The sequence below is a fragment of the Chelonia mydas genome, chromosome 2 (genome assembly GCF_015237465.2).
Source record: "Chelonia mydas isolate rCheMyd1 chromosome 2, rCheMyd1.pri.v2, whole genome shotgun sequence".
Classification (NCBI taxonomy): Eukaryota; Metazoa; Chordata; order Testudines; family Cheloniidae; genus Chelonia; species Chelonia mydas.
The window spans coordinates 213,492,611-213,636,789 of NC_057850.1; the positions used below are offsets into that span (position 1 = coordinate 213,492,611).

General features: G+C 41.1%; 1 long non-coding RNA gene across 1 annotated transcript; it reads left to right on the forward strand.

Annotated features, from left to right (window-relative positions):
• The first annotated feature begins 66,607 nt into the window (after positions 1-66,607).
• LOC122464726 lies at positions 66,608-118,230 on the forward strand. Its single transcript, XR_006289037.1, has 5 exons — positions 66,608-67,080; positions 106,453-106,595; positions 111,221-111,264; positions 113,783-113,873; positions 114,598-118,230. It is a non-coding gene; the product is annotated as an uncharacterized LOC122464726 (long non-coding RNA).
• The last annotated feature ends 25,949 nt before the right edge of the window (positions 118,231-144,179 follow it).

Here is a 144,179-nt window from a genome sequence, read left to right on the forward strand (position 1 = left end):
AACAATTTCCATCCCACCATCAACCTCAGCCTGGTCCAGTCCACACAAGAGATCCACTTCCTGGACACTACAGTGCTAATAAACGATGGTCACATAAACACCACCCTATTCCGGAAACCTACTGACCGCTATTCCTACCTACATGCCTCCAGCTTTCACCCGGACCACACCACACGATCCATCGTCTACAGCCAAGCTCTGCGATACAACCGCATTTGCTCCAACCCCTCAGACAGAGACAAACACCTACAAGATCTCTATCAAGCATTCTTACAACTACAATACCCACCTGCGGAAGTGAAGAAATAGATTGATAGAGCCAGAAGAGTTCCCAGAAGTCACCTACTACAGGACAGGCCTAACAAAGAAAATAACAGAACGCCACTAGCCGTCACCTTCAGCCCCCAACTAAAACCCCTCCAACGCATTATTAAGGATCTACAACCTATCCTGAAGGATGACCCAACACTCTCACAAATCTTGGGAGACAGGCCAGTCCTTGCCTACAGACAGCCCCCCAACCTGAAGCAAATACTCACCAGCAACCACATACCACACAACAGAACCACTAACCCAGGAACCTATCCTTGCAACAAAGCTCATTGCCAACTGTGCCCACATATCTATTTAGGGGACACCATCACAGGGCCTAATAACATCAGCCACACTATCAGAGGCTCGTTCACCTGCACATCCACTAATGTGATATATGCCATCATGTGCCAGCAATGCCCCTCTGCCATGTACATTGGTCAAACTGGACAGTCTCTACGTAAAAGAATAAATGGACACAAATCAGATGTCAAGAATTATAACATTCATAAACCAGTCGGAGAACACTTCAATCTCTCTGGTCACGTGATTACAGACATGAAAGTTGCTATATTACAATAAAAAAACTTCAAATCCAGACTCCAGCGAGAAACTGTTGAATTGGAATTCATTTGCAAATTGGATACAATTAACTTAGGCTTGAATAGAGACTGGGAGTGGCTAAGTCATTATGCAAGGTAACCTATTTCCCCTTGTTTTTTCCTACCCCCCCCCCCCCCCAGACGTTCTTGTTAAACCCTGGATTTGTGCTGGAAATGGTCCACCTTGATTACCATACACATTGTAAGGAGAGTGGTCACTTTAGATAAGCTATTACCAGCAGGAGAGTGGGGTGGGAGGAGGTATTTTTTCATGCTTTGTGTGTATAAAAAGATCTTCTACACTTTCCACAGTATGCATCTGATGAAGTGAGCTGTAGCTCACGAAAGCTTATGCTCAAATAATTGGTTAGTCTCTAAGGTGCCACAAGGACTGAATAGAGACACTGCATTTATGGCTTATTACAACAATCTATAATCCACTAACAACCCCCCTCTGGTGCTTCTCCCCACCTCTTCCTTTCTTCTCTATGACTGGAGGGGTGTTAATGGGTCACTTCACCTTGGATGGTCCCTTGAAATAAGTGTTAACTGCTTATGCCAAACAATCAGTTCCACCTTGTATTTAGCTGACACTCTGTGTTTCCCAGACCTGAAGAAGAGCTCTGTGTAAAGCCGGAAAACTTGTCTCTCTCACCAATAGAAGTTGGTCCAATAAAAGATATAACTCACCCATCTTGTCTCTCTATCATTTGCAGTTGTAAGTCTAACGAATTATTAGGATTCTAGAGCTCTTTTATGGATATCTTATTGTTTTGCACACACACACACACACACCTTGTCCAGTAAGAATGTGTGTGGATCTTTTGAGTCTATTTTTTTTTAAAGTTTTGTCCTCAGAATTTTGTTGCTGTACACTGGGTTGTCTATGAATCATTGCCAATGTTTTTTCTTCAAAGCAGATGAACATCAGATACTCCAGACTTTTAAAAAGCTATTCCTGTTTGATCCCAGCTATTACAATAATTAACGTGACACAGTTGACTGATTTTATGTATGAAGATATATTCTGTGATCCTTTCTCCACAGTTTCCAGTCTCTCAAAACTTTCATGGCTTCTTCTGGAGTGAATTTTGCTAAACTTGTGAAACGTATACATTGAAAACCCATAGACAGACTTGCTCTAGGGTATATGTGTGAAGCAGGCATGTCACAGAAGCCTCTGCCCTGCCCACATCTCAGCTGTGTAGAGATGAGGCGTCAGGGACTTCACAGAAGCCTTGACTCTGCCACTAGCCCTGCAGCAAAGTAGAAGTTAATGCGGCAGGGACTTCACAGAAGTCTCTTCTGACACTGGCCATCAAGGGCATAGAATGGTTGCAGCAGGGACATCACAGAAACCTGTGCTTGACACCAGCCCTGCAGCAAAGACATAAGGGTGCAGAAGGGCACTCACAAAAGCCTATTTCCTGTTATTTTCCCAGAAGCAGGCCATGAGAAGCAGGGAACACACAGACGGCTGCACTCTGACATCAGATCTGCATCTTGATTTTGACTTTTTGCTCCAATTTGAGATGGGAAAAAATTTTAAACTCAAAAATATTTACAGGAGGGGAAAATCATTTCTTGTCCTACTGTAATTCAAAGCCATGCTATAGAATTCCATACGGTATTATTCTCTACTTTAGAATTCTAAAACACGCGAAAACAAGATAGTTCTCTATTAACTTCTGTATGTGAACTCCTGGCCCCATTGAAGTGAATTGCAAAACTCCTGTTGACTTCAGTGGGGCCAAGATTTCACCCTATGGGCTGCAGACTAATTTCTATTGAGTCCCATTAGGGTCTTGATCCCGCATATCGCTTAAGGGCTAGTCTACGCTGGCAACGTTAAAGTGCTGCCGTGGCAGCGCTTTAACGTGGCTTATGTAGTCGCAACAGAGCACTTGGAGAGAGCTCTCCCGGCACTCTGAAAAACCCACCTCCACGAGGGGCATAGCTACCAGTGCTGGGAGCGCGACTCCCAGCGCTGGTGTGCTGTTTACACTGGCGCTTTACAGCGCTGAAACTTGCTGCGCTCGGGGGGGGGGGGTGTTTTTTCACACCCCTGAATGAGAAGGTTGCAGCGCTGTAAAGTGCCAGCGTAGACAGTGAAGCATGTGAGTAACCCTATGAAGTCTATGGGATGACTGATGTACATCACTTGCTTAAGTGTTTTGCAGGATCAGGGTCTAAATCCCTTTAAAATCTAATTGGCTTCACCTCTATTAATTTCTATATGATTTTTCCGTAAAGGTGGAGGACCAATCATTACTAGACTAGTCTCTCTAGTCTATCACCATTATATGCAGAAGACTTTATACATGAATTAATTTGTTTTGCTTTAAGGATTATTTTAAACCTCTGAAATAGAGGGATTTCAAGCGTGTGATTTGTCGTTTCCCTAAGGCACACATAAAAAACTGATTAGATATTTCAGTCTAATTGTTCTGAGATTACAAATGTAAACAGCGTGAGCAACCCAGCCTATCAACTGGTGGATGTTTCTATTACTTTTAATGAAATCAAACATGAATTAAGCCTATTGGAAGACTACAGCCTAGCTTTTAACAAATGTATTACATTGTTCTGAGTGCTGTAATTAATTTGATAATATTGCTTAGTGGTGCTAGTAAACCAAATATATCTTTGACAAGGAAAATAGTCAATGACAGAGTGGTGTGTGCCTGAAGACGAAGCTTCTGTTCATGAAGGATGTGTCTACTGGATTTTGTATCAATAAATTAATTAGAATCCATGTCATGATTATGCCTCGAATGCTCTCATTTGTTTACTATGCTGTACAGTGTACTGAGTTTATTATAAATCTAATGTTTTTACTGTTTCTTGAATGACTACCAACTATCCCAACTTTATGACTATGCTATAATTATTATACTTTTCCGCATTCACTGGTGTTACGTGAAACCTACTCAAATGTCCACTTTACTGTTACACTATGGGCTTGTCCACACTGGCAATTAACAGCACTGCAACTTTCTCGCTCAGGGGGATGAAAAAACACCCCCCTGAGCGCAGCAAGTTGCAGCGCTGTAAAGCACCAGTGTAAAGAGTGCCCCAGCGCTGGGAGCTATGCCCCTCATTGAGGTGGTTTTTTTAGAGCGCTGGGAGAGCTCTCTCCCAGCGCTGCGCCGTGACCACACAAGGCACATTGAAGAGCTGCCATTGCCACGGCAGTGCTTTAGCATTGCCAGTGTGGACTAGCCCTTAGATTTCTTGACTTCCAAGTGCAACCGTCTGTATACTAACTGTATAAGTCTAAATCGTCCAAAGTAACTAGTGATTTTAGGTGCAGGATCATTGGCATTTCTTTGTGTTCTCAGTGGCTGCTGTTAAAAAGTCTGCACTTATTCACAGTTAAGATAACACAGTAATTTCCTACGCTAGGTATCAGAAAATATTGCATGATCTAGCTGTTCTATTTGATCAAAGGCACCTATCATTTGGTACCTTTTGGCAAATATTGAGTTTTTAATAATGGCTGCTGTGTACTTGGATGTTCATCATTGCTCAAAGTATGGGATTTACAGGGTGGCTACAATTTCCCTTTTCAATATTCTTTTATTGTTTCTTCCTGAATGTAGGCTACTGATATCTGGCCTCATGGGATTGAGAGAGAAAGGCAAAAAAAGTAATATAGTAATAATCAGAAAAATTCTTACTAATCATTTCTTCTTTCCAGCTGCCAGAATTCTTGATGTCTGGGCTGCTCTGCTCACTTTGCAGCTCACCGGGACCAGTGCTCTGGCCACACCCCCTCTGTTCCCACTCATGGCCAGATGATTATTCCTAAACTAAACATTTGTACAGCAATCTTAGTAACAAATACTTCAAAGGCAACTGACCAACTATGTACATTGGACAACAACAGGAAAAAAAACAGTTTTATGGTAAAGATCCTACTGACCCTCTGACCTTCTGGCTCTTCAGGGAGAGCAGAATTGTGGGAGACACTGCTGGCAGAAAGGAAATTATCGGTAGGAAATTTTCCATTCTGCAGCCCAGCATCTTCTACAATTCTTGACATCTAGGAAGTAGCAAGCAGTGAACAAGTGTCCTCTTAAGTCTACCTTCTCTGTTTTCAACAGGCCTCTTGGAAATTACCCCCTGAGTTGGCTGAGTTGGGTCCTCTTCTTACTTGGAGCCTCTCCCTGCTCTGCCCATAGACTCCTGGTCCATTTCCCTCATGTTGGAGTAGCAGCTGCTCTGGTGGGATCCCATTGGCCTGTCTGACTCATAGCCCTGGGGCCTAACAGAGTTAAGGACAAAGGGTTGGGTCCAGTCGGCCTGCAACTCACCATCTGCCAAGCTGGAAGGGCAGTCTCACAGAAGGAGCACCGTTTGACTGTTGTGCAGTGCATTTTAGGCTGCTCTGCCAGACCTGGAAGATGCAGAGGAGCCAGCAGAGAGGCCTGTCAGCACAGGTGCTGGGCAGGTCCCGACACCCAGCTTACAAAAAAAAAAAAAAAGACCCGTGGGGAGGACGTGCTGGGAAAAAGATCACTGCTTACTACTGCCCCGAATTGTAACAAAAAAGAGAAGACATTTAGGCAGATGAGAAGACGAGAGCACTAAAGCTGCTGCCCACATGCTGCCATGGAGGCAAAGAAAAGAGGCCGTAAGCAAGAGCAGAGGAGGCATGGCTAAAGCGGCAGCACTAAAAAGTTAATCCATCTCTGTGACCTTCAAAGTGACCACAGCATCCCAGACTTCAAGAAGTGTGGGAGATGCTGGGTTCCAGAAAAATGTATTTCTCATGTATATATTCTCAGTGGGCCCAGCTGGAGGACATTGCATTGTCAGATGGAGCACTGACAATGTCTTGTTTTCCTGGCACCATATAATCTTAATGCTTTAGGACACAGTCCTTTAAGGTACTGAGCACTCTAGCCTGTTAGTAGCACTCAGACACTATTGTTAGTCCTATTGAATCTTAGTTTGGAAACAATTTATTCTTTGCTAATTGATTATGTCTTATTCCCTTCCCACATCACAAAGAGACCTAAAGTAAGATTTTCAAAGTGCCTATGTGATTTAGGATCCTAAATCCCATGGTATTTAGGCATTTTTGAAAAAGTTACCTGTAGACACTAGGGATTACATCTCCCAATAATTACATTGAACTGGAAATAAAAGGACTGTAGCTGATTTTTTGCTTGGAAGTGGGCCAAGTGATTCAGAATATCAAAATGATGCTCTAACTCTAAAGGGTGGGAGAAAGTTAGTCCACCATGTCAATATTTCTTGTGCATTAGGTCACATACTATTTCATCTGGGAAATTGACTACAGACTCTGTCCGCTGAAAAAGATTCAGTGATAGAGAATATAGAAAGAAGGCGCTTGCACCAAGTGTGCTGAGACTGGAAGAAGAGACATAAACAAACCGCTTCTGGAAAGGGTGAAATTCACCCTTAGACAGAGGTCTAGCACAAGGGTTATGGCCCACTTGCTGTTTTGAGGGCTTAAATGGCTTTTAAGTGCTGCATAGGCCTTGTCATCCAAAGTAAAGATAGCATGGTAGGGAATAGGGAATGATATGGTCCATGGAGAAGACTTAGGCAGAAGCACAGAAAGTATGAAGAAAATGTGAGTTAAGCAACAATTATCTTCTCAGTTTCGTCTCAGATTGGGAAAAGCCCAAAGAAATAAAAAAAGACCCCTGCTGACTCCAGCAGTAGGGCATAAAACTCATTTATCTTTTCAATCCATTGATGTACGTTATTTAAGAGGGCATCCTCAAGTCTACTTATTTAATCTCATAAACCAGTTCATATATTTTGATATTAAACCTTCCATTTCAAGCCTGATTTAAAAAACTTCAAAGGTTTCCAGGCCTGTGGCTTCTCCTTCCCTGACTCCATTTTGGATATTAGAACATCCCTTAGAAAATGCATTTGCAGCACTCTGAATAACTTGTACTGTATTCTTAGTTCAGTAATTGTTGCCTTCACATAATCTTGAAGTCTGCTGCCCCTATATACTTTCGAACCTTGCATGGGTAAGAACTATTGTGTGTGTCCATTATATCCTGGTGTATCCATGATGCATAACATTTTTCATACAATCAAAAGTAAGCAGTGCCTCTTCAAAATATATGGAAACACTTCAGTACATAAAGTAGTCTTGCTAATGATTACGTTCAAATAAACAAACAATTAAATAACTAACTAACTAAATAAAATCTATTGGTCATTTTTGATGCTAGTAGATGTTATTTTCCCACTTGTGAATTAAGTCATTTTTAAAGGTAATCACTTACTCATTTTCCACACCCCTAACTCTAATGGTTCTAAAGCATTGTGAAATTGGGGTTATACCAAAGAAACCAAAGCTGATTTTAGGGTTGTAGGTGGAGAAAAGCTGAGAACCGCTGCTGTACAATTATTGATAAGCAAACGTATGGCATTAGTGAGACCATTACTAGAATACTATCTCAAGTTTTCTTGTCCATACTTTAAAAAAGAAGTTGAGAAATTGGTTAGGGTTCAGAAAAGATCTGCAAGAATTATCTGAGGTCCGGAAAACTTTTGCCATACAGTAAGAGACATAAGAAGTCAATCTTCTTTAGGTTGACAAAAAAAGAAAATATTTTTTTTAGGTAACTTGATCGTGGTCTATTGGTAACTATATTTTTCACTAGAAGGGTGGTAAAGCACTGGAATGGGTTACCTAGGGACGTGGTGGAATCTCTTTCCTTAGAAGTTTTTAAGGTCAGGCTTGACAAAGCCCTGGCTGGGATGATTTAGTTGGGGATTGGTCCTGCTTTGAGCAGGAGGTTGGACTAGATGACCTCCTGAGGTCCCTTTCAACCCTGATATTCTATGATTCTATGATAGAGGGAAAAGATCTTAGACAGTATAGGGTTATTTAATCTATCAAAGGCATAATACAATCCAATGACTGGAAACTGAAGCTAAACAAACTAGCAATAAGGCACACTTTTTTTAAATGAGTGTAATTAACCATTGAAACAATATATCTAGGAATGTGGTGGATTCACCGTCATCTGAACACTTTAAATCATGACTGGAAGTTATGAGTTTGATGCAGGAATTACTGATTGAAACTCTCTGGCCTGTGTTATTTAAATTGTAAGGCTAGAAGATCACAGTGGTTCTTTCTATCCTGAAAATCTCTGAATATGATATATTTAATTAAAAATCTTGCACTTAGAGTTTGTAAAAAATATTCTAAGCTTGCAGTTTTGATTATTCTTTTTCTTTGGTCAAAATTGCAAATTTTTGTGAAAATAACAGGATGAAATTATTGTGAAAATGTGAATGAAAATTTAACCCTATTTTTTCAATATTTGCAATCGAGCCTATTTGCCATAGAGCCCGGTCAGCACATTCTGATTGTTGCACTACTAGACAACAGAAGAATGAGTGGTCATCTAGAGCTAGTGTGGAGGCACAGGGAATCAGTACAGGTGGCGCTGCCCCTCCCTCTGATTCCCTGTGTTCTGGAGGGCATACGGGTCATATTGTTTTTTTCTTCTGCAAGCAGCGTGCGGGAGGCTCTCACATCACATCTGACATCCCCAATGGAGGAAGCAGAAGGCATTACCTGGCATTATCACAGAAGAGCACGATTGCAGTTAAAGAGGAGCTACATTTTTCTGCTGAGTTCAATAGTTTCTCATTTTCTAGGTTTAATTGGAAATTGTAACAATAACTCAGCTGAATTAACAGGGAGGATCAGGACTCCCCGAGGATTTGAAGTTATCCCAAAATAAATTGAACTACTAAAAACATAAGAATGGCCAGGGGTCAGACCAATAATTCATCTAGCCCAATATCCTGTTTTATGAATGTGGCTGGTGCCAGCTGCTTCAGAGGGAATGAACAGAACAGGGCAATTTCAGGTGATCCATCCCCTGTCATCCAGCCCCATCTTCCAACAGTTGGAGGTTTAGGGACACCCGGAGCATGGGGCTGCATCCCTGACCATCTTGGCTAACAGCCATTTATGGATCTATCCTCTGTGAAATTGTCTAATTCTTTTTTGAATCCCATTTTACTTTTGGTCTTCACTACTCCCATGACAATGAATTCCACAAGTGACTGTGTGTTGTGTGAAGAAGTCCTTTCTCATGTTTGAATCATAGAATCATAGAATATCAGGGTTGGAAGGGACCCCAGAAGGTCATCTAGTCCAACCCCCTGCTCGAAGCAGGACCAATTCCCAGTTAAATCATCCCAGCCAGGGCTTTGTCAAGCCTGACCTTAAAAACCTCTAAGGAAGGAGATTCTACCACCTCCCTAGGTAACGCATTCCAGTGTTTCACCACCCTCTTAGTGAAAAAGTTTTTCCTAATATCCAATCTAAACCTCCCCCATTGCAACTTGAGACCATTACTCCTCGTTCTGTCATCTTCTACCATTGAGAACAGTCTAGAGCCATCCTCTTTGGAACCCCCTTTCAGGTAGTTGAAAGCAGCTATCAAATCCCCCCTCATTCTTCTCTTCCGCAGACTAAACAATCCCAGCTCCCTCAGCCTCTCCTCATAAGTCATGTGCTCTAGACCCCTAATCATTTTTGTTGCCCTTCGCTGGACTCTCTCCAATTTCTCCACATCCTTCTTGTAGTGTGGGGCCCAAAACTGGACACAGTACTCCAGATGAGGCCTCACCAGTGTCGAATAGAGGGGAACGATCACGTCCCTCGATCTGCTCGCTATGCCCCTACTTATACATCCCAAAATGCCATTGGCCTTCTTGGCAACAAGGGCACACTGCTGACTCATATCCAGCTTCTCGTCCACTGTCACCCCTAGGTCCTTTTCCGCAGAACTGCTGCCTAGCCATTCGGTCCCTAGTCTGTAGCGGTGCATTGGATTCTTCCATCCTAAGTGCAGGACCCTGCACTTATCCTTATTGAACCTCATCAGATTTCTTTTGGCCCAATCCTCCAATTTGTCTAGGTCCTTCTGTATTCTATCCCTCCCCTCCAGCGTATCTACCACTCCTCCCAGTTTAGTATCATCCGCAAATTTGCTGAGAGTGCAATCCACACCATCCTCCAGATCATTTATGAAGATATTGAACAAAACCGGCCCCAGGACCGACCCCTGGGGCACTCCACTTGACACCGGCTGCCAACTAGACATGGAGCCATTGATCACTACCCGTTGAGCCCGACAATCTAGCCAGCTTTCTACCCACCTTATAGTGCATTCATCCAGCCCATACTTCCTTAACTTGCTGACAAGAATACTGTGTTAAAAATTTGTGTTAAATTTGCTGCCTATTAATTTCTTTGGGTGACTCCCTAATTCTTGTATTACACGAAGGGGTAAATAACTCTTCCCTATTCACTTTCTCCCCACCAGTCATGATTTGATAGACCTCTATCATATCCTCCCTGAATCATCTCTTTTCTAAGATGGAAAGTCCCAGTCTTTTTAATCTCTCCCCATATGGAAGCTGTTCCATACCCCTCATCATTTTTGTTGACCTCTAATATATCTCTTTTGAGATGGGGTGACCAGAACTGCACACAGTATTCAAGGTGTGGGTGTTCCATGGATTTATATAGTAGCGTTGTGATATTTTCTGTTTTATTATCTATTCCTTTCCTCATGGTTTCTGACATTGTTAGCTTTTCTGACTGCCGCCGCCTATTTGAGGGGATGTTTTCAGAGAACTATCCACAATGACTTCAAGATCTCTAATTAAGACCCCATCATTTTGTATGCATAGTTGGAATTGTGTTTTCCAATGTGAATTACTTTGCACTTCTCAACAGTGAATTTCAGCTTCCATTTTTTTGCCCAGTCACCCAGTTTATTTAGATCTTTTTGTAACTCCTCACAGTCAGCTTTGGACTTTACTATCTTGAGTAATTGTGTATTGTCTGCAAATTTTGACACTTTACTGTTCAACCCCTTTTCCAGATCATTTATGAATATGTTCAACAGCACTGGTTCCCGGACAGACCCCTCGGGGGACCCTGCTATTTATCTCTCTCTACTGTGAAAACTGACCATTCATTCCTATCCTTTGTTTCCTATCTTTTAACCAGGTTTCAGAGTAGCAGCCGTGTTAGTCTGTATTCGCAAAAAGAAAAGGAGTACTTGTGGTACCTTAGAGACTAACAAATTTATTTGAGCATAAGCTTTCGTGAGCTACAGCTCACTTCATCAGATGCACGAAAGCTTATGCTCAAATAAATTTGTTAGTCTCTAAGGTGCCACAAGTACTCCTTATCTTTTAACCAGTTACTGATCCATAAGAGAACCTTCCCTCTTACCCTGTGACTGCTTACTTTGCTTAAAAATCTTTGGTGTGGGACCTTGTTAACAGACTTTCAAAAATCAAAGTACATTATACCCACTGGCTCACCCTCGTCCACATGCTTGTCTGGTACCCTCAGATAATTCTAATAGATCAGTGAGGCCTGATTTTCCTTTACAAAAGCCCTGTTGACTCTTCGGAACATATTGTGTTAATCTATGTTTCTGATAATTCTGTTCTTTACTACAACTTCAACCAATTTGCCTTGAAATTGGGCTTATTGGCCTGCAATTGCCAGGATCACCTCTGGAGCCTTTTTAAAAAAATCAGTGTTATATTAACTATACACCATCCATCTGAAACACTGGCTAATTTAAGTGATATGTTACATACCTTAGTTAGTAGTCCTGCAATTTCATATTTGACTTCCTTCAGAACTCTTGGGCGATTACGATGTGGTCTTGATGACTTATTACTGTTTAATTTATCAATTTGTTCCAAAACCTCCTCTATTGACACCTCAGTCTGGGACAGTTCGTCAGATTTGTTACCTAAAAAGAATGGCTTAGGTGTGGAGATCTCTGGTGTGGGGATTTCCACCACCCCCTTCCCCGCCCCATCCTCTGCAGTGAAGACTGAAGCGAAAAAACCCTACTGATCATGTTGACCTTGACATTTCTTAGTAGCTCTTGCTTCAAGAAAGCATTTAAACACATGAGGAACTGACTCAGGAAGGATTAAAGATATATTACTTGACCAAACAATGACTATGGGAAATACGGTAACAGTCCACAAATACCTAAAGGTCATAATCACTAAGGAGGAAGACTGATTGATTGTCGTGGGTGGTCAAAGGGGGTATATCTAGGAGTAAAGGAATGAAATTAAGCAAGTAAAAATTTAAGGCTGAATGGAAAAAAGTATTTCCTACTGCTGAGGTCTTTTAGATTGTGGAATAGCCTTTTAGGTAAAGTAGTAGAAAACCCATAACTATGATCATTTTAAAAGGGATTGCACAAGCATACACAAAAAGACTGTAAGGAGCAATCTTACACCGGCAGGGAGGTAGGCCTAGCAGGTAGCCTGACTGAGAGGCCTTTTCCATGTGGCATTTATTTGACTGAGTGCTCTGTCTTCTGTGTTATAGCTGGTAACAATTACACAGTATCTCTGCTATTAGAAAAAACATATTATGGAGAGATTAAGAGCAATTACCATGTATTTTTTATCTAGAATATATAATGAGTTTCTTTTGTATCATAAATAAAGAGCTAACTGCAGGTTGAGACATTGAAAGACCTCTTTATAGTCTGTTTTTCAGAACCAGGCAGGAGACACAAGTTTAAGTCCTGAATTACAATTCCCTGTTATGAAATATTGATGATTATAACAATCATTTTAAGGTTTCAAGAAGGGCTGGATAAACCATTAAAATAACAATATGTTTTGTTTATTTAAAATGATTAATAGTAGGCAGCAATGCTGTATCGCTTACAACTGGATTAGGCTATTTTGAACACCTTAACTTTCCTAACTTTCTGTTCTGCACTCTTCTAACAAAGTTGGTGATAAGAACTGTCTGTGGATTTTGTGACAAAGTAAGTGGCAAAATAAGGGTGGCAAATTAGGACTTGATTCAGCGCAGCGAGTAAGCACATACTGAACTTTAAGCACATGACTTCATTGACTTCAATAGATCTAGTTACATGCTTAGCATTAAGTATGTCCTTAAATGTGTTGTTGGATTGGGTCTTAGTAACCATAATGGGACAGCCTGACCTTTAAGGGCTGGAGCCCTGGAGTGGGCCAGTGCCCTACAATTAGCACTGCCGGCCACACCTGGGTTGAGGCACAGGGGTTAATTTGTAGAACCAGCTGAGGGAGCAAGTGGTTATAGAGACTGCTGGAAGTGAGTAGGATCCAGCAGGGAACCCTCAGTCTTCAGGGACAACGGCTCCAGATAAAGAAGTCCTACGAGACCTTCAGCTGGAAGACTGGGAGCTGAGACTTTATGGGCTGAGAACTTTTATTTTGAATATTTTTCTATGTTTAATAAATCCAGTCCCAGGGAGGAGTACAGCTGAAATTAGAAGAGTTTGTGTGTGGACGGCTTAAGGGGCCCTGAGGAGGGGAACAGAGGCAGGTCACCTCCTGAACATTCCTTCATGGCCTGAGGTTTCTAACAGCCGGCCTACCTCCATTTTGTGGAAAAATTATGCTACTCTTCACTGAGGTCTAATAATGATGATACCTCATAATAAACTAACCCTTATACATGAATGAATAAATATTTTTGTGACTAAGGAGTCTAGAAAAAGAAAGAGCAAGAATAAAGAACGGGAAGAGAAAAGAAAAAACATTCAAAATGTTTCCCTAAATCCCAATGGAGTCTCTGTTTGTTTTTAAGATCAATGAGAGACGGATTATATTGGCACTTGTGATGGATGAGCAAAGAGAAGGCCACCTAAAATGCAAGCAACTCATTAAGGAACTCCAGACATAATTTCCATATAAGAACCTAGATGTCCAATTTAGTGGTAAGGATAAAGTGAGAGTTTTCACATTTGGACACATCAAGAGTAGCAATAGTTCTTAAACCAATGTACAGAATAGAGTTGTGTTTCTAGTTCATCTTGTAATTGCTTTTAAAACCAGTGTTGTTCTCTTAGCTACAACTGTCCCCATTTGTTTAAGTATGCACAGAGATGGTGTGTGTATATGTATATATAAAACACTAGAATTAGTGATGTTGAGAATTGGAGCCTAAATTCCATGGTGATATATACTTTAAAAGAGCTTTGGACAGACAGAATCTAGTTCCAAGACTGCTGTATCCTAAATGTTGTATTTTAATTAAAAATGTGGGGTTTTTTTCACCTTTGGGATATGACATTGTCTTAAGCAAACTTTTAGGTAGTTTGTGAACAGTAAAAGAGAGATGAAGTCTGTCTTACTGCTCACACACACATTCTATAAACACATATGGTAACAACTACAATTTCTGTGCTTCTTTTCATTTGTTTCCATGCATTGCTGTTCTTGGTATTAGTTCATGATATTAGCTGAAATAATAAAATGGGGTTTTGAAATAAGAATAGCCTTCTGTCCATTATGCATCCAACTGATCTGTTTAATCAATCTTTTCCGTAAATGTCTATTAAATTGTTTAGCAAAGAGGTTTTTTTTAGGCTAACGAAGCTTGGAGTATTATTTATTTATTTTCTTTGATTTCAAATTACAAACAATCCCATGTATAAAAGCTATAGGTGCCCTGACATTGATTAAAAGTAGATCAGAGCAGAAAATGGATTTCCCATCCTGTGAGAATTTTCAAGTTTCTGAAACACTTTTTCATCCCAAACTGATAAAATTCCTGAAAAGTTTAATGAACTATCAAACCATTTCCCCCCGCAATTTTGGTATATTAAAATGGTTTATTTTGATACTCTCAAAATGTTTCATTTCTATTTTTACCTTTTATTAGCTTTTTTTAAAGAAAACTGAAAATTAACTTAAATTTCTATACAAAAAAGTGATTTTGAACTGAAAAATGAAACTTTGTTTCCAAAATATCAAAATGGAACATTTCAACAATTTCAAAACTTTTTCTTTCTTTCTTTTTTAATTTGAAACAGGAAATTCATCCAAATTAACCATTTCCCACAAAAAGTTTTGATTTCAACGAATGACATTTTCTGATGAAAAAAACATTTTGTAAAAAGTTTTCCTGACCAGCTCTACTTAAAAGTTTACAATGACCCCATGGACCTGCTTAGTTGTAGTTCAAATGGAAATATTCTTTCTGTCTAATTTTTTGACCACCAAAGTGCCTGACAAATGAGTGTCCCTGTTACCTAATCTCACCTATGATAAGCACTGGAATATGTAAGGACAATATTTCTTTTCACGGGAAAGTCTATGAGAGAAGATAAGAACTTCAATCATCAAACAGCTTTCTAAATACTAATATACCTGGCATTTATAGAGTGCCTAGCATCCAAGGATCTCAAAGTGGTTTTAAAAGTGTTTCAGAACTTTTATCTCAAGTTTACTGATGGTGAAACTGAGGAATAGGCAGATTCAGCTTGAATTTTTGAGACTCTCTCTGAGGGAAGAAAAGCACTAAATAATCAAGCACTTTTGAGAATGACTTTGAAGTTAAAACAAAACCATGCTCGGCATGCAAATTACCTTCCATTTCTTTCTCATGTTTAGCATATGCTGTCATCTGAATGCATTAACTCAAACATGAACTTCAGTAGGGTATCTGCAAAAAGAAAAGGAGTACTTGTGGCACCTTAGAGACTAACAAATTTATCTGAGCATAAGCTTTCGTGAGCTACAGCTCACTTCATCAGATGCATTGGTATCTGTGAGAGATGAAGTCAGAGGCAAATATGTTGTCAGGGAAGCATGGTTGAAGTTTCAAGCTTTTTGAAAACAGCAGGAATTGTGACACAGTTTTGGACATTTCAGTAAAAACTTGAAGTTGTGCATGCTGGTTGATAGGCCCAAAAGGTAACCTGCCCTAGCAATGTGTCCTTTCAAGTTTGCCCCAAGCCTGAAAAATCTAGCAGTCTCAAATCAAAATTTGAAAAACTGTTAAAAAGTCCAGCTTTTTCTGCTGGGATATTTAGATTGCTATCATCAACTCCAGCATGCTTAGTTTGTGTGCAGTCATGGGCATGTGAAAACATAACATTATGCATATGTAATAAGAGTCCCTGGTGGACTAGGGGTTAGTGCACCTAGAGCCCCTTTCTGGTGGGTAGGGCTTCCAGTGCCAGTCCTCCTTTAAGCAGAGGTGTGGTGAGGTGGGCATGTGGCTTTGATCCCCTGGTTGCAGGGGAGCCTGATCCCACCCACTCCACTGGATTCTGACCCAGGGCCCTAGAAGAGTCAATAGTGTCTGGCCCCTGCAGGTGTCCTCTTAGTTACTCTCCTTGGGTCACTTGCTATTGCTGGTTTTTCCTTCCAGTTTCCAGTCCAAGATAAGGTGAAAAGAAAAAGAAAAGGCAACCAAATGGTCAGCCTGAACCTGGCTCAAAATATAATCTTATCCTCTCAGGGAGACTTCTTCAGCACCTTTGTCAGGAACCTTCAGGGTAGGTCTGTCCTCCTCCCCAGCCTTTCCTTCTGAGCTGGGTTGCTGCTTTTTCAACCCCTTCTCCATTTGGCGCATGCTCTGAAGGGCTGGCGGGGCAGGACTACCTGGGCTCTGTACTGCCCTTTAACCCCTTCCAGCCCAGTGTAGTGTGTGTGTGTACCCTATCACAGCATTCTTTGTTTCACTGCTTTGCCCATACCTGCTCAGTTCTTGTATTTCTGTGTTCGATAGTGTACAGTCACAGTGTATTATCTGTCCCATACAACAGAAACGCTCATAATCTTGCTGTTCTTTATGTCTGATGCTAGATATTAATGTATTCTTTTGGGTTCTGCTTGTTTCATCTATTAAAAAAAGTGTGTCGTGGTACAATAAAATACCCAACTTCCCTGTACACTAACAGATGTTTTGAATATGAGTGAGCTTATAACAATGAAGCAAAATCTAAAATATGCAATTTTGTATACTACATTCGACATATATACAAAAAATCATGGAATGATACAGTACTCTTAGGCCCCTGATTCATGCATGCACAGATTTCCCCACTTCCTTGTGGAAAGGAGGCTGTGATGTGGTGTCCACCCCACACAAGACTTGAAGGAGTTAAGGTGGCCAGGTGGGCCAATTAACTCCCCAGGCTGCAGATTGAGAGAGAGAGAGAGAGAGAGAGAGAGAGAGAGAGAGATGGAGTGCCACTAAAGGAAGGGGTGTCTGCTGTGTAGAGCTAATCCCTAGAGTGACCAGGAGGTGGTGCCATCCAGCAGTGAGCAGAGTGCCTCATTACAGAGGCTCAGAAACAAACACTCCAGCTTTCATGGATGTTTAGGTTGTGGAATTCTGGATCAGTGTATTATAAAAATGGGAGCCAAAATTTGGGTGTTTGAACACCTTCAGAGTTTGGGGGTTTGTTTACCCACATATGGTGGACTAGGGCTGGACCTTCAGTAAGACTGGTAGATATTTTCCCCAATTCCATGCACCGTCACTTATTAATTAATGTATTATGGAACTCCTAGGTGCCCCAGTCAAGTCAAGTCCAGTCAAGTATCAGGAGCTTATTGATCTAAGAATTATACAAATACAGCAAGGGATGGTCCCTGTTCAAAAGAGCAATCATATGGCATAGCATGCAGGTGACACCCACACTAAGCTCAGGGATAAGAAAGAACAATTTCCAAATTCTCTGACCTTAAGTATGAATTTGACTCTGTGTTTACTAGCTGCCCAGTCAGCAGCAGTTTGATATTTTTTGAGATTACCAAAGTGGGGGGAAGGAATGGGGAGAATGATCAAATTGGATGGAAAGAAAGGAAAAAAATATACCACTGTTTTACTAAATCATCTTCTTGATCTTCCTCCTCATTCCCTGAAATGTAAATGAAAAGGGCAGTGGTATAATCTGGTAAATCTTCCTATTTTTGTTTATTATTAAGAGAATTAATATAACCATCAAGAAGCATGAGTCTTTGGTTCAGCCACAGTTGACTTCACAGTTCCCCATACTTTAATGATCTTCCATGACCTCTATAAAACCATTCATTATTGAAATAATACAGGCACAAACTGAGCTTGCCTCGCCAGGATTGCTCTTCTTTGGACTGATGACAAAAAAGCCAGATGCTGAACTGCATAATTAAATGGAATGCCAATATGTTTTTGCTGCTAAAGCTGGTGTTGTGAATATTAGCAGCATCCCTTTCACCTCTTTGGCAATTTCAGACTTTTCTGAAATTCATTCCCTTTCATGTCATGTACTTGTATTGTATTTTAGCTGTGGAAAGAGGATGATGACATGGCCTGCAGCACTTTGCTAATGAAAATATCCTTCCACTGATCTATATGCAGATTGGGTAGAATAATGGTCTCGGTTCTGTCTCTTGAAACATGGACAGAGCAATGTTACTAACATGTAAATGACCTCCTCAGAGATTTCACTCATCAGGAATCATTATATTATGTTTAAAAAGATGCCTCCTTTACTTTCAAACTTGTTTTAGATCATTCATTCACTGACAAGTCCAGATACTTTATTAGCAGTTATACCTTAAACTTGACTCACCATGGCCAAATCCCTGCTATTCCACATTTCTGTGGGTATGAAATCCATCCCTTACTGCAGTGTTGTGCAAATGTTCATTTTTAACAGAATTTGTGTATCTAGCATTCATGGTTGTTCTGAATATAAATGGAGGCTGTGACATCTCCCTGAGTAAAAAGAACATGGAGTACTTGTGGCACCTTAGGGACTAACAAATTTATTTGGGCATAAGCTTTTGTGGGCTAAAACTCACTTCATCAGATGCATGAAGTGGAAAATACAGTAGGAAGATATATATATATATATATACAGAGAACACGAAAAGATGGGGGTTGCCTTACCAACTCTAACAAGACAAATTAAAGTGGGCTACTATCAGCAGGAGGAAAAATCACTTTTATAGTGGCAATCAGGATGGCCCATTTCAAACAGTTGACAAGAAGGTGTGAGTAACAGTAGGGGGAAAAATTAGCATGGGGAAATAGTTTTTAGTTTGTGTAATGACCCATCCACTCCCTGAGTGTACAGACAGCCTTAAAGAACAGCTCTGTTGTTCATCTTGTGGTGTACCAAATGATTGGAGGATAGCTAATGTGACGCCAATTTTTAGAAAGGGCTCCAGAGGTGATCCTGACAATTACAGGCCAGTAAACCTGACTTCAGTACCAGGCAAACTGGTTGAAACTATAGTAAAGAATAAAACTGTCAGACACAGAGATGAACATAATTTGTTGGGAAAGAGTCAACATGGTTTTTGTAAAGGGAAATCATGCAGCTACCATCTACTGGAATTCTTTGAGGGAGTCAACAAGCACGTTGACAAGGGGGATCCAGTGGATATAGTGTACTTAGATTTTCAGAAAGCCTTTGACAAGGTCCCTCACCAAAGGCTCTTAAGCAAAGTAAGCTGCTATGGGATAAGAGGGAAGGTCTTCTCATGGATTGACAACTGATTAAAAGATAGGAAAGAAAGGGTAGGAATAGATGGTCAGTTTTCAGAATGAACAGAGGTAAATAGAGGTGTCCCACAGAATTTCCAGTTTGCTGCACTGGACTGCTGCTGAAATCAGGGACCTATCTGCAGCATTTGCTTTCAGCTTGCCCAAGGGCGAATGTCTAAACTGCAGTTGAGAGCAAGTCTCCCAGTGTGGGTAGACAGACTAGTGCTAGCAGGACTTGAGCTAGCATGCTAAAAATAGCAATGTGGATGTTGGGGCTTTGGCAGAAGCTTGGGTTCTCAAGCCCACCCAACCCCCTAGGCTTCAGAGTCTGAGTTTCAGCCTGAGCAGGAACGTCAACATTGATATTTTTAGAGCAGTAACGTGAGCCCCGCAAGCACAAATCTGTCCATCCAGGCTGGGAGTCTCACTCCAGCTGCAGGGTAGACATAATCTTGGTTTACATTGCTCCACAGGCAATGGGTTGTATGCCCAGGCCAGCATTCCCCTTTTCAATAAAACAGAATTTACTACCCAAAACTGTGTGAACCACAATTGTGGCCAAATTTTGCCTACTTTGCCACCAGCACTAAATATTTAGGGATAATGTCTGTATTAAAGGTATGTGAAAAGAGGAAGGATGGTCTTGTGTTTAAAGTGCTCAAGTAGGACACAGGAGTCCTGGATTCAAATCTGATCTCTGCCACAAATTTCCTGTGTGACCTTGGGCAAATCACTTAATCTCTCTATGCCTCAGGTCTCCATCTGTAAAATAGGGATACTACTACGTGGATACTGAACTGTCTTGTCTTGTCCATTTTGATTCTAAGACTGGTAGCCTTTTATTTTATTTAAAGTGAATTTAATAATTTTATATTATAGCACCATGTGTTCGGCTACAGTTTCAAACCCAACAGAGTGAAAGTCACCTCTGCCACTTGCTTCAGATTTAGTATCTCTAGGAACACATAAAGACCAAGGATAGTGACCACACAGACATTTACAAGTACAAGGTCTAGTTTGTTTTATCAATGTTATTAAAGTTACAATTAAGGTTATGATTACCCAAGCATATAGAAATTCTATAAAGACCTATGCACAGATTAAAAATATAGTTATACTCACATCCTTAAAGATATTCTTAAAGTCTGATGGTTGCCTTGCCAATTGATCATCAGTAGAGGGATGGTTCCTGCTGGACTTTTCCCATAGGGAACTAATTTTACCCAGTTTCAGATCCCTCTATCTTGTGATTCTGACTATGACTCTGTGCATGTGCATGGGTTAGAAAAATGTGATTACCAGGCATCTTGTAATCAAAATTACTCTTACTGTTAATTTCTCACAATACCACCAATTGACAGATCTTCTCCCGTTACCTTGTAGCACCGGGTCAATTACTTATGTCAAGCATTTCTTAAGCCTACAGCATAGTATGGCTAAGCTGACATTTTACAAACAGCCTGTAGGCTTTGCATTTTAGCCCTACTTACTTAAATACCTAATACATACTTATCACTTTGACTACTGAGCAATCTTACCCTTCTGTAATCCCACAATTTAAATCTGTTTAGCATACAATGATTGTATGTGACATAGCATGTTAGTTAGTCATAACATCACACAACACACAATAAATGAATGATAAAATGAAGTAATTGGCTACAGCTTTCAGGGCACGGTCTCTCTAGAACCTATCTGAATGGGCTACCACTCTTAGGTAAGACCTCTAAGGGTACATCTACACAGCAATTAAACACTGGCATCAGCTGGCTCAGGCTTATGGATTTTGGGTGGTGGGGCTGTAAAATGGCTGTGTAGACATTCAGACTCGGGCTGGTGCCCAAGCTCTGGGACCCAGCATGATGGGAGGGTCCCAAAGCCCAGGCTCCAGCCCCAACCCGAACTTCTACACAGCAATTTTTAGCCCTGCAGCCTGAGCCAAAGTCAACTGATATGGGCCAGGCTTAGCCATGTCGTGGGTCTTTTATTCCAGTGTAGATGCACCCTAAGTGCTACCTGAATACAAATAATAATAAAAAAATCATAGTCTACCCTATCCTGTAAGAGGTGTCTTACACTATTCTATTTTTCCCCCATAGAGTTATTTGTACTGTAAACAGAAAACATTCATACTGTAGTTTTTCCTAACAACATTTGTATTGAAAATTGCAGTAGAGATCCACAAGAAAAAAAACCACACATCTGTCCTGTTCACAGAAGTAAAGATCAGCTTCATGCCTAAAGCAGCTCAGTTCACATTGCAATACAGAGCTAGAAAGACAGATAATCTCCCTCACAGCAACGTTTGCTTAAATAACCAAGATTACCTTTGGCTATGGTCTTAATAAAAGAATTTGTTTACATGTAAAGCAATGCAGTATGTGTCAAAGGTAGCTGGTGTATGCTACTTGGATATGCAGGAGGCTATGAATCATCAAAAGTGAATAATTTCCCATTTTCCACTGTCTATCATATTGACACATTTTATAGGCAAATCCTGCATGTGGGTTTGAGACTCTTTAATACATAAAATGCTATTTTCTCTAAGATCAGTTATGAAAGAAATACCATTTAAATATGTTAAAAGGACAAGAGAATTGGTGTATGATTCTTTTAGGATTAGGAAAGGGAAATAAAGAGTAAGGGCTTGATCAAAGGCCCACTGAAGTCAAGAGGAGCCTTTCCATTGACATCAGTGGGTTTAGATTAGACCCTAAACACTTCTGAGTGGAATATGGATTTAAAAGCTTCAGATCCACAACTGTAGCCAGAGAGCCATAAGTGAAAATCAGGAGTGATGAGAGAGAGGAAAGGTGCTAATGTGACTTTATCTGTAGATGCGACTGTCTTTATGTTCCTGTCATCCTGGGCTGGCTGTGTGTCATGCTAGCTCTGCAGGGCCAGTCAGGGGGGCCTGAAGGCTGCTTTGAGGACAATGGTAGCTAGCATGACTGAATCAAACCCTGTGATGGTGCAGAGGCATGAGCATTTCACCTCCTTGTGCCAGTCTGACTAGGAAGTCTAGGAAGAATTCACTTGAGCACATGTTGCTTCCCGCCCTTCTTCAGGGCTTCTGCTGGGGGAGGGCAGCTTTTAATTTCTTCAGAAGATTCAGTAAGATACTGTGACAGAGTTCCTGGTGTGCAACCTGGACTGTTGGACCACTGAGCCCTCTGTCCCACCAATCTGGGCGATCCCTCACACTGATGCTGTTGCCAAGCTACAAACCTCTGACAGGTGCCGCACTTACACAGACATCCACAGGCAGGGACACACTCAACTGAGTTACATGAATGCTTTCCCCAGCCACTCATGAACCAACAATACAGAAGCTCCAACCAATTCCCCCCAGCTCCCCAGAACTGTATCATCTTGCCCCGGTGAGAAGACTAACCAGTGTAAGTTCATTACCCAGTCTGCCCCCACCCTCGATGTGGAGAGGACATACACTAGCCTTTGTAAACTGATCTGAGATTTTCCAAACATACTGTTTTAGATAAAATATAAAACAGATTTATTAAGTATAGAAAGACAGATTTTAAGTGATAAGTATGAAGCATAGAGATCAAAGATGATTACCTAAGAAATAAAAGTAAATTCTGAGTCTGAATTCTATAAACTAAACAGGATTTCAATCAAGCAAATAATGATATCGTTCCTCGGTACACAGGCTGGGACTCTTTTCCAGGTGGGGACCACTCTCCCCAGTTCAAAGTCTTTGTCCTCCAAATGTGTTTCCAGATGTTGAGTTGAAGTGGAAGTGAGGCCAAGTCATGATGTTACTTACCCTCTTTTATAGTTTCTTCTAGCTTGCTGGAAAGATCTTTTGCTATGATGTGGGTCAAGTAGTCTCCATTGTATACATGATCTCGCTGAGAAGTCTCTATAGTACACAGTTCCTGAGACAGTGGATTTTTTCTTTTGTGGGTTTTGATGAGCCATTAATGCTGTCTGGCTACTCCACTGTTTTACTTGAAAGGCTGGTTGTGGGTGTTCCCAAACTCACAACATATTTCAGTAACACACATGTAGCAAAACTTCATAACTTCGCATACAAGGATAGCACATACAATCCAACAGGTTATTAATGTTCAACAGGTCAAGACTTTTAAAATGATACCTCACAAGGCATATTTTGTATGAAACATATCATAATTATTTGGCAGTGGTGAATATGGGGGTTCCAGAGTGCTGCTCTGAGGTACAGAGGGCCACAGATACCTGCTAGTGGAGTCTGCCTAGGAAATGTACTGAATCAACTCATCCTTGGTCATCCTAATTGCTTCCTCAGCAGACCATTCTGCCCCCTTTTGGCTGACTTTCACTGTCTCCACTGGGCTGGTACGGATCCCTGCTAAATCCAGCCCATTGTAATTGATTTAGTATAAATTAAAACCCTAATATTTTAGGATATTTTAGTGATGGATGTTTATTAAGATAAGTCTAAAACAAAATGAACTGGACTGATCTCCAAAGGATGAGATTACAGACTAAAGGACAGCTGGCTGCAGTGTATATCAGATATGAGAATACTTCTGGAACCCTATATATTAATTAGAATTCCAGAAGTATTTTTAATTGGCATTCCAGCTCATTTATCTACTCATACTCTGTCTACCTATCTCCAAGAACATTCATCATTTTTACTTCACACAAGCATCTGCATTATTAGCCAGGCAACATCCATCATTTTTTGGTTTGCCAAATTTTGTTAGAGAAACCTCACAATTGTGCAATGGAGAAAATAAGAGGGCGGGGGGGGGGGGGGAGAAATGCATCATCAAACCTATCTTTCACTTTTCTCCCAAGAGTTGTGTTGCTATGGACACAAGAAAGGGTCAGGAAGTACTGGAGATGAATAGGGCCTCCATCATGTCCCTAAGATCTATGGAGTTTGGGGCTCAAACTCTCTATCGTCCTGCAATTCCTTACCACCCTGAGAAGATGAGCAAATGGACGCTCGTGGAGTATCCAGAGTGAGAAAATATTATTTTAAATGATTTCATTCATAATATTCACATTCTTGTGATGTTTTTGCAATAGCTCTCTCTTTCATGTGCTGAGTAGTGCTAATGCAGTAGCTCACTGCATTTACATATACAGCACAGTGTTTTCTACTAAGGTAACAAATGATGTAACAAGGCCATTAAACTGCAGCCCTCATCTTATTCATGTCATTCAATTGACACTTTTTTATAAACAATTTATTGCATGTGGGTTTGAGTAGCTCTGTAACTATACACTGATATTTCTGAGTTATACACTTGCAAAGAAAATTCAGCCTACCTGTTTCACAGATTCATAGAGTTTAAGGTTAGAAGGGACCACTGAATCATTTAGTCAGAACTCAGCTGCTGTCTGAACTGAGGATTGACGAGCTAAGGGGCTAACTATTTCATCAGCTGGGGAGGCTAGTTAAAAGCACAGGAAGGCAGTGTAAGCAGGAGAGGAGCTAGCGGTTCCCATGGGAAGCTAGCTCTCTCTCTGGCTGGTGGGATCTCTCCCTGGAGAAAGGGCTGAAGGACACTGGAGTTAGAAGTGCTGCTCAGCGATTATGACTGGGACTCAGTGGTGGTAATATTAATAAAACTCACAGAGATGCTGACAAGCAAGAGGCATCCAAGGCTGTTTGTGAAGGACCCCAGGGTTGGAAAGAAGCCTGTCACAATAGTCCTGACCTTACTGCAGCACTGCAAGTGCTATGAGTATGTTGAGGGCAATGCAGGCATTCCCATTCTCCTTATGGCCCATGAAGGAAGGGAATGAACAGGGGAACTCATTCACAGACTCCAATGCCTGAAAGGACCACTATGACCATCCAGCCTGAACACACGCTCCCCCTGCACACACCGGCCATAGAATTTCTCTCAGAAACTGAATTAAAATATATCTTTTTAAAAGGGATTTAATCTTATTTGAAGGACTCCAAGGGATGGGGAGTCCACCACCTCTCCTCGTAAGCTGATTTGATGTTTACTTACCCTCACTGCTAAGAAATCGAGTCTTATTTCAAGGTTATTTTTAAGGAATTTGTCTAACTTCAGCTTCCAGCCATTTTGAATCTTGTTGTGCCTTTATCTGTAAGTCTAAAAAGTCCCCACTAGCAGATATCTTTTCCCTGTATAAGTGCCTATGCACAGTGATCAAGTCACCTCTCAACCTTCTCTTTGGTAAAATGAATAAGTGGAGCTTTTTAAGCCTTACATTGTAAGTCTTGTTTTCTAGCCCCTGAATCATTTGTGGCCTTCATTTGAACTCTCTCCAGTATACCACATCCTTCTTGAAGTGTGGACACCACAGCTGTCAGTATTCTAGTAGTGGTCTTAACCAATGCTGTGTACAGACACTAGCTCACTTTCCTACTTCTGTTCCCCTTTTTATACTGCCAAGAATCGCATGAGACCTTTTTGCCACAGAATTGCACTGACAGTGCATGTGAGGCAATTATCCACAATGACTCTGAGTCACTGCTTTCCAAGACAGAACCTCCTACACTACAGGAATAATCTATTTCTTGATTCCCGGATGTATTACATTGCAGTGGGCTGTATTAAAATGCATTTTGCTGGATTGTGACCATTTAGTGAGGGAATTCATATTACTGTAATGGTAACCTGTCCTCCTCATTGTTTGTTACCCCACCAATCTTTGTTTCATCTACAAGCTTTACCAGCAAAGAATTTATATCATCATCATCATCGAGATTGTTGACAAAAAATATTAACTAGCTTTGGACCAAGAACTGATCCCTGGGGAACCTCACTAGAAACTCACTATCTCCCCATTAGCAGCTACATTTTGAGATCTGTCAGTGAGCCAGTTTTTAATTCATCTAATTGTAACATTTTAATTTGACATAATTCCATTTTTTTTAAACTCAAAATGACATGGTACTCAGCCAAATGTGTTAATATTGTAGTAACACAGTTGCCTTTATTAACCAGACCTATAATCCTGTTTTAAACAAAAGAAACTGGTTTGTTTGGCAAGTCCTACCATCCACGAAACCAAGCTGACTGACGTTAATTATATTTTTAGCCTCTAATTCTTTTGTCCAAAATTAACTTCTCCATTGTTTTATCTGGGATCGACATCAAGCTAACCAGTGTATAGTTCCCCGACTCATCCTTTCCCCCCTTTTTAAATACAGAAACTGACAGTCCTCCAACCCTTTCCCCAGTTTTCCAAGATGAACATTAGTGGTTTAGAGAGCTCCTTAGCTAGGGCCTTTAAGACTTGAGTGTAAGCTAGCCAGTCCTGTTGATTTGAAAATATTTAATTTTAGCAGGTGTTGCCTCATATCCTCCTTTGTTACAGATGGTAAACTTTCTGTTCCATCCACAACTTCAAGTGGGATTGATACATCCTTCTGCTTCATTGTGTGTGTAGCCCCATTGACATCAATGAGACTGTTTGTGCAAATGATCACCAATATGAATAAGGTTGCAAAAACTAGCCTTTGTAATATACAGTCTGTCACACTGCAAGAATTTGTAGCTTTCAAATGAAATATTTATGACACAATATTGCTGAATGACATCTGTGCAACTTTGGTAGGAACATTGTTTTTCTCCCAGGTACTGCAAATTACTTTACTGCTGCAATACTTACGTGATCGCCCTGTGCTTATGAGCTTCATAGGCAGCCAGTTATGAGCCTCAAAGGCCAGGAAGAAACGAGGGTACATTTTTCACAGTAGTAAAATATAAATAGCACAAAATAATCATCTTGTCTATATGCAAGAGGTCATGGAAAGTGTTATTATTTGACACTGCATTAAGCACAAAAATACTTGTTTAATTCCTGTTTCTGACAAATACAAATAGAATATACAGATAACTAAGGATTATACACATGTAGAAAAGTTATTTTATACATTGAGAGCCAGATGCCTAGCTTGTGTAAATGTACCAAGCTCCTTTGAAGTCAGTAGAGCTATGCTGATTTACACCAGTGGGAAATCTGGCCCGTGTTCTCATAAGCAAATGCTAAGGCTTATGGGGTTGGTCGTTAAATTCTATCTGACTTTCCTGAGGAGACCAGTCCACTAAGTTGGTTAAATCTGTGCCTTGTATTAGAAAGCCATGCCATTCCTTAATAAAGCTATTTGCAAATGTACACTAAAGCAGAAGTAAAATGACTATTTGCATGATAATGATTATGGAATTTCATTTATACTGGCTAGCTACCACATCTGTCAAGTTTTGCATTTAATATGAGCAATAGCTCTCCAAGGGAATTAGCAAAAGAATATGTAAATACATGTCAAAGTCTTTCATTATTTCAGAAAGAGAAAACTACTAAAGCATTCACCATGTAATTCTTGAAAATACAACCATATTAAATTCCAAACAGCAGCTTATGTTCTGTGATATACAGTGCAGCGGTGAGTTGTCATAGAGTTCATTTAGTTGCTATGGGATCTTGAGTCAGGCTACCTGCCACATTACCGCAATGTGGTGGTGTAGCCATGTTGGTCCTAGGATCTGAGAGAGAGCTAAAAAGCTAATAGAAGACATTATCTCACCCACTTTGTCTCTCATGTTACAGGAAGTCATTGTGGCCACAAGCTTTTGGGCCAAATTTTTTGCTAATGTAAATGGGCAAAACTTGGTTGCAGTTTATGCAGTGGCATCCACTTACAGCCACGTTTTCAATTAGGAAAAATGGACAGGCCAGTGCAGTGACTCTAATTATGATAAATTTAACCTCTGTTATAGAACTGTGATTTATAGCTAGGAGGACCCCAAACAAAACTTCAAAATGGGGCTCCCACATTAGACAGCTTCTCCTTCCTCCACAGTCAAAACCATTAATTTTCCTCCCAGCTCTTATCAATTAGATTTACCCCAGCTTGGGCCTTCTCAGGCACAGCTCTCCAGAGCTCCAGTAGCAGGAGTGCAAGTAGGGTGGTTCGCTCCAGTTTGCAGTACCGGCAAGAGATTTTTAGCGTATATGGGTACCAGAAAGACTTGGGGGGTTAGGGGGTGGAGCTGCACTTTGCTTCTTAAAGGATCAGAACGTGGCTAGGGAGGTCATTCATTCTTTATATGGGTTTAACAGCACAACACATATGCTAACAAACTTAAACAAAGGCTTTGTTTAAGTTTGTTAGCATATGTGTTGTGCTTTTAAGTTGGTCAGGAGTCCTCAAGAGGGGAGGGGTGGGGGGGACGGAAGATGTTTAAATAGTGTTTTTGATTCCTGCTCCAGCCTCTGGACTATGAACATATACTGATGGGAGCACTCTAACCAGGGGACTGAGGACTTTAAGCTAATCTGGAGCCTTCATATTTCCTTGATCCTTTGCAGATGGACTTATGAGTTGGATATGGTACAAAGACTGTTCTAGCCTAATTGATTGCTGATTTCTCCCTTGCAATGGCCAAAGATCAGATGTCTGCTGACTTTCTCACGTGAGTCAGCAGCCTTTGATACCTGTGGTATAAGCAACATAACGCTTGCGTGAGTGGTTTTGTTCTTTCCTCTCCAAATGTCAAAGCCTGTTCCCATTGAACTCAATAGCAAAACTTCTTTTGATTTCAATGGGAACAGGATTTGGCCGCAAGAAACCAGAGAATGTGATTTTGATCAGTTGCTTATCTGTCCAGAGCCAGTTCTCATGCACGTTCTGCCAGGCTGATTTTGCTTGCCCCTCCTGTATGTCATGCTGTAGTTCTATCAAGGTGCACCTGGCACACACAGTTTTATGCCTCTTTTCCATCAAACCCAGATGGCGCAGCATCTTTGCTTTCCTAGTGCCTGGTAGAGAGCAATACTGAGGCCTTGTCTACGCTGCCACTTTACAGCACTGAAATTTTCTCCCTCGGGGGTGTGAAAAAACACACCCCTGAGCGATGCAAGTTTCTGTGCTGTAAAGTGGCAGTGTACACAGTGCTCCAGCACTAGGAGCTGTGCTCCCAGCGGTGGTAGCTACTCCCCTCGTGGGGGTGGGTTTTTTACAGTGCTGGGAGAGCTCTCTCCCAACACTGGTGCCATGACTACACAGCCACGTTAGCGCATTGCTGCGGCAGCCCTTTAATGCTGGTAGTGAAGACATACCCTTAGATAAAGGTAAGCTGGCAGAAGCTTAGTTTGGACATAAGGGAGGCACTGATAGTGTGTTAAGGGAAAGTGGGGTGATTGTCCTTCCTATCCTTCTTTCATTTAAGAAGTTTTCAATTTGGGGTGCTGCTGGATCCTCAATGACACCTGGAAGTACAGGTGGCACCAAGGGCCCAAAGCATCATTTTACAGATGCAGTTGTAAAATTTTAGACAGATAAGGGGGTGTCAGAGGGGACGGGGAGAGTGTGGGGTCCTGGGCTGGCTGGGGAGGAGTCACATGGAGGGTCACATGGGGAGGTCACGTGCTCCCCCTTGTACTCCCCCATGAGTGCGGTACCAGCAAGAAATGATTTCTACTTGCACTACTATCCAGTAGCCACCTTAGACACCCTGTCAGTCTGGTCACATTCATTTCAGCTCTCTCTCTCTCTGATGGTGCATTAGCTAAGTGCTCCTCTTTTTGGTAACAACACTAATTGGTCCCCTAATGTGCTAATAATTGCTCCATATTTGGATTTATATATTTGGTCACCATTGTTTGTCCTGACTGTTATCATGCTATTACACTTCAAAAAATATACCAATCAAAAAAGTGATGGATGTATAGCAAGTTTCCTAGAATCCAGACTAATATCCTTTCCCTTGCAAAAAGTTACATGAGACCTTTAATAGCCGCAAAGGAGCCAAGACTTCAGTTTAACATCTCAGCCAAAGGACAGTCTTAATGCATAATTGGACAGATGCTTTAGCCAGACAGCATGCAGGCAAGGGCGCAATGTACCCAGCAGCTTGGCTTAGTACTGACTCAAGGGAAGGCTGCCACCTGCTGACTTTCAAACTCCTGCAGCCCTTTCTTCCCTATAACTAACTATGAGGCCCATCCCTGCTTAGCTTTTTGAGAGGTAACAAGCTCACAGTCCACGGTTGTATTGCTCCAGATAAGGCCACATCTAGGAATGAATGAGAGCAAACAGAGGCTTAGTAATGGGCCCATATAACTATCAGTGTATTTAACTATTTGTAGTAGTCTCACCAGTAACACTCAGAAAAATGGACACATTGCATAATTATGTGAGTGTCTGTATTTTGTAAATCACTATCTTATTTCTGTATCAAATGGTAAAAACAGATAACACTTGCAAACTAAGTCTAGCATTGGACTGTTAACAAACAAAACAAAAAGAAAAAAAACCACAACACAATAGCAGAACCATAAAATGTTCCCTGAGCCTGACCAGCTGACTGAAAGAGACTGGGGTGACTGATGAAATGGACAGTCTTGAGTGAGGCGAAGGAAAGATATCTAATAGCTCAGTCCTGCTCCTACCAGCAAATCCTTCACATGTACCAAGGCGGGCCTCTGATGTGTGAGCATCTTTTTGATGAAATGCTTTAATTTTTTCCAATCACATATCAGCTTATTAATTCTTAAATCAACTATTCATTGCTTTGCTGTTACTTGACTGCAAATGCATGTTCTGAGACCCATTAAAGTGCATTATGGTGCACAGTCCTCATGGCTGGCAAACCAATATGATAATAGTTTGATGAATATTTTCCTTTTCATCTGTGTGTTTTCAAGTCTGGTTGCGGGTTTAGTTTACGTGTGTCGAATGTCCTGTCTAAGGCACACAATACAGCAGGATGACTTGGCTCCAGGAATACAGAACAGAACAAAGCACTCAACTGCCTCACTGTCGTTTATTTCTTTGCCTGAATTCTATAACCTCATGAATACAGTCTGACAGTATAACAGTTATGGCTTTAGCTAGTTTTGTCATCGTCCAAATCTCTTCTGTTGGCTGATATTAGAGTTGAGATTTTCAGTGCCAACTAGGGAATTTAGTTATATAACTCCCATTAACTCCAGCGGGAGTTAATGTGGCTAAGTCACCTCAATTGGCTTTGAAATCCTCATCCTTGTCATTTGGCCATTCTAAAATCTTAATTTTAGAATAGAATAATAAAAATCAAAAGTTATTTTGCAGTCAGTCAAAATATTTCATTTAACCCTTTTCCCAATGAAAAATCGCTTTTTTTTAAATACGAAAAATTGGGTGCATAATTTTAAATTTTTTGAGTGTGGAAATTTTCCTATTTTTCAATCAAAACCCTGAAGACCAAAAATTGGAAGAAAAAAAGGTTTTCTCCCTCTCTCTCTCTCTATTTCTCTTACATCTATCTCCCATTTTTCAGTGAAAAAAGAATAAAGGGGGGGGGGACTGAAAAATGAAACTTTGGGGAGTTATGAAATCAAACTCAAAAACAAAATTCAGGTTTTTTTGTTTTTCATTGAAAAATTGGAACTGTGAACTTTTTCACAATAAACTTTAAGACAACAAGCATTTTTTCAAATATTTTGATGAAACAAACTTACTATTTTTGGACCAATTTTAGTTAACGTATTATATGTAGCTGTTATTAGGGCCAGGAACTGTGACCTGGATAACATAAGGTTTCTTCCCCCAAGTATTTTAATTAAAATTTAATCAATAGGCAAATCTGATCCTTTTTAGAAATTCCAGAAGTTCAGTTAACTTTTTTAAATATTTGTTTCCATATCCCTCTGCATTTCCCAGTTCCAAGTGGGGATCAGAAACAGAAGATTTAATCATAACATTCTTATGTGACTAGTGCTGCCAGATGCAGGATTAACTGAGAATCTCGGAAGAGAAAATGTTCTTGTAATATTTCTAGGCCAGTTCTGAAGACTCAAGAGGTCTGAATAAGAATTGGAGAAGTATGGGATTTTTTAAAAACTTCTCTGCTTCATCTTATTATTTATTATGCAAGAATCCTCTCAAAATAGAATAGATTTAATCTGCCAAATGTTCTGATATATTGGGCATCTATACTCAGGTCAGGCTTTCAGAAGCCAACCATGGCAACATTGGTATCTTTGGAATCCCAGACTCTGTAACAAAGCGGGACTCACCACCGCAATGCCTCCTGCTGGTCATCCTGGGAATTAGCTCTCGGCCCTTCCAATCCACCTTTAGCTAGTGGTGTCACATCTGTCATCACTGCTGTCTCCACTCTTTAGACCTACATCACTCCCTGAACCGCAGCTCATCTTCTGGGCACGGCCCTCTGGCTGTGTCCCACTCTGCTTTCTCCCCCCCATTGCAGGTGGGCCGACAGTCCTTAGACCTGCCACTTGCCTCAGTGGCCAACTGCAGTCCAAGTCCAGCCCCTTGCCTCAGGGGTAAACTGCAGTCTGGATACCGGCCACTCTCCTCATTGGCAAGTGGGGTGCAAGTGGCGGGGACGGGGAACCAGGCCCACACGCTACTCTGGGTCCCGACCCAGGGACGCAATAGCCGGCAGCCACCTACTGCCCTCCTCCAACCTGCTGCCTATTTTCCCTGGCTACTTCCCCCGTAGCCCTACCACCCTCTCAGCCCTTGTAGCAAGGCCCCAGCCTGGCAGTGGTCAGCCAGCAGCTCACCCTCGCGCTCTGCGGCCCTGCCCAGCACTACTCTATCTATAGCACTTCTTCAGGCAGCCAGTCCTCCTCCCTTGCTTTCCAGGGAGAGACTCCCCTCTGCTCTGCTGAGCAACCTTTATATACGGCCCTCACAGGCCCTGATTGACTGCTCTAGCAAGACTTCCCCCATTGGTGGGCTCAATAAGCCCTTTCCTGATTAGTGGGTTCTGCGCAGCCTCCCTGGTGCTGCTTTTAACCCCTTCTTCTCACGGTGTGGGGCAGCTGCCCCACCACAGGCTTATATACCAAAAATATTAATGGTATCCTAGAAGATATTAGACCAACCAATGGGGTAACTCATGCATCTTTTTGCTAGTATTTCCTTCCATATTTGAGAAAAAGGCTGTAAGAAAAACTATGCCAAAATTATTCTCTTACCCCCACCTATAAAAATAATTACCTTTTGTGATGAAATAGCCGATCAAAAGATTTAATCAGACATTTACATGTCATTGATATGACTGAAATGCAATTTAAGAATGGTACTTTTTTATTACCTACCACTATACTATTCTGATACCAACCCTCCACATAAAAACAATTCACATGTTCTCTAAAGAAAACAGAAAAAACTTAAGTATGAGTCAGTTTGTCAGGTCATTTAACCAAATTGTACTGAATAACATTATACTTTTTCAACAAGAAAAGCAGTTGGTACCTCCTCTGTGCCATATGGCTGCAGATCTGGGCCTTGCACTCAAGCCCTATTGGTTTAAAGAGAAGGAGATGTTGGTAGGGGATTCTTTGTAAACTCCTGGATTTTGGAATTTAGTTCCTGTTCCCCACTTGGTGTGAAATAGTCCATTATCTGTTTATCCCTCAGGCATACTTCAAGCCCACCTATTCTTATTGACTTTTGAGGAAGTAAGGGCTCATTAAGACCCCAATTCAGCAAAGCACATCAGCATGTGTTTAACTTTAAATACACGTTTAAGTCTTACTGAAGTTAGCATGCAATAAGCAGGGGAATATTAAGTAGCAGTCGAGTGCATTAGCAAAATCATTACTTGAATAATGTGTCCAGTTCTGATGTCCACAGTTCAAAAAATGTTGATGACAAACTGGAACATGTTCAGAAAAGGCCTGCAAGCATGACTGGAGGTCTAGAAAACCTGCCTTACAGTGAATACCTTAGAAGTCTAATATAAATACATTCAGACTAGAAATAAGGTGATTTTTTTTTTCACAGTGTAGGTAATTAACCATTGGAACAATTTAGCAAGGATAGTGGTGGATTCTCTATCACTTCTAGTCTGGATTATCCATCACTTAGAGTCTTTAAATCAAGTTGGATGTCTTTCTAAAAAATATGATTTAGTTTACTCCAAAGTTATGGATAGAATTGGTTAGAAATTTTCCTACAGAACTTTTGTCAATTGGAAAATGCCAATTTGTTGAAAGCAAAACGTTGTATGCCTATGTGTCAATTTCAATGAAATTTCATTTCAGGGGAAAAAATGGAATGGAGCACTCCAATTATAGAAGATTTCAATGTTTTCAGAACAGAACATTTCAATTTTCCATTTTGAAATGACTTCCCCTTTCAATTTTTAAAATGTTATAATCTGTCATTTAAAAGAAAAGTTGAAATTGGAACAGAATGTCTTAATTTTTATCAGAATGAAATTGATTCAATTTACCCAAAACATTTAAGAATTTAGTTTCACAGGAAATTTTGATATTTTTTTTTGGTTCTATTTTGGAATGAAAAAAATTGAAATTATGGACTATTCCATGAAATAGAAAATCCAATTGCTGCCCAGCTCTACGATGTAGAAATTACTGGGTGAGGTTCTATGGCATGTGTTATGGAGGAGGTGAGACTAGATTATCATAATGTTCCCTGATGGCCTTAAAATCTATGAATCTATGCCTAAGTGTTTTTCCTGATCAAGGACAAAGACTTGCTCTTTGTGGGCTGGGTAGGCTAATATATGTGCTTCAACCTAGACAATGTCTTAGATACATTGCTGAATTGGGGCTTTTTCCTCTAAATATTGGAAAATCTGTAAGGAAAAGGGATCATTCACGTACATTTGGTGGCATTGTCTTTGTATTGCATAGTTCTATCTTATGAGCAACAGAATATATGAAAAATACTGACATAATATTTCCATTTACTCCAGATGTGTTCCTTTTTGGATTGTTCCCAAGAATAGCACTAATGGAGTTTTATGAAGACCTATGCAATCATATAATCTGTGAAAAAATGCAACCCATCTACAGCTAAAACTGAATTGTAACAAACAAATTTTTTTCAGGTACTTACAATGGAGAAGTTGTCTCCTTTGTTTAACGAATACCTTTGTAGGTATTTGTTCTCTTTGATATTTTGCAATTACCTGGCATCCACACACAAGTTGGTAACATTTAAATAATTTTAAATAATTTGTCCAGATATGAAAAATCTTATTTCAACATTAAAACATATGTTTAGATAGATAATCTATCTTTGTTCAAGCATAATTAGAATGATAGTGCTTTAACTTTCTGAATTATCATATTGGGCCTAACCCTTGGAGATGATGACATTAAAGGTAGATCAATCATTTCAGTCATATCTACATTAGGAAAATTTGTACAGATGTAGCTACACCAATGCAAACCTGTAATGTCAATGCATTGTATGAGTGCAAAACAGGACTTGTTCCAGTCTGACTTGCTAGACCCTCCAGGATTGTCCTGGAGTCTCCAGGAATTAAAGATTAATCTTTAATTAAAGATTATGTCATCTGAGGAAACCTCCAGGAATACGTCCAACCAAAGTTGACAATCCCTATGATTTACTCTTGTAAATTACATCAGTGCAGCTACACCAGTGGAAACTTCTCTAATGTGCAGGGGCTCTCAGTGTTAGGCACAATGTGATCAGTCCTAATAATTCAAAACTATTATATGGAACGCTATTATCCTTACCTCGGTAATGCCCACAGTTGTTGTGGAAATCACATAGGTTGTGCACTGTGCATGATTTTCTGTTTCTTTCTGAAGTATTCACTATTCAGAAAAAGTTATAATGAAACAGAAACAATATAAATCTGGTCTTCGTGACTTTCATTATATAATTTATTTTTTCCCCCCAAAAATAGTGTGTAAGAGTTCAGAGAATAACATGGAGAAGAATATGAGCAAAAGTTTCCTGACTGCTTGACATAACCTGCATAAGTCAATCTGATAGGACATCACTGGACATTTGGCAGGTGTTCACATTTTTTTTCTCTCGTGAGAAGTATTAGAGACTGTACGATTTATAATTGTTGTGATTAAATTTATTATTTACATTGCTAGGTCCTATATAGGTAGATAGACATATTCCATGCCTTAGGCAGTGTGCAGTTTAAGATGAAAGAAAAAATAGGAATTGTGGGAGAGAGAAATGCAGTCAAAATAAGTACAGTTTTTATATACATGATATCAATTTTTCTCTAATGTACCCTATATTCATTTATATGATAAACAAATATATGTCAGCTGCACCCAGCTGCTAAAATAGAAAGTTTGAGTAGCTGTAAATAAAGAGGATAAATCCATATTCCATAAAAGTCTTATGTAAACCTGTTTAAGGACTGAAGCAAGATTCTACCTGAATCCTGAGAACTACCGGTACTTAGGGCCCAATGCACCATCCACATTAGCTCAGTCAATAGATTAATTGGTTAATGATCAGATTGACTCCCTCTTATTTCTAGTGGTTAGCAGTTAAAGGAGTGGTCCCACAGAACTGCTACTGGGAGTAACTGACAACCATTGTGAATAAAGGGGTAACAATCTATCTCTGTTTAATTGGTGCCTAAATGGGATGGAACTTGCGAGTACCTACTGCAATAAGGGAATGAAATTTACCATGGTCCAGAGAACTAATAATTCAAGGTCCTCCACACCCATTAAGCCATGTATTGGGGATGTGCTACTGTATACCCAACAGAGGGGCTGTACATCTGTGTACCATAAAGGATCTACATACTGTCTTAATATAGGTGGGCCTGGTGCAGGGGAAGGCCCACAGGATCCAGAGTTACATCGGTTCGGTGCCACACCACCCCATAAAAGAATTGCAGAAGGGCTGTGACCATCACTCCAACCTACTGCCTACAGTAGCTACTGCAGTGAGCTGAACTGCATGCAGCCCTTCGCCCTGATCTCAGTTTGTGGGTGAGGAGATTACCTTTATGTATAATAGTCCCCCTGAGGAGCAATAGAGCACTGAAGCAGGCAGCGCCTCTCCACCATATGAGTGAGGACAGCAGAATCTGGCCAATAAGCGGTGGATAGTTTCTTGCAACGTTTTATGTTAATGTTTATAGTTAATGAGCAGGCATAAACACATCCAACTAACTACATAGAGAAGTGCATATATAATGACCAATTAAGTAATGTGATTTATTATCAGGACTAAATTTTGCAACACTTCTACCCAGGATTTGACAATGTGTAATAATAATAATAAATGAAAATACACTGAGGATTGTACGGGACATGTAAAAAGAGCATCTAGATTTTACTTTCATGTTTTTTGTAACTGAGTTTACCAAGCAAATTGTGCTAAATAAAGCCCTCCTTTAAGTAGGAACAACTGAGTAACTCTGTTAAATCAGTGGAATTATAACCTCCAGGTTAGGGTTGATTTTCGACCATTGAATGTAATTAACACAACTATTTTTCATTTTATTTACTTATTTATCAGGCTTAATCCTGCTTGCTTTATTCACATGAACAGTTCCCACTGATTTGGGGCTACTCTCACGAGTAAGGCAAGTCTTATATAATCCATTTTTCATTGGATCATTTTTGATCCCTTGGGCTGTAACAGCTTGAAAGATTCTGGGATATGAACATAAAGGATTTGGGATAGATGACGGTGGAAAGAAAAAAGGAAGTGAACTGGTAGCCATGGGTAGGAGAAGATGGGGAATACCTGATCAAGTAGATCACATTGTTTTGTTATAAGGACCAATTTAAAAGCTCTGCAAAGTCACAAAATTCTTTCAGACGTCCTATCATATAACCTAGCTAATCTAGAGAACTTCTTTAGACCATTATAAAAAACAACCTCCTCTTTGCTAGGAAAAAACAAACAAACAAACAAAAAAAACAAAGCTCAGGGACCAGGTCCTCAATTGACATAAAATGGACTAGCTCCATTGGTAATGAAGCTAAGCCACTGTACACCAGCTGAGAATCTGGTCCAATGTCTCTTAGCTATGATTCCAGTTCAGTCAGAGCCATTTACCCTCTTAGTTCACTGTAGTAAAGCATTTCAGCCCTCTTTCAGACTTCACTAACCTACTTTTTATTTCTCAGTCCTGGATCAAAAACCAGCTAATTGTTAAAACAACATGAAGGTTAGGTTGATTGATAACATCTCACAGCAGAAAGAAAACCTGTACTTGTGAAGAGATGAGATAATGAAGATACTTCAAATATAAGTCAAACAGCAGGCTTCCAAAAGGGAGCACTAACAGACTCCCAGACAATCAAACCACACTGGTCCTTTGTCAGCTTGCATTGTCAAAGTGGCCATGTCAGCTCTCAGAATATTTGATCAGCTTCAGAGCTAGCTCATTGGATATACAGGATAAATAATTCATTTCATTTTTTTTCCCCACTGAATGCATCCGATGAAGTGAGCTGTAGCTCACGAAAGCTTATGCTCAAATAAATTGGTTAGTCTCTAGGGTGCCACAACTACTCCTTTTCTTTTTGCGAATACAGACTAACATGGCTGCTACTCTGAAACCTGTCATTTCCTAGGATTATACAAGTGAACAAAAATGAGTTTTGATCATTGTGGGATAATGCAGGTAGCAGAGTGGTCTTATCTGCTTTCCTATCACATCTGTTTTGTAAGGAAAATGGCACCAGAGAAATACAATATACTGCTTTAAAGAACTGTACATATAAGTGAAAACATTTCAATTAAGGCTTCTTTCAAGTTGAAAAATATTTCTGACATTCAGCAGCTTGCAAGACTGTTGAAACTGGATGAGAACTAACTAGCTGATTTGGTAAGCAGTCAGCATGCCACAGATGTCTGGTCCTTGCAAGGAGCAATACTGGGCTGGCAGAGAACTAGACTGAGCTTATCTTTCTTTTTCATCTCTAACTTCAATGATTCAGTTATTTTCTTTCGAGTGACAAAAACCAACAGAGAAGTGGAGAACTCAAGTCTCTATATTGTGGACCTCAGTATCTGATGCTGCATAATGTTTCACCATCCACAGCAGTGCCTTGAATTTTGTTGATCAGGTACTGTGGTTCTGCAGCCCAAGTGTCACACACAGTACTACTGCCAGAGTCCAGTTTGTCAGCTCATGCTCCAAATGTTCCTTTTGCAAATACAAGTACTTGTTTTCCTGTTAGGTAGAATATTCTCCAGATGGAGGGCTTACTGTTGTCTGTGATGCTATACCCTGGTGTGGGGTCTGATCAAAAAGCATCCTGAAGTTAATGGAAGGCTTTCCATTGGCTTCAAAGAGCATTGGACAAGGCCCATAGATAATAGTATAGTTTATCCTGCGTTTCTTTCACTGCCTGCTGTAGAATGTTGAAGCAGTGAGAAGTGTCCCTCCATCACACGCTGTGAGGTTCTTCTTGATTGACATCAGGTACAGATCGGTCAGCCACGTGGGAAGTAGTCTTGCCTTCTCCTGTTGGTAGGACCTCACGACATATTTTTTCATTGTGTTCCACGTAATTACCTCTACCATCCTAGAGGCCTACAGAGCTTCCGTGGGGTAACAGCCAAAGAAGCAACAATATGAAAAGAAATGCCATAATTAGAAAAGGGCTTGCAAAATTCGGATCCAAATCTACATTCAGATTCCAAACCCACCTTGCCCTATGTAAAACCTGGTTGTATTCAGGGTACTGGTTCTGACCCAGTCTCTAGAAGTACTAATGATTTCTCGCAACCTGTGTTTTTTAGCCTTTTTCATCTCACTAGAAAGAACTCAGTTTTATCACAGTTGTTCTATTCATAGCTGTCAAATTGCCATTGCCCATCTGGGTTGTGGAACTTATCACAGTCTGTTTACTTTTAAATAATAGCTTGTGAAAGAGCCAAAAAGAATTCTAATTTAGGAAGGTCAGTTTCGCACATTGTCACTTTCCAAAAAAATGAGTAAAGTGTGGTGTAGCTAAAATGTAATAAATGACACCAATTTAAAGACATACACAAGTTGCTTTAATGCCTTGCACTAGAAATATAAAATTGCTTCTCAGATCCCAGAGAGATATTTAATGAAGTGTACTAGAAAAAAAATAAGGGAAGTAATATTTTTTTAAAGATACAAGTTTTTACTAATGACATTAGTCCCAACATTCATTAGCAGTGATGATGAAAGTCTTTTTTGACAACATTCTATGCTTATAGGAATGTTTCTGTGCTTGAAGTTCAGCTGAGATGTGCAGAGCTATTCTTGAACATCATCAGCAATCGATTCACTGTGACACTGCTGTGCAATTATGGCACCATTAAGTTCCATTAAAGTGCACACATTGCCAATTTTCGATTCAGCAATTAAAATACCTAATGAAGGTATATGATCCACATACTTTCCTATCTTTTGCACTTCAAAATGAAAGGACTTGTCAAATAAAACCAGAAATGAGAAGTTGACTGAAGCTTGTACAAATCATGAGTTCACAAACTGTGCCCACATTTTGGCAAATCCATAAGTTCTGAAAGGAATTCAAAAGTCACATTGACTTATCTGTATCATCCTTCACTTGACAGTATTTCTATAAGTCAGTTACTTTTAATACATAGCTTTTTAAATATCCCAGAACTCCAGGATGTACCATACCACTTTATTTTCTTTTTATGGCTTTGAAAAGATCCTGGGAATTAATTTCCTTGAGAACAAAAAAAGTCAATGGATCATAGAATTACAGAAATGTAGGCCTGGAAGGGACCTTGCTAGGCATCTCGTCCAGTCCCCAGCACTCAAGGGAGGGCTAAATATTATCTAGCCCATCCCTGACAAGTGTTTGTCTAACCTGTTCTTAAAAACCTCCAATGATGGAGGAGATTCAACAGCCTCCCTAGGTATTTTGTTCCAGTACTTAACCACCCTGACAGTTAGGAAGTTTTTTCTAGTTTCAAACCTAAACCCCCCTTGCTGAAATTTAAACCTATTACTTGTCCTATCCTCAGTGGTTAAGGAGAACAATATATCGCCCTCCTCTTTATAACTACCTACCATCCCACTCCTGGTGGCAGCCTACCAACCTTAGGCCAAGAGGCCTCCATTTGTCTGCTGTCTACCTGAGCCACGTCAGGCAATAGACTGCCTAATGCTCTGCTGTGCCTGGCCTGAGACCAGAGCCCCTAGACTGTTTGGTACCCTGCCATGCTTGAGGGTCTGGGTTCCTAGACTGATTGCGGCCCTGCCCCTGCCTGAGGGCCAGAGCACACAGACTGCTCATTGTCCTGTCCTGCCTGAGGGCTGCAAGCTTCTAGAGAGTTTGGTGCTCTGCCCTGCCTAAGGGCCAGAGCTTTAGATGGTTTACTACTCTATTAATTCCCTGACTGTGGGTGACGCCCTCTGACCTAGTGAGGTGGACTGGTATTGACCCTGGGGGGAACATGGGGGAAGGACTACGGCTAATCCACTACATAGCTTCATCTACTTCAAAGGAATTAGTTCTGATTGGCTATTCCTACATTGATGTGGACCCATAACTGTTCTGTATCATGCTGTTGTGAAAGACTGAAATGCATTTAGGGTATATCAATACAAGTGAAATCAGGTGTGAATTCAAGTTCCCAAATATTGAGAAAGCTGGAAGGACACGGTACAGCAGAAACAATGGACGTAGATAATTGCTTCTTTATACAGTGAGTCAGTGCCCCCAAAATAGGATTTGTCTAGAATTCAATAGTGACTAGGAAAAATATAATAAATGAGAAAACAAACCATGTTATAGTGAAATCTGCTCTAATACTGAGCCCTTAACCATGGTCATCTGTCAAAATGGACCTAGTGTTTCAAGTTCTGTAGAAACTTTTCCATACTAATGGGCACTGTGTTATGTAGCAACATTGTAGCAAAGTACAAAAAAAAGAAAAAAAGCCATCCCTCTGATGGCCTTAATTAACAGGTTTCTCCATGTTCCAATTAATGGGGCCAGATTCAACCCCACTTTATGCTGGCTTCTGCCAACATAAATCCTTACATAATAATGCCTATTTCCTATATAGGGCTTTTTAGCAGTAGATCTCAAAGCATGTTTTAAATGTGTTTGTCCTCATACTACCCCTGTGAGGTAGGGCGGTGCTATTATCCCCATTTTACATAGGGGAACTGAACACAGAGAAGCTGTGATGTGCCCAGCATCACACAGGAAGCCCGTGGAGGAGCAGGGACTTGAAGTCTGTTCTCACATGTCCAAAGCTGGTACCCGAATCACTGGACTATCCATTACAGAACCTGTGGAGGAAAGTCCACCAGGGGAGCTTTTGGTGACATAAAGTGAGAGCCCTTAAAGGGCCTTGTAGCTCAAAAAGTGGACAGCACTATTTAGGAAGGTTTACAGGCTGATTCAGTACATCCTTTCTCAGTACATCCTTACAGGAGGAGCCCCAGCCATAACTTCCAATCCTAGCAGAATACCCCATAGGATGATGGCATGGCAGGCCTAACTCCAGTTTCCCTCCATCTGGATGCTTCCTTATGGGACACAGTGTAATTAGCTGGTGCAAATTTGCACCTCCTTGCACCATTTTTGGTGACTCTGTCCCCATAGCCAGTGGTCTGAAAATCAAATATATTTCTCATAATGAAAATAAAACTTACTGTCTTAGATTGGTGCAAAAAGAATAAGGAAAGTACAGAGAGGATAAAAACCTGGAGATGCAGCTTTCATTGCTTTGTTTCCCCTCACTTTAGTTGAGCTATTCCATTTCTGTTTTAGGTTCAACAAAGGCAAAATTCCCTTCCTTTCCACAGGGCGGACCACAGATCTTTACTGACGCAGAATAGTCTCCTGCTGTTTGCAAATTTCCATTGATCTCAGGGGGTTTATACATGCAAGTGCACTGGAGATGGGCACTACAGAAGAGAGCACTGGTGTGCATACTGGAGGGAATAATCTTGAGTTGACAATGGCCATCTCTAATTGACCATCTCTAACATATGTGATTCTAGGAGATGGTTTGCAGCACAGATCTGAGAGGATAGTTTTACCCTTGGTCTGTACATTTAATACCATAGTTCATATCTGACCATGGAGGTCATTCACCACCTTTCTTACAGTAGTTTAAACCAGTGTGCCTGGACTATCCAATCCAGGCATGACAACCTCTAAACTGGATAACTGAAACATGCTCTATTTGGGGTTGTCCCTGAAAACTGCCTGTAAACCTACACTGAGATATGTTGATGCTGCCCTGTGGCTGCGCTAAATAGCATCAGGGACTAACATCATTCCTCTTAGGTACTGCGCCTGACACACTGTTCAGTTTAACTCAAGAATAGGGCCCTTTATGACAAACCAGCCCATGAAGCCTTGTTCTGGGGGTCATTTGAGTTTGACAAGAAAATTTAGAAGTCCAGCTCTTTGGAATATCTTACTAGTGGAAATATCCTCCTCTGAAATGGATTGTTAATCTCTTTTCTTCCCATCATCCATTACCACTAATTCAGTCAATCAACAGATTAGAAAGAACTGGAATTAAACTAATTTATCAAACTACAGACTTCACTCCTCCTGCCATTTTACAGTTGGATTTAGAATTACAGCATTAGCATCCAGCTGAAACTGTGAAAATTCCAGTCACCTGATAAATAGTCCAAATATAAAAATATATGTGGCACAAAAATAAAGTTCAGTCTTCAATATCTTCTGTGACACGTTCAAATTTTACTTACAAGAGGACTACGCCCAGTAAAGTACTGAACACCCAGAACTCCTGTTGACTTGCAATTCCAAGTGAAGTCTACAGGAGGTGCAGATGCTGGGCAATTGTCTGGATATGGCACAGCAAAGTTAGGACAGTTTTCTTTTTTTTCTAAAACCTAGATGAGTTGCTTTTTGCTCTTAGCTACAGACTGGAATGCTTTATACTGCACTGAAGTTGCCAATATACCCCACCTTGAGGACAATTATTCATAATTACATCTCTCTTTCTTCAGTTCTCATAATCGCTGTAGTTATGCGAGTTTGAGTCCTTGTTATGCAATTGCCAGATTCCATCAAATTGAATTTACAAAACAGATTGTACTGCAGTATTCAGCAGGCAGTATTTGCATAACTAATACACTGTCCTTTAAATAGAGACAAGGTGGATGAGGTAATATCTTTTATTGGACAAACTTCTGTTGGTGAAAGAGACAAGCTTTTGAGCTATACAGAGCTCTTCTCACTCGCTTTGCCTCTTTAATAGCCTTGGACCAACTTGACTACAACAACAGTGCAAATAGCCTTCAAATAGACAGATGGCTAACTATAGATTAATCTAATATATTTACAGTCACATGGATCTTGGAATTGTACCTTTGTTAATCATTCAGATTCATTTATTTTATGTCGAATTAAATTTGCATTAAACAAAATTTCAATATGAGGATTTAAATGGATAATAGAAAACGATTAAGTGTATAAAATACAACAGACCACAAAGTGTTATAATTCAATGGTCAGACAGAAAGGAAGCATAAATATACTGGAAGTACCAGACAGTGTAGGGTTAGCTATAACTAGCTTCATAGCTCTCGTATTAAATTATAATTCAGATCCTGTTTCAGTACAGAGCTTTGTGCTTAATTTTATGCATGTGCTTAGTTCCATCCATATTCAGAAAAGCACCTGAACGTGTGCTTAATTTTAAGCACATGCTTAATTTACATTGATTCAATGGGACTACTCACAAGCTTAAAATTAAGCATGTGCTTAAATGCTGTGCTGAAAGTGGGTGGATTTGAATATATTTTTATCTGCTGTGCTAGAGTGGGGCTTCAATACCTTAGTTACTGGAAAATCTTTACTTCAGTATTCAGTAGTGATGCTAGCACTGTGCTTTTGAATAATCTGGCTAGCAAGTACTACCAATATATGGAAATCCATCTTTAATGAAAACTGTACCAGACCTTATAAAGAAACATCGGAGGGTCCCAAATGAAAATTACACATATTTGTATGCAGTTGCTTATTTCACCTACTGTAAGTTTCCAGAACTCTGACTCAATATGAAAAGAGACTTTGGAGATCTGTAATCTCCATTAGAAAAAAATCTATTTCCTGTTATAGTAGCATTAGTTTCAATGTGTGATGCAAATAACTTTGGCACGTGGAAATGAATACAGTAATATGTTTATATTAAATAGCGAGTTGTTGGCATATGATTATATACCATAGAATTGAGATTCAGTGAACTGAAGTTCTCAGAATCCCATTCAGATCACGTTATCTCATTGAATTATGAGATGACTATATATCTTACTGAAGAGATGTGAACTAAAAACAGAAAAGGAAAACTGAAGAATCAGAGAGAGCAAATATAAGAGTAGCAAATGGGAGATCTATCATTTTTCCATGACTATTATGTGACCCTCTGTCTGCTTGATAGTTACTGTGCTGCCTGCTTATGAATAACTAAGTTCTAAGTCATTCTTAGTTGGTTTTATATATCTGCGGAGCCAAAGTCAATGGCTTTAAATAGCCCAGTCACAGGTGCTTAATTGACTATTCAGGTGTCAAGGACTTTGGAGTGTTGTCTCTGTCCATGCTGGGTACAACAGCCTCCTGGCTTGTGCAACAGGTGGTATAAGGGGCAACATGTGGCTATAGAGACCAGGGGGCATGCCTGGTTTTAAAAAGACACACTTCCTAAAGCTCAGTGAAGACAGGGAGGCAAGGTCTGCAGAGAAGCAGACAGGACCCTGGGTGCCCAGAAAAGCAGACTAGTTAGGCGTGTCTAAATCTTGAGGGAAATAAATGTTAAGCTGTAGATAACACAATACACATGTAGGCCTTTTACTGTTTTAAATCTTTTCTTTCTCCTCGCTGTGTTACTCTGGATAAATAAATAATGCTTTGCTTTGAAGAAACTGTCTGGTGTCACTGCAATTTCTTGCTGATCACAGCTCCCAAAGGGAAGTGTCTGGCAAGTGCCAAACCCGGTTGGGTCTGCTAAGGAGACACAGTTGGTAAGCAGGGAGACATTGAAGGAGAGGTCAGAGTAGATCCTGTACTGTAATCATGATTCTGTGAATTAGTGAATATTGTTAATTTAACATGTTACTATACTGCATTATGGATTATTAACTCACTCTGGTTAAAATAAATTATTATCTATTATTTGTATAGCACCAACAGTGGGTTGGGGTCAATGCTTTAAAATTTGGGGATGTCCAAAGTTAATTACCTAAATCTCTATAGAGGTACCTACGTTAGAGCGGCCTGTTTATTTAAGTAAATGGGAGCTGCAGGTCCTCAGTGCCACTGAAAATCAAGGCACTTGTTAAAGCATCTAAATATGGATTTGGATACCTAGATTTAGGTACCAAAGTTTGAAAATACAGTGCTGACTGTTTTCAATAGGTATGAAGACTAAGGGCTCCCAGTAGAGCTGAGCAAAATTTTTCAGACAACGTTTGTCATTTAAAAAATGCAGATTTGGGTCAACCAAAACATGTCATGAATTCATGTCAAATTTCAATTAAAAAAAGTGAAACAAAACATTTTTTTAAATCTAAAACTATTCATTTCCACATTTTCAAAATGAAAATATTTCAATTTTTCAATTCAAAATGACTTCTCATTACATTAAAAATGTAAAAAGGTAAAGAGTCAAAAATGAAATGAAATGTTTGGAAAGTTTAGTTCAACTTGAAACTAGCTTTTTTTACTCTTTTGGTTTGCCAGAATAACTTCCATTTTTTTTCAGTTCAGCCAGTGAACTGGAAACAGCAATTATTTGCGTAGCCAGTACAAGGCCCAGAGCCTATCATGTGATCTTTGCAGGTGGTTGAGTGGAGCTGGGCTAATCTCAGTTGGGCTTCAGGTGTGTGCAAGAATCTATATGTACAGATCCAGTCACAGGATTGGGGCCTAAGGGACATGAACCTGCTTCTGTTGAATACACTGGCAAAATGCCCATTGATTTCAGTGGTGCAGGACCTCAATACACAATAGTCAGAAGCAGAGATCTGGAGAGGACAGAGATCTGTTTAATATGCAGCTTGTGAGAAATAACCTAAACCTTTCCCAAAGCTCAAACCAAATCTTTTATTGCTTTTTTGACATTTTAAAACTTCAGTTAATTTTTTAATCACTATATTTCATTGCTGTACGCCTCTGCTGTCTGGTTCTAGCTGGGAAGGGAAATGGTAGAGTGAAATACCAGAACAGAGGTTGCTTTTTATGGCCCCAAAGTAGAAAATACTAGAAATCTCATGAAAAATTCTGATCTTTTAAAATAGATTTTAAAGTAAAGATCTTGACACAAGGTGTGTGAGGTAATAACTTTTATCGGATGAACTTCTGTTGGTGAGAGAGACAAGCTTTCAAGCTTACACAGAGCTCTTCTTTAGGTCTGGGATATTACCTCACCCACCTTGTTTCTCTAATGTCCTGGGACCAACATGGCTACAACAACACTGCATACAACAATTAAAGAACTTGAGGGGGCGTGGCTGCAGGCAAACTGGCAATTATTTTTTCTCCCAGACTAGCTATTTTACATTCTTCTATATTAATCTGCATTGACCATCTGATATCCCAATGTCTTACATGTAGTATTGTTCCTTGTTACTTGTCCTGCCTCCTTTTTAGAACTATCTGCAGAATGTTAGCGACATCATCCAGATTATTCCTGTGTGTTGTGAAGGGCAGAAGTCCTATAACTAATCCCTGCTTTACTCTTAAAAGTTCCATCTGTGGTTACCCTTCATCTCTTGCTTTTAAGGTCATTTTCTTTCTGCCCTACAATGTTATCTGTAATTGTATGACTCTAAACCTTAGCCATTTATCTTGAGGATTTGTAATCCTCTCCAGTGAGCATGAAAACAACCAACACCACTAAATAAAAACCTGGATCCTCTTTTTCAAGTTGTTGAAAGTGCTGCAGTTGTTTCTGCTGTTAGCTATTAAATTATTCTCAGTGTCTTGGCTGGTGGGCAAGATACTATTGTATAGTTCTCTTATGAATCATCCTTCCCACAAAACTGCTCCTTGACTGGCACTTTCAAACATTGTGGGTGGCAATTATCCAACCATTCCTCTAGGTGTCGAGCTGTACACAAAATCCCCTATGCTGTTTTATCACACTGATAGGAACTGAAGTCTCTGTGATACTGTGATTTGTATCCTGGTTCTTGGATTCTCTCCATTGCAAAGTTACATTGAAAAACCACATCTGTCATGTGGTTGATACTTTCACAAGACGTTAAAGTCTCCTTCAACTAGACAAAAGTGGCATCTTCTCTAATGGGCACACAAACCAAAAGGGGTGGGGTGAGGGGGGAGGGAAGAGGAGGAAACTGATGAAAGGAGAGCTGCTCAAAGGAGGAGAGAATGTATCCCTATTCCACACACAAAGAAAAATAAAATACCATAAGGCTAAAAAGATGGAGCATATGCACAGCTCCAGTTTGCTCGAAAGTACTTAGATCTTGACTCTTGATGCAGCAGTTAGAGATATGACTAGCTCACCCACTTCAACTTTGCATGCAGAAATAAAACAAATAATAGATCAAGGATGAAATGGGTGAATACGGCGGAATGATGCCTTTGGCTGGATCCTCAGCAGCTGCTGCCCTCTGATTTGGGCAGGCAGTGAACCAGGGATTTCCCTACACACACCCCTCAACTCCACCTTCCCCCAGTGGTCAACTAGTTACATGCAGTGTTGCCAATTTAGTCATGTTTGAACTAGCTCTAGTTGTTTTGAACCTTTTTCTAGTTTAGGTGGTTGGAAATTTGAATTGAAATTGAAACATTAATACACACTTTAAAAGCATACACAGTATATGGTAAAATACTTGTACCTGAAAAAGCATAATAGGTTTGAAAAGTAGGGAAAAAACCCTAGCTTCCTCACACAGCTATATTTGTTATGACAATGTCGGCGCATTTGTTTCGGCGATGTTGGCTGACCAAATAATTTCAAATTATGATCTATAAACAACAATAAATCATCCTGCATTGAAATGCTGAGGTGTACTGATGTTTTATGATGTTTAAAATGTAGTGCCCAATTGCCTTTCTGACGAAAATGTACAGCGCACCTTTGGTCCCTCACGGCCTCCCCCGTCAGCCCTCACCTCCACCCCACACTGCCCCATAAATTTGAACACCCCATCTAATTGCAATTCCGGGGGAAACACTGCAGTGAAATAGCAGCACAGAGCACTCCACTTTGTGGCTTCCTCCTGCCTCCATACATTTTTTGGGGGGGCCCCTTCTCTGGAGATTTTTAACATTTATGGGTTTGGAGGCTGTGCTCCCAACACCACTCTGAGCTATGTGCAAAGGGGGAAATTGTCATGAAAAGCAAAAGTTCACCTCCCTGAACCAATCCCATAGGAGTGGTTGGTCCAGTTCCTAATGGTTAAGAAACCCTGTCTATTTTACATACTTCTGCCTAACAAAAGGCATTTCTAAAGCACTAAGCACTGTGGTTTCAAGGTATCTACTCAAGGGCCACAAAAAATCCTGTGAATATCTGAGCCACATTTCTGCCAGACAAGGATCCCTTCAGCAACTTTTCTCCAGCTACATTGAATATGTGTGAAATCACTTTTAATTTTTTTTAAATGGTGGTTTTCAGAAAACTGCATCAGTGTTCATTTCTCAAACTTGTGTATCATAGCATTACACAGCCGACCTCTGTAAGGGTAACACTGTCAATTCCATTTCTACTCATGTTAGTATATCTACAGAAATAAAGAATGCCAGCATACCAATTATTGCCTATACAGTACTGTGCATGTTGCATTGTCAAAGGATGTTAGACAATGTGATTCCCACTGACTTCTGATTTGTTTTTGTTGTTCACCATAGTATATTTTGTATGCTAATTGAATCAATTTGGCCTATGGGACTGCATTCAAAGAAGCACATAGTGAAAGACTGACATCCGGATTTATGTCAAGTTGAGCACTTGAGAATCACAAGAGAAATCAGTTCTACAGGATCAATGATGGCTAGGCTGAATGGCAGTTGAAGATAGCTGAATTCCTTTATTAAGTAAAACTTAAGCTGATTTAGAACCAACAAATTATGCAATAGTTAAACCATGTAACTGTGTGATCATATTTTTGTTATCTTGCTCTCCTTCTCCCTCCCTTACAAACATAGGGTCTGGGCCTGCTAACACTGTGTATAATCCTTACTACCATGAGTAATTCCCCACTGACTACAATTTACGGGACTATGCTCAATGGCATTTGCAAGATGAAGCTTTCAGCCGGAGTTAGAAGAAATAGGTTGAGAAAAATGTCAGGATTTTTGTGTAGGAATGGATGATCTCAGTGTGCACAGTTCTGAACCCACTTGAAAACCATGAGGTCAAAATTTCAACTCAGCTGCTGTCACTGAGAAATGTTCCCCTAAGGAGCTACCACAAAAAGGGGATCTGGGAGGCATCATGGAGGAAAAAAAGTGGCAAATGGAGCAGAGAGGCATCAGAATGAAAATCAAAGAAAAGGAGCAGAAAAGGGAGAAAAATACATTGTCTGGTCTACTGGAAAGTACCGTAAATATACACTAGATAGAGCACTCCTGTGTGCCTGTCTTCCTTTTATTGCATTGCCTTCCATATAGGTGGAAAATCAAGGAAAGATGGTTTTAAATAACAGGGGGAAAGGTTCACAGACATGAGCTAGTTTTGTGAACCCTCCCCGCGCACAGACAATTTTGAGAGGTTGGTGAAATCTCAAGTGTTGAAGTTCACCCCCTTCCACGTTTTGTTCTGAGATGATTTTAGGTGGTACTGAACAGTTGGTCACTGCCTGATTCTTAACTATCCATTGGGTTTTATTAGTGAATGTGCATAGGTTCCCATGTTTGGCAGAATCTGGACTGATGACACGTCTGTGGGGGCAACCAAGATTCACACATATTATCTGGTTACTATAGTTCTGGATTGCCGTAAGCAGCGTCTCCTTTTATTATATTGCCTTAGTGCTGGGCATAGATGATCAGCCTGTTCTCCCTGTCTGGAAGAGTGAAAGGCCCTTCATAAGACATACCTAATGCCAAAGGGTCTTGTTATTTATGAAGAGCGAGCAAAAATAGGTATGGCACATAAGCCTGTTTAAAAGATGATGTTCTGAAACATGCAGCACTATCACCATTGTATTAACTGCTAGAATAGGCAAAAATGTATTTTAATGGCTCAAGGAGATGTCAAATCATACGCCAGTTACACTTGATTACCAAGAAAAGCTAGCTGAACCATGAACCACAGGGCTAATTGGTATGCAGATGCAATTAATTAGATTTATCTATTGCCCTACACTATTTTTCTCCGTATCTGGATTTTTCTGATGATTGCTTTGTCCTCATTCTGTTCCTTGTCAAATCATGTAATTAAAAGTCACATCTTATTGGAGCATATAAATTGCTAATGAAGCCACCCAAACTTCTGTATTACAGGGGGAAAAAATGGGAATGTTCTTTCTTTGGTTTTTTCTGTCCTTTTTAGTGATAGTATTTTAAAAGAAACTTTCTTTTGACGGGAAACGCTAATATGGTTAAGTGCCTTTTCCAGCCATATGGATCACAGTACTGAAAGATCAAAATTGTACATTTGTTTCTCAGATTTCAGCGTTATTTTCTGAAAGAGAGAAATGGTAAATTAGGTCACATTATCCTCTGATACAGCATTAGTCTCTTAAAGAGAATTCTATTTAACATAGTTGTTACTAAACTTAATGAAATTAAAATTAGCATTACAATGACAACGGCAAAAATACATTTTTCAAAGGGCTGTCTTTGATCACTTTGCATTGATGAACCTTTGACCTTCATGTATCTCTGCTATAGTGGATTTGTCAAAGCAGCCCAGTTAAAACCAATTTGGGGCAAGAACAGTATTGTGTGCTTTCAGTTTTCTTTTTCTTCCCCAAAACATTTGGCCATTGCTGCATCATTAAAACAGATCTATTGTTTCTCTGCTGTTTGTGCTATTCTGTCATTTGTTTTTTAACATAGGTTAGACACTTTATGAAACTTGAGGTCATGGGGCTGAGAATTAGAAGAGTGACCAGGTTTGAAGAGTCGACTACTTCAAGGATCCAAAATAAATTACTTTATTTTAAAAAAAATGTATTTATGAACTTTGAAACAATGTATATTTCACCACATCACAGAAACCATGCAGAGCAACAAGGAAGGAATTACCCAATTTCACAGAAATACTGTAGTTACATTTTCTACTGAGGATCTAGTGCAAATAATTTTCTAAAACAACAGTTTGTCACAACTTTAAAAATATAGCCCTATTTAAAAGGCTTCAAATTATCCTTCATTGGTAGGGAATATAAACAGTGCTGATAATGGTAATAGAAAAGACCAAATACGACAAGAAGCAGGCACTAAGAGAACTAGGTGCTAAGATTAGAGTAAGTTCCACAGAAATGAAAAGAGGCATTTTGACACCAGGCCTTCTATTTGACAGAAGAACTATTGCAAGAAGCTGACTTTCAATGATTAAAGGAACTCGGAGACATAAATAATTACCCATGGGAAAGGACATAATTTGCTTTATGGTTTTCATGTGATGGTTATAATGTTCACTATATAATTGAAACTACTTGACAAATCTATTTGGGTCTGTAAATCTATACAGATAAGTAAAAGATGAAATTTCAAAATTCTGTTAAAAAGATCCAGCTGGCAGAAATTGAAATACTTTGTAGATTTATTATCATAATTTCTATGGGATTTATGGAGCCCATTGACTTCAGTTGACTTTGGATCTGGCCCTTTGGGACTGTATGGGGACAAGCTAAGTCACAGGTGACAAATATCACAAAACTCCTATACTCTTCTGTGATGTGATGCATAATTATTCCACTGGACTGTGGAAATAACTCACTTGCTCTGGGGTTCAGAAGAGGGAACAGTGCTTGCACTTCAGCCTATCCCCCTCTTAGCTCTTTTGCAGATGCACAAGTTGAGTTGCGTTCTGTTAGTTAGGAAGGGAAGGGGTAGAGAAAATGGCCTGTCTCCATGAGGTCATTTTACCTCATCCCAAGGTAGATTATGCAGAGTCAGAGAATGCTAGGCTTTGTTGGCCTCTGCTGAATGAAACTCCTCCTGTAGGTTTCGTCAGGTGCATAGGGTGGAAATTGGAGGGAAAATGTGGCTGCATGGTGGTATCCCCTCCATCTGCATATATGTCTTAGAGCCTCTTCATGATTAACAAGTCAAAACTTCTACACGTAGAATAGGGTGTGACTTGCCCATGAAGTCGAGGGGTCTGGATTTAGCTGCTCTGTGCAAACTGTTACTCTCTAAAGCTAAATCATGGAATTATTAATGTCACCCATTTTCAGATCATTTATACCCATTTGTTGCCCTCCATACTGCATAAGGAAGAAAGTTATATGGGACACATCGGTTACCATGTAACTAGAAGATAGATATTATATGCATTTATCTACTAAACAGCATTACAGGTACATAGTGCTTATGTGGGAATGTAGTAGTAAGGCTTACCAAATTATCATGGGGTAGGATGTTTCCAAGAAGAGAAAAGCCTAGTAGGGCAGGGGATAGGAAATCAGTGGTTTCAACTTAAGTTTTCTCAGAGTTCTTCAAGCAGGATTTGGCCCCACTCATCCAGTGAAACAAAGAGGAGCTTTGCCTCCTAAACCTGTGGACAGGGCTGGATTTAGGGGCAGGTGACCCATGTGACTGCCTAGGGTGCCAGGCTTTGGGGGCGCTGGGCTCAGGGTACTGTTTTTGGGGTGTCATTTGGTCTAGGACCAGCCCTGCCTATGGATGTCACAAGGTCCAGATGATCTCAGGACAGCAGTCCAGAACCAAAGTCCCTGTATCACTTCTTGGTCTCCTCTGTTCTCAAGAGCTCTGCTGTCATGCTCTTCTTACTAGCCAATGCCCTCACAAATGCCCTGTGATGGAGTGAAACCCATCATGGGCAAGAAAGGGTTAAAGGCCCGGTTAGTCGCATTCACTTCACCTGGATGGTAATTACATAATTACTTGTTGGACAAGGAAGGGGGAACTAAAGAAGGATCAGGGGACAGCACAATAGACACCTGGCCCTTATAAATAGTCGAAGAGCATTCAGTTTGAAGGGAGAAGCTACAGAAAGTCTAATGTCTGAAGGACCAGAAATCATTGGAGGCCTCAGAAAGACTTTGTCTAGATGGGAGTGCTTGAGAACAGAGCTGGGGAAAGACATGAGAGACCTAGGAAAGGGTTGAGCACAGGCCTCAGAAGCTAAGTTGAATTTTTGGGACTTTAAACTACACCTGGATATTTGTTACCCCCAAAGAGGTTTGGACTAGCTGCTTCTCAGCTGGAGGACTGAGTGATGTGCCAAGTAGGGTTACCAACTTACTGATTGCAGAAAACCGAATGCCCCTGTCCCTTCCCGAAGCCCCACCCTGCCCCTTCTCCGAGGACCTGCCCCTGCTCATGCCATCCCCCCTCCCTCCATCGCTTGCTCTCCCCCACCCTCGCTGGGTGGGGGTTCGGGTGTGGGAGGGGGTGTGGGCTCTGGAGTGGGACCAGAAATGAGGGGTTCAGGGTGCAGGGCGGGCTATGGGCTGGAGCAAGGGTGTGGAGGGCTCAAAGCTGGGGCAGGAGGGTGGGGTGCAGGGGGAAGTGTGGGCTCGGGCTGGGGGTGTGAGCTCTGGTGTGGGGCTGGGGCTGAGGGGTTCAGAGTGCAGGAGGGGGTGCAGGCTCTGGGAGGGAGTCTGGGTGTGGGAGGGGGCTCAGGACTGGGGCAGGGGTTTGGTGTGTGGGAGGGGATGAGGGATGCAGGCTCTAGGAGGGAGTAAGGGTGCAGGACAGGGTTCCAACCTGGGGCAAAGGGTTGGAGTGAAGTAGCGGGTTTGGGATGCGGGCTCCAGGTGGTGCTCACTTCAAGCGGCTCCTGGAAGTGGCTGGCATCTCCGGCTCCTGGGCAGAGGCACGGCCAGGCAGCTCTGCATGCTGCCCCCATCGGCAAGCGCTGCCCCTGCAGCTCTCATTGGCTGCAGTTCCCGGCCAGTGAGAGCTGTGGAGCGAGCACTCAGGGCGGGGGTAGTGCATGGAGCCAGGGCAGGCAGAGAGCCTGCCTTAGCCCCCCTGCACTGCTGACAGGACTTTTAATGGCCTGGTCAGCGGTGCTAACCGGAGCCACCAGGATTCTTTTTCAACTGGGCATTCCGGTTGAAAACCAGACTCCTGGCAACCCTAATGCCAAGATAGATATCCTGTAGTGTAGAGGGTACTGGAGATGAAAACCTGGCAACATCACGTCCTGACACAAGGGGGTGCGCTGTTGGCGAGTACACTATACTATACCCTCTCATGGAGATGTTCGCTCAGAGGGAACATTGTTAACTATTTTGAGCTCCAATGATAAAGCCTTCTGCTTCTGAGACTACAGGAATGAGGGTTAGTCTCCACTGACTAACAAGGGCTCCATCCTACAAGGTTAAGGTGAAAACAGAAAAAGGAGATGCAAAAGTGTCTTATCGAGTAAGGCCATCAACTACATAAATAAACAAATGGCAGGAATGAATTCTTCAGGACCTGGGAACCAAGCAGTAGAAATAGCAGCAAAAAGAATAAAATGAGCTTATTAGAAGGAGGTAATCATTAGAAGATCATTAGTCTTGAATATCTCTAGGCTAAATTCTAGTCTGTTACATCCATGCAACCTCAATGATTCCAGTGTGAGTGTAATTAAGAACAGAATCTAGGTCTAGTTGGATTCATTATAGGTTTTTAGTGACCCATAACCAGCAAACTACAGTTCCAACAAATACTGATATGGCTTAAGCTTTGTATGGGAAGATTTTGCTCCAGTTAGATCCCTTGAAAGGAATGTATCTTCTTCAAGTATGTGTCTAGGACACCCTGTTATACATTGATTAGTGATGTTTACACACTGGATTGGGATTTAGCAAATTTAGGTTCTATTCCCAACTCTGCCACCTGAGAACTGAGTTACATGGCCTTTATCTGTCTCCCCATCTGTAAAATGGGGATAATGATATTGAGCTTTGTAAAGCACATTGAGATCGATGGATGAAAAGCATTGTATAACATTGTATTGTTAACAGTAGGTTTTCTCTCTCTCACCAGTGGATTGATCCTGTGAGGTGCTGAGTATCCTCAACTCCCACTAAAGCAAATGGGAGTTAAGAATATTCAGCACGTCTTAGGAAAAGGGAACAAATTTGAAAAAGCTGAGGACAACTCCTGTAACTGTCTGGCTCCCGTCATTACCCTCTCCATCATCCCTTACCACCTCTAGCTGCCACCCTTCTGCTCCTTGCCTCAGGCCTCTTCTGTTTAAATTGTCCTCAGGAAAAAGTAGTTTTTCTCACTGCCTTCACCAATATTTTCTCTTTACTGATTAATCCTTAATTCCCTACTAGTTCAGCACAGTCTGTTCACAATAATAATAATAAAAAATATCGGATTTATTTTTTGAAAGATTAAAAGACATGCTACAGAAAGCTAGCCAGGTCTTTTGAGCTCCTTTCTACTGTGATTTCAGATTGCTTTTCTGGTCTAATTGACTAACTGTACAACAAACCTTTCCAGCTTTGGTTCACAATGGGATCACACAGTCTTGAATCTCATTGCAAACCACCCCAAAGCCTTGTCTACACTATGAAAATTAAGCATTGCTGACAATAGGTGAAGCTGAACTGATACTAAACGTGATTTAACTGCAAGGACAAATCATGCTAAGCAACAGCTCAGCTGCATCTGTTGCTGACATCCATTGTTAGCAATGGGTCATCTTTGAGTGAAGAGAGGGTTGTGGCAAAGCTTGTTCATAATTGCGATGGCTCAGTTCACATATTTTCAGAAAGAATTAATATACCAGACAACTGTCTTCACAACATACACAAACAAGCTAGTTCTCTCTGAAGAACTTTTTGATCCCCCTACATTCAGCCTTTATATACAGCACAATATACACGATAAATTTCTGTTCTTCTACAAGCCAATAAGACCACACATAGGAGGCAATGGGGTGTAGTGGCTAGGACACTGGATTAGGACTTAGCAAATTTAGGTTCTATTCCCAATTCTGCCATGGGAGAACATGGCCTTTATCTGTTTCCCCATCTGTAAAATGGGGATAATGATACTGAGCTTCGTAAAGAATGTTGAGATGGATGGATGAAAAGCATTGTATAAGAGCTAAGTATTGTTATGAGAGGTCAGAGGGGTGTGCCATATACATATATGCTAAGTATCATTATTTATTTGTAAGCTTTTTGGAGTGGGATCATCTTTTACTTTGCATTAGTGAAGTACCTAGTAGAAGGGGCCCCGATTCTAATCAATCCCCAACAGCTTTTTCACCCTGAATCTTCAGTGTCTGCCTTAGACAGCATCCACTACCCCTAGATAAAGCCAAAATCCACAAACCTAACAATACTTTTAGCCCAAGCATACATGTTCTAATGTTGTATAACATGAGGATTTCAGGGATGAATCACACCTTCCCCCAGTTTAAGGTTAGGTGGGGCAATGAACAAAATACAGCAAATATTAAAGAAGTGTCCAGTGCAAACAATACAAACAACTGTTCAAAGAACAAAAGCTCAGATGTTGGTGAGAAAGTCATAAATCAAATGAATGTGTAAACTTAGTTCTTTTTCCAGTATCCGCTTTTGATCACTGCTTCAGTATCTTCATTTAAAAATTGCTTTGAAGTGCATACAGAATAGAGAAATATCTTCATTTTGAGACAAAAATAGACCAAAGTCTTAACTTTTTTCTGGGAGACTGGAAAATGTTGGTTTAGTGTACGATGGGCTGGAAATCATGAAACAACTCCGAAAGGCGTATTTGTAAGAACACACTAGCATCATCACATTTCCTCTAGGAATGTCAAAAGATTGTTTTCTGAAACCCTCCTGAGCTGTGAATAATGTATGTGTCTACAGTTCTTGAATTTCAGGCTGAATGTTAAAGCAGAAGGAAAGGTTTAATATCTTTGAATTCTATACTAGTATCCCTTTATTTATTTTAACTTCTTACGTTCTTGGGCCAAATTTATGTCTGTCATTAGACCATTGAAATAATTGGGATTATACCAGGGATGAATTTGGCACATTAGACAGTGTCCTTTGTAGTCACCATCTAATACTATGCAGATACATACACCTTTGGTTTCATGCTCTTGACTACCAACTTGCTATGTACCTGACTTCTTCTTGATCAGGTAAATGTGTGTATGCACCGTTATCTCTAAACGTTTATACATATTCTTATATTTCCAAAAATGGTGTTCTTATTGAAAAAGAAATTGCTTTAGTGATACAATATATATAAAAAAGTAGATAGCCACCAATACTTGTCTCTCTTTATTCAGTACAAGTTCACTGAGCTTAAATATTTCAACAGTAGCCAGACAAAGAACAAGGGGCCTGACTTTTCAAAAGCTTATACAATTGGGGCCGGATTTTCAGAAGTGCTCAGCCCTAAGCAGCTCTCAGTGAAAACAACAGGAGCTAATGGTGGCCAGGCACTTTTGAAAATCTGGGATGGAGGACCTAGTTTGTATAAAATGAAGAAAAATCTATACCACCACTAACACTTTGCACATACGTAGTACCTTTTATCCAATGATTTCAAAGTATTAGCCTCTTGTTGGCACATCTCCATTTGCAAAATTCCCTTCCCCACTCAGCGAGGGTAAGTTTGGTCAGACCAGCATGAGGAGGGCTAACCTCGGGGAGGGCAAAGATCATGCTCAGACCTGCTGCAGCCAAGCCCCTCCTTGTACCTCAAAGTGCACTGCTGTCGGCCTTGTGACTGCAGTATGGGTAGACATACCGAAGCTCACTTTGATCTAGCTAGCTCAAACAACCACACTAGTGAAGCCACAGCAGCACAGACTAGCTGCTCAAGTACATAACCAGGGTCCTGGGAGGGGTCAGGCAGCTTCACTGCTATTGTTAGATCAACGCTAGCTCAGGTATGTCTACACATGCAGCAGTATGCCTCTGATTGCAAAGCAGACATACCCTAAGCCGTGACAGGTACTGGACTTGCGCCCAGTAGGTCCAGTCCCCATTACACACACACACAATACAATAATTAAACCATGAACTTGATAGATTTCAGAGTAGCAGCCGTGTTAGTCTGTATCCGCAAAAAGAAAAGGAGGACGTGTGGCACCTTAGAGACTAACAGCAGTTTGAGTCGTCAGGCTCAGGTAGATCTGAACAAAGCTGTTTGCATTCACTCCAGCAATCATAAGTAACCTTCTTCTTATCGTAAACAGCAACACCCATAAAAACCGGAAAGAGAAAAATATTCTTAACATTATAAAGAAAAGCAAACTTGGAAATGTAGGGTTCAGTTGTCACTGGGCCTATGCACCTGTTAATCCTCAATGAGAACAGGTGGTCAGGGGAGTGACTCTGCACTCCATGCACCAACAAGAATGGCTAAACAGACACATAGGGTATTAATCGGCTGCTGGTACAGACTAGCAGAACATCATTACTTGGCAGTTCCAATATTTGCTAACTTTTAATGGAAGAGTTGTTCTCTAAAAACTCAGTTTGTGCAGAGGAGTTTTGTACTTTCTTGATTAAACGCACTTGTAAATGCTTTAAGGATCTCTTCTTCAGCTGGAGCAATTTCATGTTCTTTAATGTCAGTTTTAAAGATAAGTTAGAATCTACAAATTCCTCCATTTTAATTATTTTAGGGTAAAGAGCATTTAATGTATTGTTGACATTCACTTTAACAGCTCCAGACAACTATTCCAGATGCAGCACACTTTTCATTATGCTTAGCTTCCCTAGTCAAATTAGCACAGCATAGATCATTATCATAATTTTTGTTCAGAGATGGGATTATTGCGGCCAAGAGGTTAAGCGAGTGACTTGATCAAAGTCACATCTAGTCAGGATTAGAGCTAGGACTGTACCCCAGATCTCCTGACTCCCCATCCCATGCCCTAGGATTGGAATGGTCTGTTGTCTCCCTACATCACTCAGCACTGTGGGTATTATTTCTATTACAGTAACACCTAATAGCCTCAACCAAGCTTAATGGGCACTACACAAACACAGAGTAAAAGACAGTTCCTGCCCAGAAGAGTTTACAATTTAAATAGACAAGACACAAAGGTTATGAGGAGAACCAAAGGTACAGAATGGGGAAGTGACAAGGCCAAGGTCAGACAGCAGGTCAGTGACGCAGCTGGGATAAGAAGAACTCATGATGTGCAGCAAGTGCACTAACCACTAGATCCTACTGGTTTTATACCATGTTATGGTCTTTGAGGAAGAAAAATTCTCTTTTGCTTAAATATCTAAAACATCTCTTGATTTATGACTGATTAGTGCATTGGGGGGCCTCGTTTGTTATGAATTAGACATGAGCATCACTTAGGAGATATAATGTACATGTTTATATAGAACTATACATTATACAAGCATTAGATATCTTAGGATGTGGGCCTGTAAACCACTGAATACTGGGAGTAGGTTTCTGCTATACTTGTGTTTGCTGATACACTGAAAATTCATGTCGTTTAATATCCATTGTAATGTGTAAAGGCCAGCAAGTGTAACTAGCTTCATGTTTTAGAAATGCAGGTCAGGATGAATGAAAACTTAATCGTAGTCTGTACAAGATTTTCACTGGTTCTGAATCTTTTTATTAATTATTATTCTTCCTTTCACTGCTTATGGGTCGGAATCACCCCCAGCCGCGGGGGAGAGAGGTAGCAGCAAAGAGATGCACAACTTGCTGCTTTCACCTTGCAGGGTTTCATGCAAACATTTGATCATTTCTGATCAATGATCATTGGCACCTCTGCTACACACAAATGGGAATTTCCTTCCACCCCGTGCACTCAGAGACAATTATCAGGCTCAGAGTCAAAGGGACAGTGGCAAAGGCTGAAGAGGGGTGAATAAAGTGCTCAGTCTCGAGGCTGTGTGCTGAGGTGAGAGAATAGCTGCTCACCCCTGAAAAAGATGCCTCCAGCATGAATATGTGGGGTAGGACATTAGGCCTATTGGACAGTCTCCATAAAGCAAGTAAAAGTTCAGGTGAAGAGCCAGGTGGCAGGAGCGGGCTAGCCAGCCAAACATAATAAGTTGCCCTGTCACATAAGGATCAGTGTGCCATATAACTTTTTTAACCAAGTGATCCATCCCCTGTTGCCCATTCCCAACTTCTGACAAACAGAGGCTAGGGACACCATCCCTTCCCATCCTGGGTAATAGCCATTGATGGACCTATCCTCCATGAACTTATCTAATTCTTTTTTGAACCCTGTTATAGTCATGGCCTTCACAAAATCCTCTGGCAAAGAGTTCCACAGGTTCACTGTGTGTTGTGTGTAGAAATACTTCCTTTTGTTTGTTTTAAACCTGCTGTCTATTAAAGGTGTGACTCCCCCTTAGGCTGTTAAGTGGTTTGTGATTGTGATGAAACTAATGTGGAGATATTCTGGTTAGGAGTGAGTGCAGTAAAGACATCTGTAACAGATGCACTGTAGTAGAAATATGTTAAAGTGAACTCAAGCAGTTTGTATTTCCCTAACCTACTTGAATAGACCACACACAACAGCCACTGTAACAGCACCAGCTAGATGGGAATTATCCATACAAAGAATATCGGATAAAGATCTAGTAAAGATAATTCTGTTGGTTAGCATTGTTTCTCTGTGTTTTCTTTTACACTTCGTTTGTTATACTTAAGTGATTTGTTTATCTTCTTTACAAATGCTCACATATGCCATATACTCATTTTTAAATACACATTTTAACACTTCCCAGAGCAATTGATGTTCCAAACTAATTGTCACATATATTGTTAAATAAGTGATTTCACCAAGCAGGCAGCCTTTTTTTAAATGTTTCCTTCTGTACTGTAATTGCCCTGATTGTATAGAAAGAGGTAGCAGGGGTAGAAAGCTAGTCACTGGCAACTGTTTATTGCATGGTTCTCCTCTCCTAAGTCATTAAGAAATCCAAGTCATGTTCTCACATATGAAATGCCTGAGCTCTCTTCTGACACTCCGGTAAATAAATGACTACTTTCTGTTAACCTCTAGGAAGTGAATTGGAGTCCACAAGTATTAACTGAGGTGAAGTATGTTTATTTATTTAGCTTGCCCACGTCATGTTCCTTATTCTTAGCTGTCAAATATCTCTGATTCATGGGAAGTCTGATAGAAAAAAGGGAAAATCAGTGGCTGCTGTTAGCTCGTTACGGAAAGATGAAATTGAATCTGTGAGGACAGTAAGGTATGGGAGGACTCTGTCTCCGGATATTTTTCTGTGACCATTATGCTATAAGTCTCTGAAATCATGGGGGGGAAAATGTTCAGAAATTACAGATTTTTTTCTGACACTCTGGCACTTTTATTGAATGTTAAAAGCATTCATCTGAGGCAAAATGTTCCCCTCTCCCTTTGTCTGTCTTGTTTCTTTTTGAGTGTAATTTCTGCAGGGCAGTAGCTACCTCTTATGGTAGGTATGTACAGTGCCTAACTCAGTGGGACCTCTCTCTCAGTTGAGGCCTATGGGTGCTTCTCTGATAACAATAATGACTTCACTACTGACTAATCTCTCACCTAAGGAAAGAAAAGAAGACAAGGAATTTAAAAAGGGAATGGGGCGCATATTGAGACAAAGTTCGTATTTATAAAACCAGAGCCAACATTCATACAACGGCTAGTCACCTCTATTTTCTTTGCTTAACTCCCGCTCTTTGTTCGTATTTTCCTCTAGCGCTCAGCAGGTTCTGTGCTGCACAAATGAAGCGGCTAGTCAATTGGGCAAGCAGCATCTTTTTAATGCACCTGGACAATGGGAACCAAAAGCACTTACTGTGCCGCTGTGTACTAAATATGTCATGAAGAGGCAAAATGTTCAAGAAGTGTAGGCTTTTCTTGCTCTTTTGAGTCCTGATTCTGCAAGATGCAGCGCACCCTCAGTCACCATTCCATACCGTAGCAATTATGGGCACCTAGAACCTTGGAGGAGCCGGCCCTCGGTGTTTAAAAATTAGGACTGGAAAATAGAATGAAGAGAAACAAAAAAGCAGGCTCAGCTATGGGGTGAACATACAGACTCATAGCTGATTAGAGAAGTGACACTTGAGAAGCAGGCTGTTAAAAAGATCAATACCTGGCCTTGACTGTTTAATGATCTGCTCTTCAGTCCACCAAGACTGAAAGATATGAGAAGCTGATGCCTGAAAATCAAACTAAAGAATAAATCAAAACTAAGGTTAAAGCTCTTATATGTGCAAAATAAAAAGTAAGTTCTTACATGTACACTAGTGCTTTTCAATCCCTATGATCCCAAAATATTTTACAAATAGTATTTCTTTCAACAATGCACACAAATGCGCATGAGCAGCTGATTCTATTCTAGTCCCTATATTTTGCTCATCACCATGACATTTCATTCTCCACTCACACTAAGTTAATCACTAGTGTGACTCCACTGACTTCAGTGAAATTACCGCTTATTCACAGTAGCGTAAGAGTATAATTAGGCCCAATATGTACATAAGTCCATGGGCAGTTGTCTATAAATCCATGACTTTTAGATGTTGGGAGATTTTGGTGTGCGAGGAGATGGGTGGTTTGGCTGCGATGAGAAACAGTTAAATTTCACTGCAAAGTTACACCTTGGGATGAACAGGAGTTAGGAGACAACATTGAAAAGGGACCCATGAAAAAGAAACCAATGGATGCTTAGCTAATTTCCTAGCGAATTCTCCTCAGGATTAAAAAGATATAGTTAATTAGAGGAGATGGATTGGTTTTAGAAAAGTAAACTATCCAGTATGGGAACTCCTGTAATCAAACTTTCATTGTTATCCCAATAGATGCAGTGCTCTTGAGAATTCTACGTATACATCCAAGGGCAGAGTCTGGAAGGAGGGAATTCAGAGACTGCCTTTGTATCATTTCATCCAGGCTCACCTAGACAGAGCTATTTAATGAACAATAATATTTTGACCTAACTTTCACAGGTGCTAAGCACCCACCACTGTCATTGGCCTCAGTGGGAGTTGTGTGTTCAACACTTCTGAAAATGAAATTATTCTCCATCATTTGATCTGTTTGAGGAGGTTTTAAAATATCTGGGGCCAAATTCACTGCTAGTCTAACTCCATTGTTCCATGCCTGCTGAAATGATATTGTGCACTTAAATGGCCAAACTAACTGCTGGCATAGCAGGAAACAACTCCATTGACTTCAATTAATTTTCTATTTGACTAGGTGAAAAAACTGGATTTTAAGTGGCCCACTAAATAGTAGTTATTTTAGCCAAATGTTACTTTACTTTAACAAAGTTTTGTAAAGTACTGATAATGTGATGTGTTAACATAAATTGATACATTGCTGTACACTGCAGCACAAGTTAAAGGGTAGGTATTATGAACTATGTTCAACATGAATCATCAGGTGCTGTGATAGAGTAAAAAAAAGGCAAATAAATGTTACAATACATAGAGTCTCAGTCTTTCTATACACGTATTTATACTATGTTTGTGACAGTGATATCTCAAAATAGGAATGGTTAAACTGGTTTGGATAAAATATTCTATTCTATTCTATACAGCTTCTTATACCACCTTCATCACCGTAGTCATTAGTACTTCCAGTAGTACATTAGGTCATATGAATAGTATGTCATGTGAGGTTTGTTCTTTCTCTCATCCTACTCAAATACTGAGTGTTTATTGTCACCTTCTGGGGATACAACCCAGATCAGTGACAGATTGTCACCGCCTGCCCTGTAACCCTGGGTGCCACACAATGTTTTCCTGTTGTAGCTCCCAACCTGGGCTGCTCACAAATAGCCTAACAACATGCAGGTCACACCCTGAATGTCTGTGTATAGCTGCAGCCCTGGCCCAGGAGCTTTGACCCCAGCAGCCTGCCAGCAACACTCCAGTCACACTTTCGCTTCCACCAGCCTTGGTTACTACTTGCAGAGTGACCCAACACACTCAGAGTCCCAATTTTCCCCCAAAATATGTGTTCTGTACTGTCCAGCCCTCTCTTGGACAGTTCAGAGATTAGAGACCCATTGTCCCTGTAAAGGGTCAATATTCAACAGTTTGTAACTTAAACTGGAATTACCAAACCATTCAGTTTAAACACAGCACTGGATTAGTTTTGATTAAAAAATAAAGCAAGTTTATTTGACCACAAAGATAGATTTTAAGTGAATTCAAGTGTCCGGTATTAAAGTCAGAAATGGTTACAAGAAAAAAAATCCTGTCTAGTAACAAACTTAAACTAGACTTGGTTCAAGGTGAAATCCTTACCACTTGTTCCCAGCAACAAGGCTGACCGAATTCTCAGGTCAGGGTCAACCTCAAGTCAAAGGGATGGTTCCTTTGTCATCTTAGGTGTAGGACAGAAAGATAGGGAGAGATGCTGTTGGGGTGTTTTTGTCCCTCACTTTTATAGTCCAATAACTCTTTGAAGTGGATTCTTTTGAGGATTACCCCTTAAAGCACAGTTTATTTAAACAGTAAAGAAGGTGATATGGAGTCTGGTGGCGAAGGTGGTTCCAGGTTCTTTCTTCTCTCCCCGTGTATGCTGAAATGCAGATTTGCCTTGTGTCCTGCCATTTCCCCCTCTTGCTGTCTCAAGGACCCTTTATACCACTTATATGGAAATTGAGGTAAACACACATTCCTTTGTTTAGGACAGACCTGTTTAACAACTTTTGCCTAGTCAGGCTGGGTAGATTTGAGCATGTGCTAACAACGTGGGAATTAATACCTTTACATATAATGCTGTTCCACACATTTCAACCTATTAACCAGCAAGTTATTACTTCTCAAATGATACCCTACACGGCATATTTTGGACAAGATTATTAAAAGAATATGTACACTGGTGCTTTTGGTCACACACATATATATGAACAGCTAGTGTATGGCAAACAGAGGTGTCAATCTACTGTGCGCCACCCTGATCCAGCTGGAGTGCATACAAACAGACAAGGGAACTTTTAGTGGGAGGCAGCAGGGCCGACATGCACAGTTAGTGTGTGGCAGGCTAGTGTGAGTTAGATTTACATCCCAGCTTGCCACACGCTAACTGTTCCTGTAGATAAGCCCTGACTGACTCAACCTTTGCCTAAACCTAGAAGCTGAATCAAATCTTTGAGGTCTAAAAAAAATGTGAAGAAGGTTGCTTTTATGTCTTCAAAGTCACGTTGAGGATTTCCTGTATCTGAAACGGTAACTGTCATAGGCATCAGCATAGTAGATTGGCTGTACCTAATTTGTTGTTTGGTTGCCTTACAAATATCTTCATTATATTTCTTTTCGGTCTCTAAACCTCAGAGGACTATCTCCCACTTGTTGTGCTGTTTATTGTTATTCATTACCTAAAAGGAACACAACATTCACTCACTTAAAGAGCATGATCTCACTCACTAATCAGCATAACATTATACAATGCTTTTGTTTTAGAAGCCCAACATTGGCACTGAAGTGGAGCTATATGGATCTAATCCATTGTCTGCAGAAGTCTACGAGAGTCACTGCCTTCAAATGAGCTTTGGCTCAGGCCCTGTATCAGCAGGGGGGAAAAAACAACTAATTGAAACAGAGCCAAACTGTGATTACTTCCACTACATCATTGCCATAATGAACAGAAGCATTTTGCCAGCAATATCCTTAAGAATCCAAACATATGAATTGCTACCATAGAAGAATGTGTAGGAAAGCAGTTAGCATTTTCTCTTTACCCCGACAATCAATATGAAACAATGATGATGAAACCCTTTTGAAAAGAATTTGGACTATCACCTCTTTCCAACCAAATAGATCCAAAGAAACATTTTCAGAATATATTTGAGCAGGACGACAACAAGAAACTCCCAAGTGTAGTGGGATAATCTGTTTCTTTTTATTCAGAAATATCCTTTATTTTTGTTTCTTCCAAAGATTTCCATTGACTACAGGGGATGTTGGACTCAGGCCCTACTGCACATGTGCTTCCTGATGGTCTCCTCTGATGGCACCTTACCACTGAGTTCATAACTAGGTAGCTCACTCTGAATGGATACCAGCAACATTCTCGGAGGTGGATGCTACTCCAGGGTAAGTACCACCTTCCCTTTTGTTTCCCCATCAGTTTGGCACGAAGGAATATAATATTTATTCCAAAGCATTTGCCTCCTGTTTGTAACACAGAACAGCAAGTGATCTTATGTACTGTTTTAAAATATGAGAATGAAATTAGGTTTGTTTAGCTGAAGACTTATTTTGCTACTTTTCAAATTTACATTCATCGTCAGAATTGATGCAATAGTTTGAACATTACATAGATTGGCTCTGTGTCCCACACTTTTCAGCCTTTCTCTCTGACTCATGTAAATAATTATTTTTCAAATGCTAAACTAGCATGAAAATGCAGAAAATATTTTCTACAGGCCCAGTAGTAGAAACATTATTTTTCTACCTGACATTGGAGCAGCAAATGTTTGGCATGCAGTTATTAAAGGAAAATTAGCTGCCTATCAGGAAAAAAATCCTAGCAATTATATCCTTTTTGCTATTAAATAGTCTTCAGGGGCATCTGTGGAAGCTCCATCATTACGATTTTTCAAACGTGGCTGGACGAATAAAAATGCTGTAGGGAAATATCCCACTTTGCAAGGAGATGAACTGGATGGTCTAATAGCTCTTTTCCACCTTCTAACTTCCATGGATGTTGAACTTTGAGTTATTTTTTATGACTAGGGCTCCGTGTTTGTCACGTGTTTGATGCGTTCGACTCTACAGCCAATCTCTGGGCTGCCCTGAAGCCAGCTGCACTGGCTGCTGCTCAGGCGGTCCTCGGGCAGCTAGCCCTGGGAACCGCCTGAGCAGTGGGCCCCGGGTGGCCGGAGCAGCCGCTGCGGGGCAGTCCCTCGTAGTAGTTCCTGGGTGGCCGAAGCAGCCACTGTTCAGCAGCCCCAGACAGTGGTTTCTGGGCAGCAGGAGGAGCCACTGCTCGGCAGCCCCCAGCAGACGATGCTGCTGGCGCCCCCCGCCCCCAGCAGTAGCCCACCAGAGAACTCCCCAGCAGCGGCCCCCCCAGAGCATCCCCCAGGCAGAGGCTCCACAAAATTTAGTCAGGGGTATTTATAATATAAGTCATGGGCAGGTCACGGGCCGTGAATTTTTGTTTATTGCCTGTGACCTGTTCATGACTTTTACTAAAAGTACCCATGACTAAATTGTAGCCTTAACTATGACTTCACAAAAATTTCCTGTTATATAGAATTCCTCTGAAATTTCAGCATTGCCACTTGCATCTGAAAGTTTGCAAAACTGGATAAACTTCCATAACATGGATGGTACAAACTCATATTAGGGAAAGAGTATGTAGCAAGAGAAATTGTTTGTCTTTTGTTTTTAGATTATAAATTCTTTGGGCAGGGCTTTCTTTTCTTCCATGTCTGTACAGTGCCTAGCACAATGGAGCTCTACTCCTCGTTGGAGCATTTAGGTAGTACCAGAATGTAAATTAATACGTTAATAATAATAGAAGCAAGGATAAGGGAAAGGGTAGCATACACAGCTGGAGGTGTGAGATGGACTGCTCAGAAAGAAAAATGTGAACACCTTTCATTAGACAGAAAATATCAAGGGGTGTTCCTAGGTATACATGTTATGAATGCACAGTCTACATCTTTCAGTTTTCATCTCCTTCTGTGATCATTGTTCCCATTCGTGTCTTTGTTTTCCTCTGTGTCTCCCACTTCCAATACCATATCAGATTCACCTCGAGCATTGCTACTGGCCTTCATATTTATATTGCTGATGACTCAGAACTTAAAAGGAAAATACCACACACACACACCCCGTAAGGCTTTAAGGAGATTTTTTCATTGCTGATAGAAATAATTTCCAATGAGAAAAGTGAGCAAACACTACACTTGTGTGGAATATAGGTTACTTTGGGACTAAGATGAGGTACAACGGAGAAGTGTGGGTGTCTGAATAAGTTGTGATGTTGTATCATCTACCTGTAAATAGTTTACTTGAGGCTTTGTTTACTTCAAGAACTTCAGATACTTCATGGAAAACTCAGAAGAATTCATCTGGTAGACATCTCTTCTAGATCTCATGCCATACCTCTTACAACAAAGTCACAAACTTTTAATGGAGATTGAACCACAGTTACAGACTCCCTATCTTCTTATGGAACTTAACCAATAGGAGCCCTTTGCAGCTTGAGTATCTAATTCCAGTGTGTGACACTAATGGGGAACAACCAATCCAATCTCAATGCTTTGGTCATGTGCCTTCCAGAGCCATTTTGAGAGTGAATGACCATAAAGTGAATGCCTACACCTTCAAGAATTCAGGAGCTGCAAAGTCAAAGTAATGGAAGGGCAAGAGAGATGGCCACACAATGATCCCATCCCCCCTCCCCTTTTTTTTAGAAAACCCAGGCAGTTTTTCCAATCACGATCTACCAGTCACTTCCAATTGGTTAAACTTCTTCCACCCTGGAGATGTGCTCCTTGGTGCTAGGTGCTGAAGGAACCTGTCATTTCATGGAATTAAAGGGTCTAGCATAGCTGGTTGGAGTTGTTACCCCTTTGTCAATGTCAAGCTTAACTGCTCCATAATAGAGTCAGTCTCTGAAATAATGAAAGATACTGTTCTTTTAAGTATAAACAACATATTGTGCTATTAAACTGTTAATGTTTCACCTTTTTCTCCCAGTCTCATAAGGATTTTTCTCAAATAAGAAAATTATAATTAAAATTGGAAAAAAGATTCTGTATTTCCCTGTTCATTCTTAATGACCAAGGAGCCTAAGTTGTTTGAAATTACATAAATTCTACAAATTTTATAGATATAATCTCTGCTACTTGAGAGTTAATTTCCTCCTGCCCTTTATGCCCCACCAGAATCAATAACGCTATCAGACATTATAGTGGAAATGGAATATAAAAAATAGTGGTTTATGACCAAAGAAGAGAACATGCAGATAGAGCATATTATTATTAAAGGAAAAGCATGTGTTCTTATCTTTTAGTAAAGAGGAGAACTATATGATAGAATCACAGGACTGGAAGGGACCTCAAGAGGTCATCTAGTTCAGTCCCCTGCGCCCATGGCAGGACTAAGTATTATCTTTTAGACCATCCTTGATAGGTGTTTGTCTAACCTGCTCTTAAAAATCTCCAGTGATGGAGATTCCACAGCCTCCCTAGGCAATTTATTCCAGTGCTTAACCACCCTTCCAGAAAGTTTTTCCTAATGTCCAACCTAAAACCTGCTTGCTGCAATTTAAACCCATTGTTTCTTGTCCTATCCTCAAAGGCTAAGGAGAACAATTTTTCTTCCTCCTCCTTGTAGCAACCTTTTTATGTACTTGAAAACTGTTATGTCCTCTCTCAGTCTTCTTTCCCCAGACTAAACAAAACCAATTTTTTTCAACCTTCTCTCATAGATCATGTTTTCTAGAACTTTAATCATTTTTGTTGCTCTTCTCTGGACTTTCTCCAATTTGTCCACATCTTTCCTGCAATGTGGGACCCAGAACTAGACACAATACTCCAGTTGAGGCCTAATCAGTGTGGAGTAGAGCAGAAAAATTACTTGTGTCTTGCTTACAACACTCCTGCTAATACATCCCAGTGTGATGTTTGCTTTTTTTTTGCAACAGTGCTACACTGTTGACTCATATTTAGCCTGTGATTCACTATGAACCCCAGATCCCTTTCTGCAGCACTCCTTCCTAGGCAGTCATTTCCCATTTTGTATGTTTTCAACTGATTGTTCCTTCCTAAATGGAGTACTTAGCATTTGTCCTTATTGAATTTCATCCAATTTACTTCAGATCATTTCTCTAGTTTGTCCAGATCATTTTGAATTTTAATCCTATCCTCCAAAGCACTTGTAACCCCTCCCAACTTGGTATCGTCCACAAACTTTATAAGTATACTCTCTATGCCATTATCTAAATCATTGATGAAGATATTGAACAGAACCAGACCCAGAACTAATCCCTGCGGGACCCCACTCGTTATGCCCTTCCAGCATGACTGTGAACCACTGATAACTACTCTCTAGGAACTGTTTCCCAACCAGTTATACACCCACCTTATAGTAGCTCCATCTAGGTTGTATTTCCCTAGTTTATTTATGAGACGGTCATGCAAGACAGTATCAAACGCCTTACTAAAGTCAAGATATATGACATATTTTTTCCCCCCATCTACAAGGCTTGTTACCCTGTCAAAGAAAGCTATTAGGTTGGTTTGACATGATTTCTTCTTGACAAATCCATGTTGACTGTTACTTATCACCTTATTATCTTCTAGGTGTTTGCAAATTGATTGCTTAATTATTTGCTCCATTATCTTTATGGGGCAATGATGTACATACTGCATAAACAGCCTTGCATTTCTAAATGGAATATTTCAAAAAGTTTCAGTGAAGCATCAACAACTTGCTCATGAAATAAGATTTCGCAGCAGGATCCACAGAACTTTACCATTACTATAAAAATTAAATAGGGCTTTAAAAAAAGAGGGCCTGGGAGTACAAAGCTAAGTTTATTTGCCTTTTTTTTTTAATTTGCAAAATTAAGGTTACCCTCAAAAATCACATTTTTTGCCAAGTTCCCCAGCAACATCTTATTTAAAATGTTTTCATATGAAAAGGGAATGAGAGATTCCTAGTGTAGAGGAGAAAAGGAGGTGTAGGGCGTGAGATAATCTTTCCCTGATTAAGGACATCAGGATTTGATCCATGATAGAACAGGCACTATTTAGCTAAGAATTATATTAAAATGTCTCTTTTCTTTGCTGTTTTCAGTCATTTTTAGTCCTTGTAGAATGATGTTATTTACTCAAACAAGCGAAGGCTCTGAGAACTAATAGCTGAATTCATTTCTAGTATAAATAATATTGTATGTGGAAGCTATCTGTTTGAACTTGCACTCAATACATGTACTTTTCTTTTTTTCCCTCTAGGAAATTAAATAACGAAATGCAAAAACTAGGGGCCAAACCCAGTTTGCTTTGCTCCCAATGGTTCCCTGGGATTCTGCACAGGAACATGGAAAGGATTTGCCCATGTGTTAACATAAAGTGATGGCTGAAATATTCATAGCAGAACAAAAATACATAATGCGTGGTTCTTTCAGCAATACTAACTCAGACACATTGTACTGTACTTCGTTATATAAGGCTCTAGTCCCCATTCCTTATCTCTCTCTTGCACAGGCAAAACTTTGATTTTTGTGAACTAAAATCTTGAAGCCTAGACCCCAACGTGTGTACCAAGGCAAGGCATAGCAACAGAACAAAATGAAAGCTTGAGATAGATGACATACAGGTAGTAAAGTCATTCAGCCAATGACTTATATTGTATGTCAACTATATAAAAATCAATCTCTGCCTCTAAAATATCTATAAATTGTTAAATATATTTTAATTACTGACAAAACTGTTAAAAGGTCTTTTGTGAAACAAAAACTGAGAGAAAAGTATCAGTTTTTAGAAACACTTAGTACACTTGGAAACCCACGCACTGCATGAGCACTTTCATTCCAATTATTTTTACAGAGCACAAAAAAATTAAAATCTTTCCCACTCTAAAATCTCCCACCCATCTCTATAAAAAGATCAAGATTTTTATCCTCTGATACTACAGGCTTCTTTCATATGGTGAACTTAAAAAGCAACATAGAAGGTCAATGTTCAAGTTTGTCATTGACTCCAGAGCTTCTGGTTACATGGAATGAATGAAGGCTGTCCCTCCGGAGAAAGATCTCAGAGGGTAGCAGTTGATTGGATGTTCCATGGTTTGGATGTCTTCTCTAGATTCCTATAGTAGGCTGTCCTTCATTTTCCATTTGTGTAGTAAGTAACTGCTTTGCGCGTGTGAGGTTCTGATGTGGTTTGCTGTGATCCAAATGATATGTGGCGTGGTGAAGCCAGGTGGTTGGTCTGTAGGATCTTTGACTAGGTCTTGATTCTTGACCCTGCTATTGCCCCACACCCTCTGCCACTTATTTTTTGTTGACAGTCCCAAGGTTTTGAAAGATTTGGCCACTAACCAGAAGCCCTGGACTTAAGGTGGCATCTTGGGAGGCGGGGGGAAGGGATGGAGATCTTCTTAGATGGGCAAGTCTGGGTTCATTTTTGTGCAGTTGTATTCTTATACATTGATGCTGGTCTTCAGAGGGATGGTGGTAAGATATGTGTGAACAGGGAGTCAGACAATCCACGTTGACTTCAACAATCCTGTGGGAGTTCTTGTAGCAATGTTCAATTGCACATCAACAAGTTTTGTATGTGTGCTACCTGCCCATACTGGTGTGCAATATTCAGCTGCTGAGAAAACAAGAGCCAAGGAAGCTGCAAGGTGTGAGCATCTGCTCCCCAGCTGGTCCTGTCTAGTTTGTAGATTATATTAGTCCTGGCCTTTATCTTGGCAGTGGTCTTCATCAGATGTTGGCAGAATGTGAGTGAAATCCAGAACCACTCTGGGCATTCAGTGGCATGTTCTATGATGCAGTTTACCCCAAGAGAAACTGCTTCAATACAGAAATAAAACAGCCTACGACACACACTTCTAGTTGTCACCTACCTCCCCACACTGGAAGCCATACAGGGTACCATCAGACATAATCCATACTCGATGGGGGCCACATCCTGAAAGAAATATTTCCTGAACCCCCTCTTCTGGCCTTCAAACAATCCCCCAACCTCTCTGAACCCATCATCAGAAGCAAGCTCCCCACAGACCCAGGACATACCACCTCAAAGTGGCACCAGACCCTGCCAGAACAACAGATGCAAAACCTGTAGACATATCTCCACTGCTATGCTGATCAACACATTTTTAAAGATCCATGGGTCCTACACATGCCTATGTCACAACATGTCCAATAAAAGATATTACCTCACCCAGCTCATCTCTCTCGTATCCTGGGACCAACATGGCTACAACATCACAGCCTACAAAACTGTAATGAGGCATATTAGCTCTGAAAATGCCTGGCGTGCTGGCACAAAAATTTTGCAAGACTGAATGTAACTGTTGAAAGAAAAGTCAAGGAGATTATAAAATAGCTATGGATTAATGACTGGTATTGGCAGGAAACATGACAATCTGTTCCTCTTCTGTTAGCATACATCTCCATTGGGAATAAAGAGCCATAATGAGGAAATGGATGGGAGATATTAATCTGCAAATCAGAGGGGAAATCAAATTATCTTTATTTAAATACCCAGTTCTCAGAATAGTCACTGTCTCTCTTTTAAATCTGTAATGCAAATCAGAATGCAAACAATCTGCCTTCTTTGTTTTTGTTTTTTTTCTTTCTTCCTCATGTAACAGTTTGGAAATCTCCTGTTTAACGAAGATTCCTTTGAGCATATTAAATATTTTTGTCTTCCCAAACATGGTTTGAGTTTTACATCAGAACAGAACTGAGGAGGTTCATAAGCCAATCTTTGGCATTTAGAAAAATCCGTGGCAACTTTCAAGAGAATTGACTTGAAACTATATCAGAAATAGCGGTAGATAGTTGCTGCACTTTAGAGCTCCCTGCACTCAGGGTGTTCTCTTTCCATGAGAGAAGAACTCTCCTGTTCTCCCATGTAGCACTTTTAATTATCTGTACTCTCCTTTATGGATCTGTCAAGACAGTGTCCTGTTTCCTTAATACTTTCAAAATGAGATGATTCCATACATATAGTACCCTTCTGCCAGGTGGAGCCAGCAGCAACCACGGCCGGGTTCAATATCTAGGGGTTCCTTTTCAACAATACAACATAGAACCAGCTCAAGCCCCCACCCAGTAACCTGGGACAATTACAAACCACTCCTGGGTGCCTCTGAGAGGCAATATTTCCCCACTCACAAGCACAGAGTCTGAGTGTAGAAAAGAAACTTTTAACACAAGGAGAGAAGTCATGTAACACTAATTAGGGAAAATGCCACAAGCATATTAATGCTTGCTTCATCACAGTCACCACAGCGAAAACTGTACTTAAGGGCACCCAAAAGCATCCCCAAGTCTCCTGATTACATTTCTGCCCCACCTTTATTAAAAGGCCACCTCCATGCCATTCATATGTATTCTGCAGAGTGCTCATTATTTGAGGCTCTCTTATGCTTTTCAGTCTTCAGCGAAAGCACTTCCCAGTAAAGTAGGGGGAAGTTGACCATTAGGCATGATTTTTTCAATGATTTTGTTCTTCCATTGTTGAATATTAGCATTTTGTGGACAGGTCAATATCTGTCTGGAAGAACTGTTATAGAGAAATGGATATTTCCTTGTCTGATTATTTATAAACGTCTTGTTTTACCTTGAACAGAGATGGTTAAAAATAGCAGCAAGTTTACACAGGTAACTCCACATGCAGAAATCCCAGTTAGAACACCAGCTGTATATCCAGAAAAGCAATTCTCTTTCTGCCCCTTGTTCCCTGGCCTGCTTTCTCCAGCAGATCTCATAAATTTCATAACAGTGAGATCAAGTCCAGCGGTGGGCAAATCCAACCCCACTAACCTGAAAGTTCTTGAGGCTTCAGGAAAAAGTACTCTTGCCCCCAGTCCTTTCTGAATTGTGCTGACCCCCCCACATACAGACCCAAGAATCTGGTTCTTGATCTCCAGGGTTGTCAATCATGCAATTTTCTCCAAGCACTACATTTCCTTAAGGAAAGTTATATGTTTCATGTAAAACTTTCTTCTGCTTTTCACAGTCACTCTTTGCAACATCAACAGCTTTTACATTGTTTCCCATTTATTCCTTTAACAGTCAATAGGTAAGCTGAATTTTGACCTACCTTGAATGATATTGACCCAACTCCATGTAAGCTTCATTATGCATTGCCTTCACTGAGTGACTGTGGTATCTTGTGTACAGTCTTTTACAAAACTCAGGGCTTGTCTTCACTACGGAGGTAAGTCAACCTAAGTTACGCTACTCCAGCTACGTCAATAATGTAGCTGGAGTCGACATAGCTTAGGTTGACTTACCCCGGTGTCTTCACTGCGCTGTGTCAATGGGAGACGCTCTCCAGGTGACTTCCCTTACTCTTCTCGGAGATGTGGAGTACCGGGGTTGACAAGATAGTGCTCTGTCGTCGATTTAGCTGGTCTTCACTAGACCGACTAAATCAACTTCTGCTGCATCGATTGCAGCAGCATTGACCTCCCCATAGTGAAGACCAGCCCTTAGACAAATATGGTATTTTATGTAGACAATATTTGAGTATGGATTATGGGGCTTTACTTGTCAATGTGGCACAAAGACTGTGAATTTGCTCGTCTCCCCTCCTCTCCCCCCATCTCTGTATTCACTGAAATGTATGCATCACAATTCAGGGCAACTACACTTGTGTTTCCCTCTGTGGTCAACCAAGGGCATATACTCCAGTTTCCCAGCTCCTTAGCCATCACCTCTCTTAGGTAGAGAGTCTCTCCCCCTTCTGACCGGGGGCTTTCCAAGCTGCACAGTTCCCTGCCTATTCTGTGATATTCTCAGTGAGACAGGTTGCCTAAACAGGCCAGAGTCTGCACTTTGCTTTATCTCTGAAGGCTTACAAACAGTGTAATTACAGCAGTTAAAAGTTATCACAAAGACCTTTATAAGCAAGCACCTTATTCTGATGGTGAAAGTATTACAGAAAAAACATTAAAAAAATCAATAAAATTACCTCACACATGCTAATAAGCTTACCAAAGATCAGCTACAACAAGGGTTCTGGTAGGAGTCAGTTCTTCAAACCCCACAGAGGTTTATCCTGTGGTTACAAGTCATAACAGCCTTAGCACAGAATAAACACCCCCAGCAATGTTTTAGTCTTTCCTTTATACAGCTTAGCCCTTTCATCTTCATACTCTGAGAATAGGTAATCAGCAGACAATGGTCCCCCTCTCAGGGCATAGCTTCAAAAGGCTGGGTTTTTGTATAACTGAAGGTGAGAATTTGCATTCAGCTCCCCCTTAAGATTCCCCAGACAAACACTTGATACTGTTTGTTCCAAAAATCTATTCTTGTTGCATCGCATTGACTGCACTTCAGACTTCCGAATTTTTGACATTCCAGAATTGCCTTGCTGATGGTGATTCTTGCCAGATTTCAGCATTTTTAGATGTGTTATGTATGTCAATATGTTAACTGCCTGGAGTAAACTTCTCCATGGACAGGTTATTGCATAATTGTCACTATAGGTGGCTTTACACCTCCTGTGATTATTGGATCTAAACATTTACCCTAAACTCATCTATGCAAAGTATGCGAAAGTTCATAATAATTTGATTTTTTCCTGCCTAAAAATTAAACTTAGAAAATAGATCAAGTTGTTTTCAATAAATAAATGTTTTGAACAGGTGCAAGAAAGCCAGACAAATTTAATTAGTCCAAACAAAAATGACCTTCTGATTTGAGTCAAGGACTGTTGTAAGATCATACTTGGTAAACAAGAAAATGTGGGAACAAAGCTACCTAAGCCAAGTTTGGTGGACAAAATAATGAGGGTAAAATATGCCACACACTAACTCCTTTTTTTGGGTCTTTAAAGAGACTTTGGGGCGGGGGAGAGAACAGAAAGAACAGACAGAGGCTACCGGAGAGAGCTTCACTATCATGGCTGCCACTCCCACCATCTCCTGGGACCCCTCACCTTCTTTGCCCTTCTCCTGACCAGACCGGGCCAGAGAGATGGATCCTGATACATCGCCACCCCTTCCAGCTCCAGCTGAATCCCAACCACCATCTGGGATGAAATGGGATCAGACTTCAACAGCAGCAGTAGCTGCAGCTCCAGCCCAGCTCAACCAGCTTCTTCTCTTTCCCCCCCAAAAAGACAGCTATTACCATCTTTAATCCATCTAAGAGACTATCAAACAGGGGGAGTTTCCATCTAAAAACTCTCTCCAGCTAAAGGAAAAGGGAACAGAAATGTTGTTAAAATGAAAACCTTACTTAATACTTCACATTGTTGGAGACGTGATACTGGACTACATGGAGCACTGCTTTGATTCATTATGGCAATATCGATGATTCAGATAAATGAATATGTTAAAGAGCCGCAGCAATTTATCCCAGAATACAGCAAACTATGTATCAGGGAGTGTGAAACTCAGAATATATGTCTTACTGAGGCTTCCTTGTAATGAAAGACACAGAGTGGAGTCATTGACCTCCAAACAGTATACCTTGTGGTGCCTAGTCTCATGTCTAAATAGAACCACTAGAATGTCACCACTGCTAAAATTCTAGAATATTGGATGCAGATAGTTCTGTCAGTGGTTGCAGGCAATCTTTGAATAAACAAAAGCATAAAACAAATTGCTGACACCACATATCAGGCTTTCATCATAAGATAAATCAACTAATCAGTTTGTATAGCCATTGGGAATGAATAAATGAATTATTGAACATGAAGTTTTTCAAACAGCATGAATATTAATAATGTTTGCTTGCATGATATTCTGCTGACCAACATGGAGCTCATGCTAATTCTTTGCTGTGAGCAGTAGACCTAGCACTGCCTGGCTGAGCCCACCTCCCCATATCAGCTGTAAAGGATGAAATGAACGGCCTAACTTCACTACCGCACACAACCACCATGCTGATCTCCACTGGGGGGCAGGAGAAAAAAGCCCTTCTCTCCTTTTGAATGGGCCTTCCAAGAGGAGGGGAAGAGCTGCCGCTCTTTTTCCCTAGCTTCAATACAGAGTGGGAGGAAATGCCCCTTGGACAGTCCTCTAACATCTGTGGGAGAAAAAAGGCTCCCTGGAGGCAGCCCCAACTACTCTGCTCCTATAGACTTCAGGAGCGGGGCAACCCCCAGTGAAAGAAGTTAGCTGGAGCCCTTTTTTCACAGGATCACTCAAAAGACCCCAGGACCCCCATGAATAGCTTCATAGAGTTTAAGGTTAGATGGGATCAATAGATTGTGTATTCTGCTCTACTGTATATCACAGACCATCAATTTCACCCAGATACTCCTATTCTAAGCCCAATAACTTGAGTTAGACTAAAGAGTTTCAGTCCTCAGGAGACTAAATTATTATATGTCATGGACAGAGAACAGGAGAGACTGAGATGCCAGCCATGCTCAAGGCCCCTTCAATGGCAGGGAACTGATTAGGTGAGGTATACCCACATGATCCTAGCAAATAACCCAGTCTGTGCTGCAGCAGAAGGAGAAACCCCTCTGAGTTCCTTGCCAATCCAACCTGGGGGGAAATTACTTCTTGAACCCAAATTTGGTGGTCAGTTTGATGCTGATCACGTGAGCAAGATACACCAGCCAAGCATCTGAGAAAGAGATTTCTCTGTATCACTGGTCTTCCCCATCCAGTGTCCTGTCTGTAGCTGTGGCCAATACTTGATGCTTCAGGAGAAAACAATACATTTGTCCAATTATACACTGGAGAAAAAATCCTAGTTTACTCCTTCAGGAGATGGACTGAAAGTATTAACTGTAATTGTAGCCATTGTCTTAATGCATTACTGCAAGTGTTATGAGCATGTTGTCGGCAATGCAGAGCTTCCTGTTCTCTCTATGGCCCATGATGGAAGGGAATGAACAGGGTAATACATAGATTCAGAAACTCCAAAGTGAGAAGGAACCACTATGACCCTCCAGTCCAGCACACATAGGGCATAGAATTTTTCCCAGATGCTGGATTAAAGCATTTCTTGTAGAAAGAGACCTCATCTTTCTTTAAGGACTTCAAGTTATGAGTCCACCACTTCCCCTGGTAAACCATACCCTCATTGATAGGAAATTGCATCTCATTCAAGGTTAAATTTGCCTCATGACAACTTCCAGCCATTGGATTGTCTTATGTCTGCTCTCCCTTTCTCTCCTGGGCACTCCCTCTTAATTGGTTTTATCTTCTAGGGTATGGTCTGGTAGCCTTCATCTACTCATCTCCGGACGTCCTCCGGGGACAGCTGACTAAACCTGTGCACTCTCTTCTAGATCTTTCAGGGGTGACTGGCTGGTCATTTCTCCCATCTTTCATCTTTGGGAGGACCAGCAAGTTGGGCCTTTGCAGATTCTTCCAGTAAGTATTTCCTGGGCTTTCCTGCCCCTTTGGTTGTGTCACTAACTTCATTGGCCCATTCCCTCTGAAGATAACAGCAAGGGGTAAGGTTCTGGTGCCTGTTAGGGTCTTCATTTCAGAAGGTCCTGAGGCCTGCTGAATGTACTAGGGGTAGATGCTTTGTTCAAATAGTGTTCAGATTCAGAGGTCGAAAAATGTCACGAATATTTGAATCAACAGGCTGGTCATGAGTAACTAGTTGTTTTAAAGGCATCCATATTTTATTTTGTTATCATGGGTTTTCAGATTTTAACCTTGAAAAGACGACAAAGATTTAGGAACAAGCACTGTCACAATTATAAGATATTGTAGGAATGTTAAATCCAACTACAAAAAACAACAACAAAAAGCCACTGTTTACTTTTTAGTCAAGCAGATCAGATACACAGCACAGAGCTTTAAAAACTCCCCAAATCACATATTTAAGGCCAATCTTGCCTTATTTTGTATGTTGTCTGCACTACAATATAAATGTCAGATACTATGAATTTTGCTATTTTTCAATTGAAGACCAGTGTCCTTGAAAAAAACTATCTATTTTGTAAAAAAAACTTCAGTCCATGTGGTTTGTTAGTTCTGATGAATATGCTACAGAAAACCTTGGATTCACTATCCAGCAACAGAGAAAATCCTTCTCCCCTGCAGACGGAGATTCTGGCCTGATTCTGAGGTCTTACACCGAGGCAAATCAAGAGCAATGTCACTGAAGTCAGTGGATTTATGCTGGTGTGACAGGGGTGTCAGTGAGAGCAGAATTGTGCCCACTTGCTCAAGGCTGTATAACTGAGAAAGAGACCACTCTGCAAATGCTAGCAATTTATAACAGTTACTTTCACAATTCCTTGGTTGTTAGAATACATCTGCAATTCAAGACTTCATGCAGCTCCACTGTCAACATCATCAGATAGCTGCTGGTGAGAATGTCCTTTTGTCCACCAGATGGTGACTGGAATACAAATGTGCAAACCTTCAGAGCTTCTGCAAATTGGTTTGCTTAGGGTGACAGTGAAAAGCCCGAATTTGTGAATAGTTATCTAAGCTTTATCTGAATTTCTTTCAGCTATAATTCAGTGCTGTAGCTAATGCTAACTGAGCTTTTCAATGCAATACGTACTTGAGAACACCAGAGTGAGTTTGGAGAAGTCTGGTAGGAAATAAGATTTTGAAGGCTGGGTCCATTTTGTGAATTAGGTTAAATCTAATCATAAGATTTCGTCTAGCTCACGAAAGCTTATGCTCAAATAAATTTGATAGTCTCTAAGGTGCCACAAGTACTCCTTTTCTTTTTGCGAATACAGACTAACACGGCTGCTACTCTGAAACCCGTTAAATCTAATGTAATCCTATTGACTGCTCACGTTCTTCAGTCAAAACAGAACAATCAGGCTTGTCTCAGTTTCAGATGGGCCAGAAGAGTCAGGAGACATTTTTCTCATAATATTTCTACCAGAGGCATGTACCCTGTTTTGGACTGGTTCACATTTCAGACAAAAATTGAAATCTGTCTTTATGCCAACCAGCTTTCTCATTGCTCTGTCATGACAGGCCTAACTCTCCTTGGAGTCAATAGAAAGACTCTCATTAACTTCAGCAGGAGCTGGATCTCAACCTAAGACTGTTTCAAAACCTATTCCTGTTCCTGAGAAATGACACCTGAAGTAGAACTCCAAGTTAATCTACTAGTTAAAAGAGACAGAAAAGCTTAAGACTATAGTATCTGCACTGTATATAACCCAGAGGAGGCAGTAGCAAATTGAGCAGTTTCTGACAATGAAAAGAGCACCACAATTTATTAGGATTTCTGTTGAAAAGTAAAACCTCCTTACATCAAATTATGTACAGTGAAGGCACTGGTTTGAAAATTTTGCAAGTCTTTATCAGGGAAGCAAATACATTTGTCTGCATATAATGACTTATCTTTCAGAAAATGAGGCTGAAAATAACCATTTTCAAACTGCAAAGTTTGTTAAAGCTTATTAGGGTTTTTTTGTACAAGTTAATCTGCATGGAAATGAACTTTTTTTAAAAAAAAATTCAGCATTTTCAAAGTACATTAACTGAAGTTCTATGTCCTTTTTAAAAAACCCAAGCCCCCTTCCTGTTATAATATAACCTTGATCGAGCGTATTCAGAGTAATTTAAATTACAAAACATCTCTTCTGGTTGAATAACAGCTTTCACCTTTGAATATCACTTCCCTACAATGGATCTTTCTAAAATTCAGTTTATTTTATGTAGTCCAGAACTATATTTCTGGGCATAATCTGGCTCCAGATTTAGCAGGGGAAATCTGGCCTTACTTTAGAAAATATGCATTTACACTTTGATCTGACTCCTTTGCCAGTTCAGGACACCATTATTTTTTAAATGGTAATTTATTTATTTTTCAACTCAAACACCTTAACTTTTCTGAAACTACATTCCCTGAACATTCAGTATTTAAAGTTATTTGAATAATCCCCACAAATAAAAAGAAATTAAATCAAGACATTAACAAATTGGAGAGTTTTGGCCTGTAGCAGTTGTTAGCAAGATTGTTTCTTATGGATAGTCCTCTGTGCCCTGCCACCCGCCCAGTGTATGGTTGGAAGAGTGGGTGGCAGGGGCAAAGAATGGACAGAGAGAACTTTGGCTCCACTCCTTTCCTTCACATCACTAGGCAACCTAGATGAGCCAGTGTAGCGGAGGAAATAATCGGCTAGTGACCTACACCAGTAACAGACTACTTCCCTCATCCCAAGAGGGGAACCAGGGAAGGAATTGTGATGGGGATTCTGCTCCTGGAGCAGAGCAGCTACTTACTGCTCCTTGCTATGTGCTGGGACTAAGACTAAACTCCCAGTCTAGCACTTTTGAATTGACCGCAAGGTAGTCACCATTAGCTGAAGTATTCGTTATTGGTCAGACTACATCAAAATTATTTTCCCATATTACATAGTGATTAATAAAGCAACTTGACCACCTCTTTGAAAATACAGAGTGGCATCCATTCTCATAGAACACCTCAGTTGCCCTATATCAGTAAGGTGCTTTTCAGAAGACAATGGCATGTGTGAAGGACTTCTTGATTTCTGTAAAAACGCAAGCAGAAGTGCAAGTGCAATTACAGTAAAGATTTATTCAAAACCAAATAATGCAACAACAATGGGCTGCTGACTGTGTGTCAGTGAGCTATTGAAAACATTCATTAAGTCTTTGCCAACCTTCTGCAAAACAACTTCAACTGGATGCGATAGCCAAGCACGCAAGGCAAGAATCTATAGTACTGAAGGGTTAACAAGCAAATGTTTCAATGAGTTTTCTACTTCTGCAAAGCACGTTCAAGAACTGAAAGTGTTCTTGTACTACAGAAAACTGGAATGCAGTAGCTTGCTGTGTCTCACTCTGATCCAGTGGCTCATAAAAAAGATTATTCAAAAATCTATATGGAATGCACCTCTCCTGTTATTAAGGTCGCCAAATACTCCCCATTATAAGACCCTGGTTTTAGTTGCTTATAACTTTTCTGAACTTTAACTGTTTGGGATGAATTTTTCCATGCTGGCTGTCTGACTCAGGTTGAATATTTTCAGAAAATTTCAGCCAAAATGGTTCAGCTGTTTCCGAGAATGAGGATAGGGAAAAGTATGTTTTTCCCATGTTAAACAGTTCTGGTGACCTGTTCCTTGAAAAGTCCTAGCAAACCCCTTCCTTTGGAGCAGAGACATGAAATTTTGTAGGGAGGCCTTTGTGTCAAGGATGTGCCTTTTGCTGTTCCCAAGGAAGTCTGCTTAGATTTGGCCACGTTATAAACCTTTGAAAAATCATAGTTCACACATGCTCACAAGACTTCTTAGAACTTAAAAGCTAATTTCCATGATGATTCTGTGTGCACTGGGTATGCTCCAGCCTGGGCTGATCAGGACTTTCCTTATAATTGCTGCAGGCTGGGCTGGGGCCAGGAGCTGGAACTGAGAGCAGGGATCCTGTCTCTCCAGCTAGACTCAGGCAATGTGGAGGAAGAAGCTGATTCCAATCCAGAGGGGACAACAGGTGAACCTGTGGGGGTGGAGGCAGTAGATGGGGAGAAGGGGCCTGAGTAGGAGAGATGAGGAAGACTGGGACTAGAGGCTGGTTTGGGGAAGAAGAAAATTGGAATTTAGCTGGGAAAGGAAATGGGGAGCCAGAGAGGGAGGTGGGGGTTGGACTGGGAGCCAGTGAATTGGGAGGGAGATGATGAAGATGAGGAGCCAGGGATGAGAGAATAGCACTGGCTAGGCAAAAAGACTGGGACTAGGATAAGAAACCTGACGAGTGGACACTGGGACTGACTCAGGGAGGCAAATGGGACTGGGACAAAGTGGGGAAGATATAGGAGTCTGACAGGGACAGGCTAGAGGGCAGAAGAGGTCAAGCTTGTGGGGAACAAGCAGAAAGGTCTGTGACCTCTATAACACACCTTCCTTCAAAGCCTGGAATGGAACCCAAGATCCCCGAGTGTCACCATTCCTCTTGCTGTCAGCAGATATTTGTGAAATCCATTGTGCATCTCATCCCCCTGTAGTCCATAAAGAAGTAGTCTGGTCCATAAAGAAAATGACAACCTTCTCCTGCTATCAGTTACTCCATTAGCTCAAGTGGCAGAGGTTCCAACACTGATGATGACCAAATGGGTATCAATATGATGCCACATAACAGAATTTGGGGGGGGGGGGGTTAGTTCACTTTTTCAGAAATGAAAAGGAAATTACACACAAAAATTATGTTTAAAGAACATTATTAATGTTGCAAAGTCAAACACTCAAATGTTAGGAAATGTTCCCTTTATTCATATGCATTAAGATACAGTGATTACATGCTCACACACGATCTTTTCCACAGGACCCCGCCTCATTCAGTATACAGTGCTCAGCAATCACTTCATGAATGTCTATTCAATAGTTTGTTTTCAGTTCATGAACATCTATTCAATGGTTTGTTTTCTTATTGTTCAGTGGGTGGGCCCAGGTCTTATTTACTACACACTATTCAAACCCTACTGTGAAGACAGAATTGTTAATTTCTTCGTGGGCTTTTTATGGCACTCCTCTGTAGCTGATTGCCAATAAACATTATTTTCACAACACCCCTGTGAAGTTAGGGGGACAGAGTATCCCCATTTTACAGAGGGGGAATTGAGGCACAGCAAGATTAAGATCAAAAGGATCCACTAATTTTGGGTTCCCAGTTTTAGACGCCCAGTTCCTGCTTTTGCAGTGTTCTTAGCACTATAAAGCACTGTATATGGTCAAAGTACAGCTCGTACTGACTTCAGATGCAGTTGTGAGTGCTCATCATGTCTGCAAATCAGACCCCAGGATACCAAGTCAGGAACCCAGAAAACAAGGAACACACAGGTAGTGACCACTTGTTAAAAGCCTGGCTTAATTGACTTGTCTAGCATCACACAGGATCTCTGTTACAGAGGCAGATAGAATCCAGCTGCCTTAACCAGGAGACCATCCTTTCTCTTCCTGCAATCCAGTGCCTCATAACTACACATCTTCTAACTTCTGAAACAAACAATGAAGCAAGAGCCCTACAGACAACAGACTCTTTCACTAGACAACCCTAATTCATTCCCACAGCAGGCCCACCCTGTGCACTGAATGAGGCAGGGGTCCTGGTAGAAAAAGCAGTATGTGATCATGTAATCAAAGACCGTATCATAATACATATGCACAAGGGGGCCAAATTAAGGTTGTAAGATTAATTTCTGGCATAACCTAAACTTTGAGTGTTTGTCTTTGCAACCTTAATAATGTTTTTAGCATAATTTTGTGTGATGGTTGTATACACACACACACACACACACACACACACAGAGGCTGGATGCTCAGCTGCATAGATCTACACCAGGTGAGGATCTGCCCACACACACACACACACACACACAGAGGCCGGATGCTCAGCTGCATAGATCTACACCAGGTGAGGATCTGCCCACAGTCTTCAGTTCTTTGACACAGATCCTCCTTATACAAATATCCATCTATGTTGTTCCCATAGCTGGACATTGCTGGAGCTTGAGCTCCGGGACCCTACAAGGCAGGAGGATGCCAGAGCTCAGGCTCCAGCCAGAGCCTGAATGTCTAAATTGCAATTTTACAGCCCTGCAGCCCAAGCCCCACGAACCCAAGTCAGCTGACATAGGTCAGCTGCAGGTTTTTAGTTGCTGTGCAGACATACCCTCAGTGGCTCTGCACAGCTTTCCCTCTGCCTGCTCAATGGTCACGACACTTCTACTGCTTATCAGGCTCTGTGCTCAGAGATAGGGTGACCACATTTCCCTATGCTGAATACAGGACACCTGGTAAAATGGCTCGTATTCAAGTGAGCTCAACAGCAATCAATCAGAACTACGCAGTAAAAACATTCAAATTAACATCAAGTTGACTGAGCCCCTGTTAAAAAGATTTACTGCATAGTTGGATTCTTTTTATTTACCTTCTTATATTTAAGGCTTTAGGGTTCGCATGGGGAGGAGTGACACACTCCCCTCTCCCCACCCCACATACACACACGAGGAGAGGTGACACACACACCTCTATCAAAATGGGGGGGGGGGGCGGTGAAGGGCCAACCCTCCCATTCCCGTCTAGCGCTCTCCACCTTCCATGCCTGGCTGGGCCCCTGGTACGGACCCGCCTCTCCTGGTACCGAGGCTTCCCGAGGCAAAACATGATGGGGAGGGGGATGTAGGGTCACATGTGCCCACCCAGATTTCTGCCAGGGTTCACACCAGAATGTGGCCAGCAGAAGCCTTTTGGGAGGAAAGGGACGGGAGCTGCTTCCAGCCATGGGGGTGGGGGGCAAGGGATGACTTGGCCTGTGTCTTTGCAGAGCTCATCTCTTCTCCCACCACCCCTCCGTGGGGCTGGAAGCAGTTTGTCCCTGCCTTCCCCCACAGTGTTGAAAGGTTGACATAACCAAGCTGCCTCTCTGTACAGCATGGGCAGGAAGGGGTTACGCCCTAAGGATGCATTGTGCACCAGGGCCCAGGGAACCTGACTGCAGAGGCTTCAGAGAACCTGGCCAGAGAGGTGGCTCAGCAGGGGAGTGTGCCTAGGGGAGAGAGTAGCCCCACGCTCGCTGGGGGCAGGTCCAAGGGTGTGCGTGTGTGTGAGTATAGAGGATGCTAAGCCCTTGCCCTGGGGGCTGCTGTGGAGCCTGCAGCTTCGGGGCATGAATACACTGGAAATTGCTTCTTCCTCCCCCTGCCACTCCAGAGCTTAGCTGAGGGGAAGAGAGGTTTCCCCAATGCCAGCGCTGTGAGGGGGCTTCGGCACATGCAGGGCTCGGCTCCTCCTGGCCAGTGCCCTGGGCCAGAGGGTCTTGGGCTTTCCGGGGGTGCCAGCCCAGCCAGAGGCAGTGGGGGAAGGAAGGAGCCTGCCGGCCAAGCTGTTGGCGAGCTGAACGCTCTGGCCAGGGTCAGGTTCTCTGCACAGCACAATTGCAGAACTGATTTTTCTCAAACTTAAAAAAAAAAGAAATCACATTTAAACTGACACCAAAGAGGGAAAGTTTCAATCTCAAAGGAAAAAGTAAAAACTTGGGATTTTATTGGAACTATGTAGAGTATGCAACCTGAACTTACTGCTGTGAATGCCTTAACAACTGGAAACAATCCTACACAACTGATAAAATAAGCCACTAATTGTTGTATTTATTTCCCATGAAGGCACACTTTGGCACCTTTAATGTACTTAGTCACAATTTGTTCATCATCCCTTTGTTCTCATCAGAGCTGAAGAGAACTAAATATTTACCCAAATGAACTTATAAATATCTTGTTATGAATCATAACTCTGCTTTACAATGAGTTTAAGAAAAGGCAGAATAAATTCTGAGGGTTCTGCCATCCCTTCTGACATAGCAAGGATGAGAAAAGTAGAACACAGTTAGAGGAATTGGGGCCACAGAGCTTTCCATGACCCCTATAATTCCCCACCAATAACTAATGTTTTAGTGGCCTCTGATTGGTCTGGCAGATGTCTGGGCCCTTCTTTCTCCTCTGTAGGTCATTCAGTGGAGTTTATGGTTCCATGGAGAGTTTGTGGAAGGGGCAGAGAGATCCTCTGAATGATTTTTTGGGTATTGAGTCTCAATTAAGCGGCTGAGTAGCACTCCACATCCTATGATAGCACCAAACAAGGATCAAGCAGGCTGGTGTGGAGCTCCCCTGTGCAGACATAAGGCACCTGTACCCCCAGGCTGGAATAAGGCAATCTGGGGCCGCACATACTCTATAACTTGAGGCCCGGCATGACTCCACCCTGTAACCACATTCCCTTACCATATTCCTGCCTCTCCCTTGGAGTGACCGGGCAGGAAGCCCTCTTCCCCTCTGGAGAAGCAGGGCAGCAGCACAATGCCCCCTTCTACCATTCCACCCCAGGACAAGCATCAGGGGCCTTTCCCCTCTGGAACACAGGACCCCACTGCCTGCCCAGAACTGGGATTTATTTGCACGGATGGCTGGACTCACTCTCTTCTTCCTCTCCTGCTGCACATCCTGCTGGGATGGCATTAGTGGGCCCTCCCAAAGTAGTGGATCTCAGCGTTAACAGCCTAATGAGATGCAGAGAGCAGTTCACACCTCTTAAAGCTATTGTTTCTGGCTGTCTACAGGCTCAGGCAGATATTGCTGCTTTGGTCTCACTCAGCTCATGTTTTCAAGCTTTTCTGTGAAACCATGAGGGCTAGAAACTTACTATCTTGTTAAACAAAAATTTAGCTTGATTTAATTACATGACTCTAAGAACTGGGCTCTAGGCATTGGTCTATAGTCCCTATGCTTTAAAGCTTAATCTACTTCTGAGTGGCCAACCTACAGGACGTAGCCAAAAATATTCTGTTGCACACAGCATTGAAATTCAGATTCAAATTTACACAGAAAGGCTAGTGGACCCTAGTGGTATCCTTCCTTGTCTTCTGAAAGGGATTATGCTGTGGGGTTTGAGTAAAGGGTCAGATCAGTTCTTACTTATTCCCAACTTGTTTGCCTATCCATAGCATAAATTACTGGGATTGTAGGCAAGACTTGACTCCATCATCTCACAGAAAATAAAATATTCTTTTTATAGGCTAATGGAAAGAGATTGTTACCTATTTAATATGCTCTGTAATATATATAAAACCTAAGTGCCTTTAATGACTGTATGCTTTTCAGAGAAATGGAACATTTAATTTCACCTTCAGAATTACAGGTTTTAATCAATTTTAGGTCGTGAATGAAGTATCTTAACTCTCTGTCTAGCTGGATGAAATACAATTCTCCATCTAGGGAAATACAACCTAGATGGATCTACTATAAGGCGGGTGCATAACTGGATGGAAAATCATTCCCAGAGAGTAAAAAGAAAAAGAGTACTTGTGCCACCTTAGAGACTAACACATTTATTTGAGCATAAGCTTTCTACAGTTCACTTGAGCTACAGTTCACTTCATCGGATGCATGCAGTGGAAAATACAGTAGTGGGATTTTATATACACAGAGAACATGAAACAATGGGTGTTACCATACACACTGTAATGAGAGTGATCAGGTAAGGTGAGCTATTACCAGCAGGAGAGAAAAAAAAACAAAAAACCTTTTGTAATGATAATCAAGGTGGGCCATTTCCAGCAGTTGACAAGAACGTGTGAGGAACAGTGGGGGGGGGGGGGGAGAAATAAACATGGGGAAATAGTTTTACTTTGTGTAATGACACATCCACTCCCAGTCTTTATTCAAGCCTAATTTAATGGTGTCCAGTTTGCAAATTAATTCCAATTCAGCAGTCTCTCGTTGGAGTCTGTTTCTGAAGTTTTTTTGTTTTAATATTGCGACTTTTAGGTCTGTAATCGAGTGATCAGAGAGATTGAAGTGTTCTCCGACTGGTTTTTGAATCTTATAATTCTTGATGTCTGATTTGTGTCCATTTATTCTTTTACGTGGAGACTGTCCGGTTTGGCCAATGTACATGGCAGAGGGGCATTGCTGGCACATGATGGCATGTATCACATTGGAAGATGTGCAGGTGAACGAGCTTCTGATAGTGTGGCTGATGTGATTAGGCCCTATGATGGTGTCCCCTGAATAGATATGTGGACACAGTTGGCAACGGGCTTTGTTGCAAGGATAGGTTCCTGGGTTAACGTTTTTGTTGTGTGGTGTGTGGTTGCTGGTGAGTATTTGCCTTCAGGTTGGGGGGCTGTCTGTAAGCAACCACGCACCAGGTTAATATCTTCATCAATGATTTAGATAATGGCATAGAGAGTACACTTATAAAGTTTGCGGACGATACTAAACTAGGAGGGGTTGCAAGTGCTTTGGAGGATAGGATTAAAATTCAAAATGATCTGGACAAAGTGGAGAAATGGTCTGAAGTAAATAGGATGAAATTCAATAAGGATAAATGCACAGTACTCCACTTAGGAAGGAACAATCAGTTGAACACATACAAAATGGGAAATGACTGCCTAGGAAGAAGTACTGCAGAAAGGGATCTGGGAAACAAACTAAATATGGGTCAACAGTGTAACGCTGTTGCAGAAAAAGTGAACATAATTCTGGGATGCATTAGCAGGAGTATTATAAGCAAGACACAAGAAGTAATTCTTCCTCTCTACTCCACTCTGATTAGGCCTTAACTGGAGTATTGTGTACAGTTCTGGGCGCTACGTTGCAGGAAAGATGTGGACAAATTGGAGAAAGTCCAGAGAAGAGCAACAAAAATGATTAAAGGTCTAGAAAACATGACCTATAAGGGAAGATTGAAAAAATTGGGTTTGTTTAGTCTGGAGAAGAGAAGACTGAGAGAGGACATGATAACAGTTTTCAAGTACATAAAAGGTTGTTACAAGGAGGAGGAAGAAAAATTGTTCTTCTTAACCTCTGAGGCTAGGACAAGAAGCAATGGGCTTAAATTGCAGCAAGGGCAGTTTAGGTTGGCCATTAGGAAAAACTTCCTAACTGTCAGAGTCGTTAAGCACTGGAATAAATTGCCTAGGGAGGTTGTGGAATCTCCATCACTGGGGATTTTTAAGAGCAGGTTGGACAAATATCTGTCATGGATCGTCTAGATAATACTTGGTCCTGCCTTGAGTGCAGGGGACTAGATGACCTCTCGAGTTCCCTTCCAGTTTTATGATTCTATGAAAATCAAAGTCAGAGATTCATACCAGTGGATACCTGTCCACATTACAAAATTAGTCTCATCATACCATAAGGATAGTCTTGTGGTGTAAACATAGAATAGAGTGAGGAGACCTGTTGCTGGATCTACTACAGAGTAGTTGAGTGGTCTCAGCCAGCCACTGAGGCATACCTTTGGACTATGTCCACCATTCTTTGGTTCTTAGATTTTTGGATATTTAGCTTGATACATCTAGGTCCTGAATTGAAGAACACCCACAACTCTCACTGAAGTAAATTGATTATGCAGGTGCATCCATCACTTCTGAAAACAAGGTTCTAAATTTCTCCAATCAGTCAGCCAAAAACAGAGGCATCCAAAACTAGACACTTGACAATGTAAATTTTAACTCATCTCTCCCTCAGTTCTCTTTGTAAAGCACTACTGAGATCCTCAGATGAAAGGTACTGTATTCCATCAGTGTTGTTGAAAAACATGATGATAGAACAGAGCTGTCAGCTGGGAATAGGAGAAATTCCTTTTTGTGGGCAAGCATCTTGTAGAAATTGAGGGGATGGGAGGAAGGAAGACACTACCCATCTGGAATCACCACTTCATTACCAGAAAAGGTTCTTCCTCCCTCTCCCACTGCAGCACTGATCTATGGGATCTGATGCACATCTTGGCCTACAGTAGTCTCCATGGAGCTTGCACAGGGAGAGAAGAGGACCAGGATCTGTGAAGATCTGTTTGGGAAATAGTCCACCATAAAGTGGACTCAGATCCCCTCACTCACTTGCATACTCCATTGTCTCATGGGCCCAGGATTTGGCCCTCAGACAGAAACACTTTCTCTTAGTTCTTCCACCCTTTACATTTACTGTCCTAAAGCCTGGAATATTTTCATTATTACTACTATTATATTAATTATTTTTATTATTATTTTCACTGCTACTCCAATTTCTTAATGCAAGTGACTGTCTGTTGTGCATCTGAACTCTGGAATGAAATCTCTTGCACATCGTACCAGGTTTTAATGAGATTTGAGAGGACAGAAGGGTTAAATAATTAAGAACATAAGAATATCAGAATGGCCATACTGAGTCAGACCAAAGGTCCATCTAGCCCAGTATCCTGTCTTCCAACAGCGGCCACTGCTAGGTGCCCCAGAGGGAATGAACAGAACAGGTAATCATCAAGTGATCCATCCCCTGTTGCCCATTCCCAGCTTCTGGCAAACAGAGGTTAGGGACACCATCCCTGCCCATCCTGGCTAATAGCCATTGATGGACCTATCCTCCATGAACTTATCTAGTTTTTTTTAACCCTGTTATAGTCTTGGCCTTCACAATATCCCCTGGCAAAGAGTGCCACAGGTTGACTGTGCCTTGTGTGAAGAAATACTACTTCTTTTTTTTTAAATGTGCTGCCTATTAATTTCATTTGGTAACCCCTAGTTCTAGTGTTATGAGAAAATGGTTTATGGAAACAAATAATTGAGTGTCTGTTAAGTAACTGCTAGTGACTGTGTTTACATTCAAGCTCCAATTCAAAAAGGCTAAGTACTAAGTCTCTACATTTATGGAATATTTTGAGAGTAAATCAGATTTCATGAATATGTAACAAGCTGCAGTTTGTCATTATTTCTGCCATTTAGTAAAATTAGTTATCATGTGGCAAGAAAACACACTCTGTGGTGATAATTCCAGTCTTTTAAACTAAAAGTCTTAGAGCCTTATTATGGATTTTTATTTATTTTCCAGTCAGTTCCCAAGCCATATTTTACTAACAAAAACATTGCTGTTCTTTTACATGATATGACAGGGGTTCTCAAACTTCATTGCACCATGACCCCCTTCTGACAACAAAAATTACTACATGACCCCAGGAGAAGGGACTGAAGCCTGAGCCCGCCCAAGCACCACCGCCCCAGGTGAGAGGGCCAAAGCCAAAGCACAGGCTCCACTGACCCAGGTGGGGAAGCCAAAGCCGAATCCCCAGGGCTTCAGTCCCAGGCAGGGGGCCTGTAACCTGAGCCAAGCTGCCTAGGGCTGAAGTCCTCAGGCTTCGGCTTCAGCCCCAGGAGCTGATGCTCAAGCTTCAGCTCCGGGCAGTGGGGCTCGGGCTTTGGCTTGGCCCAGACCCCAGCAGGTCTAAGCCAGCCCTGGCCACCCCATTAAAATGGGGTTGTGATGCACTTTGGGGTCCTCTGTGATGTGGTATTTAAATTGGCCTGTGAGAGGAAAAAAGGGGATAATTCAAGCTCTCTCTTTTCTCCTTCTGATGCTATTCAGCTGTGAAGATTCTGGAATACATAATACAAGAAAAACATTTCAGAATTCTCATGTAAAATATCAAAAACATTTCTTCTCCCCTCTCGCCACTTTTAACCACCATAAATTACAGCTCCAAAAACTTCTAGAAATCATTTTCTATAAATCAAAGTCTATTTTGCTAACTTTGTAAGATACATAAAACCAGAAGTATTAAAAAGTCTGACTTGTACATTCAGCCACTCCAGTAGGTAGAGAACCATCTTGGAAGTTTGTAAAAATTAAGTCCAGCAGTGTTCAAACCTGAGAACACTTATGAAGGACCGAACTGACCCTTGATAGAAGTAGGAGAGCCCCACCTAACAGGTTTATAAATTTAAACACCACAAGGTATCTCATTAGACAACATCCTGTCTTAAAAGACTATCCCAAAGCATTCCCAAAACATGAGTACAGTTTTGTTCCACCTTTATTAGTTCACCTCTGTTCAGTCACTTTTTTGCTGGTAATTTAAAACAGGTTTCAGACTACATTTGACATTTAAAAAATGTACACAGCCATGAAAACATTTTCCCAGAATAAATGATAGTAGAGCTTCTGTTAAGTGGCCACTCAATGAGCCAGTAAAAATCACTAACCTAACAGGTGATCTAATAAAAATGGGGTGGAAAAATACTTCTCAGTACATGTGAGGATGCTTTAGAGCACTCTGCTAAGATAGGACATTGTCATATGTGGGTAATTTCACTGTACACATTTATGCTTGCATCTTCCTTGACAGACAAATAGAAATTGCTGGTTGGTTGAGTTTGCCAGCAGTATAACCAAATAATTGATGATGCAAAGAGACGCTGGAGATGGACAACTGACTTGGGTTTTAGACTGTGCTTTCTGCAGTCCATAGGTCTGATACCACTGAAGTCAATGGCAAAACTACCATTCCCTTCCCTGGGGGCAGAATAGGGAGTAAAATTTCCATTTCTAAGACACAGTGAAATAGACATTTGCAGAGATTTTCTCTCCATGTAAGTGACACATATGCACCTGGAGCAGAACTTGGCTGTAAATTTATAAAATATGAGCAGCTGTTTCAAATTAGACAACTTCCTAAGAAAGAATCAGAAGTTAGGCATTAGCTACTTGTAGCAGTGACAAAAGATTGGAGTTTCCAGGAAAGCTAAAGTAATAGGAAGAGTAGTTAATTATGCTTGGGCTCCTTCACTCATGTATGGACTCTCCAAAGAGAAACACACACTCACAAGCACGAGGCACTCATAAATCCTCCCAAGCATCCTCAATTCCCTGAACTTGACAAATCAACATCACAATTCATTTTTCAAGAAGAAATTCAGTTGCAGAAATGATATTTCTCATGCTGATGTACAGTCCCCTAATTCACCTAGAGAGACCATTCTCTATGTTTATGAGTCAATCTCTCTGTACTGTTCCATCTTGGCTGGATTTCCCTTGAGCAAAGATTAACTGTTTCTCTAAATCACTCTTGAATTGTTTATGTGAACAGATATCTGCTAGGAACTAAACCAAAAAAGACCCCTTATTTTACCAAGGACTCAGGCTGGACTTGAAATCAGACCTCCGAGACGAATGGCCATCATAGCTTCACTAAGTCATCTATTTTCTAGTTCTCCGTCTATTACTATTAAACAGTTTGTACAGAGATATATTTCTGAATGCTCGTCTCAGTGGATAAATCCTCAATGCCAATGAGATGTCAGCCAATCACCACTCTTTTGTTCAATGTCAACACCCAGTGCTGTGTACGTAACAATGAAGTCAGGAGGTAAGCTAGAACTTTTTAGCACGAGGTATTAAATAGGTTTCATTAAATTTCACGTCTTTTATTTGGGTATGTCAATTAGATTTTTTAATGAAACTTTATGACTCTATAACTAAGACAGCAACTACTTAAATGTGAAAGATGCTTGCTGCTACGAGAGATCAGAGGTGGTGAGGAAAATGTAATCGAATACAAATCATAACATCATGGGTAAATTGTTAGGAAAATTTATCTATGCTACCTACAGTTAAGGGTTACCCTAACAAGAGCCGTGCCATGTACAGAACATCAGATGTGCTATCAAGAGCCCCCATGCATTTTGACATAAGAATTGTATAAAAGCAGCATATAATACAAAGGAAGGGTTGGCTGGTGAAAGTAGTATTTATATTATGAACATGCATGGAGATAAAAAATGCAGGTGTACTGTTCAATCAAATAAAGTGTGTTGGTGAGGATGAATTGAAACAAGCAATACCCAATCCATTTTTCTTAACTGTATGGTAGTGAAAGAGAGGGGGCAGATTCTGATCTCCGTTTCACAGATGCAAATCTGGAGTAATTCCCAGATTTCAAGAGATATGCTTCAGATTTACCTTGGTGGAAATGAGATCAGAGACTAGTCCTGAATCTCCTCTGGAGTTATTGTTATGCATATGTAGACAGATGAAGTGGTTTTTAAAAAATATTTAAAGAGAATTATGAAAGACAAAATGGTCTAATCCAGTAAATATTCTCATGGATATAAAGGGGACTTTCACATACAGCATAGAGAACTTGCAGATTGCATCCAACAGCCTTTGCATTTTTAGTTTCTTTTCTAGAATTGCATTGTCTATTGCTGGGTTATCTGAGGTCTACATTTTCTGTCACTACTTTTGAGCAGCTCCAGTGTGGGCTATTTCATCAACAAGCACCTTCGCTGACAAGAGCTGCTTTCTTATTTGACTCATTTGCCATATTTCCCAGAATAGAGCAGAAGTTTAACGTCTAGAGCCAAAATGAACACTTGTAGTTAACATTTTGAACTCCACTGCTTTTAAAATTATTTCCCCCCTTTGAAATTCCCTGGCATTTCAGTGGCATTCTCCACTGAAGACTGGGGACTTCTGAAGTATTGTGAACTGCATGGGCTCCAATGAGACTTCCGGTAGTTGTGATATTGCATTCCTCAACACCTGCAATGAACAAGGAAATGACCCCACCAAATTTCAGAGAAAGGAGAGGAGAACAAAGAATTGTTTAAAGGTTAGTTACAACTGGTTGTTTGCTGAATGTCCCCTTGCAAATAAATATACCCAAAAATGACTAAAGTAGCTTAGCAAGATTCAAAAAACAGGACTGAACATTTACATGGCTAAGAGTTTGGAAGTGATATAAACCCTCATGCTTCAGGGTATAAATCAACATCTAACTGAGGGAGCTAGGAAGAAATTTCACCTTGGGGCAGGTTACTGCGTAATTAACAATAATTTATTTTATTCCTCACTGTCAGAGCAAGGATACTGGGCTAGATGGCCTGTTGATCTCACCCAGGAGGGTGATTCCTGTATCTCTGAAAGGGAGGGAATGATAATTCAGGTCTCTGTGCATTGCAAAACTACCACCTAAACACCTACACTTTTCTGAACTGATTTGGCTCATTTGTAACTCCGATATTTTCAAAGCTTTAAAGTGAGGATTTATCACACAACTCATTAAAATCAATTTGATAGCATAGTGTAAAGTCAATCTGTTCCTTAAAATGATCAGATGAATCATTTTTATATGTACAGCAGACCTTGGTAACTTCGGTACAGAAAGCAGTGCTGTCATTGTGAAATCCACGATGCCCACAATACAGGCAGCTGAGGATTGGGTCAGCAGAGAGATTCTCTCCTATTTCATAGCTCTTATAACAACAATGAGGTGCTATTTATAATGAAAGTTAATAGCAGAGTATCATAATTCAGAGTGAGTTTCATTGTGCCCAATATTTCTGAGACTAAGCTTTGTTACAGGCTGTTAGCACAAAGCAGTGAACTGCAAAGATGAGATCACTGTGCCACAGAACTCACACAAAGGCACGGTAATTGAAATTACAGGTTTTGTACTGAGAGCTACTTGTTAGAGGCATTCCTTGGAGGAGAGAATTGTTATGCAATTTACACCCTCAGTTCCAGCCCACTGACATGGGAAATTTTAAACCTGTGGAAAGTTCTGAACAGTTAGGGGGTCCTAACTCATGCACCTGACAGCAGATATTTGGCTTTGTATGTATCAGCTATAATGCTAGGAAACATTGCTGGAGGGCAGGAAGAGCAGGAGAGAGAAAACATACAATTGTAAATATAATACAGTTTGTTGTTTCGTGTATTACATATCCATAATAGGTTTAGAAAAAAGGGAAAGCAATAAATTATTATGAATGGGCCAGATCCCAAAACTCTCTCTCAGGGACCAGTGACCCCTTCCTATGGAAAAGCTCACAGGAGACAAGTAACGAAATAGAACTCACCACAGGGTTCTCCTTGCAAACCTTCCTTAGGTTTTTTCATTTGTTTGGAGTTTTGTTTTGTTTTTCACCATACAAAGTTTTTGTTTCCTTGAGTGGGTATGCTATAACTTGTAGGCAACAGCTCTGCACCAAAGTAATGATGCCAATCAGAAGGATATTGAAGTAGAAAGAACAAGCTTTATTGTTGCTATGTTCAGTGTCTAAGAAGAACTACACTGCAACTAACATAGCATTTCTTCCAACATCTACATACAGTTAAACAGAATTTGTAAATCATAATCTGTTAACTCCCAAATATATTATGGAGACAAGATAGAGATCTGCTCTCCTAACCCCATTGAGCAGGTTACATGGCCACCTCTAAAGCTCCATGGATCCCAGAGTATCTAGGCTGCCAGGACCATCTTCACAGAAGTCCTGTGACTCCAGTAGCTCTCCCTTCACTCTCTGGAACTGAAGCTCTATTTGAGCTTCACTGTCAGGTTTTCCCAGACAGTGGTTGCTCCCAGAACCCCTTTTAAAGGTGGATTCCCAATCACAGAGTGGTTTTGTGGAAGTGTAATACAGTCTTATTTATTTACTTTCTGGGGAAACTTTGGAGTCTTATCCAAAGAAATGAGTGTACCTCAGAAGAATGTGTATAAATAAAATATCTTCTAAAAGAAAGGAAAATATTAAAGGGAGAAAATCAAGGGGAAAAAGGGGTAAAGTTGGGCCAAATTCTGGTCCCACTGATCTCTAGAACAGATTTGACCTGCTAGTTTCAGCCAACCCACTTACGAGGGGCCAAACCATATTATAGCTCATTTTGATCACAATAGAGCTACAGCAGTTTGTTAAGCTTGGCTGTGTAGATGGGATCTTAAAATGTCTACATGTTATTCTATAATCTAGTGCAGTGGTTCTCAACTGGGGGTCCACAAGCCCTTTCAGGGGGTCCATGGAGCCCCACCACTGAAACCCGGTGCCCCAAGACCTGGCGCCCCGCTGTGGGGCTAAAGCCAGATGTGGTGCGGGGCTGAAGCCCCAAGCCCTGGCGCCCCATTGCAGGGATGAAGCCAGAAGCAGCACAGGGCTGAAGCCCCGAGCCCCAGTGTCCCCCTTGCAAGGCTGAAGTGTGGAGTGGCACGGGGCTGAAGCCCCCAGCCCAGGCACCGCCCTATGGGACTGAAGCCAGGATCGGCTTGGGAGTGAAGCCCTGAGCCCCGGCATGTCCCCCTTCCCCCTGCAGGGCTGAAGCCAGGAGCAGTGCGGGGCTGAAGCCCCACCACCACGGGCAGAAACCTTGAGCCTATGGGCAGAGTTAAGGGGCACAAGGGTGTTGCCCCCCCAAACTGCAGTGCCTTACCAAGAGTGGGGTAGTCCTGGGGAAGGTTCCACCCCATCCCCTCTACCGCTCCCTCAGTCCCCTTCAGGATGCACTCTCTGGCCAGATCCTAGGCAGGAACCAGAGTCAGGCAGTGCCAGGCACCTGCTCCTCTGGCTGGTGGGTACCATGAAGTGGGCAGCCATGGCATTCCCCCATCTGCTGCTGGTGCCTGGGGTTGTGGATGCTCTCAGTTCCCAGCTTCCTTTGACTGCTCATGCAGCCAATCAGAGCTGCCCAGGCAGCTCCAGGCCCAGCAGAGCCCTCGGGGAGTAGCCACCAGCACACAGCCCCTGACAGGGGGTGGAAGTGGCGCTCCCTCCCTGGACCCTGCTGTTCAGAGCTGGCCCAAGCCCTGCCGGCCCTTGCCTCCCCCCCCCATCCCCCACCCCCGAAATAGAGGTCAAACTATGCCTCTGCCCCAGGGTTCAACCCCTGGCCCAGAGTCCCCCACCCATCCCCTCTGGGCCCTGAAGTTTTTCTAGCATGTTGAGGAGGGGGACCTCAGAATGAAAAAGGTTGAGAACCCCTGATCTAGTGCACGGTCTACAAAATTTGTTATCAATTCCCTCCCTCTTCTCCATCCTCCACTTCTTTTGTTAAACACCACCCATAAGATCTAATGAACAAAGTCTGGCATTAACTTGCATGAGAAGTATCTCCATTGTTAATTCAATAAGGCTACAATAATTGCTTTCATTTCATAACCCACACAATTGTCAGCTGCAAAGCACTACCGTCCGCAAGGTACCATTTCTTTCTGGAGTAACTACTGTGCTTGTGCTGTCAACTCATTTTCCCCTACAAGTGGGTGGTCTTTTTTATCACCTTGTAAATTGAAAAGTTTTCTACCCATTTAGAATACAAAGCACCGGGGTCGGTTTCCCCTGTAGGGAAATGCTGGTTGGTTAGCACTGTAGAATAAAATTATAGAAGAATCTGAGCAGCAACATTTGAATTCAGATTAGGACTTTCCCAAAGTTGCAGAATTATAGGTCAGGCTGATGGCGACGTATTAGAGCAGGAATGGAAACTATTCAGAGATTTCAAGGTGCTATGTCGTTTTCCAGTAGTAAATGTGCTGCCTTTCTATTATTTTCTATATTAACTAATAATTGACCTGTTGATTGAAGTCTAATGTGGGAACATCACACCATGACAGTGAGAAACCTGCTCTAACTCAGTTATTGGCTTCTTCCTACAGGGGAAGGATGCATGGATGAAGGGTTAGATGTGGGGGCTTTGTCTCCTCTCCAAAATGAACCAGTCAGCAGAGGTGGCTGTCCTCACTGGATTGCAGTCCCTGAAGGGACATAGCCATGTATTTGCTCCCCCCTGCTCACTAGCTAACTCTGGGAAACATCCTTCAGGACCTCTGGGTCTATCCAGCATGCACTGAAGTTAACAGGATTCTCTCCAGGCACTTTGGATCAGTGCCTCTGGGCAGTCCATCTCAGCTCTGTCCTTATTATGGACTATATATAATTTATACACATTCAGTGCCTGTTAAACTGGAAAATATCCATTCAAATTAAATATTATTTATTACTACAGTGTGTTTAGAGATTGTATATAAGAGTTCAGACAACACAACCTGGCAGAAATTCAGTATAAGAGCTGTAGGAAGCTTGACTATATCAGCAAGGTAGCTTTTCCCAGTTCCATGAACAATGCTTATGTTTTTATTACACACACTAGCTATTAACAGAATCGCACTATTGGTTTCAGACAATTGCTCTCAAAGCAAAAGTGCCCAAGTTGGTGAATGCAGGTTTTGAAATACTCTTTCTCTCTCTCTAGAAGCTAGGAAAAATACATTGTGATATGCAGACACTGTAACACTCCTTTCATTTTTAGTGCGCATTAAGGTAAGTAGGAAAGTGAGACATGTCTATGGCATATAATATACCAACGTGCAAGCTATTTGTATCCTGCTGAAGAATATATTTTATAGTATATATTAGTCAGATGGCAAGAGATGCAAAATCCTCTTGGATTGAAAAGCAATAAAACTTGATATAGTTCACAAAACCAATCCAGAGAATGTGGTACCTGTATTCTTCGTTTAGGCTATAAAAGCATGACAGGCTATCAAAAAAAAATGATGTTAAATGTGGAGAACCCTGTACATTTCCTGATTCAGTCTGACCTTTCGCTGGGAGACAGGGTGAAATAAAATTGACACTGTGCACATTTTGTTGGAGAGACATCCCCAGCAACTAAATTTGTTTTTAGGCCTGAGAGTTAGAAGTCAGTGAAACCTTGACCAGTCAATAGTGTTCAGCTGTCAACAAAGAACATTTGAAACTTTAGGATGATTCTAAGATAAATAATGAATCACTGCACAGCTGGATAAAAGTTCCCTTTTGAGTAGTGAATTAGACTTTTAGTGTCTGTCACCTCTGAAAGAAAATGCGGCTTTGCTCACATGCCCAAACTACTCTCATCTATGCTTTTCAGATTATTGTAATCATCATGCTGACAGCTGGTGTGTCTCTCAGATCCAAACATAGACCAAAATCTAATTAAAAGATGTTTATTTTGGGTGCCCTTTTCAAGGATTTACATGAAAGAATTCTGAGAGTCTTATTTTCATGTATTGGTTTTACAGTACCCAAAACTGTGTTAGGTACTTTAAAGGAAACGTACGAGACAAGGGACTAGAGCTGGGTGAAACTTGAAACTTTTTCACTGAAAAATGCAGATGCTGGTTAACTAAAACCTTTCACTAATTTGTGTTGTCAAATTGTTTCAATAAAAAAACCCATACCCTCCAAAACCTCTGAAAATATCTAAACATTTCATTGACATTTTCAAAAGGAAATGTTCTGATTTTTTTTAGTCAAAACCTCTTTTCATTTAGAATTTTATTTTTTGAAGTTTAAACTCAAAAACAAAATGCTTGTTTGATCCAAAACATTTTTTTTCAATTTTTCGGTTTGGCCAGCTCTACAAGTTACCTACTGAAGAGTTTACAATGGAAGGTGCAATTGTGCCTTGTAGTCACAACCTGTAGGTGTGAGGAGGGTGAAATTCTGTAGGTGGGAGGAGGGTGAAATTCTGGCACAGTGGAATCACCATCCCAGACTTCCAAGCACACAGAATCTGTACATCTGCTGCTGTGCCTATTTATGAGATTCAACTGATTATCCCCCAAATGATAATCTCCGCTCATTGTTTGGTAGGAGGGCAAAACTATGGCTCTCTTTTTCCTGTGCTTTTGGGGCACTGTATATTCCTGGGGTAAAAGGGAGGGAGCAATGTTTGCATTCCTGTGCATAGAGGTAATGCAATTATGTTTGGTCCTTACATGGTTACAGACCCTCCCCCCGCACCTACTGTGCACCCACATAAGGGCCACGTAGAATCTGGAGTTAAATTTTAGACATAGTATAAGTAGTGAAGGTAACAAAAGAAACAAGGGTGGAAAGAAGTAGGAGAAGGGCTGCAATAATAAGATCACAAAGTTACTCAGTTGGGGGTCAGTGCTAAACCCTATTGAAGTCCATGGGAGTATTTCCATTGACTTTAGCAGGGACAGAATGCAGAATTTGGTTCTATGTAGTTACTTGTGCAGCTGACATGTTTAAAAATATAACTGTCTTTGGATAAAGGGCAAACATGTAGCCAAGATCAGGTAGCCACATTTGAAGGTACCGAGATACATACCATTTAATTTTAGACAAACTGACTTCCCAACTATCTTTCTGGGTGAAACCCATGGATTTATACACAGTATTTCTATATATTTCACTCTTTGGTCTCGTAAACCATTCCACGGTTTTATTTTTAGTAGAATGTTTATGAAAAGATTTTAGAATGACGTTATTAAAAACTTGTGAGGTGGCAAGGTGGCTCAGGGGTTCGCAATGCGATACAGAGTCTGTCAGCTATTGCCAAGTGGCTCCAATTGGCTAAGTATGTTGGTAGTGCTGGTAGACAGCTAGCCATTCTGTAGGAATTCGTAGTTTCAGCCTAATTCAAAATAGACAGGTGTGCACGTATGAAAAAGTAGACTCCACTGTTGATGATATCAGAAGAAACAGCAAAGACAAGTGGCCAGATTCTGCCACCTTTTCAGTGGAATGATGCCTTACTCCTCAAGCCATCACACTGATTTTAAAGTAACTACTTCTAGAGTAAGGTAGAACGTGGAAAGGAAGCAGAATCTGGAAATGGAAATGAACTACGGCCTCTCCATGAAACAGCTGATTCCTCCTGATCCAAGGGGAAGGCAAATTGGCTGGGTACTATGCTCTCCAGCCTGTATTTATTCTAGCTAAAGAGGACTTCAGTCTCTATGGCTATTAGTATAGTGCTTTTCACGAAGTATTACATTCACGTTAAAAATAAGTAAAGGGAAAAATGGCAACAGGCTCACAACAGAATTTATTCAGGGATGTCTTTTGATGGCAACAAAATACTTTTAGATTACCGGTAATAATTTGGAGTTGTCTGCAGCTCGTGGTGTTGCACTCATATTTTCAGGAATGAACAACATGAAATTTCAGTGTCCCACATTATTCTTATTTAGTGTCTGATTCTGCCACTCTTGCTTCCATTGAGTACCACCTTGCACGGCAAACAGCCTCGCTGAAACCAGTGGAACTGCTTGGGAAGTCAGGTGTTAATCACCAGGAATAAAAGTAGCAGAATTATACCCTTTGTGTGCAAGGATTTTCAAGTAAACCCAGTGACACCAATGGGACTTATGGATGTAAATCCTTGAGCATCAAAGTAAGAATGCTTAAGCAGTGACTGAACACTAAGTAAGCTACATTATGTGGGAGATCACCCTGCATTATTATTTATTATGCTATATTTTATATAAATTTTGCCATAAAAAACCAAATGATTTACTTACACACAATATAATGATGTTTACCAGCTCTAAACAACAACCTAGGAATACAAACTACAGTGTATTAATGAATCCCAGAGTGAAAATTCTGTAAAGTAAATAATTTGCTGTCATGGTAACATTAGTTTACACTGAGTGCATACATTTTGAACAACACTGTGTACAAGCAGCATAGCATAGGAAGAGGGTTGATCATGCAAGTGACATGGAATTACCAGTGAACATGATTATATTTTATCTATTTTAGGTTCTTGTAGGGCCCCCCACTACCAGAGTATCTGAATGCCTCAAAAACGTTTAAGGTATTTATCCTCACAACACCCCAGTAGAGTAGGGAAATGCTATTATCCCCATTTCATAAATGGGGAATTGAGGCACAAAGAAGGGTGACTTACCCAAGGTAACACAAGAAGTCTGTGGCAAAATAAAGACTTGAACTGAGGCCTCCCAAGTCCTTGACTAGTGCCCTAATCACTGTACGGGTTACACGATGATTAGACCTACAAAGTGATGATTAGACCTACACGATGATTAGACCTACTGTTGTGTAAAAAGACAACCTGAGGAACCTGTAAACAATATTCCATATGCGATTGAGCTGGGGTAAATGTACACAGTACTTGTCAGGGGAACGCTTGTAGTCAACGTAGAAGCCAAAGGTATTTACATAGTATTTCCCACAATAAAAATTAGGGAGCCAAATTCTGATCCCCTTAATCATGCTGATGAGCACCTGACCAGTGTGACTACTTGCTGATTAAGGTATTACTCAGTATGAATAAGGGGATGAGACTCTGACTGATAATTATTACAGTCATTGAGCATCTGGGCTCAGTTTGTAGAAAATGTCATGTCTTCTCTCGTTTCGTATGTGGATAACTAGTCATCCCTCATTCACTACCTGTGTTGGTATTGGTTAGTTATACTAACTAGTTGTGTTTCATTCATTATGTACATTATTATTAGTTAGTTATATCAGTGCTTTGTGACTTCCTAGAAAATAAATTTTATATGTTTGAGTTGCACTCAAAAGATTGAGCAGAAATTGGTTGTTTCACCAGCAATGAAAAACACATTTTTTAAAATGTTCACAAAAGGATGTTTTAAACAGTCTCACTTATTCTTTGCACCTTGCATTTCCCACACTGTGTAAACACATACAAGGAAAGCCACTTACCACACTGCTGCAACCAAGACAAAAAACTAAAGAACATGAACAGGAAGTGAGAGGCTGAAATTTGCAGTGGACAGGGTGTGAATTCTCTTGAAAGTTCATTTTCTTTCTTTCCCCCACCACTGTTTATGTTTTTAAACCAATTCTTGAACATTAGCAGTTAAGTGTTTTGTCTGGTTGGTTGTTTAAAATGAAAATCTGAGTCCCTAGTTACATCTTAGGGTAAGTTATCTAGACAAATGAATTTGCCTTTTCCTTACTTCATGGCAAACTTGAATTTGTTTGTTCTTTTCCTCAGCCTTCTAAAAAAGACCTCTCTACATTGGTCACAAAATGAATGGTGTATTCAAAGTTTCCCTGCATTCATTTATAACTCAACATAGAAAAGGTTGCTGTGAGATGTCCTGAATTGTTTGCTGCTTAGTTCAGCATGTACCACATGCAATGCTAGTCCTATTAATGCTAGATATGCCACATTCAACGTGCTCTCTTTTTGGCACTGAACTCAAACTCAAAAGGTTGATCTCATCAGCTGCTGTCAATGCCATTTCGAAAAAGTCAAACAGTAACTCTCTCTGCTACCCTATACCTTGTTGGATAATAATTACAGCTATCTCCTTCTGTGAGCACCAGGCTATAAATGCTTCCATCATGGGAAAAAGCCTATTTTCACGGAATTTCACAGATAGTAGATTTGTCTGCGCTTGAATATCAGGAACACCTTCCCACAAATGTGAGAGCAGAAAAACCAGTATCCACTGAAAATATTCCAAAAGGTCCTTTTGAAATTCATCAATATTTATTAGTTTGCAATAGAATTTCTTGAACTCCTGAAATCTACAAATTAGGTCCTTTCTATACAATTTAAGGGGTTGTTGTTGTTTTTTAACGAGACCTGTTGAATTTGCTGTTCTCTTTAAACCTTTAAAAATAAATTTCTCCAAAAGCTCAAAATGGTCACTTCCTCTAATGCTTTGGCAAATGGTTGGTTCCAAACAATTCTCTTCCTGCATACTGGCAATATGTTTCCCCAGTTCAGAGCTTCTGGGCCTGAAGCACATTCGTTCTTGGCCGGCGCTGCTAGAGGAAGAGAATGTGTTGTGTGTATTGTTGATAGTCCCCTTGCAAAATGAAATCCCCCCTTTTAGGGGGAAGTTCTGATGTGGGGCGTATGGAAATACAGCTACTGCTCACAGGGTCCAACAGGAGTCAGCAGGATTAGATGGCAGAGTGGAGGACAGTGATATCTATGTGACTGTCTATTACCTCCTGCAGATCTCCAATAATCTGCATAGATCTCAGAAGGGGACAGAACATGAAGCTGGTCTGTATGGGAGCAAACCATCTCCACTTCACTGAAAGAGTTGGGAGGAAATTCCACAAGTTACTGACTCTTACATGGGTTATTTCTGTATAAGGTAAAATTGAACCACCAGTGTCTATACCCTACTCTGTCCTTACCCAGGCAAATGGCAACTGAATTCAATGTATGGAGTGTTGTTGTAGCCATGTTGACCCCAGGATATTAGCGAGACAAGGCGAGTGAGGTAATATCTTTTATTGGACTAACTTCTGTTGGTGAGAGAGACAAGCTTTTGAGCTTACACGGAGCTCTTCTTCAGGTCTGGGAAATGTACTCAGAGTGTCACAGCTAAGTACAAGGTGGAGCAGATCGTTTAGCGTAATCACCTCAATCGGTTCATCAGCCCTCACAGAGAGAGCACTGATCACAACATCTCGTTTGTGTTGTTCTACCCATTTCTTCAGCCACCCACTGGCCAGGCTGAGAGTAGCACCGGACACCTGATTGGCATAGCACACGGCAGCCCAGAACCCCTGAGCTCAACCGATCCGCCAGCCCTCAGCCTCCCAAGTAGGCTGGGATTACAGGCGCACACCACCGAGCCCAGTTGGGAATGTTTAGCATAGTTCTTAACTGAAATCAATAAGAGTTTTGACTGAGCAAGGGCCTCAGGATTTTGTCTATCATATTTTGTATTTTTTTTTTCATTGAAACCTACATTTTGAGCCTGGACTACTTGACAATACGTCTTTTAGTAAAATTCCATTGTTAAGATAGTCATTAAAAGGTATTGAACTTATTCACAGTTGTGCAGCCCCTACTCTGGAAGAAAATGAACCAGGAAGACTTGGAAAGCATTATCTTGGCTCTGCATTAGAATTTCAGAGTTCAGAATTCAGAGTCACTTTAGAAATAGCAAATTCCGACATTTCATTTCCATTTATCATTGTTGCACTGCAATGTTTTTAATCATGCTGTTTCTAATGAAAAGCACTCTCAGGAGGAAGAAATATCTCAAAGGACCTTTGCACATTGATTAGTGTAGTCAGCGTTATTCACACAAAAGTCTACATGGATGCTCGTGATTCATGGTATGAGAGATTACATTATAATATTATTGATCTATTACACACTACTTTGAGAGCTCTGCTTTTCATTTCTTACTGTAAAACATTAAGCAGAGAGGTTTTTCCCTTTCCTTCACCAATGCATTCCCCTCATTTGAATTTATTTGAATACAAACTGTAGCAAGAATGTTAGGAGAGATTAACCCTTTTACAGCAAGGTTATTGTTAAAGTCAGGGCCACATGTGGACAAATAAATGTTATATGATCAGAAGGGAAGATGGTTAAGGCACAGAACTGGGACTCAGGACATCTGAGTTCTATTTCCAACTCAACCAGAGACTTCATGTGTGATTTTGAGCAAATCTCCTAGCCATGTGGGGCCAGATTTTTAAAGGGGAGTTAGGTACCTAATTCCCATTGATTTCAGCATCCCCATCTGTAAATAGCATATGAATACTTCCCTCTGAGGAGTATCAGAGGAGGATTAATTCAGATATTAGAGTGATGAATACCACAGAATTACCAAAAACTAAAAACAAATAGTCGAATATAAAATAGGTCACTAAAGCCATGAGAGATGTTTACAACAAACCTGAAACTACTCTACAGCATTATGGTCATGATCCAAGAAAGCACGTATGGATGTGCATAAATCCATCCCTATTCAGCACAGCATTTTAGCATGTGCATAATTTTAAATTTGAATTCGGAGGGCTTTGCTTAAGTGCTGTCTTGAATAAGAATGTTTGACTGAACACATTTGATACTTAAGATGAAGCGGCCTAAGATTTAAAAAGCAAAGTCCACAGGAATTAATGTGCAATTTTATTTGCATCATTTTAAACATGTACAGATAAAAGAACTCACTGTATGATGCCCTGCTCTCTGTGTCTGTAAACCTTGCCTGGAACCATCCAAAATATGTTTGTTTATTTAAACACATGTTAATATTATTTAACATCCTGATCCAAATATTCATCTCCTGCAGAAAATCCTAGTGGAATGGGCTAGGCAGAAAGAAAATTCCACAGAGGTTTTTAAAATGTGGCCCAAAATATTTACTATATTTTTTAGTAAAGGCTTTTAAAAAGTCTACAATGCAACACTGTTTGATCATAGAAAACATAATTGCAGCTCTTCTCTATTTATTAAGTATCAAAATCCATTAGGGTAAAAGAATGTGTTCCATTGTCAATAGCTACCATTAGTTTAGAAATTGAATAGAGAACGCATTTTAATATCTGCTCTTTACTCAAGATACGACTCTCATAAAAGCACAATAATTTATTCCTGCAAACTTTATTAAATATCCAGCATTGCTTGCATCCTGCAGGTTACTTCATTCTGCTCATGATTAGACCCCAAATGCAATTACCTTAAAACAAATTTGATACAGATATACATTTTTGGATGGCGCAACCATTGTCATTGCCACTTGTCACTGCATTCGAAAACAGAATTAGTCCCAGTCTCTCCTAACAAAACTGCTCTTAGATAATCACCTTAAAAGCAGATCACAGTTTGACTTTTTATCCACTTGGAAGTAGTGATGACTGTCTTGTTTAATTCACCTTCAGGCAACTCTGCTACAGAAACAGGCAGGCATATTCATGTGTTTAGAAAATAAGGACTGTGGGATTTTTGGCCCCTTACTTATTTTTCACTCAGCAAAAACCTCATTGAGTCAAGCCTGCTGAGCCAATGGTCTTTCTGCTTGAACAAAAATAGAGTAAGGACTTTAGGATTTTCCCTTGTTGACTAACACATCATATGAACAGCAGAAAATAACTAACTATTCTGTCTAATCTAATGCAAAGTATTTTTTCTGGTCTGGCTGTCTCTACAGGGACTAATGGCTGGCTCCATACACCAGTTTCCCGTTTGTACAATCATGATTATTCACACAAAAGGCTAAAAGAAGGGTCATGATTCATAGTATAAGAGATTACATTATAATGTTATCCATCTATAATGTATTTGTGTAGGCTTACAACTAATTGCCATATCGGGAAAACAATTTACCCCTCTTATATCGGTGATTAATTTCCTAAAATCTGTATTACTGTGGGATCCTTAACTAGTGAAGTAATTTATCAGCCAAACAGCTTCAGTGTAAATGGAGATCCATAGTGCAGATTCACAGGAGCCTGACTTGGAATCAGTACATTGCAATTTACTGAAACCAATCAGGCCCTTCAACCTACCTCACTTCAAATGAAATCCCACTACATCAGATTCCCAATGAGCAGGTTCCACTGTGTTTATATCCCTTTTTGCTTTATTTTGTATTGATTTCAGGTAAATTGTAAAAGCTTCATACAGAGATTGCAGTGCACCAGCTATAATAAGATACCACTCAAGTGATCATCTGTGTGTGTCAGTCTGAATGGTGAGAGACATTACTCAAACGATGTCTCTCTCTCTCTCTAAATTATACACACACACACACACACACAGAGTGATGGAGCATCTGCCCCACACTGGCAGAGAAGGGGTTAATAGAGGAGCCCTGGGTAGGCTGCGTGGGGAGCAGCCAATAGGAGTGGGGCTGTGAGGAACAGACAATTGGGGCCCAGCAGGTCCATACAAAAGAGAGCTGTAAGACAAGTAAGGTCAATTGCTGCTGGGAGCCCAGGGAGTAAGGACTGTGTCCCTGGAGGGCTGAGAGAACTGTAAGCATCTTGGACAGAGCCGTGGCTGGCTCCTGGGACTGAGCAGCTGAGGCCCTGAGATAAGGGTGAAGAAGGTGCTAGGGCCATGGTGAAGTGGCCCAGAGAAACAGAGCAGCATTGACCTAGCTTACAAAGGAGTAGCCAGAGATAGCTATTTACAGAGTCCCTGGGTTGTAGCCTGGAGTAGTGGGTGATCCTGCGTCTCCCCCACTCGTCACTGGAGAAGTGGCAGGACTGTTGGATGGAAATATTTCCCCCTCCCCCAGAAGGGGGAAAAGCAGATGACCACCTAGCCTAGAGGGCTGAGTCAAGCAGACGATGCTGCAGTTCTGGGAGCTGAGAGAGGAGCTGTAGGCAGAAGCAGAGACAGAGTGCTGGTGTTCGGACCACAGACATGGGCGTTGGTCTTGAGCTAATCCCCAGCATGACCGGTATGAGGCACCAGTCTGGTGATGAGGGCTGTACCCCATGATACACACACACATATCTATATCTAAAGGGAGAAAGATGCTTCAGAGAATGGCAAAAGACCCCTGCAGTAGGCATATGTGAGGTCTCAACCTGATCTCTAATAGCTATACGTTGGCATAAGCCCTGAAGTATGTGCTTTAATATTCTTTCTAACATTTTTATTGTAATTAATTATGACAACTCTGGATGTTCTATCCATACAAATATCCAATCCCTTTTTTAACCTAGTTTTTGGTCTCAACAGCATCCTGTGGCAATGAGTTCCACTGCTTAATTATGCATTGTGTGAAAAAATATTTCCTTCTCAGTTTTGCCTTTCCCATGCTTTAATTGCATTCAGTTGTCCCTTGTTCACATGGTAGGACAGAAGGAGAACACAAACTCCCAACTTCCAATCTACCTTCTCACAAGTGCCTGGGGCACACATGCGCACGTACACACACACATACATCATTTCAGGCCTAACACAAACCAGAAAGGTTTGGACGTGTTTGTTGACATGTTTAATTCTTTTCTGATTGTTGTGCAGGGGAATCAGGAACAGACGGCCTTCCATAGCATGTGGAGATGGGGGTGAGTCTGGGGCATTCTATACCCTCAGGAGTCTCAGCTGCTGCAGTGGCCCAGAAGGGCTCAAGTTAGGCCTGCACCAGCCCCCGAATAGGAAAATCTTGCCTCTGCAATGCCACAGGGTAAATCTAGGGGAGAGTATACATTTCTGTCTATCTAGGCTCTTACATGGCACCCGTCACCATGGTATCTTAGAGTCTCCCAAGACATACACAAATATACATTTCTCTCTCTCCACTCCTGTCAGCAGAAGCTGGGCTTTCACGTTTGTACTTCTAAGCTCTTCAGGGCACAGCCCCTTTTTGCTATGTGTTTGCACAACGCCTCGCACAATGGGGCCCCTTATCTGTTATTGGGTTCCCTGTTGATGCTCACAGTACAAATAATCAATAATCATCATTGGTTTGTATTGTTACTGTGGGCAGGCAGGCTGGCTCAAGGAAGTAGGGCTTGCATTTTGCTGTGAAGGTTCACAGTCCACCTGATCTCTTCTAGGAGCAAGTTCTAGTTGCATTTTGTCCTCAAGCCAGCCAGAGCTGCTGCTGGTATCAATACTTCCCTTTTGAATTGTTTTCATTTGTTTTCCCTTTTAAATAAAACTTCAGCCAAAATGTCCTGCAAACCTGCAGAAATTTCTCTCTCGAGCGCTCAGTGCTGGCCGTACTCCCAACTCCAAATACATTTATTGTGCTACCCTCAGGCTCTCACGGACTCCTGAATTTGCTCGATAAATTCAGTGAGATGTGCAGTGGGTGTCGACAGTTTCCTTTCACCTGTTTCCCATTGTAATCTAACTCCTATCTACCTCAGTTTTGGATTGCACAAACTTGGCCCTGCTACTTTTGGCAGATTCACCATAATGTGTCTCATCAAAGAGCCATTTGTTCCCCGTGTTGCCACATACATATGTCAAGCCCTTGATGCTTTCATCCATGAAGCCTCACAGTATGTCACACCTCATAAGCACAGGCTACTTTCATTTCTAAGCCAACAACCTATGTCCCCCTATACCTCAAACAAATGATGCCCAGCACTGAGTGAGCACCCCAACGGTACTCAATAAATAAGACCAGGCAGACACAGAATTCAGATACATACTTTAAGGTGGCTGGAATGACAATCAATTCTCTATCATACCGTTAATCGTGTTTCAGTTGCTGAGATACCAGCCCTCCTGCTTACTCTCCTACAACATCCTGCAGGAGCCCTCTGAGAAAACCATAACTATAAAGATCCATGAGCAAAAGAAAAATAAAAGTAATAAACAAGCAGGCGCTTTCCATTCTAAAGCTTTCAAGAGCCAAAGCCTGACTGTATCATTCAGTGGATGGGGTAAAAGGAACATTAGCCCCACACTCTTTACTTAGCCCATCTGCTACATGTTGTAACAAGTTGTCATACCTGAGCATTATTCTAAAATACTATAGATAATTAAAAGGAAATCCTTTCAGTGCTACCAAACAGCACGTTGTGAGCTTGACACCTTTCAGCTGGCAGTTGTAACATCATTTCCACCCCCTCTAACTTTAAGCATCAAAATTGCCTAAATAATTGGAAGAATATTTCATAATTTGTATAAGCAAAAAGGAAAGGCTGTAAGGTTTGGAAAATCTGTTCAAATGAATACCTATGTGTCTGCGGCACTCACAGAATGCAACTCACTGCGCCGTCTTGGTGCTGTTTACAGTATCCAGACATTGATAGACATATCTAGTGCCACTGAGTAAGTACATTAACTTTGAAAGACAATGAGAGGTTTTCCTGCTTAAGGAATGATGGATCAGGCTCTACCACCCACACATCATCATCAATATGTAGCTACCTCTGGGGTGGAAGCCAACCAGCAGTCCACACAGCAGTAGAGGGAATGGAAACTTTGGCCAAGGGTACTGAGCAAATTATCTTCTTCCAATAATGCCATGAAATATTTAATGCCCACATTAAAGAGCAGCCAGGATCTCAGATCTCCCTTGCAGAACCTCAACTAAGACACTGTTACCCAGGCGCTGTAAAGAGCCACTTGAGGATGATTGGTCCTCTAACATACAACACTGAAAACTGAATGGACCTCAGTTCATCTAGCACAAACAGGATGAAGGAATAGGTATGCTGCAGATTTGGTTGCCAAAATCTCCACAGGTTTGTCAAAGTTCCCTCAGACACTATTGTTTCCATTCATTTGGTACCAGTCTCTTGAGTCACAAAAGGCAAACAAAATCTGTTATGTCAGGCTACAGTTGTTGGTGACTAGCTGCTATTCTGAGGTAGTTGTCTCATTATAATGCCAAATGAGGCAGAAATTTTTAAAGATTTATGTTTTTGCCTCACAAAGAGTAAAAACAACAAAGCCAGGATATTGATTTCTATTAATTACAGGGGCTCAGATGTGGGTTATGATACTGGGTATGAATCTTTGGGTTTTCTGGTCTTCCTTATAGAACTTTTAAAATCCAGTTGCTTTGAAATTTTCTTAGTCTGTTTGGATAACAACCTTTTGGTTTAACAATGGTCTCTTCTGTAGGGTTTGACTGAGCAACGTTTACCCACACTGGTGAACTTTTACTCACACAAGTAGCTCCGTTGGAAACTGGAGCTTCAGTGGGGCTATATAGGTAAGTGTTCAGCAGTGTAAGCAAAGGTTGCACTACCTAACCCTTGAAGTGTAATGCAAACTTTTTGAATTCATCTTTTTAACTAGTCAGTCATGTTTAGTCAATGTTTAAATAACATACCAAATATTATTCAAGCCAAATTCACTAATGGTCTAAGAGCTGCAACTTCACTGATGTTACGAACATTATGGATACTTAGGGTAAGTCTACACGGCAATTAAAAACCCATGGCTGGCCTGTGCCAGCTGACTCAGGCTTGCAGGGCTCCGGCTCTGTTTAATTGCAATATAGACTTCCAGCGGTGGAGATGCTCCAGGACCTTGTGAGGTGGGAGAGTCCCAGAGCTTTGGATGCAGTCCGAGCCCAAATATATACACCACAATTAAACAGCCCCATGAGCCCAAACCCTGTGAGCCCAAGTCAGGTGGCATGGGCCAGCTATGGGTTTTTAATTGCAATGTCGACATACCCTCATGGTGAATTTGTCCCAGAGATGTTTTCAAATGTTTGGTCAGATTTGTATCCATGTGTAAATGGAAGGCCCAACAGAACCCAGGCCTCCAGAGCTACCAGGTAGCTGGCCTCTCCAGGCTGACACCCAGCAGCAGTCGTAACCAGCTTGCACCCTATTTCCCATGACCTGCTGTGAGGAAGTTGCACCTCCAGGGTCTGACAGACAGCAGCCTCATGGCTCCAGATTGACTATCTCCCCTATATAAACCAGGTGGTGTTCCAGGACGTCTGCAGGTAACAGCATGGATCTCCTGTAGCTGCCACGACTGTTCCTTCTCCTTGCTCCTGAGCGCCTGGCCTGAACTTGGCTTGATTTGGACGTCACCTCCTGATTCAGAGCCTGAAACCTGACTCGGACTCTGCCCCTCAGAATTGCCCGGTCTTGGAACCCAATTACCAACCGCCTCGGTTACTCCCAGCCTCAGGATTGCCCCTGCTCCAGCCCTAGGCCCTGACTGCCCTTGCTGGGACCCTGACAGTGAATGAGTGACTTGTGTGAGACTCAGTAGGGACAACTGAAGGTTTTAAAACTATTAGTACAGGTGCTTCTTTGGAGAGACAGATTTAGGGACCTAATGAGGTCATGCTCTCATTGGTGAAGAAGTCGGTGAAGTTGAGTCAAGGTATTTTTTTTTGTTCTATTTGTTTATTTACAAAATGTTCACAGATCGCAATTTCTTGAATAGAGGTGGTGACCCAGTTGCACAGAGGCAAGTTCCCATTGCAGAAACCTTTGCTGAAGCGCCACTACCCAGTCCCCAAGAAGCAGCTGTTTTGGGCTGTCCTGGTATCTCACAGTTTAATCACATGCAACCCGTCCTTACACATAGGAGAACCCTCATCTAGGGCTTTTCAAGAAGAAACATAGGGTCCTGAAAGCTGGCTTTGCCATTAATCCTCCTTTTTCACAGCAGCTCTGCAATACAAAGGAACTGCTGAAAATGCTTCACTGTCCATCAAAGAGGTATTTGCCCTACACAATTCCCTTAACAACTGTCTGGATTAGGTGAGTTTCATTGTGAGTGTTTATACATCAATGGCTAACAACATGCATGATGTTAGCATCTGCTGAAATAAAAGTACTAAACTTATTTCCTGAGCATTTTAAAATTATCTTGCTATGCAATAGAAAGCAGTAATAGTCATAATCCTAACAATATTCTAGAGCCTGCCAAGTAAAGACGTTGTCCTTGTGTTTATAGGATTTTATAACATTTTTTCTTGTGCCTGAAATATTAAGGGGTCTATTGTGCCTCTGCCTAATGTTGAAGATACCATGTATCCGCACCACCCCAGGGAGTGCTAGCGCCAGGAGCTCTGCCGAGATCCAGCTGGTGTGAAGTGTATTGTGGTTCTTTACGCTAACAGGGTGTAGGGTACTCCCCTGCTCACATCTGCTCAAGTCTACAACCTGGTGAATGGTGGGGTCAGAGGAGTGTCAAGGCCACGGCTGCATTTCCTCCTTGCCCTCTTTGGGGGTGATGTGTACTCAAGTTCTGCAGCTGTGCCCACTGCTGCATAGAGGCACAAGGGAGCAGGGCTCCCACAGAGCACAAGACAGAATCTGACTGCAAAATAACATCGAATCATCGAAATGTAGGGATGGAAGGGACATCGAGAGGTCATCTAATCCAGCCCCCTGCATGAGCCACATGATGCTAGATCCTAGTAAACCTAGATGACCCCTTACAGGTGTTTGTCTAACCTGTTCTTAAAAACCCTCCAGTGATGGGGATTCTACAACCTCCTTGGTAGCCTATTCCTGTACTTAACTATCCTTACCATTAGAAAATGTTTCCTAATAGCTAACCTAAATCTCCCTTGCTGTAGAGTAAGCTGATTACCTACCTTCAGCGAAGATGGAGAACAATCTAATCATCATCCTTTTTTATAACAGCCATTAACATATTTACAGACTTATCAGGTCTCCCCTCAGTCTTCTTCTCTCAAGACTAAACATGCCCTTTTTTTTAAACCTTTCCTCGTAGATAAGATTTTCTAAACCGTTTATAATTTTTGCTGCTCGTCTCTGGATTATTTCCAATTTGTCCACATCTTTCTTAATGTATGGTGCCCAGAACTAGACACACTAGTCCAGCTGAGGCTTCACCAGTGCCAAGTAGAGTGGGAAAGTGAGCTCCCGTGTCTTGCACACAGCACACTTGTTAATACTCCCCAGAATGAGATCAGCCTTTTTAGCAACTATATCACATGGTTGACTCATACTCAATCAGCGATCCACTCTAACCCCCTTTCTGCAGCACTACTGCCTTGCCAGTTATTCCCCATTTCGTATATGCGCATTTGACTTTTTTCCTTCCTAAGTGGAGTATTTTGCATTTGTCTTTATTGAATTTAATCTTGTTATTTCAGACCAATTCACCAGTTTGTTGAGATGATTTTGAATTCTAATTCTGTCCTCCAAAGTGCTTGCAGCCCCCTCCCAGTTGGGTGTCATTCTCCACTCCATATTCAGTGTTTTAATTAACAGTAACATTGACTAGTACTGGACCCACGTCATCTATCCCGCCCCATTGTCTCTAAATCCCCCAGTTACAGCTTTTAGTTTGCTTTGTTCTGTGACCTCTCCCACAGTTATTTCCACAGAGATGAGAAGTGTCTTCTGAAATGTCGGTTCTGTGTTTCCCAATCCATTAATTTGACTAACCAGTTGATGGTTCCCGTTTTTCCTGTATTTTTTTTGTTTGAAAGTTCCAGATAGACAATATTGTCTCTCAATCCCACTGACATATCTTATACCAAAAATTCCCCCCTAGCCCTACACACACACACACATTCACTCTTCTACCTTTATATCTAGCTTTAGTACCATGCTTTTGCATGTTAAATTGTCCTAGCTAGAGGGCTAACATTTGTATTTCTTTAGATTTTAGCTTAGTCTACTCTACCACAGATATTAATTAATGACAGATTAATATTGATCTGTCACAGGAAGTGAGAAACTGCAAAGACTCTCCAAAAAATCAGAAAAAGTCTGAGAATTGCTAACTAAATAATACAATGAGATAGCTAACAGTGTCAGAGGAGTCATTCCTGGACTTAAAGAACGTTAAGTAACTCAAGATGAATTCCCAGGGACTGGGGTATATAGCAGATTATTATTAACACTGACTGTTTGGAGTAAAGTGTAAAATACCTTTTTAATATAGCCTTTCCTCAGCAATGACTCTCATAAAAAGTGTAAAAACCCCACACATTCACAGGAGCCAGGGGAAAGAAAGAAAAACAGCTCTGTAGAATTTTTTTTGTCTGCGTCATAACTGTTGTTCTGCACTTATATACTAAGATGACAGGTACCTGTAAATACCTATGAGATTTTAAATATATATAAGAGAAGACCTAAACCCCTGATTGCCAGAAGCTGGGAGTAGACAACAGTCGATGGATCACTTGATGACTGCCTGTTCTGTTCATTCCCTCTGAAGCACCTGGCGTTGTCCACTTTCGGCAGACAGAATATTAGGCTAGGTGGACAATTGGTCTGACCCAATATGGCCATTCTCATGTAAGCTATTAACATTAAAACTGCTATAATTTTTTTCTACCTGTGGTAGGTGATTTCCCTGAAAATTAAGGTTAACATTAAGGTATCTTATAAAAGCTGGTTGTTTAAATTAATCTTATGTAACCTATTCTCTGGCATATTTTTCCTTCTAACTATAATTAAGTTTATATTTGCCAGATTACTCATGCTGTGTTTAATTGTCTATGAAATAGTTATTTACTGCTCACAATAAAAGCAACATAGTTGGTGGTTTTGAAATAAACTAAATTCAACTTATTTTTTAAATAAAATGTGGGGAAAAAACTTTAATTCTTGCTTGAAATGCAATCTCTTGCATTTGTTTCTAACCAATGAACAGTAGAGAAAGTTCGGTCTTTCCTATTTAGCTGGTAGTAGTAAAGTAGAGCTTTGGCTTTCATACTTACAGAGCTTAGAGTCTCATTTTGGAAAATACCTTAGCATTTGGGGCTCAGTCTCGCAAGGTGCTGAACACTCTTGCACTGATCAAGCAAAGCATTTGAGTATATTACTGCCAGCATCTGAGAAGTCACATTCACTAATACATTATTCACAGGTGGGAAAGGGGAGGAGGGAGTGAAGAAGGACTTTAGCTGCTGGGGTTCTTCACAGGCTGGGAGTGACAGCAAGGGCACAACACTGTGGACCTATGAGAGAGCTTTGAATTATTCATGTAGCAGTATTTTACTTCAACTAGATAAAGTAAAATGTGTGTCATGGACAGTAAGTGCCTGCACAGAAGCAAAGGACTGAATGAGCATAGAGACTTGGGCCCCAATATTGCAATGAACTCCTTGTGGATGGACACCTTCATCCATGCAGAGTGCTACTGACTTCAGTGAGGGTCTGCCCATGCAGAGCTCACTGCAGGGCCTTAGATACCTTTTCATACCTACAGCAGGACCCTCTGTGATTGTGGAAAAACTGGTCACTGTGCTATACCTGTGGAGAGAAGGCTTCAGTCTCCATCTTTGTCAGTCTAGCAGCCTTCACAACCACTAAAATTCACTAAAAACAATTTTAAAAAGTGATAAATGTGATTCGTGTGTTTTACTTCCAAATTTTGATGCCTCTAAGGTATATTTCTACTCTTAAAACTTGTGTTTATCAAGAGGTACACATCCTGAAATACATTTGTATTCTGTAAATTGTGCATATTTGCTTTCTTGGTGAGCACTTCAGATTTTATATCTTTTAAATATACCTTTTCCCACTGCTGCTGGTTTTCTGTACCACACCATTTTAATTCCACACCATTTTTGTATTGATTCTACTTTTCCATCCTTTATCACTCTAGCTTTTCATCTACTTTGCCTGCCAGAATTCAGTGTAGTCTTATTCACAGTCATTTATGTTACCTTTAGGTCTCTACTGCAAATGTAAGTTCACATGACGCCTAGTGAGTGTAATCCATGTACAAGCCTCAGACCTGTTAGACAGCTGGTCACTGAAACCGCTTTGTTTCTACATTTGTTACCTCACAGTGCTGAAAGCAGACTATTTGACTGCATGCACAGATCACAGTTAGCCGACTGTTCCCTATCACTACTGTCCTCTACCCAAATTTTCAGACAGTTTTGCAATTGTGCTGTAGCTCACTTGAGCTAGTATTATCACATCCTCTAGTTCCTTTGAACTGCTCAGTTAAATGAGAGTGGTTATCTTTTCTTTCCACTGGAGTACCATGAATATGGAGTTTACCCATATCCATAGCATGCTTCCAATCTGTATTGCTGCTCATGCCTAAGCCTTCATGGCTTTCCTAGTTCTCCTCTGCTATTGCCAGGGAGATGTTGGTGTCTATGTTTATTTGTAACAGAGCAACTCCCTGCATCAGAATGGAAATGAAATACAGTTTTAGCTCCTCTGATGCCCACTTTAAATCAGGTATGAGGAATATAATTTTCTGAGATGTTAAGAAAAAACTTCAGCCTCCCTGCAATTGCCAGAAACTGGTTCAGCAAAGGGAGGCTTGGTATCTCTGATATATGGTGACCCTAACCACTATAGGCCTTTTTCTGTGGAATATGTGGCCATAGAATTAGGTCCCTTGGGTGATCCTTGCTTCACATACATCTCCAACTTCCCCTCTGGCTAAATCATCAGATAGGCAAATTGAGATAGTTACTGTCAAATATTAAGTACAAAGGGCCTTCAGGGAAGTGCTTTATTCCATCCCTTCCTCACTACTGTTCTTTTCCACATGTAAGATCAAAATCAGTTCACAGATCCACATCCACTCCAGGGCATGAAGAATTATGGAAGAAATCTCAGATTACTGAGACTAGAAGTGAGTTTTAGAAGTCCACTGACTAGGTTAACTCAAAAGTAGGACTGAAAGGTGGTGCAGTTTGTGCATGCGTCACTCTTTAAGCTTCAAGGGTGACTTTCAAAATGAGATACCCAAATGAGAAAAACTAGCATGAGAGACGTCAGTGCAACCATTTGGAAGCCCATTCTAAACTCTTTACATGGTTTCCAGTATTAAAACTTGACAAGGAGAGTTCTAAGAACTACGCTGTTTGGTAAGTTTTGCTTCCAGAGGCTTCTGTTAAGTCCTGTTTCACCATCTGAAATATTTAATAAAGCTGTGGAAAAAAGGAGCAGGAAGCCTGAGAGAATGCAGGCTGATGATGTTCTTATTAGGGTTGGATGGGGAAAAGCTGAGGAAGAAACAGTTTCTCTGTCCCTTGAAAATATTTGATTTAAAATTTTTTTTTTAGCTCAGCATCAGCAGGAAGCCAAAAGAGACTTATTTCAGAATAGCTCTGGGGTTAGGACACTCACCTGGGATACAGAAGACCCAAATTCAAGTCCCCAGTGCTGCTTGATCTCCCATATTCTACATGGAGTTCCTTAACCATAGGGGTACCTGCTATTTTATGGTGGGTTTACCCTTCTCTCTTTCTAGAAATTGCATCCCAGAGCAGAGAGAACTTCCCAATGAAAGTTTCGGTATATTCCAACAAAAAATGTTTAGTCAAAATATTCCCAACAAGCGCTAGTTATATTAGGGACCACAGAAAGCAAGAACATGATTCTAAGTTAAAGAGGGTGTTTCTAAAAATCCTCTGCTATAGATTGAAAGTTAACTAGGAAAGTGCTAGTTCTCAGATCGTGTTTCTAAATTGCCCACTGATAGCATAAAAACAAGGTAACGTGCAGGCTGTGAAAATATGCACAGATTTTAAAAACTGATGATTAATGTATAATAAGGTATGTATGATTAAGCACGTGAACAAATTCATACCAAATTTGGCAGTTAATTAATAATTTCAAATTTGTATACAGATTGGCCAATCTGGTGCTCATTTGTACGCATAATGCCAAATTCACCACTGGCACAAGTAGGCACAAATCTTCTGAATTCAGATGATCTGAGGCTGCTTACAACAGCAGTGAATTTGATAACCTCCACTGGTAGAGAGAAACTACAGCAAATCACAATGATCAATAGCACAAGCAAACATCGCTCATGAAGGACAGTTAAAAATCTGGTATATTGGCCATTCAAATGTTACAGAAAGCAGAAACTTTGTAAACAGCAGCAGACATGACCTATGCCTGCCCACACTCAGAACACCGCTGCAAGAGTAAGGCCTGATATACACTAAAAAGTTAGGTCAACCCAGCTACATCACTCGGAGGAATGAAAAAGCTGCATCTCTGAGCGATGTAGTTAAGCAGACTTAACCTTCAGTCTAGACTACTGCCTCTTGGGGAGGTGGATTACCTATGCCAACAGGGCAACCCCTCCCATCAGTGTAGGTAGTGTCTGCACTGCAGTGCAACAAAAGTGCAGCTGCAGATATGCCACTGTAGCGTTTGAAGCGCAGACAAGCCGTAAGCTGATTTTCATGGGGAACAGCATGAACCTTAGTGGAATAAATCAGTGAACCAGAGCACTGCTCATGTTCTTTGATCCAAACAAAACAACCAGCGTCTCTATTGATGCCTGCCTAGGCTAGCCTCAGGGCTGTATTGCTTCAGAAGAAGAAGAGAGTGTTCAAGTTCCTTTGGCATATGCTGCAAGACTGATGACGGACCCAACAAAAAATTGCTTGGATAGAAAAAAAAATTAGGATCTGGCCTACAGAGATGATGATTTTAAATCTAAGTTTATGAGTCACTGTATAAAACTAAAGCCAAGCTCATTAACTTTGTATGACGACAACCTGAATGGCACGTGTTCATGGAGTCAGAAAGGACTAAAGGCTGATTAGTGTTTTACATACAAGCCAGAATGAGTATCTAATTGTTAGACACACAACTGGCATTCATCTACCATAGCATTAGGCACCTTAGGAGATGATAAGCTGCCTAGAGTTGATTTTAACGAGCAATGGAGGAAAAATGGTCCATAGTATGACCCAATCGCCAAGAAAACTGTCTCAGTCAATCTTATTGCTGGAGGAAACGGAAACAGACTAGCACAAACAGCCAGTGCTGCAGACATGATCTCCAATACCAGGTGTGGTTTAATGGTTCATATAGTTCCATCTGTTTCAGGGTAGACTAGCACTTATAAAAAGTATAACACTGAAAAAAGATAGAATTATTATACCTGTGTCTATGGGAAATTAAAATCTAGAGAAGGAGTTCATCAAAGATTCCCAAGAACTGGAAAATGGGAAAGGCTGGCTTGTGGATCTGTCTACTGGCCAAAGACATTTTACAAGTGACTGATTAGGAATTTCAATACACTAGTCTTAATTAACATTGCAATCTACAGATATGGGGGAAGAGAGCTGCAGTTTATTTCATATTGTTAATCTCTCATATTTTGATGTTTTAATATTAACCCACTTGCTATTATTTTCATAGTTTATTCGGTGTTATGAGTACTCGACTGAGTGTGTTTTAGAAAGAAAATTAATGGGACAGATCATCTCTTCTGTTTCCATGAATGAAGAGGACAAAGATCTGGTGGACATGACTAGGGGAAAGGGCTGGGAATCATCTACATGGCGTCATCTTCAGTGCCCTATTATCCACTCCCTTCTGACCCTATACAAGCTCTCTAGAGGGGTTTGATTTCTGCAGGTGAGAAGGGAGGAGGACAGGGATGGGAGAGGCTAGGAGTATGGCCATCCTCCACAGCATCACGTCCTCCACCCTGGAATGTTTTTACAGCATTGTGAAAGCCATAGTGGTACTCACACAATTAAGGAGAGATCTGGGTTACAAAATACCAACCCTATCTTGCAAGGTTTTCACACATCAATAAGTAGAGAAATAGATTCTCCTGAGATAAGCATAAATAGGAAGCTCAAAAGGGATACATATACTTTAGCTTTATCGGTGGCATTTCAGCACTGGCCTTTTTTCTTTTTATAAGTTACTCTCTTATTCCAGACATTATCAGATGTAGCGTGATCAAACGTATTGAAACTTCATGATAGTCACATCTCTCCAAAAAAGTCATTTTATGGTTCAGTTCTTACTACAGCAGCAGATAATTTGGGTATAATTTGACTTTAGTTAAAAGGTCAGGGTTACAATTGTTTGGTTTTTTTTTAAAAAAGGTGCTATTCACATGGGCGGCTCTTGTATTCGAAATAATATGAAAGAATGAAGGCGATTATAGGTATCCTTCAAATTTCACAGATGAAAAGAATCTGCCTAACTCTATTTTCATGACTAAAATAAAACAGTAGCAGAAATAACTACTGCATAATTTTGCCCCTGAAGAAAACAGGCATGGGACTAGAACAACCAGACACCTAGAAAAGATCTATCCCACCTGATTGGACCAGAATGACTGAATACTAACCAAGCTGCTTTTCATGCAATAATGGCTCAACAGTGATGCAATTCGAGGTGATTATGTAGACGATCATTAGCAACAGCAGGGGTGCATGCCACTTTTGTGTGATTAATGCAAGCCATGTTTGGCAAGAGCACAAGGCAAATGCTGACATGCTTCATCACATTTGGGGGCAGGGGGTATTTTACTTGTCACTCTGATTCGGCAGAGTCAGAATAAAACTTTCTGCAGGTTTGCAATTGTTTATTTTTGTTGAAACCCCTTTAAAGTATTTAATTTAATTGCTTTTGACAATAAATAAATCCATCCAGCCCATTTAACCCAGCAGATGGCTGACAGATATGGTAAGCCTGTTTCCCTTCCTCCCTTCTCCTCCCCCCCCCCCCCCCCCCAATAATTATTATTTAAGGTCTTAAACTTAAACTTATGACAGTCTCTAAATTGAGTTCCACTTGTTCTCTTCAGATTAGCTTCACATACATTTTTGTGGCAACCATTTCTTACACCTATTAAGCACCACATCATTACAGTCAGGAACACTTTTGCAGTGCTTATTGTCCTGTTATCCTGGGAAGTTCACCCATCACTAGACTTTTGGTTCATGTGAATCTTCTAAATTGCTGTGATGGAAGAACGCTCAAACACTTCCACTTCATTTTGCAATCTTGCTAGGATTTCAGAATAATCAATTTAATAATCCCATTTCATTGCTGGCATAAATAACTCCACTCATGCTCAGTTCATGTACTACAGTGTTAAGGGCCATATTACTGCCTAGACAGAAATTCGAATGAACTGTGCCCCGTGCCATGCCAGGGGTGTTCTGGGCCTGGTTTGAAGACTCAAATCCCGCCTACCACCGCCACCGAAAAAAATAAAATAAAATATAATAAAAGCTATCACTAAGTACATTTACAAAGGGACCTTCCTAGCCTTCTTTTAAGTAATCTCATTAATTAGCTAATCCCTATCTATCTACAGTAGAACCTCAGAGTTACAAACACCTCAGGAATGGAGGTTGTGAATAACTCTGAAATGTTCGTAACTCTGAACAAAACATTATGGTTGTTCTTTCAAAAGTTTACAACTGAACATTGACTTACTACAGCTTTGAAACTTTACTATGCAGAAGAAAAATGCTGCTTCCCCCCCCCTTTTTTTTAGTAGTTTACATTTAACACAGTACTGTACTATATTTGCTTTTTTTTTTCTTTTCTGTCTCTGCTGCTGCCTGATTGAGTACTTCCAGTTCCAAAGGGTGTGTGTAGTTGACTGGTCAGTTCGTAACTCTGCTGTTCGTAACTCTGAGGTTCTGCTGTACTTTGCTTTGAAGTTCTCTATAGAAATAACTGCCAGATCACTTAACCTTTCTTGCCTCATGGATATTCTTAGCTCGACCATGATTAATTTTAGGTTGCTGACACTCCTTTAATTAGCAGGCATAGTTACAGGAAGACAGCAAAAAATACACACAGTGCTGTTTCTGTTTCAGAGAAACTCACATCTAAAGACATTTTGTGAATGTGGCTAAGGAAATCAGTGGACGCCTTCACTTCCAAGTCATCCGAGGTTCTTTTGCAAAAACTGGCAAAGAGCTCAATCTCATTCTCAAAACTCTGAATATAAATCCTCCTGGCTGGCTGAGTTTTGAGCATGCCTCTTTAGGTCTTTGCTGATGAGACTTTTCAAGTTTCTCGCCTGCCAAAAAAAGCAAACCTTTCTCTAGCTCCATAGTACTTACGCATCCTGTTGTCCAATTGTGTTTAAGACACATTCAAAAACCTTTTCAGGATCTGGCGACCTTTTGTCCTTTGCACATTCACCTGGCATTACTTTCCTCCTTTGAGATTGTTTCTTTTTGAACTGCGCAGATATTCTTTTTGTTTAAGCATGCGAAGCAGCAGCTTCCTTACATACAACAAAGCCAGAAGACTGTAATTCAGATAAAGCTTCTTGAAAGCCACCAAATAAACTCTGAGCTGTTTAAATGTCAAGATCCAGACTCTCCAACTTTTTGCTCACAACACAAATTTTTGATTAAAAAAAAAAGCACACTACATCTCAGCCAAAACAAAAAGTGAAAACTCTGAAATGTTCATTTGTTTCATCTAACAAATTCTGGTATAAGATTGTGTGAAGCCTTGATCTGATCTAAAGGGTCAAGAACACCTTTCTGGTTCCATAGTGGACAGACTGCCTCTACCCTGGCTGATCATCTTGTCATGCTTGGCATGTTAAGGCAATGTTCATATGCTTTTTCAGCAAATCCCAATGACTAGTAAAAGTGGAAAACAAATGATACAACCTTGGAATATTTTTAAAAAATAGAGCAACTTGGGGAAACCACCATTGCAATGGCTTCTCCAACAAGATTCAGTGAGTGGGCAGCACATGGGCTCAGAGATGTGTACTGACTTACCGGCTGAATATGATTTTGAACAGCTGTGTGTACTGCAGCCATGTTAGCGCCATTGCCATAGCTTTGTTTCCTGCAATCAGCTATAGCTAAACTATCCTTTTTTCAGCTTCTGTAAAATAAGCTCCGTAATACCTTCCCCTGTTTTGGTGCGGATATCAATTAAAACTACAAAGCATTAAATGGGGCCTGTGAACACACCGTTTGGGGCACTAAATGGGTCCCCACCCCAAATAAACCAGTTGAGGCACCAAGCAGACTTTCCAAACACACCATTTAGGGCAGTAAATGGAGAAGGGTAGGGCCCCACAATGAAAGAAAAGAGTGAGAAGTAAAAAAAAAAAAATGCATATTTTGGTCAGCCCTCCAAAACTGTTTAAAATAATGTACAAAAACCTATACTCTCCTTTGAGTGGTCTATGGCCTATGTACGACACAGTCCTTTAATACACAATTAAATTGTTTTATATAAATAATACTTTTACATAACTTTAAAATAGTTGCTCTTTTAAAATAATGGTTATTTAGACCAGGGATCGGCAACCTTTGGCGCTTGGCCTGCCAGGGTAAGCCCCCTGGTGGGCCGGGACGGTTTGTTTACCTGCAGTGTCCACAGGTTCTGCCAATCACAGCTCCCATTGGCCGCGGTTCGCTGCTCCAGGCCAATAGGGGCTGCTGAAAGTGGCGGCCAGCACATCCCTCGGCCCACGCTGCTTCCCTCAGCCTCCATTGGCCTGGAAATGCGAACTGTGGCCAGTTGGAGCTGCAATCGGCCGAACCTGCAGACGCTGCAGGTAAACAAACCGTCCTAGCCCATCAGTGGATTTCTGCATGCCAAAGGTTGCCAATCCCTGATTTAGACTGTAAGCTCTGTGGGGCAGGGGCTTCATCTTCATTTTTTTGTCAGCCACCTGGTCAATTATTGACTGTATGTAAGTCACAAAACCAATAATCATCATAAGTCGTAAAACGCCCTCCATTTTAAGATCTTAAAGCAATTTACAGATATTAAATAATTGAACTTCATAACACCCTTCTTCAGTATTTATTATCGTTTTTAAAGAGGGGGCACGTGAGGCAGAGAGAGATTAAATGCCATGATTATTAAGTGATATGGAACCGGTCAGATACTTCCACAGGAGGAGCAGCTGCAGAAACAGCCAAAAGCAGGAATTGCTGCATAGTAGGGAAGGAAATAAAATGGGACCCAGCCATGGCTCCCCCTCCGCACAGCCAGTCCCTGGACCAAGAAGTTGGCAGGGGAAACAAGGACCCAGATAGTGCCTCACCTCCCCATCCCCCTGCCATTTTGTACATGCATTTTATGTGTGTTCAAACAGATAGGAGGCAATAGGAATAGGTCAAAAGACAATGAGCCATTTTCCTTGATATAGCAACCAGAAAGCTGAGATGGCGAGTAGTATTTCTCAAGACAGAGAGCCCACCCTAAAAATAATGGACCTTTCGGCCTATTACTGGCTGTGGTCATCTTGCCAAGTGACATCATCTGGAATGCTAGAACTGGAAAACTATTGGTCAAATTCTGCGCTTGTGCTGTTCCTGTTGAGGGGAGGGAGAGTTGCATGTGAGTGTAGCTGCTGATACAATTTGACCCTATGGATTTAGTGACTAGGAAATGGTGCTACAGTATTGTTCTTCAGAGTGGCACACCACTCTGGATTAAGATAAAATCTCCTGCAGCCATCTTGCTAGAGGGCTCTTTTCCCTCTCCAAGCTGACTACCTCTTCCACCAATTTTTATCTGCAGCCTGGAGCCCACATGTCTATTCTGGTACAGTTTGTCTCTCCTTTGGGCTGAAGTGCTTTAGAGTGCCTTGTGCATTTGGAATGCTCCTGCCGCATGGCAAAGCTTCAAAGAACTGCAAATACCATGTTCATACAAATGCCCGCCACAGACACAAATGCTACCTGTTGGATATAGACTAGTAGTGTCAGGGAAAGGAGATGTTTGGCTTGGATTTAATCAGTCTGCCAGGAGGGGCTGGACCCACATGGCCGAATGAACAGCAGGAAATTCTAACAGATCTGTCTGGGGGGATGCTAGATTGACAGCTAGGAGGCCGTGAAGCAGACAGACCCAAGGGGAGGGTGGTCTGTCATCTGGAGCAGATCAGAGCACAGCTCTGATAATTTTCTATGGCAAAGGCACTGCTCCAGCAGTTCCTTGTTTTGGGGATAGTGAACTAAAATAAATTTAGGCTCATCAAAACCAAAATTTTAGAAGGATTTTATCATTAATATTAACATAATAAGGCACCCACTTTTCAAATGTGTTTGGCACCAAAATGGCTGTTTTAGGCATCTAACTTTATGTACCCACATTTGAAAAGTGGAATCAAGAAGTGAAAAAGTTTTCCTTAAGTTGCAGTCTCAGAATAACACCACGTAGTGGCAGCATGGTTTAGTGGATATGGAGTCTGGAGACCCTGGTTCTATTCCCAGCTCTTCAGCTGGCTGTGTGACCTTAGGCAAGTCACTCAGCTCTCGGTACCTGTATTTCCCCTTTCTTTCCAATTCAGATTGTCAACTCTTCAGTGCTGGGCCTGTCCGCTATATAATTGTACAGTGCCTAGCACAATGTGGCCCCAATCTCAACTGAAGCATCTTAGCGCTATTGTAACACAAATAATAAATAACAGCAATGGAACAGAAGTTTGCCAACATCTATGTATATTTATCCAGTATCTTCTCAGAGAAGTTATCCTAGCTCATATTGAAGCAGGCTGGAATACAATTTGATTTTGCAAAACATTTCAAGGTTTCTAAATTTAAATTTATTCCCCATTGGAATGAAAATGAGATCTTTTGCAAAAAATGTGAGACAGTGAAATAGCTTCAACCCCAGAACAGCCAACAGTTAGAACACTGACCTGAGATGTGAGGGAACCAGCTTTAAGTTTCTGCCCTGATTTAGAGTAGGCACTTAAACCTGGGTCTTCCATATCCCGGGTGAGTGCTCTAACCACACGGCTATTAGCTACTCTGGGGTAAGTCAGGGGCCTCTCTCTAATTCTTTCCTGGACCTAAGAAACTCTCTTGACAAAAATTTAGTCAAAATGGTGAGTTTCTACAAAAACTTTATGTTTTCACAAATAGATGTTTTCCTACAGAAAAAAGTTTAATTGAAAAATTCCCAACCAGTTCAAGCTTATATGTCTAGGGAATGGAATCAGTGAAGAAGAGTGTACTTAATCTGAAACCAATTTCAACTCAAGACTGAGACTTGGGTACTACACAGGCTTTACCAGCCTGGATTTTAAAAGTTCTAGTCATCCATCCATTAACATTCCAAGGAAAATAAGGAGGGTTATTTTTGCTTTCTGTATTAGACTATGATTAAATTTAAATCATTTACCACATTTGGTACTTTTAAAAAATTGTTCTCCATGTTGAGGAAACCAACATTCACTGACCCTTATCATTTTAGTCTTTATCATTTTCATCCTGTAAAACAAGGAGTTATCTGTCCTTTGTTCAATGGAGTCATCAACATTTGCAAGTCATCTACCCTTGAATCCTACATTATTCACAAACGGAAACTCTCTCTCTCATTAAGTTATTGAACACAGATGTAAACCAATTATGTTTACACCTGTCAACAAGCAGAATTAAAACATTCCACTCAGCTGCCTCAGGTTCCTCATCCTTGGCATTAGTAACCCAGCATCTGGGATACTGAGCAAAGGCTGAGATGGACTATTTCCTCTTCATTTATCTGGCATAATTCAGTAAGATCCTAGGTGTCCTAAAAAAATCATCTAGCTAGTGATAAATGGTGTGTGCGCATGATCCCATGTGAGCACAGTGCAGTATCTATGTAGGTCAAAGTCACTTCTCTGGAATCCAAATGAAGTAAAATCAATCACCGGTCAGGAATAAATATAAAATCAAATTAGCTCCAGTCAAGCACTCTAGAGAAAAAAAATGAGAGTCAAAGAATGGGGATTCAGCAAAACATCTGGAGATTCAACTCTTGACAATAATAAGCAGCAGCAAGGAGGATGAAGCCCTGAGTTTCATTTGGAACCCTAATATAACATTTTTAATTCTCTGCATTACCATTTCCTGTCAACTGACTTCATTTGAATTGGTGCAGCAAAGATTCTTTGGTGAGCGTCAGGATCTGGCTGTTTTTCATTAATTACATTAAGGGCAAATCCTGGCCCCAATGTGCTTGGTGACTACATGGATGCAAAGAATTTCTTGAAGTCTGAGCTCTAGGGCTATTCTATCACTATTAACCAGCATCCAGAGTCTGCCCTTTGCACCTAGGGTGGAGTCCATGACTCTGCTCCTCAAGGCCCTCGATGGAAATGTCAAGGAGATCCCACTGCATGTTCAGAGCATGTAATGTCTGCGGAGGTGGGAAAGATCTTCGTGATCACTGAAAGACAGCTGCACAAAACTCTACATGGATTGTACCCATTGCAGCCTTGGCTCTCCTCAGCCGGGCTGAAATCAGATGAATGCATAAACCCGTTTAATAACACAGGGCCAGATTCTGGCCCCTGTTACTCACACTTTCTCTACTTTAGGTACTTATATGGCCCCCATTGCCATAATATCCAAGCTCCTCACAATCTTTTATCCTACTTCATAGAGTTTTGGGAGGAAAGTACTATTATCCCCGTTTTACAGATGAGGAACTGAGGCATAGAAAGACTAAGGTTACGCCTATGCTGCCCCTAGTTTGAATAATGTAATCATGTTTTTAGTTTGTGCCCGCAGTGTCCCCCTGGGGGAGTCACAGCACAGCACTTCAGTGCACACTGTTATCACACCCCCATAGTCTGAACTGCAGGGCAACGTAGACAAGCCCCAAGTGACTTGCCCAAGGCCACAGACTTCTCGTGTGACAAGTTTCCTGAGTCCCAGGCTTGCATCTGAATTATCCTTCCTCTCTTTACTGCACAAGAAGAGCCATAGGGGGGAAGGGGCAGGGAATTCATCCCTGCAATAGTGCTAGCCCTGGCACAGAGACTGAAGGGAGGCGGCTTGCACTTCATCTGTTCAGGTGCTGCTAAGGAAGCAATGCTAGCACAACACCAAAAGCAGGAGAAAATGGGAGCCAATAGAAAAGCTATACAGCTCCTAAAAGCATCCACTGTTTCTTCCTCTCTGAACTTTTAGATATTGTCTTAACATTCTTATTTAAAATTTTAATTCTAGAATTTAATGTAGGAACAGGCTCAAAAAATATTATGCACAGTGAGTACTAACATTCATAAATCCAGAATTTACTGGTTTGAGACTGATAAAATGCCACATGTTATTTATTCCAACCTTATAATCAGAAACCCAGGATTACATTAAGTAGAATCTTTTCAATGCTGTTTTAAAAGGTCTAATTATTTTATTATTCTATGTATGTACATGTGGATAAGTAGTAATTATTCTGAGTATTATCTTGCATAATAGAGTCAGTTAATGCTCAGAGATAATAATGGAGAGACAGCTCATTATGTCAATTTGTTCAAAAATAACAGGGAATTATTTCTTCTGAACAAACTTGCTCTGTGTTATGGTCTGCTAATAGCAACTTTCAGTCACTTCTTTATTTGCAAAAGATGAAAGTATATGCCACTAGTGCCATGGTTATTTTTCACTGCTTAATCGTCTGTTTTACTCAGTGATTATGGTGGATTTAATGTGTAATTTGCTATCCAAAGTTATTCAAAGCCAAATCCACGTAAAGATATATTGAAAGAGGGACAATCCTGAAATTAATTCACATTATTTATAACCATCTTTAAAACAGGGAATGTCATTGGAGACTGCCATTAGTTCTGAAAACTATGGGGTGGGAGGGTCAGTAATAGGTTGTCGTGCCTTTCAACCTTACAGAGTCATAGAAATCTGAGATGTAAAAGACCTACGAGGTCAGCTAGCTGATTGGTTTTGTTTTGCCAGGATTTACCTTGAGAACTTCTTTTCATCCAAAAGTTTTGTACTCAGGCACTAGGACAATAAAGAGACTACTGCCCATGCTTGATGAAAAGGAGACCAGGAGCTTGGTTTCTTCATAGCACTGTAGCCCTGAGCCTCTAATGATCTCCCCTAAATTTAAAAAGAGGGAAGTGGGGGGCGGGGGAGAGAGGGAAAAGAAATGACAAAATGACAAGATATTTGATGCTGAATGACGGTGTCTTGAGTAAGGTCTGGAACACCACGTATCTATGGGTTGTTGGTAGCATTATCTCTATCAGCAGTGAATCCACACTCTCCCCAACTGTTTTTCCACTAGCCATTGGGGAAGAGATCCAGGGTTCACTCATGACAGAAAGGACTTCCCTCAATGCATTCAAAACCACCATCTTCAACATCAATCTGAATTTCACTGTGGGGAGGGAACAGTTCTACTCCCACTGCTGTTTTGATGTAGATTTCACTAACTCATGGAGACCACCCTGAATTTGGTCCATCTTAATTGTGAAATAAAACAAAAGCTCCTACCAGCAGGAGATCTTAGGTTAGGTGAAGGAAGTCTTGGCTGACTAAATGGTTCGTTATCTGGAGCAGTTCTTTGGGCATAATTTCACATAGGCTATGGTGGAAGAGAAGAATGTCTATCTGGCCTCCCTGACTGATGCTGCATCAAAACTCTACATATTCCCAAAGCTTCACATGGGTCACATTCAAAGATAGTCTTCCATAGAAGCTTCTGTGTCAAACCTTCCTGTTTCCCCTATCATACAGTGCCACTGAACCAGGGCAATCCATGCAGATGGCACGAGGGTGCCAGTTTCTATGAACCAGCACTTCAGGGGTAGTAGACAGAAGACTGTTATATAACTCAGGTGCATGCCAGCCCTTCATAACTTCTTCATTTTATGAAGTCACTTAATTATAGGCACATTTCAAAATTAGCTTTACTTGCCAATAATAGCATTGCCAATCAACAGCAGTGGGAGAAACCCAGTGAGGACCCTGCTTTCCCCACAGCTCCCTGGGAGCCAGACTTGAGCAGATGGGGATTGCCCTCTGGGGTCAGTCCTCACTACAGAAGCTCTAGCACCCCCTTCTCCTTCCCTCTCCCAGATACTTGGGTTTGGGAGAAGCTGAAACGTTCAGAGGGTTGCAGCCAATCCTAGTGAGCAACAGGGTAGGAGAAATCCAGCTGGGGCCCCCATTTCTTAAGAACATAAGAATGGTCATACTGGGTCAGACCAAAGGTCCATCTAGCTCAGTATCCTGTCTTCCAACAGTGGCTAATGCCAGGTGCCCCAGAGCACATGAACAGAACAGGTAATCATCAAGTTATCCATCCCCGTCACCCATTCCCAGCAAACAGAGGCTAGGGACACCACCCCTACCCATCTCGGCTAATAGCCATTGGTGGACCTATTCTCCATGAACTTATCTAGTTTTTTTTTAATGCTGTTATAGTCTTGGCCTTCACAACATCCCCTGGCAAAGAGTTCCACAGGTTGACTGTGCCTTGTGTGAAGAAATACTTCTTCTTGTTTGTTTTAAACGTGCTGCCTATTAATTTCATTTGGTGACCCCTTAGTTCTATTGTTATGAGAAAATGGTTTATGGAAACAAATAATTGAGTGTCTGTTAAGTACTGCTAGTGACTATATTTACATTCAAGCTCCAATTCAAAAAGGCTAAGTACTAAGTCTCTACATTTATGGAATATTTTGAGATTTCATGAATATGTAACGAGCTGCAGTTTATCATTATTTCTGCCATTTAGTAAAATTAGTTATCATGTGGCAAGAAAATACACTCTGTATTTCATTTGGTGACCCCTAGTCCTTGTGTTATATGAGAAGGAGTAAACAACACTTCCTTATTTACGTTCTCCACACTTCTCTTGATTTTATAGACCTCTGTCATATCCCCCCCTTAATGGTCTCTTTTCTGAGATGAAAAGTCCCAGTCTTATTAATCTCTACTCATATGGAAGCTGTTCCATGCACCTAATCTTTTTCGTTGCCCTTTTTCAATATATCTTTTTGGAGATGGGGCCACCACATCTGCATGCAGTATTCAAGAGGTGAGGATACCATGGATTTATATAGAGACAACACGATATTTTCTGTCTTTTTATTTCTCCCTTTCCTAATGATTCCCAACATTCTGTTCACTTTTTTGACTGGCGCTGCACATTCTTTTATGCCCCCTCACCAAGCACACACCCCTGGACATCATGAATGGCAGTAGACAGCTTTTTGTAATTTTAACTTTAAAATGTACTTTCTCTCCCGATTGGCTGTTTGCCCCAACCTCTTCCTCCCCTCACTGCAAGCCTCACTCTCCCTGCCTTCCATGTTCCCCTCTCTTTCCTTCCCTCCCCAGCAATGGCCCCCTTCCCCTCTTTTCCTTTTTCTAACTCCCGGGCTCCTATTCATCCAATCTCTACCTTTCCAGCTCACCCCACTCCTGCCCCCTGGAAGGCAGAAGATAGGAAGCTAACAATCCATGCATCCATTCTCACCCTGATCACTTCATCTGCATCCCTTCCCCACACCTCTTTTCTGCTGTTTCTCTTTTCAGTACCTACGTGCTCCAGCTCCTGTGTGTTTGTACAGTGTCTAGAACAACGGAGCCTGATTCTGATTAGGGCCTTTGGGCACAACCTCAATAGAAATAAATAAATAGCAATAATGCCCAGATGAACTAGAATGTCAGATTTTTCTACACAGTACAAGCCACAAGAATATGAATGAACTGAGCTAGTAAAATAAAGTGTTGTGGTAGCTGATTAGAGTATTAGAGAGACAAGGGGGGTTGAGGTAATATCTAAGAAGAGCTCTGTGTAAGTTTGAAACTTGTCTCTTTCACCAGCAGAAGTTGGGCCGGTGAAAAAGAGACAAGTTTCAAACTTACACAGAGCTCCTCTTCAAGTGACCTATAGCTCTGTGTAGCTTGAAATCTTTTCTCTTTCATCAGCAGAAATTGGGCCAATAAAAGATATTACATCACCCACCTTGTCCCTCCAATGAGATAAAGGCAATCAGTAATTCAGTAAGAATGAAGTTACCTTCCCATTTCTAAAGCACCTTAAGGAAAGCTCGAGAGCAGATTTGATTTTGCAAAGCTAGGGTTGTGTTACCCCAGTGCATCTTCCCATTAAACTGCAACAAAGACAGACATGATTGTCATGTCCTAATGGAAAGGCATTGCATGTGGCTGTGTTCAGATCTTTAGCGAAAAGCGAAGCCCGACAGAAATGGAGGAGGCGAAACTGGGACTACATAATGGCAGAACCCTACAGCAGTAATGAATACTACAGCTCTGAGAGTTTCTGCCAGAAGGGGATGGATTGCTATTTTCAATGTGCTTCCCAGGGTCATTACTAGACAAGTTGTTTGATTAAACCGCCAGCTGCAGGTTGAGTGCAAAAGGTCAGATGTGTCTGTAGAAAACCCAACCAGATGAATAGCTGTAAATCCCCAGCGCAGACGATCAGAGTGGGCAGTAATGAGTACTATTGATGGGAATTGGTATTTCTGGCTGGCCAAACAGAAGATGCATCCTGCCTGATAATAACTGCCATCAAAGCAGAAGCCTCTTTCCTTTTAAATATCTTCAGAAAGGGCTCTGGGTTCCTTCCTTATTTGTGTTTGTTTTCCTCACATTGGTGATTGGTCACACTCTAAAATGATTAATTTTATATTACTGATGCAATTACCTCCTCTCATTAATACCAAATGAGTTCATAATGGGAGTAGCTAATGTAATTACAATGAATAGTAAACGCTAATATTAACGATGAGCCATTCGGTCCCATGTATGCTGAGCGTGCTATGCAAGTAATATAACCATATTGTAAACTGTTCAAGAAGTTTTTTCATTCTGACCTGCGTAACTGCTGATTCAATCAAATAATAAATCATATCTGTGTGTGATGCTATAGTTAATGCACCCACCACTGTAGCATTTAGGTGAAGGATACAAAAGGTAGATTCACCTAACATTATGGCTGACATAGGACCTACACTCTACAACCTTCCTTTGTTTTAGTCATCAGTTTTCCCTATCCAGGAGGATGCTGTCAGGCTCTCAACCGCACCAGCCCTGCTGTGCCGTTGCCCAACACCTATGCCTCACCACCATCAGCCAGAGCTCCTTACTAAGTTGTGTGTTCCTGACAGCCAGCATCTTTCTCCTTATCACTGCCCCCAAAACTCCCACCAAGAGGGATAGCCATAAATGGAATCATCACTCCCTGAAAATTGAGATGTTCTATTTCCATGGGCTAACCTAGATGAATATTGCAAATACAGAGAAATTCCACTGGGTGTTTCTCCCCCAGTTTTAGAATCAACTCAGTTTGTATAAAAATGGCTTTAAAAACAAACCTTGTAGTTAATTCTGTTAGTGGAAACAGCAGTTGAAAATGTTCTGCTAATTCCAGTTGGGCAACTAGGTTTTGGAACCAATAAAGGGGCGAAAAGATCTGTTGGCTCCGGGGGAGGAAGGGGTTTAAAAGAAACCACTGGAGCTTGGAACTAACTGCAGGATTCCTAATGGAAGCCACTGGAATTTCTGCTAGAGAAAGGTCAAGCCTGCCTAATGCCTAACAGCTGCCATCTTGCAGACCAGACCACAAAATGGCTATAACCCTTGCCAGGTTATGTCCCATACCCTTCCCACAGCTTGTCCCACCAGAGAGTTATTGTCAGTCCGCATGGGGAAGGAGCAGGAGCTATGAAATGTTACCTGTTTATAACATGGTCAGAACAGTGAATGCTGACACCTGTGTAGTGATATGGCCAGAACAGTGGGGGGTGGAGAAGATGACAACCCATCCCCACTTTGTTCTCTCCCCCCAGGTGGGAGCTGTCAGCTATTCAGTGAGATGTACCCATAGCCATAGAAAAGTGCTTACATTGGTGGTTTTCTCTATAAACAGAGAGCAAAACATGTAGTGTCAATTTGGATGACTTATTTTAGATTAAGGTGGGCGGGGGGGACTAACAAAGAAAGGACAAATATAAATCTCCATGAGAGCAAAAGAAGAGTCTTGAATCCCTAACAGCCCTGGCTTCTCGCTGTCACAGAAAACAGAATCATAGCTATGTCCGCCACACTTTTTTAGCTAATGCTTGAGTGTTCATTATTTATTCTTTTACATCCCTATTTATCTGTGTATACAGAAAATGAGAATTTTTTTAAAATAAAGTAAACATTGTACATATGCCTCCATAAATATTTCAGACCCTGGTGATTTAGGTTTTCCTTCAGAAAAGGCGGGGGGAGGGGAGGAGGAGGTTTGTACTAAACTTTCGCCTGGGTAATTAATACTGCTCCTTAATGGAGCAGCACAGTTGTTGCTGTTACGGTTTTGATTGGAATTCAGGGTTCATTCCCAGGGCTGTGCTCTGACCCATTTCCATTTCCATTCTGTCTCCCTGTCAAAAACAATTTGAGCCTGGAACCTGTGTGCGTGCTGGGAATTAGATTAGGTGAACTTTGCCGTCTCTCTCTCTCTCTCTCACACGCGCGTGCCATTTTTTTTTTTTTAATGATTGTGATTTGTTGGTTGATAGGTGCTATACTTTTCAAACTCTCATATAGTCACTGGCAATGCTGAGTTGAAAATCTTATTTCTGCAGCTCTAGATTAGCTCCTTTTCTGCAAATTACTTAGCTCATTTTTATCACACAAACTAGCAACGTAATTAGTGACATCTTACTTATATAGATACGCCATAAACAGAGCACAAGTGCTACTATTAAAACTCCCTTACGTATAATACAGCATCTTTTATTCTGAAGGTTCTCTAAGCACATTACAAACCAAAGATTATGATATCGTAAACCCTGTGGCTGAAGCTCTAGAAGGTAAGATGCACTCTGCTGCCGTCATGGGAAAGCAGTAGACATGATATAGCTGTACTTTAGTAAGGCTTTGGATGTAGTCCTACATAACTAGGGCTCTGCCAAATTTACGGTCCATTTTTCATAGATTCATAGATTCACAGATATTTAGGTCAGAAAGGACCATTATGATCATCTAGTCTGACCTCCAGCACAATGCAGGCCACAGAATTTCACCCACCACTCCTACAAAAAAAACCTCACACCTATATCTGTGCTATTGAAGTCCTCAAATCGTAGTTTAAAGACTTCAAGGAGCAGAGAATCCTCCAGCAAGTGACCCGTGCCCCATGCTACAGAGGAAGGCGAAAAAACTCCAGGGCCTCTTCCAATCTGCCGTGGAGGAAATTTCCTTCCCGACCCGAAATATGGTGATCAGCTAAACCCTGAGCATATGGGCAAGATTCATATTTTTGATATTGCCACCCTTACTTCTGCACTGCTGCTGGCAGGGCACTGCCTTCAGAGCTGAGCGCCTGGCCAACAGTTGCCGCTCTCCAGCCACCCAGCTCTGAAGGCAGCGCAGAAGTAAGGGTGGCAATACCGTGACATCCCTAAAATAACCTTGCAACCCCCTTGCAACTCCCTTTTGGGTCAGGACTCCCAGTTTAGGAAATGCTGTTTTCCCCCCAAGAAATCTGTATAGTAGAGGGTAAAAGCACCCAAAAGGCCAGATTCATGGTCCGTGATGTGTTTTTCATGGCCGTGAATTTGGTAGGGCCCTACATATAACATTCTCATACGAAAACTAGGGAAATATGATATTAGCCAATACATATGATAGATGTAGTGTACACTACATTATATCCAGAATGTGGACAGTTATGTTAACTGAATTATACTATGTCTTTCCCACAATGCTGTCCACTTCTATTCACTCATGTCAAGATATATATCCCACAATAACTTGTAAGAGTACAATTCAGCATTTGGCATGCCATAGGCAGATAGGAAACCTGTCAAAGTCAAAAAGATACATGAATGTTCTGCCCTGGTACAAGCTTGGGAGGTGCCTTCACACCTGTTGGTACCTGGAACGTAATGTCCAAAACAAGAGATAAGGAAAGGTACAAAGCTGGTACAGACTGATGAGTTAGAACTCAGTGATGTATGGAAAGCTCTCTAACTTGTAAACAGGATTGGTATAAATAGAGGTAGTTTGGGGGGCGTATTTCATAGCATACTTTCTGTGTATGGTTAACTGTATGCTGCATGAAATAGCTTCCCAAAAGGGAGTGATATGTATATCTCCTTTTCATTTGTCTTTAGACAATAGCTTGGTCATTTGGTTTCTTAAATATTTTTAATATTGAACCACAAGTGTAGTCAAAGCAATTGGCTATACCTTTTAGCAATAATGATCTAGATAGACTTACTATAAGGTGAATGCATAACTGGTTGAAGGACCATTCTCAAAGAGTAATTATCAGTGGTTCACTGTCAGACTGGGAAGACATATCAAATGGGGTCCCACAAGGCTGAGTGGGAATGTGATAAGTCTTCAGATATGTGAAAGGTAAAGAGAACGGTGATCTGCTGTTGAATGCAAGGCAAGAAGTAATCAGCTTAGTTTGCAGCAAAGGAGATTCAGGTTGGATATGAGGAAAATCTTGCTAACCATAAGGATAGTTAAGCATTGGAATAGGTTACTTACAGAAGTTGTAGAATCTGCATCACTTGTTTTTAAGAACAGGTTAGACAAACATCTGTCAGGTACGGGCTAGGTATACTTAATCCTGCCTCAGTGCAAGCAGATGAAATAAATGATATCTGGAGGTCCCTTCCAGCACTACATTTCTATTATTATAGATGGGAAACTCGGGGAAGAACAGCCACAGAACAGCTTGATTTGCATTAGCTATTTACCCAGAACTCCAAATGGACAGAAGCTCCAGAGGCAGAGGAGCTCTCTGTCCCCATCTATTGGTGAACAGGGAGAAGTATGGTTACAGAGAGAGCTTTCTATCCAGAATTCCTCCAGTGATGCTTTGGGAGTCACCATAACTGTAAACAAACTCAGAATTTGTTGGGTAGTGAAACTGAGCTGAGGGTGAAAAAGCTCTTATCTTATTGCAAGGAGTGCATTCCATGTTTGTAAGAACTCTGCTCAGTGGTCATATATGTTCCTGCCTCCTTTTCTCTGAGGACGCTGTGCTCTTTGGCTGGTTGACATCAAATACTGCAGAGAGAGCTCTTTACTGAAGCTGCAGAAAACAGCAGCAGAGCTGAGTGAACTCTGGTAAAGCCCCTGAACCCAGCCATAAAGCTGACATCCCTCCAGCTGGGTTAGGTATTGGAGCCACAGGACAGGACCAGACAGCACTTCTCTAGGGATTGGAGACAGGCAAGAGCCAGGTGGGAATCCCTTCTCTAGAGCAGCAACTTGAAACCCAGGTTTCTCCTATTGCAGGTGTGTGCCATTAGCCCCAGGCAACAAGCTACTGTGGACTGGGTCTCTCTCAAGCTGGCCTGTTGAAGCTATTGCACTCTGTTGCATCATAAAATAAGAATGACTCTGCAGCTGAGAGATTAGAGCACTCACCTGAGATGTGGGATTTCCAGTCCCTGCTCCAATTACTATTTAATTCTATTTACAAGGTGGATGAGATTCAGAAAGACCAAGAGAGACCCATCCCACAATACACTATAGCATGGTGGTTAGGTCACTCAACAAGGGGGCAGGGGTACCGGTATTCAAGTCCCTGCTCAACAGCAAGGATTCAAAACTGGGTCTTTCACATCCCAGGTGAGTGTTCTAACCTCTGGGCTATTGGGTATAAAGGGTGGGGGAGGAAGTGCTACCATCACCACTTGTTGTGAACCTAGTGCTTCATTTCCTTTGCTTTTAGTAAAAATATCTGAAACAAAACATTCTGGGTCAAACAAAACATTTTTCACTCGACCTGAAATGAATTTTTTCAACTTTTTATTCACCAAAACTTCAGAAAAATTTCATTTGGTTTGACCTAAATTATTTCTCTTTTGGAACTGCCAGAGAACTGAAAAGTCAGTTTTTCACACTGCTCTCTTTTATCTCTATTCTGCTTTCATTGGTCCCTTCAAAATCTCCCTGTCTCATAAGAACGGCCATACTGCGTTGCAGCAATGGTCCATCTAGTCCAGTATTCTTTCTCTGATAGTGGCCAGTGCCAGATGCTTCAGAGGGACTGAACAGACCAGGGCAATTTCAAGTGATCCAGCCCCCTATCATCCAGTCCCAGCTTCTGGCAGTTGGAGATTTAGGGACACCATGTTAGGAGGTTGCATCCCTGACCATCTTGTTTAATAGTCATTGAAGGACCTATCCTCCATGAACTTATTTAATTCTTTTTTGAATCCAGTTATACTTTTCTCAATACCATATATTTCTGATATGCAGATGTTACACTTTTTAGAAAGCAGTTATTCAATTTTTTTTATATTGCCACAGTAGTTCATATAAAAATACATTTTTGTGTTGAGAGCCTGCATTTTAAAATACATTCCTGGAATAAATGATAGAGCAGGCACAAAATGGTGCAATGGGACTTTAAAACCACAAGCAGGAAACATTTTGACCCTTATAATATGTAAATGACTATGGAGAGGTAGTAACATGCATTGTGTCCACCAACAATGGGAATATGAAATAGACATCCACAGGTAATTAAAATCTGAATAGAGCATCTGAGCTGCATAATGTTTCAATAAGTAATTTCACAGCCTCACTCAAATACAGAGGTTAGATGTGAAGAAAACCTTCCTTTCCACAATCCTTTTTGCCACGTATTCCGAGAACCTCAGTACAGACACACAAGCAAGCTCACTCAAAGCTGTCAGCTGGCTTCCCATTGGGAGCTCAGGGGCAGGTCATCTACTTAGGAACTGCATGCAGAGAGAGCTTACCCTTTGGGAGAGGGATCATCTTTGTATTTGCCTAGCACAATGGGATGCTGAGCAGACTGAAGTCTCTAGGTATTGCTGTGATATGAATAAATATTAATAAAAAAATAAGTGTGTGTAGTTCAGATCCTCTCCACAGGGAAATAGGCAGAAGGGATTAGATGGCTCTGGTAGGGGTCCCTCATTCTCTCACGGAGAGCTATCTGGGTCTGGGCATCCATGCATGGGGAGGGGGCAAGGTGGCCAAAAGGACAGGGGGGAGATTCAGTTCCTAGCAGAGATCAAAGAGGAAAGCTATAATCTAGACAAAGGGACTCCCCATAGGCAGGCACCAGCTGAAGAGTTCTTGGCAATGCAGTTCCAGTAGACCTGTACTGTCAGAGAGCAGGGCAGGGATTGTAGAGCCAATGCAGAGGCACTAGACTTCCATGCAGATGTCCCTTTTCTCCCTGCGGATGCAAAGGAAACCTTGGAGTTTGTGGGTCTGACCTTACTTTCTTCCACAGCAGCAATTCTCAGCCCCATGTACACGAATGCAAAGGACACCGACAATTTCTTGGCCCCAACAAAAGAATTACCATATATGGATACCAGGTGGACCTCAGATTATGGTACTACTATGAAAACAATTATCTGCTGGAAAAGCAGTCTGGGTACTTGTATACAAATAAACCCACATTCAATCTTGTTGGAGTCAATGGCAAAACTTCCACTGACTTCATTTAGAGCAGAAGCAAGCCCCAAGTGTCTCACCTGGCTTCATAAGTTCTGTATCTATTCATGTCATGTTATAACAACTAGCTTTTTAACCTAAATCATTGATTTTCCCAGGCCTGACTAGAGTGACTTCCAACTCTCACATGTGCTCAGTCATGCAAGAAGCAAGGAAGAGAAGTCAAAGCTAGACAAGCTCTAGAGGTTACTCGGCAGATTGTATTGTTTGACTCACATGACCCCTATTGTTTTCTACATAGAGCTTCATTAGTTAAACTGAAAATTGAATACATGCTTTGGTAATTGATTTACCCTCTGGTTAATTTGGACTAATCCTGGGCTGAACCTTATGTGAGGTCACACCTCATAAGGGTAATGTGCTTACTTCTAGAAGATTCCCCCATTCCTTAACCAAGCTCAGGTGCTGCACAACATTAAAACAAAAAAAAAATAAAATCACTATTAAAATATTATATAAAAGAAATGGAGTGGATTATGATCAGTGGAACTGGAGTCAGAGGCCCAAGTTTCCTGGAGGGACTGTTATTGACAGGGCACCAGGAAAACAGGGAACACAATGAGTTAGGCTTGAAGCAACTCAGCCAGATGGATGAAGTTGTTCACAGGATTTAATAAAGTTCCACTTGTTCAACTTAACCTGCATTCAGCTTTACTCTTTGCGAATGAAACATCGTGGCAGCATCTGAACGATGTGTCCATAAAGTACCACGGCAGCATGAGCCATGAAACTTGATCTGAAGCCCTCCAGAGTCTTGGCTTTTGCAGACACAAACTTAGCCACAGATGGGTCTAGTGGAAGGAGTTTGAGCTGTACACAGGAGGATGACAACAGCTGGAAAATGAAACTATTATTTTATTTTACTGGAGAACATGGCCGAGATGTCTGCAGCACTCCGAAGCTCACCACTGCCTCAAGCTTTACAACATCCTAGAAGCCCTGGAGAGCTATTTTTCCCTGACGCAGAAAAAAACTATGCAACGACACAGGTTTCTCTCTAGAGACCAGTCCAAAGGGGAGAGGCTAGAGCCCAATGTTACTGCCTTAAGCATACTAGCTGCTACATGCAATTTTGGGGACTTGACAGATTCTCTGATTCAGGACAGGACAGTCTGCAGCACTTGGGATCACCACCTGAGGGAGCAGCTGCTCTGGGAAGGCAATCTGACATTAGACAGGTTTCAGAGTAACAGCCGTGTTAGTCTGTATTCGCAAAAAGAAAAGGAGTACTTGTAGCACTTTAGAGACTAACCAATTTATTTGAGCATAAGCTTTCGTGAGCTACAGCTCACTTCATCGGATGCATACTGTGGAAAGTGTAGAAGATCTTTTTATATACACACAAAGCATGAAAACATACCTCCTCCCACCCCACTCTCCTGCTGGTAATAGCTTATCTAAAGTGATCACTCTCCTTACAATGTGTATGATAATCAAGGTGGGCCATTTCCAGCACAAATCCAGGGTTTAACAAAAACGTCTGGGGGGGGGGGGGGGGGGGGGTAGGAAAAAACAAGGGGAAATAGGTTACCTTGCATAATGACTTAGCCACTCCCAGTCTCTATTCAAGCCTAAGTTAATTGTATCAAATTTGCAAAT